The sequence below is a fragment of the Medicago truncatula genome, chromosome 4 (assembly GCF_003473485.1).
Source record: "Medicago truncatula cultivar Jemalong A17 chromosome 4, MtrunA17r5.0-ANR, whole genome shotgun sequence".
In the NCBI taxonomy this organism is placed as follows: Eukaryota; Viridiplantae; Streptophyta; class Magnoliopsida; order Fabales; family Fabaceae; genus Medicago; species Medicago truncatula.
Genome location: NC_053045.1, coordinates 27,980,360 through 28,124,538, shown reverse-complemented (window position 1 = coordinate 28,124,538; position 144,179 = coordinate 27,980,360). Strand labels below are relative to the sequence as shown.

General features: G+C 33.5%; 10 protein-coding genes, 2 long non-coding RNA genes and 1 pseudogene across 16 annotated transcripts in view; 6 read left to right on the top strand and 7 right to left on the bottom strand.

Moving 5' to 3' along the window:
* LOC11434562 (uncharacterized) overlaps positions 1-257 on the top strand; it is a 1,619-nt gene extending 1,362 nt beyond the window's left edge. The window contains exon 1 of the mRNA XM_003606202.4: positions 1-257. This exon is cut by the window's left edge and continues 1,362 nt beyond it. The gene's annotated coding sequence lies outside the window, so the exon portion shown is untranslated.
* Positions 258-4,556: 4,299 nt separating this feature from the next.
* Positions 4,557-12,355, bottom strand: LOC11428478 (uncharacterized). The gene is made up of 6 exons (XM_024780591.1): positions 12,201-12,355; positions 11,233-11,566; positions 11,016-11,100; positions 10,826-10,912; positions 10,490-10,726; positions 4,557-4,633 (listed from the first exon to the last, which is right to left on the bottom strand). The coding sequence occupies exons 1-6, from the start codon at positions 12,353-12,355 to the stop codon at positions 4,557-4,559; spliced, it is 975 nt and encodes a 324-aa protein (XP_024636359.1).
* Positions 12,356-19,472: 7,117 nt separating this feature from the next.
* Positions 19,473-21,154, top strand: LOC11425362 (spermidine coumaroyl-CoA acyltransferase). The gene has a single exon (XM_003606196.4). It carries the CDS (start codon positions 19,497-19,499, stop codon positions 20,892-20,894), a length of 1,398 nt encoding a protein of 465 aa, XP_003606244.1. The 5' UTR covers positions 19,473-19,496; the 3' UTR covers positions 20,895-21,154.
* A 9,095-nt stretch (positions 21,155-30,249) lies between these two features.
* LOC11425361 (uncharacterized) lies at positions 30,250-31,352 on the bottom strand. The gene is made up of 2 exons (XM_003606194.4): positions 30,847-31,352; positions 30,250-30,750 (listed from the first exon to the last, which is right to left on the bottom strand). The coding sequence occupies exons 1-2, from the start codon at positions 31,121-31,123 to the stop codon at positions 30,644-30,646; spliced, it is 384 nt and encodes a 127-aa protein (XP_003606242.2). The 5' UTR covers positions 31,124-31,352; the 3' UTR covers positions 30,250-30,643.
* Positions 31,353-33,862: 2,510 nt separating this feature from the next.
* Positions 33,863-38,831, bottom strand: LOC11423823 (tRNA dimethylallyltransferase 2). Its single transcript, XM_003606192.4, has 10 exons — positions 38,579-38,831; positions 38,398-38,477; positions 38,249-38,317; positions 36,982-37,054; positions 36,742-36,863; positions 36,337-36,411; positions 35,493-35,903; positions 35,023-35,098; positions 34,766-34,929; positions 33,863-34,311 (listed from the first exon to the last, which is right to left on the bottom strand). Exons 1-10 carry the CDS (start codon positions 38,787-38,789, stop codon positions 34,147-34,149), a joined length of 1,446 nt encoding a protein of 481 aa, XP_003606240.1. The 5' UTR covers positions 38,790-38,831; the 3' UTR covers positions 33,863-34,146.
* Positions 38,832-52,633: 13,802 nt separating this feature from the next.
* Positions 52,634-62,133, top strand: LOC11446252 (histone deacetylase 9). Of its 3 annotated transcripts, none has more exons than XM_003606189.4 (14): positions 52,634-52,670; positions 56,607-56,719; positions 56,846-56,963; positions 57,583-57,657; positions 58,350-58,569; positions 58,927-58,990; positions 59,201-59,293; positions 59,405-59,513; positions 59,618-59,667; positions 59,748-59,838; positions 60,694-60,764; positions 60,989-61,087; positions 61,572-61,638; positions 61,734-62,133. In XM_003606189.4, the coding sequence occupies exons 1-14, from the start codon at positions 52,634-52,636 to the stop codon at positions 61,817-61,819; spliced, it is 1,293 nt and encodes a 430-aa protein (XP_003606237.2). In that variant the 3' UTR covers positions 61,820-62,133. The 3 variants fall into 3 exon arrangements, with proteins under 3 accessions (XP_003606237.2, XP_013455859.2, XP_039689340.1); XM_013600405.3 differs by lacking the exon at positions 52,634-52,670 and adding an exon at positions 56,034-56,380 and having other exon boundaries at positions 61,734-61,937; XM_039833406.1 differs by lacking the exon at positions 52,634-52,670 and adding an exon at positions 56,494-56,515 and having other exon boundaries at positions 61,734-61,937.
* Positions 62,134-64,279: 2,146 nt separating this feature from the next.
* Positions 64,280-65,449, top strand: LOC120579959 (F-box/kelch-repeat protein At3g23880). The gene has a single exon (XM_039832737.1). It carries the CDS (start codon positions 64,280-64,282, stop codon positions 65,447-65,449), a length of 1,170 nt encoding a protein of 389 aa, XP_039688671.1.
* A 6,126-nt stretch (positions 65,450-71,575) lies between these two features.
* On the bottom strand, positions 71,576-74,638 carry LOC11446253 (putative low molecular weight protein-tyrosine-phosphatase slr0328). Its single transcript, XM_003606184.4, has 5 exons — positions 74,199-74,638; positions 73,767-73,902; positions 73,584-73,651; positions 72,975-73,061; positions 71,576-72,029 (listed from the first exon to the last, which is right to left on the bottom strand). The coding sequence occupies exons 1-5, from the start codon at positions 74,559-74,561 to the stop codon at positions 71,949-71,951; spliced, it is 735 nt and encodes a 244-aa protein (XP_003606232.2). The 5' UTR covers positions 74,562-74,638; the 3' UTR covers positions 71,576-71,948.
* Positions 74,639-76,739: 2,101 nt separating this feature from the next.
* Positions 76,740-79,623, bottom strand: LOC120580249 (uncharacterized). The gene is made up of 3 exons (XR_005645952.1): positions 79,449-79,623; positions 79,182-79,270; positions 76,740-76,825 (listed from the first exon to the last, which is right to left on the bottom strand). It is a non-coding gene; the product is annotated as an uncharacterized lncRNA (long non-coding RNA).
* Positions 78,551-78,946, top strand: LOC120580250 (uncharacterized). Its single transcript, XR_005645953.1, has 3 exons — positions 78,551-78,664; positions 78,754-78,810; positions 78,898-78,946. It is a non-coding gene; the product is annotated as an uncharacterized lncRNA (long non-coding RNA).
* Positions 79,624-92,200: 12,577 nt separating the features above from the next.
* Positions 92,201-117,992, top strand: LOC11445193 (DNA polymerase epsilon catalytic subunit A). 2 transcript variants are annotated; one of them, XM_003606179.3, is made up of 49 exons: positions 92,201-92,460; positions 93,411-93,476; positions 93,570-93,629; positions 93,804-93,899; positions 94,125-94,285; positions 94,433-94,521; positions 94,645-94,862; positions 95,234-95,320; positions 95,433-95,567; positions 95,935-96,057; positions 97,802-97,885; positions 98,446-98,610; positions 98,714-98,890; positions 99,179-99,292; positions 99,490-99,594; positions 100,993-101,111; positions 101,212-101,353; positions 101,425-101,519; positions 101,746-101,851; positions 101,971-102,050; positions 102,161-102,337; positions 104,276-104,363; positions 104,507-104,587; positions 104,679-104,822; positions 105,317-105,412; positions 105,571-105,771; positions 105,885-105,939; positions 106,024-106,166; positions 106,251-106,702; positions 107,099-107,234; positions 107,321-107,515; positions 107,670-107,744; positions 108,823-109,013; positions 109,185-109,365; positions 109,516-109,580; positions 110,733-110,862; positions 110,952-111,053; positions 111,403-111,486; positions 111,709-111,783; positions 112,501-112,560; positions 112,659-112,921; positions 113,005-113,053; positions 113,229-113,389; positions 113,677-113,743; positions 114,495-114,605; positions 114,757-114,927; positions 115,019-115,231; positions 116,750-116,856; positions 117,399-117,992. In XM_003606179.3, exons 1-49 carry the CDS (start codon positions 92,311-92,313, stop codon positions 117,763-117,765), a joined length of 6,612 nt encoding a protein of 2,203 aa, XP_003606227.2. In that variant the 5' UTR covers positions 92,201-92,310; the 3' UTR covers positions 117,766-117,992. The 2 variants fall into 2 exon arrangements, with proteins under 2 accessions (XP_003606227.2, XP_039689020.1); XM_039833086.1 differs by lacking the exons at positions 92,201-92,460; positions 93,411-93,476; positions 93,570-93,629; ... (6 more) ...; positions 95,935-96,057; positions 97,802-97,885 and adding an exon at positions 98,156-98,307.
* Positions 117,993-119,134: 1,142 nt separating this feature from the next.
* Positions 119,135-120,771, bottom strand: LOC11444001 (elongation factor 1-alpha 1-like; annotated as a pseudogene).
* Positions 120,772-121,352: 581 nt separating this feature from the next.
* Positions 121,353-127,790, bottom strand: LOC11445122 (MAR-binding filament-like protein 1-1). 2 transcript variants are annotated; one of them, XM_024782905.2, is made up of 5 exons: positions 127,410-127,790; positions 125,988-126,185; positions 124,121-124,164; positions 123,874-124,014; positions 121,353-123,430 (listed from the first exon to the last, which is right to left on the bottom strand). In XM_024782905.2, exons 1-5 carry the CDS (start codon positions 127,684-127,686, stop codon positions 121,586-121,588), a joined length of 2,505 nt encoding a protein of 834 aa, XP_024638673.1. In that variant the 5' UTR covers positions 127,687-127,790; the 3' UTR covers positions 121,353-121,585. The 2 variants fall into 2 exon arrangements, with proteins under 2 accessions (XP_024638673.1, XP_003606225.1); XM_003606177.4 differs by lacking the exon at positions 125,988-126,185 and having other exon boundaries at positions 127,410-127,787.
* Between the last annotated feature and the right edge of the window lie 16,389 nt (positions 127,791-144,179).

Genomic DNA, 144,179 nt, shown 5'->3' with positions numbered 1-144,179 from the left:
TATTATTTTAAGAGAAAGATTTTTAGAAATTTGAGGGTATAGGTGAAAATTGGGTTATTTTGTGTGTTCTGTTATTATTCTCCTTAATTAGTGTGGAATTGATTTTTCTATTAATTTAGTGTTGTCACATAAGTATTGCATTTGTGCCAAACATGATGGGTCAACATTTTGATTTGATGAATTTAAGGGTAAATTAACTCCCTCTGTATCAGTTTTTTTCTCCTTAATTATGAGCCGTGTGGAATTGATTCTTTGAATCTAGTGTCAGATATTGCATTTTAACCAAACAATAACGTAATAGGTCAACATTTTCATTTTGTGAAAAAGAAGAATTAGGTTATGTTCATGATCTTTATTTTGTTTGATACTATTGTTCAATAGGAAATATATGCATGACAAATTTGATTAACTAAAAAGAGTTAACTAAAATGTAGTGCATATTTACTATTTTAAGAAAGATAGTGAAGATTTGAAATTTGAAGAGAAAGGGATGTGTAATGAAACAAAATATAATTAATTGAGATCAATAATCTATTAGTGTAATTCTATATTTTTTAATGAATAACAAAAGCTATTTTTTTCTTCCATTTCACTTATCAAGTAAAATGATTTTTATTTAAAGTACGTCTTCTTCCATCCAATCCAATTTTAAAGGCTTAGAAAACGACTTATCAAACAAGTAGTCATAAGAAAATGAGTGTGTCTTAATTAGGTAAAAGTTTTGTTTTGATTTTGTATTTTATTTCAAGAAAAAGAAAGTGCCAAAGCAAAATTTGCTAAAAGAGTAATTGAAAGATTTCATTGGTTAATAACAATGTAATTTTCGTATGTAATAATTCTTTAACTAAAAGTTTAAAACATTTTTATGATGGTAACCCTTACCACTAATGAAGGCAAGTACACGACAAGAAAGTAATAACTTTAGAAGGAAAACAAATCAATTTGAAACTTCAAATATAATCAAAACTATACTATAGCAATTTACAAGGACATTTAAGCATGAATAACTTTAGAAGGAAAATAGGGTTGGGTCACTTTCATGTAAAAATCATTTAACCAAGCATTCACATTTTTAATTATTGTCTTGTCTTTACTGGCGTGGTGGAACATTTGCTTGTCTATGATGGTCTATTTGTGTCCTTGGATGCCTTGACATGTGTTTATGACTTCATGGTCCCTCCAATTTTTCAAACTCACTCATAGAAACAAATTATTACTAGCTACTTTGTGGTTGCATGTGCATACATGTATTGCTCTAGAATAAATACATTTGTAAAATTAATCATTGTTCTTGTAAATACTGGCATTTATACTCTAGACATAATCTTTGCCTCTATTTAACCAAAGTATCTACTTCTCACGCGTCCTATCGTTTTTTAAAAAATTCCTATTGAATTTTGGATTATAAAATCCAAACACATTTTGGATGCGTTCCGATTATGTACTCCAACATATGCTTATACATAATTAGCAATTAAAATCTTTCTTATTTCAACAGTTTTGAATTTTACTTTTAAAAACAAAGTTAAAAATGATAATACCCGTCAACTAAGATTATAAAAATACCATCAAAAAATTCTAAAAATCAAATAAAACTAATGCAAATTTTTTTGGATTTTATTGAGAATATGAAAAAAAATGAAAAAATGAAAAATGGGTCTAAACGATGGAATTTTGGATTTTGAGGAGCGGAATCCCACAAGAAGTTCCTTCTCAGTGAGTCTTGATTCTTGATTTTTTTTTCCTGATTTTATTGGAAAATTTCTGAGCAATTTGATCAAGTAGTCCCCAAAAACCGGATTTTAAACTGAGAACGGCTAACAATGACCTAAAACATGCTCAAAATTTATGCCGATACAGTTTGAATTATATAATCAAAATTATTTTTCCTCTGAATAAGGGTGTTTAGGAGTTGTTCGGATTCTATAATTCGAAAAAACATGGAACACGCCATATTTTTTGAGGTTTTTGAATTATAGAATCCGAATTGGTGAAAAACTCAATTTTTTACCCCATAACAATGAAAAAGCTCAATTCAGATTTAAAATTCCAAAATCACATAAATATAGAGCGCACGAAAAATGGATAGGGTGTGAAAAGTAATAATCTAACCCATAATGGCTACCCAAACTGAAATATAGTGCCCATTAAAAATTTTGGGCTTTTTCTTGCTTTATTCTTCCAACTTTAGGATATTGGTTTTTAGGCCCCCTCAATTACTAACAAGGCCCCTAAAATGTTGAAATTGTCCTTTTTATAATGATTGGAAGTTACAATTAATGGTATTGGAAGTTATCTTCCTATTGCGTATTTCTCAGGTTTCTTATGCATCAAAAGTTACAATGTTCCCAAGTTTCTTTTGTATCAGAAGTTATTTTGGGATCTCTTTTTTGAAGTCCATGGAAGGCTATTTCTCGATATCATTGAAATAATTTCTGATGCACTCCTACATCGGTTTTGAAACAATTTTTCACCAAATATAACATCAAATTACAACAAACATTTTTTTCGTCAAACGTACAGACAGATTAGTTTTTCGTCCCTATAAGATTAACTATAAGAACATCAGCAAATTCAAACCTTTCTCTATCCAAAGTGACACTGTCCGTTTGAAGATAATGACCACAATCCATCACAAAAAGTTTCAAAAAATTCTCAATTCACACATGCAAAGGTATCCCATATAATCGCAACCAAGCACCGCTCTGAAAAGGCATAATCAACTTATCCCACCTCAAAAAAGAAGAGAAAAAAATGATGAAAGAAATGATTTGCCCTATCAATTATCGACATAACATCTTCATCTTCCTCTGATAGAGAATGAATAAACACTTTATCAGCTCCCATTGGTATAATATCTAAATCTTTGAATCCAACATCTTCTATTCGCTGTTGAACCAACGATATAGCTTCCCCATTAATCACCGTCGCTACCACTCCCTTCCCTGCCCACTTTAAAATCATCCATATTCGACCTATACATACGAACCAACTTTTGCGACGGAATTCTTGGACCACCATTACTAATAACTGTTGAATCCTTCAACCCTTTTATAACTTCAACCACACGAGGAACCTCATGCACAGTTGCCCTTCCCCTTGTCGCCCCCCAATCATAACTCCACCTCTCCTACCCTTACTCCCTCCACCTTGTCCCCCGTCTCCCTCACTAAACCCACCTCTTTTCCCCCTTCTCCTCCGCCTCCCTTGCCCAATCTCATCATTTTTTCTCCATCCCCCTTACGGACTTTCCCATGCACCTCCCTCATAATAATTTTTTTCTCCCTCCCCCTTACGACCTTCCCATGCACCTCCTTCCTAATAATTTTTTCTCCCTCATCTCTAACAACCTTCCTTCCATCATCACCACCTCCTTCTCCTCCTTAACCCTTCTCCACTCCTTCAAGGCAAACTTATGAACCCTTGTCAACTTTTGCACGGATACTACACTGACCAAAACATACATCATTGAAAGCATACGACAACTTGGCAACATCCCTAAACCTTAGAAAATCTCACCAAGCCCTACAATTCACCATAGACATTACGCTTACTAGCAACAAACACATTCTCGAGAATTCCACATACTTCAAAAGTCTTTCGTAAATAAAAATGAGAATTTTTTTTTCTTTCGGAAAGTTCGTAAAATAGAAAGTGACAAACCTTTTGTAACCGGAAATCGCAAAGTCACTGGAGTCTCCAACCAAAGCCTCACGGGATCGCGGTGGATAGGCCACACCATCAATCACGCGTCGCCTCTTCTCCTCCATAGGTGATCGATACCGTTCCCTAGAATGACAATCTTCCCACACAAAACCCCTAAACCTAGACTACCTTGACTCCATGCCCAAACCACCTCTTTGCCGCTTGATCTCCCGCTGCCTGTCCTGACTTAAATCATCATGTCTTGACGCTTTCCGATGTCTCGGTATCACGTCCTCTCAATCTCCCCTATACCCCCGATTTCCGGCACCCTGCTTGAACCCCTCCCCACCTTGTTGTACCTCACTTTCGGCGAAAACGACCGGATCGATTGCCCTAAGCGATGCCTAGAGCTACCGCCTCTCTCTCTATCTCTACCTCTCATTTTTCCTTACGACCAGAAATACAAGAATCCACGGTCACACAATTGAATCGCTATTGATGCAAAATCGTGCTTGCAGTTTATGGTGTACAAGCGAAATTCAACACGCTGCCATTCAAATGTATTGGAACATATAAATCTAATCCCCGTTTTGGTATCAGATGGTTTAGTTCTACGATATTGTGCTTGTTCTAGTTATTGCACGCAAAATAGAATATATTAATCAAACAAAAAGTTCTATCTAACACCTTATCCACACATCTATATTTGGAACTATTTTGAAACAACAACAAGCTCTTATCTTAATTTTTTTTTGAAGGAATGGCTCTTATCTTATGAATGCAAGAGTTCCATTTGTTGGATATGGTTAAATAAGAAATGGCATTTAAGTGCTACAAAATATCTTGAATCCTTGATACATCATACTTTTTAGAAATAGGAAATGATTTTGTAAAAAAAAACATAAACAGCCCTAAAGGTCCCACTGAAGAACTCTATTAGCAAAAACGGCTACAATAACTGGACCAGTCAAATCGCCAACAGCACAACCTGAAAAACATAGAATTTAAATAACTATGAATAATCATGCTAATGAAATTTAAGTAATTAATTACTCTCTCCATTTCTAAATGACTATTTTCAAGACACAATTTTTTTAAAATTTTACTCCATAGTTAATAATGTTCACACAACTTGTCATTATACTCGATTACATATTTACGGCAATAACTAACATTCGATAGTTAATAAAAATAATTTTAAAAAATTATTAAATCATTCACCGTCTTTCTTAATATGTGTAGAAAAACCTGAACTCCTGTGCAGATAATTTTGCTAATATAGGTTAAGTTCTATCTTCATTTGTTTGGTTCCTTTCCCTCCCTCCACATAGTAGGGCATGATTATATCACAAATAGGTTAGATTTATCTAACTTCAGGTTCACTTCCTTTTGAAGAGGTTTTGGCCAAATCCCCTCTTCTTTCTTTGTATGCTTATATTTTATTAATCTATCTTGGTAATGCACTTTGCATTACTTTTGGTTTAACAAAAAAAAAGTGTAGAAAAACCTTAAAATTTTTTGATAGTGCTTGAATAATTTATAGATAATCTTACCAATCCACTGGCCAATTGAAGGACGAATAAGGGTAGCTCCAATCCCTCCACCAATTGATGCAAAAATTAGAGATGCATTACACCTAAGTGTAGCTAAGAAAACATTCTGTTTGAAAATTCTGTTTCTTTCAGCTTTGTTAATGCTACCATCCTCATTTCTTGACTTTGTAGCAAAGAATTGAAATATTCTGACCCCTACTTGGACAATCCATGATGCTGCAATACCAAGCATGTTACCTATACACAAACATTAGCACAAAAAAATGTTATAAGTAAAAAAAAAAAATCAATCAACCTTATAATAAAAATATAATTGATCATTCATTGTTTTGACCTCGACAAATTGCTTTGCTCACAGAAAAGAAGTAAATTATTACTCTAGAAGTTATTACTAGCTACTTTGTGGTTGCATGTGCATACATGTATTACTCTAGAAGTTGGAAATATTACTCTAGAAGTTGGAAATACTGGCATTTATACTCTACTCTAGACATAATATTTGCCTCTGTTTAACCGATAGACTATTCCACCCTATCTATTTCTTACGCCTTCTATTGTTTTTACAAAAATGTTCATTGGATTATAAAATCTGAACACAGTTTAGATGTGTTTCGATAAAATCACAACATTTTAAAACTTAGGGGGCGAAAAGTGCAGTTTAAACTAATATAAAAATATGTTTATACATAATCAACCATCAAAATCTTTCTCATTTCAGAAGTTTTGAATTTTGCTTTTAAAAACAACCATAAAACAAAGTAAAAAAAAAATGATAAAAATTTGTCAAATAAAATTATAAAAATCAAATAAAACTAATGCAAATTTTTCAGGATTATTTTGAGAATATGAAAAAAATTTAAAAAATGAAAATGGGTATAAACGATGGAATTTTTTATTTTGAGGAGCGGAATCCTACAAGAAGTTCCTTCTTAGAGAGTCTTAATCCTTGATTTTTTTTTTTCTTTATGATTTTATTAGAAAGTTTCAGAGCAATTTGATCAAGTAGCCCAAAAACCAGATTTTAAACTAAGAAAGACTAACAATGACCTAAAACAGAAGGATGCGAGCTAGGAATATTAATATGGTCCTTAAACTAGCTAGCTATGTTATAAACATGCTCAAAATTTACGCTGATACAATAATCCAAACTGTTTTTGCTCTGAATAAGGGTTGTTTAGGAGGTGTTCGGATTCTATAATCTGAAAAAAAAAAAAAAAAACATGGAGCACGCCATATTTTTTGAGGTTTTTGAATTATAGAATCCGAATTGGTGAAAAACTCAATTTTTTTATCCCATAAGAATGAAAAAACTCAATTCGAATCTAAAATTCGAAAATCACATAAATATAGGACGCACGAGAAATGGATAGGTTGTGAAAAGTAATAGTCTAACCGATATTGGCTACCCTAACTGAAATATAGAGCCCATTAAAATGCTTTGGGCTTTTTCTTGCTTTATTCTTCCAACTTTATAGGATATTGATTTTTAGGGCCCCTCAATTACGAATAAGCCCCCTAAAATATTGAAATTGTCCTTTTTATAATGATTGGAAGTTACAATTCAATGGTATTGGAAGTTATTTCCCGATATCATTGAAATAATTTCCGATGTACTCCTACATCAGTTTTGAATCAATTTTTCCACCAAGTTGGCTTGGGATCTTGGAGTTTGCTCCTCCAGAGGTCTCAGGTTTGATTCCCACTGGTGCCAATTTCGGTGGGCTAAGTCCATACAGAGCTTGCTCTGGCTTTAAACGGGGCCCCCGTAAGTGGGCGGTGGGATTAGTTCCCTCGGATTAGTCGATTCTTGGATCGGATACCGAGTTGTCAAAAAAAAAAATTACAACAAACATTTTTTTTCGTCAAACGTACATACAGATCAAACACAACTTAGATTATAGAACATAAAATTTAGGACTAAATTAGTTTTTCGTCCAAAGTAACACTATCCGTTCGAAGATAATGACCACAATCCATCTCAAAAAGTTTCAAAAAATTCTCATTGCACACATGCAAAGGTATGCCATATAATCGCAACCAAGCACCCCTCTGAAAAGGCATAATCTCCTTATCCCACCTCAAAAAAGAAGAGAAAAAAATGACGAAAGAAATGATTTGTCCTATCAATTAGGAACATAACATCTTCCTCTGATAGAGAATGAATAAACACTTTATCAGCTCCCATTGGTATAATATCTAAATCTTTAAATCCGATATCTTCTATTCGCTCTTGAACAAACAATATAGCTTCCCCATTAATCACCGTCACTACCACTCCCTCCCCTGCCGACTTTAAATCATCTATATTCGACCTTTACATACAGACCAACTTTTGCGACAGAATTCTTTGACCACCACTACTAATAACTGTCGAATCCTTCGACCCCTTTATAACTTTAAATACACGAGGAACCTCATGCACCTCTACCCTTCCCCTTGTCACCCCCAATCCTAACTCCACCTATCCTACCCTCACTCCCTCCACCTCGTCCCCCGTCTCCCTCACTAAACCCACCTCTTTTCCCCCTTCTCCTTCGCCTCCCTTGCCCAATCTCATCATTTTTTCTCCATCCCCCTTACAGAGTTTCCCATGCACCTCCCTCATAATAATTTTTTTTTCCCTCTCCCTTACGACCTTCCCATGCACCTCCTTCCTAATAATTCTTTCTCCCTCATCTCTAACAACCTTCCTTCCATCATCACCACCCCTTTCTCCTCATTAACCCTTCTCCACTCCTTCAAGGCAAACTTATGAACCCTTGTCAACTTTTGCACGGATACTACACTGACCAAAACATACATCATTGAAAGCATACGACAACTTGGCAACATCCCTAAACCTTAGAAAATCTCACCAAGCCCTACAATTCACCATAGACATTACGCTTACTAGCAACAAACACATTCTCGAGAATTCCACATACTTCAAAAGTCTTTCGTAAATAAAAATGAGAATTTTTTTTTCTTTCGGAAAGTTCGTAAAATAGAAAGTGACAAACCTTTTGTAATCGGAAATCGCAGACTCACCGAAATCTCCAACCAAAGCCTCACGCGATCACGGTGGATAGGCTACACCATCAATCAAGCGCCTCCCCCTTTCCTCTATAGGTGATCGCCGCACCTTACAATTAATGTGACTTCGACTATAGCTTCAGAATGCTGATAGATACCGTTCCATAGAATGACGATCCTCCTCCACAAAACCCCTAAACCTAGACTGCCTTGACTCCATGCCCAAACCACCTCCTTGCCGCTTGATCTCCCGTTGCCTGTCCTGACCTCAATCATCATGTCTTGACGCTTTCCGATCACGTCCTCTCAATCTCCCCTATCCCCCTAATTTTCGGCACCCTGCTTGAACCCCTCCTCACCTTGTTGTACCTCATTAAGCGATGCCTAGAGCTACCGCCTCTCTCTCTATCTCTACCTCTCATTTTTCCTTACGACCAGCAATACAAGAATCCATGGTCACACAATTGAATCGCCATTGATGCAAAATTGTGCTTGCAGTTTAAGGTGTACAAGCAAAATTCAATACGCTGCCATTCAAATGTAGGTGGCATTTCACATGGGAAAGGATGAGAAAGTTGGATTCAATGATTAGATTAAGTGAAGAACATATTCTTAACATGCTCTCTCAACTCTAGATTTTTCTTCACACTATCTTCCAACAATTTAAAAATTCTGAATATTAATTTTCAGAAATTAAAAAAATCAAAAAAATATAAAAAAATTCAGATAATTTTTTTTTTTAAATTCTGCAATTCATTTATTGAATGTTAGAATTTCTTTTTTTTGAAAAAATGAAAAAAAAAATTGTTCAGAATTTTATTTCAAAAACCTTATTTTCCAGAATTTTATTTTCTTAGAAAAATAAAATACTTTAATTTCAAAATATTTTTTTTAGGATTTTTATTTTATTTTTCAGAATATCTTATTTTATTATGAAATTAAAAAATATATTCTTTTTAGAAAAATAAAAACTTAGTTTCCAAAATTTTATTTTTATTGAAATAATTTTTTTTTCAAAAAAACAAAAATCTAACATTCAATAAATGAATTACAGAATTTAAAAAAAAAAATTATCTGAATTTTTTTATATTTTTTCGATTTTTTTAATTTCTGAAAATTAATTTTCAGAATTTTTAAATTGTTGGAAGATAGTGTGAAGAAAAATCTAGTGTTGAGAGAGCATGTTAAGAATATGTTCTTCACTTAATCTAATCATTGAATCCAACTTTCCCATGGTGGGAAAGGATTAACCTTTCCCATGTGAACACACACCTCAAATGTATTGGAACCTCTAAATCTAATCCCCGTTTTGGTATTAGACGGTTTACTTCTACGATATTGTGCTTGTTCTAGTTATTGCACGCAAAATAGAATATATTAATCAAACAAATAGTTCTATATAACACCTTATCCACACATCTATATTTGGAACTATTTTGAAACAACAACAAGCTCTTATCTTTATTTTTTTTTGAGGGAATGGTTCTTATCTTATGAATGCAAGAGTTCCACTTGTTAGATATGGTTAAATAAGAAATGGCATTTAAGTGCTACAAAAAATCGTGAATCCTTGATACATCATACTTATTTGAAATGGAAATGACTTTGTAAAAAAAAAAAACATAAACAGCCCTAAAGGTCCCAGTGAAGAACTCTATTAGCAAAAACTGCTACAATAACTGGACCAGTCAAATCACCAACGGTACAACCTGAAAAACATAGAATTTAAATAACTATGAATAATCATGCTAATGAAATTTAAGTAATTAATTACTCTCTCCATTTCTAAATGACTATTTTCAAGACAATTTTTTTTTTAATTTTACTCCATAATAAATAATGTTCACACAACTTGCCATCATACTCGATTACATATTTACGACAATAACTAACATTCGATAGTTAATAAAAATAATTTGAAAAAATTATTAAATCATTTACGGTCTTTCTTAATATTTGTAGAAAAACCTGAACTTACGTGCGGATAGTTTTGCTAATATAGATTTAGCTCTATCTTCATTTGTTTGGTTCCCTTCCATTCCTCTACAGATTAGGTAGGATTATATCACAAATAGGTTAAATTTACCTAACTTCAGGTTCACTTCCTTTTAAAGAGGTTTTGGCCTAATCCCTCTCTTCTTTCTTTGTATGCTTATATTTTATTAATCTATCTTGGTAATGCACTTTGCATTACTTTTGGTTTAACAAAATAAAATGTGTAGAGAAACCTTAAACAATTGTGATAGTGCTTGAATGACTTGACTTATTGATAAACTTACCAATCCACTGGCCAATTGAAGGACGAATAAGGGTAGCTCCAATCCCTCCACCAATAGATGCAAAAATTAGAGATGCATTACACCTAAGTGTAGCTAAGAAAACCTTCTGTTTAAAAATTCTGTTTCTTTCAGCTTTGTTAATGCTACCATCCTCATTTCTTGACTTTGTAGCAAAGAATTGAAATATTCTGACCCCTACTTGGACAATCCATGATGCTGCAATACCAAGCATGTTACCTATACACAAACATTAGCACAAAAAAATGTTATAAGTAAAAAAAAAATCAATCAACCTTATAATAAAAATATAATTGATCATTCATTAATTGTTTTGACCTCGACAAGTTGCTTTGCTCACTGAAAAGAAGTAAATATATGTTGGCATTTTCCTTCCCGCCTTGCGAGCTGCCGATGTAGGAACATCTGTTCACCAGAACGCATAAGTTGAATGCCGAAAATTTTGATAGAATAGGATCATAGTTTATTTGATTTTGTTATGTTCATTTTTATATGTATATAAGAACACCTTTAATAAGTCTCCATGCCATTTTTCTTGAACCATAATGGAAAGTAATTCTTTCTAAAATGCGTCTAGTTGTCACAACCGTAACCTGTGATGAATTTGAAACAATGTTATAGTAACAATTGTCTATAGAAAAATCTGTTGAACAATGTTATTGTAAATATTGCATATGCCATAATTTTTTATTCACTAACTATGGAATACATATAATAAGGCTTACCTCCCTGACAATTTGGAGCACTGACTTTTTGAAAGGAACAGTGAGCTTGCTACGAAGTTCATCATGATTGTCTAGAAATAAGTCATGATGATCTTGTTCCATCTTTGCATGAGGCTCCAAAAGAGGCAAATAAAACATCAAGAATGACCTCAATGAAATCAGTCCAAATGACCTCAATTCAAAAGCAGACCACAATGGTTTAAGTTCAAAATTGTAGGTCTTTACACCATACTTTAGAGAATCATGGTAAAAATATTTCCCTGGCGAAGTTCGAATGCCGGGAAGGTGTTCGTCAGCAGTTGCCACTCCAGCATCACAATATGCCACTGGTGTCCTGAAACTGAGTGTTTTGTGTTCTAATGTTAACTAAAGAAGGGAAATTTGGAGGGAAAATAAAGTTAAAGGCATGGTTTTTAATGAGGAATGGTGCCAACATTCAATTTTCAACTATTCTTATATTTCAAACAACAATGTATATTTTTATACAAAAATCATGATAAAATGTATAAAAGTTGGACATGAATTTTTGCAATAAGGAAAAGTATGAAAATAGATTCTCTGCAATTGGGATATCACTTAATTTATTCACGCAGTCAATGCATCGATAATTGTTGGATTTGGATCATACAGTTCACAAAATATGCATATTTGATTTTAAAAAAAAAAATATCTAAAACATCAAACTTAAAATTTGGATCGTTTGATCTTGATCCAACAATCATTAATGTGTTGACTGCGCATAATCCAGGGTATTCCAACCACAAGAAATCTTGATCATAAAATCATGCATTCTTTTTTGGTTACAAAATCATGCATTCATGCAAAGTAATACCACACTATACCATAAAAGAAGATTAAAAAACTCATTAATCCATGATAAAACAACCATGATTAACATAAAATGTTGAACGTTGATATTACATTTGGATAAAATTCATGTGTAGAGGAAAAATGGTGAAAGATGATACCCAAAGAAATCATTTGATGCAAACGAGGCTCCAGCAGAAATTGAGGCAGCAGTGGCAGATGTAGAAAAAAGCCAAGAAGATGGATTGGTATATGCCTTGTTAAAGCTTTGTTGGTTTTTCCTCCATAGATCTACAAGCAATGTTATTCCCACCATTGTACAACCTTATACACATTAAAACACTAATTAATCAGTGTGACAAATTAAACCAATCTCCCTATACAACAATCATCATTAAAGAAAAAATCCACAGAAGAATATTAGATAGTGCATTCATATAAGTTTACAGAAAGTGTAATTCAGTTTTGATTATTAAATTGACGTAAGTTTCACATGCATTGAAATTAATGAATATCTTCACATCTTAAGAGTACTACAACATACAACAAATATACCTTGTTGTTGGGTTTGAGACAAAAGCAAAATTGGAATAATTGAGACAAAGTGCAGTTGGAAAAAAAGAAGGAACAGTTAATTAAGAAAGTAGTTATAGAAGAGACTTTTGTTGCGACAATTTGGATCTGTCTCTTTCCAAACCACAAGAAGGCTTACACTTGTTTACTTCAGTTATTTGAGATGGAAAAAAAAAACTAAAAACTAAAAACTAAAAAAATAATAAATATTATTTTTTTTACATCAATGAACTCAATGAATTCATTCGATATGAACGCCATGGACAGCGTTGTTCTAATCAAAGAGTAAGTATTGTTGCTATTTATTTGCCTTCTAACAAAACTTACGTACCCGTTCAAAAACAAAACTTACACAAAAATAAATAAATAGAAAATCGAAATATTAAGCTTCGATAATACGGTCAAATTTGGATATTGATAAAAACACTTTAAACTTAAATACGTTTTTGTCCTTTACTTTAATTGAAATTGTTTTTTTTCTTTTTTCTTCGTGAAGTATAACGTGAATATTCCCATATCCAAAACTGAACTAGGTGGTGATTAATTTCTCCCGTGGTTGCTACCTTTTTAGTGGATTTAGGCCATGATCTGATGGTTGCGACCGTGCTTTCATCAAGGGTTTTCGTGCTCTCTTAAAGATGACGGTATTGGCCTTTGCGATCATGTAAAAAATAGGTTATATCTCCTAGGACTGGGGGAGCCTCTGAAAGGCCAAGGTGATGTTGGAGGCTGGTGAAAAGGAGAAAATTGTCAATCTTGAACTGTTGGATATGATAAGTAACTCAAGGTGGAAAATTATATGAGTGCAACTCTAGATTAGGAGATCATGGAAGGGCAGTAGAGAGTCGAACAAAAGTCAAAAGTCATTGATGATTAAATTTGACATGTGCACCAACCGTTTTTAAGTAATGAATAGTAAGTAAAATCGTCTCCACATGGATTGTCGTTTCAACCAGGCAACTTGTTAAGAAACCGATTCAGTCCACATGGAATGTCTCTAGCTAGAAATTTCTTGTTCGAGAATGCGTTCATGCTACACATGCAAACTACTCAAGAAAGCATCAGAATGATCGCAACAATAAATCGAGAGGCCATCCAAGAACACATAGAGAAATGTTGGACAAAATGTACAAATCGATAAACACCATGATCATGGATTTCACAAGATTCAAAGAAAGGAATCAGGTTACCAATCAAATGGGAATGAGAGTGGAGCTAAGAATTAAAAAGAAATTGGCACCTCTGGAGGTTAAGGAAAGTGAAGCATCCTTAGAAACACGCAAGGAAGATGAAAAGGACAACCCAAGAAAAGGCAGGAAGGAGAACACCATAATATGTGAGCCTCTTATTGACAAAGATTCCATATTGAAATAGACTCAAGCCTTGCCCGTAATTAGTATTACCCTTTACATTGATTCCATCCGAGGTGTCAATTGGACAAATGCGTCCATAGTGACTAGGATGGATATCCCGTATCCGAAAACTAGCAGTTCGCCCCGTCAATCCTCCAGGACCCAAATAACTCAATTTTCTCCCATGAACTATTTGGGTCAATGGATTGGTTCGATCTAAAACTTGTTTAATTTTTCTTATCACAACATTGTACAATGGAAGAAGAAGTGACGCTCCGTCGATGGAGGCCTTGCTTTACTCCTCTTTACTGGGATGCGGGGACATAGCCATGTCGGGTACTCACTCCACTCATCTCCCTCATAAGTGGGAGGAAATTTATCATAGATTTATTTTGTTTCTTTTAGTGAAACGTTAGTGATAGAATTATTAGTATTTTGCAACTCCAGATTTATTATCTTGTAGAGTTGACTTACAAATGACTATAGTCATTGTGGGTATGTTGGTGATTTAATTGTGGTATAACTTCAATTTTAAGGCATTCAAAATCCTCATAATGCGAACCTTATTTAATTTTTCAAGTTTGTAGGCTCATGTCCACGTACTCATTAAGATCTTGTATGGGTTTTCCTAATTATCAATAAGTTCCCCTTGGTAGACATTGTTTTTTACATCCACTGTTTGGAGTACTAAATCTCCCAGTTTAAAGTCAGTCATATGGGATCCCCTTATAGTTGTAGTGGGCTTTAACATTTCGTTTAACCAGATCTACTTATACCGATACCACTTATACTTTAACCCCTACAAACCATTGAAAGGGATAAAACTTGGTATATTCTGTGGGGGTGAAGATAATGAGAAAGGGATAAAATTGGAATTGTATATTATTTGTAGGGGTAAATGTATAAGTGTAGGTGGTGGGTGATTTTTGGGTCGTAATCAAGAATTTATGTTGCTTTATTTCAAATGTCATGCAAGGTGACCCATATAACTGAATGATCAATGGAGAGTTGGTAGTGGGTGAATTTTGGGTCATAATTAGGTATTTATGTTAGTAACCATGTGAATAAGTTTGCACTTTGTTGTAGACATCCGACAAGTTCCACCCTTACTTGTTCGGAGTATTATGAGGTGATTGTCCCTAAGAGTGACAATAACGAATTTCCTTCCATAATTGGTCTTTCGGTTTTCCTTATGGCGTCGAGGGTTGATCATTTGTTCTTCTGCCTCATCATCGATGAAGACTGCCTAGTTTTACATCTAATTCATTGGTTCATACAGTGTAAAATCTGGGAAATAGATAACCCCTTATTAATTTGAGGTCAGCTTGAATAGTTTATACTATAGTGTCTTATGTGTGATATTTCATAGGGTAAATATCCCTTTTCGTCCCTGTAATATGAGCGAATTCCAGTTTTGGTCCCTGTAAAAAAAAGTTTAGATTATGTCCCTATCATTTGAGATTCTTCCACTTTTGGTCTCTCATTGAAACATGTCAGCAGAATCTGCTTACGTGTCTAGCTAACTGTGTAATTCTTTTATTTTTTTAATAAATTTATTTCCACGTGGCTTTTCTTTGATTTATAATTATTTTATACTTATTTAAAAAACTTAAAAATATCATTAAATTAGAAAAATAAAAAACTGAAACAAAACAACAACCCCTCTTCATCTTATTCAAACTCTCGTTCTTCTTCTTCTTCTTCAATGCAAAACCCTAAATCAAATTGAAACTCTCAAATCAATTAACACCACAAATCAAATGAAACCCCAACTTAAAAATTCAGATCTGAAGCGTTAAGAAACAAATGGACAAAAGCAATTCGAAACTCAGATTCGAATGAAGGAGGGGGAAATTCGAAACCCTAAAACCGCAAATGGATATTCATACACGCACAACCCACTGGATCAAAAGGATATGTGTTTGGGTTTTTATTTCCATTGTTTTTTCTGGAAAAACATTGTATGGGTTTCTGTAAAATTGGGTTTTTGCTTGTTTTAAACTTCGGCGGCTGTTTATTGCGTGGATTGATGGTGTCTGTGTATTTTGGACTAGTGTTAATTAATTTTGTAGGTACATAGAGAAGTAGAGGAAAGAAGGGGGACAATTGAACAACGGGGACCATGATGTTAACACAACGAACAATCTACTTATGGAGGAAGTTTGTCTGGGTTTAGAGATTTGGAATTAAGAGATTTGAGTGTTTCTGGTTGTTGAGGTAGAGGGTGCGGTAGGCATATGGGTTGTCCAGGGGATGAACTTGGTCATGAAGAAGATGAAGCTTTAAGAACAAAATAAGAAAGATGCAGATGGAGTTTTGATTTTATTATAAGTTAATTTATTTTAATTCAAAAATTTGATTTCAATTGTTTAAATAAATGTAAATAAAATAAAAGCCATGTGGAAATAAATTTAATGAAAAAAATAAATAATTACACAGTCAGCATGACACGTCAACAGATTCTGCTGACCTGTTACAACGAGGGACCAAAAGTGGAAGAATCACAAATGATAGGGACAAAATCTAATTATTTTTTTTACAGGGACGAAAAGGGGTATTTACCCTATTTCATATTCAAATGTAAGATTGACATTATGGCGCACAGTTGAACGATGATTGTCTATTAAAAAATACATTTGAACATTGATATGTTGTCAACCACTAGGAAGCACATTTTGACTGTCCTAATACATTCCCCCTCCTTCAAAGATAACCGTCAAATCTTTGTGGTTTTATCATGTTGTAGGTCGAAGGCACTGGATGGGCTGCTACAAGGTTTTGAACAAGTTGACAACATGACATCGTAGCTACTGCTTTGATCGACCATGACTCTTATTACTTTAAACCCGACTATATAGATCGTGATAATAAGTAGAAAGATGTGGGTTGTCATTCCTCCTAGTATAATTTTTTCCTAAAACCTCAACGGAAGTCTTCTGATACCTTTTTCGGTTGGATAGGTCGGCTGAGGGTCCTCTCTGTTCGGTTGGATAGGACGTTTGTGACATGCTCCCTCCATCGATTTTCATGGTTTGGGCGACGAGCTCCCATAAGATGTTGGATCTCAAGACAATACATGTACTTCCAGAAATTAGTGATATCCTTTGATCATGTCGTCAATGGTCAAGATCATTAGCAAGTTGTTGGCATCATGGCACTCCAATCACATGGGACTGGTGTGGAATCTCCATCGTAGACTTGGTTATTGCGGTTGATTTGGAACCTTTTCCATCTATTGATTATTAGTTTGATATTATGAAGAATTCGAAGGAACGATGTTACGAGAACCTCATTCCCTCAAACGACACCATTGATTTGTACACAATCAGAAGGGATGGCCAGAGTGGGTGCTTTAGAGCTGCTATGGTGGTTGACAATGGTATTAAATTGTTCATCACTAACACGAGATGAAGCATCTACAAAATTCAAGTGACAGCTTGATTGTTTGGAGGGTTTAGTGGGCTCTGAGCATTTTATTTACTAATTTGCGGATCTTTGCTAGTACAAGTGATCCGCGAGTGCATTTGAGCGCCTTATTGAGTCTTAGCTTTGTGAGTGGACTTTAACTTCGAGGATTGAGCCTTGTTCAAGTTTAAAATAATTACAATGATCAAAACTAGCAATTTTTCATAAATTCGAATATAAAATGAGATGTTTTTTTGGCGGATCAGACACAAATATTAGTATATGAAAAACCCTATGAAAAATTAATATGTTCTTATGTTGGACAAAACCAATTAATTAGCTACCACATTGACAAAACCCCATAGAACAAACCCTTTGAGATTATGAAAACAAGTGACAACCAACATCTAAATTTCTTCATGATCTGTGTGTGAAACCTTCAGCAGTAGCTTTATTGAGTGCGATCCAGGAATTATCTGATCATGATCATGTGTCTTGATTTCCACTTACCATGGTCTATATACATTTATACTTGTCCACCTAAAAATATATTATCTACTAAGTGTCCCCATCATTGACTCCCTCTCAAAATCTCCAACCAGCATGTGACTAGTTACAAAATAAATCATGATGTAGATGATAAGATAAAACCATATCAAATTCTTACTTGCAAGCCAAACGCAACCATGCATGCATAAATCATGATGTAGTTTCCATTAAGCTTTATCCTATCAAATTCTTACAAATATTTATATATTGAAAGATAACTAAAACTTAGTAGCTTGATTGTTATCTAATCTTTCAAAAACGCGTTACTCACCAAATCAAGGTGTCACTGTCAACTACTTCAACAACCTAGTCCACTTCTAAGTTGGGATCGTAATGATTCTGATTTTACAGTGGATGGATAAAGCCAAAAGAGAGCTATAAAATCTAGTCGAGAGTCTCACATTTGATGATATATGACTTTAATATGTGTTTATAAGTAGGAGGTAATCATCATTTTAAAAATCGTTTTCGTAAGATTGTGTAAGATCCTTAGATCAATCTAAACTACTTTTTTTTTTTAAGAAAAATGTTAATAATTAATTGTTATATTAATTTTTTTTCATCTTTCGTTCAAATTTAAATCCAGGAGCTCCAATGTTTTATCTCTTACCTCGTAAAATTAAACTACCTTCCCCATCAATCGTTTTAAACTACTATCAGAATCTCTCTAATATATGTCGGGTCATCCGCTATTAGACCATCTAGTTATACATTTGAATGACGTATGACTTAAAATTGTGATAACATAAGTGGAATACATCTTCCTACCTGATTTTGTAATGTTGAGTTTAGGGGTGTATATAGGTTGGGTCAACCTGAAAAACCTGGTTAAACCCATCACAAAACCCAACAAAATGGTTGGGTCGGATAATTGGGTGGGTATGGTTTCTAAAAATGAAAAACCTATAAAAATAAATGAATTATTGGTAAAACTAAACTCATATCCAAAAAACCTACTTACCTAATAATGTCGTTTTTTTTTTTTATTTTCATAGGAAAAAAGGAAAATACCAAAGGTTTTGATCATAAATCAAATTACATTTTCATTTTTTAATTATTTTGATGCTAGTGCAATTTTATGTCATGAACATATAGTTTGTTCCAAGTATTTTATAAAGTTTATTTTCTAATATTATCACTTATTATTTTATCATGCTAAAAAAAAAGTGAAAATAAGTTAGGATTATTTGTGTAACCAAAAAAAAAAGTTACGATTTTTTAAGAAAATAAAAAAGTAGACTAATTTTATGAAAAACTACTGAGACTCATCATTTAATTATTTAATATTAAAAGAGAAAAACGGAAAATAATTTAGGTAACCTGCAAAACAATCCGACCAAACCTAAAAATTAGTGAGTTTACTCAAACTGACCTAATGATATCACGAATGATTATTTTACTTCACTTAAATCAGAGTACTTTGTATGATTTGAGTTTTAGGTTTGGACAAACCCAATCTAAACCGATCCACGTATACCCCTAGTTGAGTTATACTAATCCAACTTTAAAAATTTCTATATATACATACGAAGCACACCCATTCCACCTCACATCTCAATTTTCTAAACATCTTTCATCATGGAAAATCACAAGAAATCCCCGTCCCTTAGTCTTGAAACCAAGGACATTGTGATTGTTAAACCCTCCATGCCCACACCTTCTGAAATTCTTTCACTTTCCACCATTGACAATGATCCTAACATCAACATTCTTTGCCAAACAATTTATGTCTACAAACCAAATCTTGATTTCCCAAATGACAAAAAAGACCCTGCTTGTGTAATCAAAGAAGCACTCTCAAAAGCTTTGGTATACTATTATCCTCTTGCAGGAAAGATAACAACACTTGATGATGGAAAACTTGGAATCAATTGCAATGGTGATGGAGTTCCATTCTTGGAATCAAATGCTAATTGTGAACTCTCTTCCCTTCATTATCTTGAAGGGATTGATGTTCCAACAGCACAAAAATTAGTGTTTGATAACCCTTCTCAAGATCAAACTAGTCCTCATCCTTTGGTTTTCAAGGTGACAAAGTTTCTTTGTGGTGGTTTCACAATTGGAATGGGATTGTCACATAGTGTTTGTGATGGTTATGGTGCATCTCAATTCTATAGAGCACTTGCTGAACTTGCAAGTGGTAAAAATGAACCATCCTTGAAACCTGTTTGGGAGAGAGAGAGATTAACAGCGAAAAGTACTCTTAAAGAACAACCATTTCAATTTCTCATAGATAAGACTTCAATAGCAACTTCCCCTTTTTTACCAACTAAAGAAATTTCACATGAATGTTTTAACTTAAATGGTGACACTATAAAAAGGCTCAAAATGAAACTAATGAAGGAAAGTGATGATGGGAAACATGTAATAAAGGAAAATTTCACAACACTTGAAACACTTGGTGCATATGTTTGGAAGTCAAAGGTAAAAGCTTTGAAATTGAACAATGATGGGAAAACTATGTTTTGTTTAGCAGTAGGGGTGAGAAAACTTTTGGATCCACCTTTGCATGAAGGTTATTATGGCAATGCTTTTGTGGCTTCAAATGTGGTATTAAAGGTGAAAGAGCTTAATGAAAAACCACTTTTTGAAATTGTTAAGCTTATAAAAGAGAGTAAAAAGCTTCCTTTGAATAATGAATATATAAAAAATTCAATTAATATATTGGAGACAATGAGGAAAAGGAATATTAGGATTGAAGGAACTGGTGCATCATTGGTGTTAACTGATTGGAGACAACTTGGTTTGTTGCAAGAAGTTGATTTTGGATGGAAAGATTCAGTGAATATTGTGCCTGTTCCTTGGAACATGTTTGGTTTTGTGGATTTGTGCCTTTTTTTGCCTCCAAATAATTTGGATCCTTCAATGAAAGGAGGAGTTAGGATCTTTGTGTCACTTCCAAAAGCTTCAATGGCTAAGTTTAAGGAGGAGATGGAATTCCTTAAGGTCATGAAAGTTGATGAAGATAGTTCCTAGCTATAAAAAAAAAATGCTTTGTTTCTTTTTTCTAATGCCCTTTTTCTTGTTATATTTCTTCCAAGTATAAGTATGCTATTTTTTTTTAGTAAGTTAGGATATATCTTATTTGTAATCTTTTCACATTTTATCTTCTAAAATGTTGTGTAATATTTTTAAATAATGATATTATTGGTACGAAGTGTCCACAATTTTTTCAACCACATATTTTCGATCCTCAGTTCTATAAATAAATCGAGCCATGTTCCAGTTGAATCAATGTAATTTAAAGTGTAAACTCTTATATTTTTCACCACAAATATCTTTAAATAATCGAAAACATAATTATATTTGTTTTTGATCTAGTAAACTAAGTGAGCCAAGAAAATAATTTCACAACTCTTGACAAAATCCAATGCTTATAAGTCCCTTCGTGAATTATTTGTATTTAAAAAACTAAATTGTTAGTAAAAGAGAAGTTGATTAGTCCATTCATTGACTCAACATAATCAGTTGATGCTAAGGATACCAAGCTCAATATGCAACCAATCAGAAAATTGGAAGGAGTGTGAGGATACGGGTTTTAAGTGACTTAAGTTTCTCTGTAAAATAGATATATTTTGCTAATATAAAAGGACACAAAATCCATGATTCAAAATTATGACGAAATCATTTATTCTCTTCTTTAGTGCAAAAAGTAATTAACAAATTGTAAAAAAATAATAATTCAGTGAGATTGATCCCCTCGGATTAATCAATCCTTCGGATACCAAGATTTTTTTTTTTTTTTAAATGTAACAGTTGAGTCTCTTGTAAGCTAAAAGATAAAATCTGACTAGAGTTTATAAAGAGTGGCATCCCTCACCTTAGAAGCAACTTTTATAGGGTTGTGTTGGGTCCAACCATAAATTCTAAGATAATGTCAGAACCTACCCTGATTCAAGTCACTCAGAATCTACCCTGATTCAAGTCACCCATGATTTGTATTTATGCACCAAGTCCAATAGCAATGGGGTGAGAGGGTATATTAAAAACCAAGTCCCATATATCTTATAAAGAGTGACACCCATCACCTTACAACCCAATTTTGTGGGATTTTGTTAAACTCAACCACAATTTCTAAAAAATGAAATTTTATTTTGTAACCCATCAACTAAGAAAATGACCATTTGTAATTTTTATCACCATCGATTTATGGAATTACAAATGCTCATCCACTCAATCTTACAATTTTATAAAACTCGTTAGTATGTAAAAACTCAAAAACTCTCTTAACATTTCTATGTGGGACTTGTCGAAAAAGAGAATTTTGAATCACTCTGAAAACACTTAAATCACAACACTAATTTCTTTCACCATAGCGACACAATTTAATTTCTCAAAGCTGAATCTTTGTTACTTATTTCAATATATTGAAACATAGCACATTATGTGCATTATTATGTAATGACTCATGTTCTTTTCTTTCATTTTTGTCATTAAGTTGCAAGTGAATTAGAAAAATAAACAAAATTAGATAGAAAACCAAACTTCATTAATAGAGATAAACATCTCAATTGTCATTACAATCTTAAGTTAGATAGAAAACCAATACACAAAGGATAAACTTATATTATCCAAACTACAATTACATCCACTTAAGACAACTAAAAAAAACATTCAGGACAACACAAGTGCAATCATCATTCCTGCATTTTTCTTCCTTTCATATTGCAGCTTCTTCATTGTTTTCATATGCTTCTTCGAGGCCGTTTCCTTCCCATACTCCTTGCCTAACTCCTTTCCAAATTCAGACTACAGTACACACTTCTTGCACACACCCTCAACATTTGGAGATGGAACTTCAGTGTTGCTGGAGCCAAAGTTAGACGAAATTGAACCCATGTTTTGATACTTGCTACAGCCACCTTCAGCCTTGGAGTTTTTTTTCTACAATTCTTCGAAGCAAGCTTTTTACTCTAGGTGAGTCAAGTTCATCGTCCCATATATACAAATTACAATGGTCATCATTCTACAAAAAACCAATTCAGACTGTTTACATTAAAAGGAATATTTTTCTAGCAATGAATAATAGATAGTTATCGAAGAAACTGAAACATCAATTGCTGTAATTCACAATCATCAACGGCGGTAAACAGGAAAAATGAATTGTAATGTGCCTCATGAGGAATTTGAATTTCTTGTAAATGGTTTCATGGAGTGATGTGAAAATAGAACAGTCCATGTCAAGCGAGTTCAACGTCTGAGTAGCTCCAACATACTTTTTTGTATTTCAAAACATGAAACTGGAGATAATCCTTCTGAACCTTCTAGTTGTGTCTTTGTCTTCTTCCTGTGTTTTTTAGCTTCCATTAGGATTGCTTACTTCATTCACAAGTCTCAGTTATTGTTTCTAATGAATATGTTGATAAGGTTATCTTTCATCCTTTATCATATTTATATGACCATAACTGTTTCTAATCAAATGTTATAGGATAAACGTGAAATCGAAGTTGAATTAATCATGCATCTCCTACTTTTGCAGTGGTGGCAGGAACTTGACATTAGAATGAGGATAATTTTGTTTTTCTTTTGTTACAATAGGACCTATCCTCAGGTTCCATTCTGTCTATGTTTGAAGCTTTTTCTAATCTTATGTTGTTATAATCGTTACGTTTATCTAATTTTTTATTGATTATATATTGGCAGACACGCAAAGGATATATAAGAAGGGAAAATACCGGTGATGATAAGAAGGCTATCAAATTCACACTTGTTTAGCATCACAACTCGGTTTTAATATGCAACTAAAGCAGCGTCGGAACAAGACAGTGGAGGGTTTAGGAGGTTGTGGATCAATGGAGGAACCAATAAACCCTCTCTGTCTCTGTCTCCGACTCCGTCTCATCCTCTTCTTCATCAGTTACTATACATACTATCTTTCCCCGCTTATTTTTTTTTTCTTCATATTTTTAAGCTTGGCTACATGCAGGATGATTCTTTGTTCAAACTTATACTGAGACGGGGAACTCACTCGGCATGGAAGAGGAACGCCTTCCATTTATTTTCATATCACCACATGTCAACTGTCTCAAGTAATCCATATTCCTCTTGAGGTACTTGTAATTTAATTTTTTTTCTCTGGAAAGTCGTTATCTAAGACATTATATTTTTCTCCAAATGAAAAAAAAAAAAACATAAAAGAAGAGATTTCTTATGTATATATTGTTGAATCATTCTGGTGCATCTATATCGTGGTTGATAAGACGAAATTAAGCTTTTCATGATGCTGACCAAAATAATTAGTATTGACCTTTGTTTTGGTATGTACATAGCATTGGTGATATTTATGAATTAGAATGAGCTCCGTTGCAGGCGTTCCTTGCTCAGTCAAGTACCGATTAGTGGAGGACCGAAGTTTTCTACCACTATGACAACCAGTGAGTGGTTTCCGGCCTTGACAGAGCAGTCATTCAGGTAATCGAACTTCAGAAACAGTGCGTATCGATCAGATGACCTGAGAAGCAATGCTTCAACTAGTTTTCCAACAGAGACAGATATAAGAAGCCGCAAAAGATTGACATCTGGATGAATTAGAGGCGCCAACAACTTTGACTCTGAAACTGAAATTAGATTTGTCAATTCAGATTCTGCGGTTGGTCCTTTGCGTGAGACCCTGCTTGATTTCCAAAATAACCAAAAAGACCCTGCTTGTGTGATCAAAGAAGCACCCTCAAAGGTTTTGGTTTACAATTATCCTCTTGCAGGAAAGCTAACAACACTTTCATGATGGAAAACTTGGAATCAATTGCTAATTGTGAACTCATTTCCCTTCATTATCAAGAAGACATTGATGTTCCAACAGCACAACATTGGTGTTTGATAACACTTTTCAAGACCAAATGAATCATCATCCTTTGGTTTTCAAGGTGACTTCAGAAATTCCACATGAATGTACAAATTGTTCTATAGAGCACTTGCTGAACTTACAAGTGAAAAAAACGAACCTTCTTTGAAACATGTTTGAGAAAGAGAGGCTAATGCTTTTGTGGCTTCAAATGTGGTGTTAAAAGTGAAAGAGCTCAATGAAAAATCATTTTTTGAATAATGAATGTATTAAAAATTCAATCAGCATGCTGAAGATTGTCCCAAAAACAGGTTGGAGGCTTATGGTCAATAGGTTCAAACCCTTGTTTGATGATATTATTGGCCCATTTCAAAGTGGCATTTCCTTTTGTTGAATTTTTGTCTTATTAAATATTTCAAAAGTTTTTCTTATTCCTAAAAAAACAATTTAAATTAGAATTATTATTACTTTATTTCTATTTGTTGACTAGTTTCAATATCCCTTTAAATATCTCCATGCTCATCATTATTAAGAGATTCTTATTTTATTCCTTTTGACCACATGTTCCTATTATTATGATTAGTCAAAGGTTAGTACCTACTTCACTAACCGGTTTTGTTAGCCTATGAGAATTGATGAGTCAATAATTAGTAGTTTTAATATAATATTTAAGTCATTTTTAATTAGATTTAAGTTTATTTTATTTTAATATAATTTCCTTTTAAAGTTATTTTACTTCACTTGCATACTATTATATTTCAGGAATGAATATTTGATAGATTGAGTCTTGGAGCAAAAGAAAGGGGTTTGGAGCTGATTCGTAACGAAAATACGAAGATTTGGAGACAAAAATATGTCTCCCCCAAGTCAGAAGCTTGGCACGGCCCATGCTCCCACTGGCACGGCCGTGCCACCTCCCAGAACTTCCTTTTGCTGCTTTTACTTAGATTTTAAGCTACTCTATTTAGTTTTGATCGAAAAGCCCACAGTTTCTTGTGGAACATTCTAGTGATGTATTGCTTAGGTTTTAAGTCGAATGTAAACTATAAATAGAGTAACTAGTCATCACAACAAATCATCTTTTGTTCTCTGAAATAATAAGTGACAATTGTTTCTTTGAATAAAAGTTCACCTTTATTTTATGTTCTTCTTCTTCTTCTCTTCTATGTCTACAATGAACGTGAGTGGGTAGACTCTTCTAGTCTTGGGATTGTTGGGTAAATCTAAATGACATAACCCTAATCAAACCAAGCATTGAACCCAAATTTTATATAAATCTACTTTCTAATCTAAATTCATCGTTTTCACATGAATTAACAATTACCAAACTGTAGAAGCGAAAGTGGAGGGTTAGTAATTGTTAATTCATCATCTCAAATATCAATTCATAAAGCGAAAGTGGAGTTTTGATATTGGAACAAATGAATTTAGACAAGGATTGCAAAACATGAAAATAGTCTAGCAAACCTTGAGACATATAAAGTTTCGAACTTCAAGGATTCTAATAGCAATCAACCATGAAAATAGGCATGGTTGCTAGAGGAACACACTCAGTGAGACCGAAAGGAGATGTGATAGGCTAAAGAGAAACTTGTTGTTAGAAAGTAAATCCAATATAAAATTCTGGTTTAGGGTTTGTTTGTGAAGGACTTGTTATTTAGATGAACCAATAATCCAAGGCGCTTTTATTTTTATTATTTTCTTTTAATTAAAAATCCAAACTTTTTCAACTAAAACTCTTTTCTAAACACCGTTGAAAGTTAATTAAATTCATAACTCCCTGTCGGAACGATACTTTTTATTACTACTTCGATGGAACCGTGCACTTGTGGTTTTATCCCATCAAGAATTGAGAGTTCCTGCCATATATATTCACCTGTCGGAACGATACTTTTTATTACTACTTCGATAGAACCGTGCACTTGCGGTTTTATCCCATCAAAAATTGAGAGTTTCTGCCATATATATTCACATACGTACAGAACAAATAGCAAGGCACTGCACAAAAATATCAACCCACATACATACTCTCTCTCACTTTATGTGTTTCTCTAAACACAATTATTTTCTCTCATCCAAATTATTGAGTTTCTAGGTTACATCTCCGGTTATCTTTATGATTATTTTGACATGTTGTATCGTGGAAGGATACGCGCTAATGAGGCGGATAAAATCCTCAAGGACAGTGACTATGTCACGCCTCAGGTTACATAACAGTGTGTGTTAATTTTACTTTATTATTAGCCATATTTAATTGTTATGATATTTCTCTTTAATTTCTTATTTGTATAATTACCATATCTAATTTCACAACACCTTTTACCCTCGCTTTTTCCCCTTTTCTCACTTCACTGTCTTTCTATTGTTTCATCATTGATTAAAAAAAAAGGTATCTATATTCTTTTATAAGGAAGAACGAAAAACTCTAAACAGATGGAGGATTAGCCTTCCATCTCCACTTCTATTTCAAACTATGATATAAAGACATGTTGGGTCCCTCAAGGAATTTGTCTGTAAATTTATAGGGTGACTCGAAATATTTTGAGCATGGCTTAACTAAAATGTTTGTAGGCTTGTTTGGTTTGTGAAAAGCTAGATAAGTTTATTCTCCTTTACTAGGAAAATTGGTTTGGAGCATGTAACATCAACCTCATTAGCCTTTCCAGTAAATATGATATATCTTATATTACTTTTGCATGAGGATTATAGAATAGGATCTTTTGCTTGAAAGTTTATTATTAAAGCCAAAAACACCTTAAGGGATATTCCTTTCTAGTATTCGTCGAAAATGCCTTCAGAACTACTCTTAGTTGTGTCTCACGTAGGGAGTCTTTTTAAAATCTTATTAAGAAAACATAATTCATATATTTTTGCCACTTAAATCCAAATTCTCGTTATGCTTTGATTGTATCTCCCATGTTTCAGTTTTTCAGCTTATGATGTGTCTCCAATGGTTACATTCTACAAAGTCTATAAATGTTGTCACTTTCATTTTCCTATGCTCAGATAAATTATTTCACTCCTCAAAATTTCGAGTTTTTGGGTTACGTGAATTCTCTCCGTAGACGGTCAAATAAAAATAAACTATTCTATGGATATTTCGTTATCATTGTATTGAGCTGCTTTGGTAATAATTTTATGTTTAGTCAAAAAAGAATTGTATGTTAACAATCAAAAGGGTGGAGAAGAAATGGACTCTTGTAATTTTTATCAATTTGTAGAATTACAAATGCCCATTCCCTCAATCTTACAACTTCATAAAACTCATTAGTATATAATAACTCAAAAACTCTCTTTACATTTCTATGTGGGACTTGTAGAACAAGAAAATTTTGAATCACTCTAAAAACACGCAAATCACAACACTAATTTATTTCACTATAATTACACAATTTAATTTCTCAAAGCTGAATCTTTGTTACATGTTCTGAATGCATTGGTCATGAAATTTTTCCTCTTCATAAATTGCTTTTTGATGTGACTTTTGATCTGTTAATGGAAGAAGCCCCCGTCAATATTATTATTTATTAATAATGTATAAGAGGAATGGAATTGTGAAGCCGTTATACAGGTAATTTGGATGATCAAAAAGTACTTTCGAGTATATTTTCATGCTTGAAGCACAATCTTATGGTAGTTTTAGGGAGTCATAGAGAAGTTAGAGATGGTGGGTGGGGTTAGATCACGAAGGGCGACCCATATTCGGCTTGCGGAGGACAATAACCCTGATACAATATTATTATGAGTAGTGATATTTGTACATCCAATTGATGACAACTTTGGTGACAATCTTGCTTTTCTCTCTTCTTATTGGTCAAAAACAATTGAGAGAGAAAATAAGAATCTCATGTGACTATGAGAGAGAAAGTTGTCCAAAAATTATAACATAATAGTTGTACAAATATCATTTCTCTATTATTATCGGTCCATTTCATTGTTTGAAATTTAATGGTATCTATTCAATCACATTTCATTGTTTGCACAACTTTATAATTGTAAAAGTACAATTTATCATCAGATCTTCATACACACCCATGGCATAATCATTTGTGATTATCGTATCCTACTTATATCTAAGCACCTACCTACACGAGTGAGGGGTCAAAACAAAAACATCCAAATAGAAATTAAAATAAAAACCTATTATTCCTGTAAAAAAAAACCATTATTAATATTTATTAGTAAACGAAATGACCATAAAAAGGTAAGAAAAGAGAGTTTATATATGCTATAAAATACTCTGTAACACTAATAAATGACTATATCTTTTATTTTTACACAACATTATTTTTTAAATAAGAGTAAAAATGAAATAAAAACTATAAGGGTGATAAGCTGAAGATGTATAAATTTAAAAGGGCTTCGTATGGCGTTATACAAGCACCACGAGCATTGTTCAGCTGCATCTAGGCCTATTTCACCAAGGAAGTATTCGAGAAATGTCCATATGAGCACACCTTGTTTGTGAAGTTAAGTAAAGGAGGCAATGTTCTCATTATTAGTCTTTATGTAGATGATTTGATATTAACCGGTAAATATGAGAATATGTTTGAACAGGTTAACAAGTCAACGAAAAGTGAATTTAACATGTCAGACCTTGACAATACGAGGGATTTAATATGTTTGAAGAGGAGAATTTTCTTCGGATACTAAACCTTCTAACAATTAATCAAAATGACTGAAGTGAAGAAATGTCCATATGAGCACACCTTGTTTGTGAAGATAAGTAAAGGAGGTAATGTTCTCATTAATTAGTCTTTATGTAGATGATTTGATATTAACCGGTAAATATGAGAATATGTTTGAACAGGCTAACAAGTCAACGAAAAGGGAATTTAACATGTCAGACCTTGACAATGCAGGGGATTTAATATGTTTGAAGACGGGAAATTTCTTCAGATACTAAACCTTCTTACCAATTAATCAAAAGTCGAAATGAAGAACAAACTTTAACTTTTATCACCATTGATTTATAGAATTACAAATGCTCATCCCTTCAACCTAACAACACAATAAAACTCATTAGTATATAAAAACTCAAAAACCCTTTTAACATTTCTATGTGGGACTTGTAGAACAAGAGAATTTTGAATCACTCTAAAAACACTTAAATCACAACACTAATTTCTTTCACCATAGCGACACAAATTAATTTATCAAAGCTGAATCTTTGTTACTTGTGAAGGAGAGTGGGGCCTGGAGGGCTAGGAATTCTCAATGCATTGATCATGAAATTTTCCCTCTTCATAAATTGCTTTCTGATAGAGTTGTGACTTGGCATCAGTTAATGGAAGAAGCCCCCGTCATTATTAATATTGATGAAAGTATTAGCAATGGTTTTGGAATCATTTTACATATTTGTTAGGCGCTTATTTGTATAGCATTACTACTGTAACAGCCACATCAATCATTAGATCTACCGTTGTGTAAAGTTTCGAGAATCAAACTGTTTCATAACAGCTCATGAATAGAAGAAACCATACATGTTCACAGGAGGATATCATCTGTTCTAGGAGGAGATCATCTGTTCCATTGATTCCAAAATTCAACTTCAATATAGAAGAAACCATATATTTTGGGCAGTGTGTTTGGTTTGCCGTTTTGTGCCATACATATTGAACTCTTTTATTACGGAGAAATGCAATCGACGCATCTGGTATTACAGTCATGGACCGCGATTTATAACTACGAAATATAGATAATCACTGTTTTGTGCTAGTTATATATATCCCAAAATTGAGATTCAACAACTATAGATATTAGATGCATACATACAGCAAATAACATAGGTACAAATTATTACATAACCTAATAATTTAAAAAAGGGTCTGCATCAGTGATTTAGGCCATAACATGATCTTGAACGAGACTGCATCATCCGTTTCTTTATCGCGATTTAAAACATTACTAAAAATAATTCAGTCCTTGGATAAGCTTGTTAGACTTAGACATACATGATGAGGAAGGCTACTGTACAAATGAAAGAAAGCAAAGAGAAAAACAAACTACCAGTAGAATTTATGGATCCAACCTTGGAGATGACCTTATCTTCTGCAAAATTATCATCCTAGTGTCACAACTTTTACATATTTTTCTCATAACTTCAAACAAATAGAATAAAAAACTTTATATGATTAAGGCACTTACTGCATTCTTTTGGATGACACAAACACTTCAAGCCAGCATTACAGTTTCCATTAGGATTTTCACAGCCTTTGCAAAATTCTGGTGCATGAGTTGGAACGTTAACAGTTATCCTTAATTGAGAAGATATAGAAGAATTTGAAGTCAAGAAAGGTGGTTGAGTTTTGATATTCTCACAGTTGTTTGTGTGATTATGGTGAGGTGTAGATGAACCTAATATGAGATTGAATAGGAGTAAGAATTGAATAAGATGGAGTTTCTTGAGTGGCTTCATGTTCATCCCTTTCTCTCTAGTATCAATGCAAAATTCTGCTCAATTATTTGAATATTCTAGTGTTTTTGTTTGGATGATACTGGATTGTAGATAGGAAAGCATAGTGTATTAGTGTCAAGTCTAATATTTGAAAAATCGGACTTAACCGGCCAGTTGAACTAATTGATCAAGAATCAGTTAGTTCGCGGGTTGGTTTGATCCTGATTACATTATAGTTTGATTAAATCAGGTTGAATTGCAATTGATTCAACTAATTTTTATCATTTTAACTTCTTTTTATTTATCATTTGGTTTAATTGTGGTTGAACTAATTGAACCGTGATCTAGATGTCTAATCGGTTGGATCTCTGGTCCAATTTTTTTAAAATTGGTAAAGAGGCCTAGAGAGACACTAAATCCAAATTTATTTCCATGTTGGTCCCATTGCTGGATTAAAGACTTTCTTTTTCCTCCTTTTTCATGTCACTAGTAAAAGCCACATTACTTTGAGGTATATTGGTGTAGAACTTTTGAAGCCCATCCTTCATAAAGTATTTTAACTTATTCCAAATTAGTCATCAAGCCACATTACTTTCACTATTGATAATCATTTAATGGCCTCCTAAAGTTGCTTTTCTGTTTAGGCTTTGTTAGACAAAGTAAATGATGTTTTTCATGCGCAGTGGATGAAGATCTTGACCGCAGTTCCTTAACTTTGAATAGTTTAGTACACTCTCCCTTTGTAACAATCTCTGTGTTTGTTTGTGAATTTCTTTTAATATGTTTGATATTGGAGACGTATTAAATGTGCTGTTACACAAAAGATGGTAGAAACTATTGGGAGAGAATTAATCTTTGTTTCGATAAACATCTTAATTAATCGCTTATAACATATTGGTAAGCACTTTTTATAAAAGCTATTTCTATAGCATAAGATCAAATAAAGTCAAACTTTTTAATATAAGCTATAAATTGTTTTTATTATAAGTTATCTTGAAGAGCTTATAAAAATAAGTTGAAATCAGCTAATGGACATGCCATAAGTTGATTGTCATAAACTCTTCCAAAGAGACTAGCACAAATAAATCAATGAAAACATACTCATGCAATTCTATTTTCAAATTTATGGAATGTTCTTCTATAACAAGTTGAAATTGCATGAGAACTAGCAAAAACAAACTGAAAATATTTGATCCTTACACACACATGCATACTATTCAAATATGAAAACTTTAAATTGCTTGAATATCTTCAAGATCATGCTAGTGCTTTGACAATGTTAGATGGAAAATCCAGCACCACAATCTTCTCAAGAGCAATTGAAAATATCTTGGAGAACTCAAAATGATTTGGGTGAAGCATTCAAATCCTGTTTCCGATTGAATGTCATCAAGAAGGCATGAGTAAAACCTTGGCTTAGCATTTCATGACTTTCAATGTCTTTTCCCCTGTCAAACAACAAATATAATTATAGATGGTATGGAGAGAGAGACTTGAATCCTCTCCAGCTAAATATCAGTCGTTGGATTAAATCTTATACCATAAAGTGTTGATTAAGGTTTTTTATAAAGGTATGTGACCGCGATAAAGATCACGACATCAGGTTTTTTGATGTCTCTGTGACCTCAAAACGACCCTGATTAAGGTCACATAGCCTCATTTGACCATGATTCTTTTCAATATCAAGGATTGTGACGTGACTGCAATAGTTACTGTGACCACGATTTAAGACCTCCTCGTTAGATTAAAGAAGTTGAGATTTCGAGATCGGAATGGACCATAAAAGTAGCAAGCTGCAGCTAAATAAACTTAATGGAAACTCTGCATATGCTTAGTAGGCTAAAAGGTTGAATATTCTTTAGTTGGTTGGGCTTATTGTTTAATGAATGACCCATGAAGCTGCACAGTCAGTTATGATTCTCCTAAATTATAGGCAATAAAGATTAAGTGGCTGATTTGATTTCCTTTTATTTAGGCATCAGTTATGTCAATTAGTAGCAACGTTTCTGCCTTTCTACTTTTCTTATGGCTGTATAAGTAGACAGTATTTCCTGCTAAATAATACACAGGCCTTTTGCATTCATATTTTCTTTGTTCATTCTTGTGAAGGGTTTCCCTAGTCCTTCTGTCCGAGGTGTTACTTGGCATCCGTTGATGAAAGTAGTATTAGCAATAGAAATGGTTTTTAAAACACATTATAAATGTTTGTTAGGCGCTTATTTGTAACTCTGCATTAGATAGCACCACATCAATCATTAGATATACCTTTGTGCAAAGCGTCGAGAATCAAACAATTTCTTCAGTTATGATTGCTAAACCCTCCATGCCACACCTGAAATTCTTTCACTTTCCACTATTGATCCTAACATCAACATTCTCTATCAAACAATTTATGTTTACAAATCCAATCTTGAGTTCCCAAATGACCAAAAAGACCATGCTTGTGTGATTAAAGAATCCCTCTCAAAGGCTTTGGTTTACTATTATCCTCTTGCAGGAAAGCTAACAACACATATGATGGAAAACTTGGAATCAAATATGCTAATCATGAACTTTCTTCCCTTCATTATCTTGAAGGGATTGTTGTTCCAAGTTTGAAAACCCTTCTCAGTACCAATTTAGTCATCACCCTTTGGTGTCAAATTTAGACAAAAGAACTAATATTGCAAAGAGGCTACAATATAGAGGATTAAATTTGTTATTTTTTTCTTAGGGGCCAAAATCGCAACATTAAGAAAGTTAGAGGATCAAAAGTATACTTAAGTCTTAGAGGATCAAAAGTATACTTAAGTCTTAATTTAATTATCAAATTAGACTTTTTGTCCATAAATAACATTCAGAAAACAAATATTTCTAATACTTCTAATTCCCTGCGATCTAATTCTATTTTACATATGTTTCTATATCATCAAAAGTTACAAAAAGGATTGCACGTGCCCAAAAATATCCAGCGGAAAAACTATGCTAGATAAAAAGGTGTGAATACATCCATTCTCAATTCTTTCCATGACAAGTGATCCATATCTTTCATATCTGGAGTGTATTTCAAACTACAATATATCTGAGCATTCGTGCTCAGATGGCTCGCACTTCTTTTCCACAAAACTAAGACCTTTTGCCTTGCTCTTGAGACTAGAAATGCGTTTACGATGCCCACGGCCACGTATATGTTGTTCCCATTCATGTAATCCTCTAAGAACCCGATCATTGCAGGCCTGTCAACAGAAAGGTCATAAGAAACATAATATGTTTGACAGTGTTGCAACAGGATCCTATGAATGTTCAAAACAATTATTCCACATCAATCGTTCACCCCTATAAATATAAGAGCCAAAATCAAAGTATACCCGCGTAGAGAATAAAGACAAACTGTGATAAATGATATTAAGTGTGAAGACATAATGAATTTGTAACATTGTTACGCTAGTACAGCAGACATTGCGTGTTCTGTAAATTTAGTGTATTGTTTAAACAGAAAAAATTTGGGTATTCAAATATAAATTTCCAGATAAACTTTAATCTGGTAGTTTAAAAATTCTGCTTCCTCTTAAATTTTCTTGGTTGCAATTTGTAGTAGAGAATGGCGTCAAGAACTCAAACATATTATAAAAAAAGTTTGATTCAAGGGTGATTGGTCACTAAGCAAAATAATGCATTTTCCTATCTGACCTTGCATGTGTATTGAGTCCAGAGGTCCCTTTGGATTATTTTTGTCCCAGTGCCATTTGACATCCCAAAGGTTGACAACAAGCTTCCATTCTCACTCACGAATGTTGTTACTATCTTTGTAGCTGATTCAACCACTTGTCTATTCCATATATCATTTGATTTGCCTAAAATATAGAATATCTAAATCAATACATAATTCTAAAAGTTAATTCATGAAAAGATAAAAACAGAAAATTTACAAGATTGGGACAGCTTACTTAATATTGATTCTGTAGAATCAACGTAGTGTATGTCCCAACCAAACAATGTTTCCAGTCGACTGAGCATCCTCTTCTGTCATGAACAAAACTTCAATATCAATCTTAGACTTCAAATTTATTTCTTCAAACTAGCATGGTATTTAGTAACAACATGCCACATTACAGAAGTGAGAACAAAATTTTAGACAGGACAAAAGAAACCAATACTGATTCGAAAATTGATAAACTGAATCTTAATCTTATAGACCCCAAAACAAAAACAAAATTCCCAATATTGTGCAAGCTTCCATCCGAAATAATGTCCTATAAATGAAGCATCTAGAGTGATTTTCTATTTTATGTTGTCTGAATTATCACAAAAATGACTCATTTTCAGTTCCCTTGCATATCTAACCAAAAGAAATGTTCTGTGAATCATGCTTGTTCAGAAAGCCATAGAACAAATAACATTATTTTTACGGTTTTACCTGACGGCGGACAAGTCTCCTGGTATTAACCTTTACTTTCTCAATTGCATCTTCCAAAAGAGTTGTGGACTTAGTATCAGAGAAAGATCTCAACCATGCCATCAAATTGCCATCAAACAATGGCTCACTATTTTCTAAGCTTGATCCATCAATTAATTCCCCCTCTCTTTGATTTATGTTTTTGAAAACACTAGTTCTTAGAAGATCCTCAAATTCGCGGACACCAATGGCCTGTCGCAAACCTCTGGTGTAATCTGCATTCATAGTATAAATATCATAGACTTCATTGAGTAAACCTGCATCCATCATGTCATCTACCCTCTGCTCTACATATCTGTCCAGTATTGGGAGAGATGCATCCACACTTATAAAACAACAAGCATATCTTAAGTTATCAGCTTGACCCCACTTCTGCCCTGCCACAAGCAAGACCAACATTATTTAAAGAACAGGAAAAAATATTTAACTGACATTATCGTGATTGGTACAAACTTAAATAATTTCGAAAGAGTATTATTGTTTCCAGGGGACATGACATTCCTGTGTATTCATTTTTATTCCCATGCTGAGAGTGAGTGTCCTCTTTCCACTTACATGAAAATGGAAGTTATAGTGTTATACTAAAAAATATCTTGAATTCCCACCTCGTCCTATGGCCGTTTGAATTTTTAAAAATATCCTTATAAATATTAAACATGTACCAAACAAGTTTTTCAACTTTCCACGAAATTATATTTCCAAGAAAATCATTCTAATTATACACCTTGAAAGAAACCACGTCTAAGGTTAAAGAGTTGGTAGTGAATTAGCAATTAGTCCATGAATGTCAAAGAAGATAACAAACCTCTGCAGCCTGTCCTTGAAAAACTTTGCTGGGAAGAACACCAGTTCGAGAGTACAAACTAATGTATTGATTTATCTGCAAACGAAAAAATTAATCATGTGTAATATGCCATCCCCAGTTAAGAAATTCAAATAAATCAAAAAGCTTGCCTCAGAGACTAATTGAAAGTGCATAATGCTTCTACTAAATGTATTGTAAGTCGGAACTTTAAAAACTTCTCTTAAAATCATAAAAATTAGAATTACAATTTTATACATGCATAAACTGTTTTATATAACTCTAACTGTATGAATAAGATGGCCCTTTGTATACTGTGTCTCAAGAAGAAAAAATAATGAAATTACTCCTCTGACCCTTTGTATACTGTGTCTCAAGAAGAAAAAATAATGAAATTACTCCTCTGACCTTCCTATGGTTATTTGGATGGATTCTATTTGCTGCAACTGGATCAATATCTTTAAGCAAATCATAACTGTTGCTTGAACTATCATTTTCAGCAACAAAATTAGTATCAAATCCTGTAATACCTACAATGTTACAAATATAATAGAAGCTAAGTATACACTAATTGAACTGGAAATAATAGAAGCCAAGCATACACTAATTGAACCAAGTGAAAAATTAGATAACCCGATAGAAGTTTACCAGGTGAGTCACCCAAATAGCTTTCACTCAAATCATCCGTCGAGTCATCTAGCAGAAACTGACTCACAAGAGCCTGAAGAGCATAACAGGGAGAAGTGTCAAGGTATAAGAAATAAAAAATAAAAAATAGAACCTGGTACCTCGAAACAAATCCAAATATAGTAAGAATAGAAAGTCATATAAAGCACACAAGGATAAGAAAAATGGATGAGAAATTACATTATATTGCAAGATAAAAATAACAGGCTTCAATTACTATCAACAAAAAGTAAAGTTGAACACATGTATCCAATACTATGTCACCATGATGTTAACAACAACCAAGTCTTATCCCACTAAGTGGGGCCGGCTACATGGGCGCCGTAATATTCTATTGTATATCATATTTGATATCTCTATCCAACTCATTAATCTCTAGATCTTCTTTAATAGTTTCTCTTATAGTTGTATAAAAAAAAAATATAGCATTGTCACTCCATAATAGTTAAACTCAAAGATAGCCATTAAACATTTAATTTGATCACTAAACTATCTTCCTGTTTGCAATGTTGTCAATTGCAGAAAGCAGAAAACAGCAATTCGTTCAAATTTCCGCTAGGCTACAGTGCTATAGCGCCGCAAAAGCAGCTACTTTGACACACTTAATAGTTTGTACTAAATAGTGTATCCTAACAATACTGACTTGTTTGTTCATATATTATGCTATGCTATAGTGTTATAACAGCGGTCTGCGCCCAGAACTATAAAAATGTAGTAAAAAATCATTCAACTATTATTAATCTATCAAATTAATTTTGAAACTAGTACTCCTATTCCGAAAGTAACCAAGGGACTAACTTAAGATATTAATTTCTATGCACCAACGGTGTAAAACTTCTTTGCACATGCATCCAATCAAGTCATGCCAAATGGATATTTGAAGGGATATTTTAGGAACTAACTTAATCAAGTCATGGAATCATAGAGTGATTTGATCAGATGCATGTGTAAAAGAATTTTACACTGTCAATGTATACAACTTTTTTTAAAAATGACAAATGTTAGTAATTACTAATAGTTAGATTAGATTGGACCTCCAACTCCTTATCCTTCAAACCAGTTGAGCTACCCAACCCCATCAGTGTATACAAATTAAATCCTAACTTAATAGATTGAGAATACTTTAAAAAATTATTGATTATATTTTTCTAGAGTTCTGATTGTGCATAGATATTAGATACTAAATAGTAAATTGAAGGTTTAAAAATGATAGAACACAAAAATTCACCTGAATGTAGTAATTAGTACCACCAACAATAACAGGTAAGTGATTACGAGACAATATTTCATCAATAATCTGAAAAAACAAATATTAATTAATCAACTAAAATTCAAAAAAATATAAAAAAAAAATCTTATATCATCTTTGGAACTTACGGGAATAGCAGAATCACGAAAAGTTTTAGCAGTGAACTCCAAATTCGGATTTACACAACCCAATAGATGATGCACCACACCTTCAACAAACAAAAAAACGAAAACAAAATTCAAAAAAAAAAAACAGAAAGAGAAACGAAGGAGGAGGGAGGGATCAGGTGCGAGTAGAATACGGTGGTACCGTTTTGTTCAGAGAAGGGGAGTTTGTTGGTGAGAATATCGAGGCCACGGTAGACTTGCATGGAATCAGCATTGATTACTTCGATGGGGAAGTGTGAGGCTAAATCGACGGCGAGTTTTGATTTGCCGGAGCCAGTGGGGCCGGTTATGACCACCACTTTTGGTTGTTTTGGGTGGGTAGGGTTTATTGTTGCGGTGTTCTCCGTCGCCATTCTTTGCTCTGTTTGGCCAAAAAAACTATTTTGAACTTAGGCTTAAATATCAAAATCCAAATATTGACATTTTGGTTTTAGTTTTGTAAAAATATTTTTTTTTATTTTAGTCCCTGTCAATATAAAAAATTTGGTTTTGGTCCTTGCTATTTTGTTTTAGTTCTTGTAAAATTGATTTATATTGGATTTGGTCCTTGTAATATGTAGAATATTTGATTTTAGTCCTTCAAAATGAGGACTAAAATGAATATTATAGAGGCCAATTTCAATATGAAATAATTTTATAAAGATTAAAACAAAACACCAAAGACCAAAACTAAATATTATATATTTGCAGGAACTAAATATTTGTAGGGACCATTTCCATATTTAAACCTTAAACTTATAAGTGACAATTTATATACATTGTTGAAAAATGTTAGGAACACCCTTTTTTTTCAACGGTAACACTCTTTTTGATTTAAACAAATAAAAAATATTTATTTTTAAAAAAGAGCGTTGAAAAGAAAATGTTGCTCCAATTAACTTATTACTTTCACTACCAAAACAAATCCCATAATACTACCAAAAATTAACTTATTACTTCACAACATCAAAATGGATTTTCTTTTTCTTCTAACTAACATCAAAATGGATTTGTTTGTCTACATGATAAAAACTTCAAATGGACTTTTTTTTATAATAAAAACTTAAACTAAATGAAACAAAAAACCTAAAACTATATATTTTTTATGTTTGTACTAATATTTTTAAAAGATCACGTAATGGGTAAATGCCTTACTTCATAGTCAAAAATAATATATGTATTGAATAATTACCAAAGAACAATTAAGTAAAAAAATATTGGGGTGGGGGGGGGCAATCGTTCCCAATCCATTATGAATATATTCGCCTATAATCCAATTAAATTTATATGGATCTTACATAATTTAGTATGACTTGTATGAATTTTAAACAATAGAATGTGTTAAAAAAAAAAAAAAAATCAATCATAATTACTTGCTCATTATGAACAAAGAGGTTCTAAAAAAATTCACGGATTTCATTTTTGAATTAAAATTTCAATTTGGTGGATTTTAACTTTCTAGCTTAATTTTCTTTTATGTTAACCCCCGGATTTCCATAGAACCGAATCCTGATAATTTAGAGTTCAGCTATGACGTAAGTATAGTATGGTCAAGTGATGGACGAATTGGCAAGTACACAAAATCATAACAAATAATAAAGTGATAATTCATCGTCTTTACAGTGATTGTCGTTCAACGAAGCAATTTACTAAGCAGTATAAGGAGTTTATGGTGGCAAGTTTAACTAATTGCACAATATGATATTAGGTTTTGAGTATATTCGCATGTCTAACAACGTATGAGTATAATTTAATCAATTTTGTTTCTATTTCTTATGTATCAAAGATAATCAATCATTTTTATTCTGTACAGTTATTTTTTTATAAATCATATGTTATATTTTGTATTGAACCTATTATTTTATAATATTTTTATAAGATTATTATTAATGAAAAAGTTACAGTTTGTAATTTTGATATCACAAAATCAATCCAAATTAAAACCGCATTTGGATCAGATCGGTTTTTTAAAATTAATCATCCAAAACCGAACCAAACCGCGTATAATTTTAACTTTGGATCGAATGAGTTTCTGTCTCAAAATCGATCCAAACTGGACTGCGAACACCCCTAATCGCATTAGGTAGCCGCCCTAGATTATTCCATCCGCAAGCGTGTTTTTACCACGCGATCTGCAATTTTTTGTCCTTTTTAGATCGTTCTTCCGTCTTGGGATGAATTTTCCTCAATTATATTATCTTCAAAAACCTTTTAAGTAGCATCTGTTTTCATTTTAATTTCCATAATTCTCCATGTGGTGTCTTGCTTTACTGAATTACATGATTTTTCAATAAAAAGACTCAAAATACATATGGAGTTGCATGATTAAGGAAGAAATTGAATTACAATGACTCGAATGAAAACAATATAAAATGTCTCTCGAACCATGAACAACTCCTCCAAATAAACTCTAAATTGTCTTTAAATGTAAATAAAATAACTAAAAACATAGCCTAAGACACCATATGATGCTCTATCATCACCAGGAATTGAACTAGGGATCTCCCGAACAATTCGTTCTTGGTCGAGCTCATTAACCACTTGAGCTCAATTTCTTGATTAATTATTGTTTTTTATGTCGATAACATTTTGTTAATTTGTTTATCACGTACATAGTTCTTTAATTGTATTAATCAACTTAACAAATAATCAGACAACTTATTGATCATATAGACAACAAAATTGAATATTTGTATCCTTCCTTATCTTGATTACAATGTTTCTATTGCACAATGACATTGTTCATGTGCATCATGTTCAGTTATATCGCATCACCTCATCGCTTGAAAACCAATCAATAATGCAATACATGAGGCCATTTGTTTACAGCTAAACATAATTATCATGTTACTCGAAATTGGAAAAAATAGGATTGGAAGTTTTGTTAGATTCCCTTCAGTCGATGGAAGATTAGGCAAATGTTATGTCAGCCAGATAAGGGTAAGTTGATTCTTTCTTAAGTCAATTGACTCAGGAGGCACGCGGGCCTTGAAGACATAAAACCGAGTTAAAATTTATTAGAGTTGGATAATGAAGCACCAAACCTACATTCCTTGTTTATAGTGTCATTAACAACAAATAACAATGAGTAACGAGGCATGTTTAAGGAAGTGTTGCACATGTTGGATATTGTCAATAGATCACGCCATGTAATGGGAAGTTGTCATTCAAACGTGAGGGGCGACATGAGCCCCTTATCGAGAGAAAATTATCGCACAACCCATGCAAAAGTAAAACCCAAAACAATCATACCTAACACTCTATAGGAATACTTAAAGAACCCACGACAAATGGACAAAGTTTCATCCTCGGTGTTAATTGTTTGAAGAAATGTCCTCGTGAGCTTAACTCAGTTGGTAGGGACAATGCTTATGCAAGGTCCGGGGTTCAAATCCCCGCCACCATCCAAAAAAAATTGTTTGAAGAAATAAAATCACAGTTGAGAAATATTAGTTGATACCTCAGCCAAATCTCTAGTTTAACATGAGATGATTAATTCAAATCCTAGACTCCAAGAACTCTCTCACTAAATCATCCAAACTATTCATATTATTGTCCACTCTTTATCGATCTCCAATCTTAAAAAAAACAATTTTATTGTTAGGAATTTCTCTTTCCATCGATTGGTAAGTCTCATTCATCATGTACTCTTTACTCATTATTTAGGATTTTGTTATTATATTAGTTTTTGATTCTGCTAAGTGATTCTTAAGATTTCATCAATTGTAAAGCGAGAAATAAAATCTATAAAGAAATCTAAATAATATTATTTGCTGAATTTTTTTGATTTTATTTCAATCATCTTAGAGTAAAAAATCCAAAAGTACAAGGTTCATGAAAATAGAAAGAAAGCAAAAAAAGAATTCAAATTAGTGGGTGCTACCACAACAACAAAACAACATCTTGTAGAATTTTCTTGCGGAATCTTATGGGTACATAGATCAATCACATCCACATATACCGTCGTAGAAATTGGGGAAAAAATTTGACAACCGCACCTTCATTAAAATACAATTCGGCTTAAGATGAAATTGACACATATCTTTTGGACAATCAGAATGTTGATTACATTCAATAACCGCTGTAATGAAAAAATGGAATAAAAGGATGATATTAACATTTATAATATTATATTATATAGGAAGTAACTAAGGAAATTTAAAAAAGATAAAATTAGATTACCATCAACGTTCATTGCAACAAGAAATAAGGAAAAAAAGATAATCATGAGATAAGTAAACTTGAAAACTTTAACCATATTTTCTAACTTTACATTTAAGAGATATTATATGATCTTATATCACTTTATAATTTATAAAACTCATCCTTTTCTTATACACCTTAACTAGTTTTTAGCAATTATAAACTTGTTAAACAACCTTTCTAAAGTTCAAACATTATTAAATGTCTCTTAGGTACATCAAGTGTTATATTTGTCCCTTTGTCGTACTTAGTAAAGAGTTAACGTAAAAACATACCAATCATCAGAATTCATTCTTATTTTACCAATCTTCTATTATTTGATAACCTTTCTCGACAAAAAAGGGATAATATAAAAAAAGAGGATAGTATGTGTGATTTCATGTGAGCCCGAAACTATAGGAGAGATATGTCTTGTATATATGTTACATTTCAAATTCATCGATAATTCCTCGAGAACATGAAAAGTTCATTATTGGCAATGTAGTTTTCATGTTTCGTTGAGAATGAAAAAAGTATGTTAATATGTTTTTATGGCCTGTGCTTTGTGAATTAAATTTATTTTATGAGAAAATAACTCCAATTGATTTTTGGTGAAGGTGGACTAAAATTCATCTAGTGCTTATATTCTAAGAACCTTTGTTGGTCACTAATATTTAAGAGACTTTATATGTCATCTTTAGCAAGATTTTGTGAATCTCTACATTTTTAAGTTCTAGATTGAGAACTCCGACGGAAAATAAATTGTCATGCGTCAGTAAATTTTATTAGTGACAAAATGATTTTATTTGTTTCTAAGGCTTTTTATTTTGTGTCTTGAGAGTTAGATTGAAGCTCAGTTGGTGAGATGTAATTAGAGTCAAAATAAATCGTGTGTCTTTTAATACTCTCCAAATTCTTTTAATACCTCTCGAGGTCTCAGGTTTGATTCACCCTGGTGTCAATTTGGATGTGCTAATTTAGTTTCTTGAAGAAAAAAAAATACTCTCCAAACTCTATAAATAGAGGTCTTTGGTCTCAAAAATCACAAATTTCACACATTTCTTCTTATCCCCCTTCAAACCATCTCCACCACCATCCCCCGCCCTATCTCACTCAATTGCCAACCAAATTTATCCATTTTTCTCTTAAATTGACAATTGTTGTGGATCATTATTACCCACTCCTAGATCGGGCACGACAAAGAGGTAATGATATTTGGAAAGTTTTTAAAAAGTTTTATAAACTAAAGTTAATTCTTTATGAAATCATTTAACTTCATTTGAAGCACATGTGAATGTGAAGTTAAACTATAAATAACTTGACCTAAATAAGACAATCAAAACATAATGAGAAGAATGACATTGAGAGAATAACACAATATTTTTATACTAGTTCAATTTCCAAACATATAGTCGGTCTAATCCACCCCTATCAGAGTGATTTTGCCTTTTATTCTAAAAGGATTTAATCCATTATAATCCACCAGTTGCAAACTTCAAAGTATATTCTTTCACCATAGGCTATATTATGAAATCCTACGAATCATTTATCTTTTCTAAATCCTTTGTTAGCCAATCATGTCTACTTCATCATTCAAGAGAATATCATGACTAAGACAAAACCTAATTTGTCTTCTTATATCTGCGAGGTTAAGTGTTTACAATCTCTTTATAGTACATTGTTAATAAATGTTGTTGTCAATACTGGTCATTGTACGTAAGTGTAGAGTTTGTATCTAACTGATACAAAGTCTTTTATATGATGATTACTCTTTGTGAGAAAATGTTACAATAAAATCTTATGTTAATTCAAGTGTGTTGCGACTACTTTATTGATCTACAACATGATCTAATTACTATCCATTTGAGAGATTTTACAATAAATTTGATCTAATTACTCTCCATTTGAGAAATTTTACAATGAATTTTATTTATTATGACCCACGTTTGACTAAGAAAAAGTGTAATTTGTCTTCTCATATCCACGAGGTCCAAGTGTTTACAATCTCTTTATAGTACACTAGGTATATAACCCGTGCGTTGCACGAGTTTAATCAAAATACGGCTAGCAATTTGCCTAAAACCCTACCCAAGCAATATTTTTAATTTGATCCACCAATTTTCCCACATTATCTACCCCAACTTGAAATATAATATTGTTTCTAATATTTTAAATGCACCATATTGTTGCCAATCAAACCAATTGGTTAAACTTCTTTACGTGACTTTGTTGTAACAAAGCTTTAAAATGTTCTCTCTAATTGTTATGCATAAAACATGAAAACAAAATTAAAATAAAAACAACATCAATCTTGTTAAAAAATAATGTGTTCTCTCTAAAAATAAAAAACAGCATCAATCTTATTAAGAAAATAATGTGTTCTTTCAATATATATTGATACAAAATTGATAGGACAATATCCCTTAATTAAAATTATAACCAACCAATTTTCAACAAAAGTGTAGAAAAGTATTTGTTGTGAAATTGACATCAATAGAAGACATGGTGGAAACATCCCAGGATTGAGTAAAAATGAATGTGGCATAAGTTGTTGTTATAAAGGGTTGAGTGTGAATTCATAAAAAAAGTACGCTTTAAATTTTTCCATTTTGTAGGTTATAATTAAGAGATACATCCAATTAGGGTTGGGAATAGGCCAGGCTTTGATAGGCCTGAGCCTGGCCTACGAAAAAATTTGCAGGCCTGAGCCTGGCCTATGGCCTTTCATAGGCCTATTTTTTTGGCCTGGCCTGGTCTATTTAAAAGCATGCCCTGACCTGAAAGCCTATTTACAGGCCTACTTACTATTAAAGTCACTAAACATTCCATTTTATCTACTTTTAAATAGGCTTAATATGCCTCAAAGCCTATTTCAGTGTAAGATTTGTCTATCACTACTATAAGGCCTTAAAAGCCTATTTCACTATAAAGCTTTAAAGCCTATTTAAAAAGTCCACTGTGAAGCCTAACATGCATAAATAGGTCGGCCTATTAGGCTTCATAGGCTTTTTTGATAGCCTAAGCCTGACCTAATTACTTAAATAGGCTTTTTAAAAAGCCTAAGCCTAACCTTTTTAATAAACAGGCTAGGCCAGGCCAGGCTTAAACAGGCCAGACCATAGGCCCCTGTTGGCCGGCCTGGCCTATTCCCAACCCTACATCCAATGATGATAGTGTAAGAGATTATGGAATGTTTGAATAGTTTGTTAGGTGCATAAACGATTACTATTAGATTCTTAAAACATGGCTATAGAAAAACAATGGTGTTTCTGTTCATTAACTTAACGTCTTTGTTATTTTTTGTCTAGAGTGATTTTATTTTTAAAGGTTGTCTAGAGTGAGTTGATAACCCATTATATTCTAATGCATTGTATGATTGAGTTAGCATTATTGTGAAAAAAAACAAATGAGAGAAGTTTCGTATTAGATTAGTTTATTAGATAGAATAATTAGAGAGTATAAATTAAGCTTTTTTTAGAGGTGTTACATCAATCCTAGCATTAGAGTGAGCCAAGTTTAGTTTACAAAGAGAAGAAGATATAGATAAATAGATGCTCCAAAGATGCGACACTCATCTTGTTCCTCAACTCCTCAAACTTGTCATGCTTCACAAATTTTGTTAAACGTCTGCTTCATATATAGCAGTAGGCAGTGGCGGAGCCAGACAAAAAAATTTGGGGTGGCCGGCTGGCCGCCATCAAAATAAACTAAAATATATAATCAACCTAATTCAAGCTTAAGAAGTGAGTAAAGACTTGGATTTCGGTTAATGTAGTTAGGATTACTCAAAATATCAGTAGAAACGTGATAGAAACAAATTTATAGTCCCTTTGAAGTTTGAATCAATCTACTGCAATTCATTTGTATTTTGTAATATGTTTAGAAAAGTGAATTGAAACAAATTTAACACTAACGGTGCACAAAATATGAGCATCACAGTTTCAATTTCTCACTAACAAAAACCAATGATAGAAACAAATTAACACTAATAGTATACAAAATCTTAGCATCACAGTTTCAATTTCACACTAACTTTAGTTTCTATTTCCCTTCCCTTTTTTCTCTCTTCAGTTTCAATTTCACACAAAATCTGATAAAAATTGAAGGAGAAAGCAAATTAAAAACCAAATTCATTAACAAATAAAAGAAAATAAAATAAAATCAGTATCAAACAAAAGGAAATTGAATCAGAATCAATAGCTTACAGTTATTCAATTAGGGTTTGTGAGGAGAGATGGAGACGGATGAAGTCTGAACTGAAAACGATAAAAGAGAAGGAGGAATCACGGTTCAGAAAGGGAAAAATGAAAGTGGTAATTGTAATTTTCATTGTAACTCAAGGACAATATAGTAATTTCCAGCCTATACAAAAATTAAAAAAAAAATTAATGGGGAGGTGGTGGCTCCCCCTTGCCACCCCTGGCTCCGCCTCTGGCAGTAGGACAATGTGGCAGTTCTAGCCTCCTTTTGTTTACTAGATCTCTAATACAATGATTCTTTGTCTCAATGCGTTTACGTCTGATTCTTTTTAATTTATTTCTCACTCTTTTTTTGACTATCTCTTTCTCACATTTTCTACTCTCTGTGTTTTTTAATGGAGGATAAATAATAACTACAAATATATTAAGAAAGAATGATAGGTTTTATAACTTAAAATTACTTGCATTATTATAATTATTAGATTAGATAGAATAATAAAGGGTGAGAAGTTATACTATATGCGAGAATTTTTTTAGAGGTGACACATATGCATAATCAAAGCTTAAGAATAATGAGTCAAATTTAATTAATAGGAAAGTCTTAGAGGTACCATATCATCGCAATTTTAGATCAAGAGTAATTCAAACTTACTTTACAATATAATATAGAAGATAAATATATAATTGACATAAATACTTATTCAACCTTAACCTCATACTTTCAAATATATATATAATTCATATAAACTTATTAAATCAAATCTAAAAATATTGCTAATAAAATTATTAAACTTTAATTAAAAGAAAACAACTAAATCATAATAAAGTCTTTTAATTATCCTTAAAATAAAGTAATAATAAAACTTGCCCAAAAGAATGTGAGTATAGTTAGACAATTCCATGAGCTGCATCCAAATTTACTCTTAATTGTAGGAAACTCAATTGATGGAAAGTATAAAGATCAGCCAATTTCATGGTCAAGGGTTAAATTCCCATGATGTTGCGTTCAAATCATCAAAACATGATTTTGTCTCCAATTTCACGAAGATCAAGAAAGTTCCATTAGAATTTTGAATAGATGTGTGCTTCTACAATTAGTTACCTAGGCATTGAATAGGCGTGTGCTTCTACAATTTGTTACCAAGGCCTTGATGTTAACAACTCTTATAAGAAACTATTCAGTTAAAATCATAATAAGAGTACCTTCTCTTATTACGAAGACATGGATACTTGATCAATTAAACTAACACCTATAGATAAAGATTCTTACGTTATCTTGTTCGACCCTTTTGAATTTTTGGTGTTGAGAGTTTTGAGTTTCTTGTAAGCTCCATCCAAATCCACCTCCTTCTTATGGCAATTAGTTGAGAAGGAAAAATCTCTAATAGTTATAGGAACAACCACATGCTGGCTTTTAATAAAAATGAATAAAAAAAATATTATTTTTTATGCATTTTTAATATGTTTCCTTCCACATGTTTAGTGAACTCTTGATCTCATAACAATGTTAAATAAAAAATAATAATAAAAAAATACTTTAATTTCAATAAAATAAAAATACAACCACCATTTCATATATGAAGTGTCCTTTCAACAAAACTCTTCCTTTTCCCAAAATCTGCCTATGTAAAATCAAAGAAAAAAAATCCATTAGGGAATACGGAAAATTATAGAAATAGAAACACACACGAAACTTGAAGAGAAAATTAAAACTATCAAAAAATGAAATGTAAGAAGAAATGAAAAAAATGAGGAACTTTATAGTAAACTTGTGAGTGTAAGAGGATTGATTAAGAATATGATTAATTTTAAAATGTAACTGCTCAATATTAATAAAATGAATTATAATGCATTCATTATGCAACTTGCATGAAGTGAAGTAACTGAAGTGTTTTTTACATCTGATGGGAAATGAAAGATAGATAGTAATGAATGACTAGTAAAGAATAAGAACAAAAGACACATGAAGTAGTATATGTTAATGTTACCAATAGGCAATAGAATAAGAAAGGGTGGGAAATTTTGTAACTCAAGCTTAGATATAGATAGATTAAGAGAGTAGTTGAGCTTTCAACTTTCCTAGAGGTGTTGCATCATCACAATATGTGTTTAAGAATGAATCAATCGTCAACCTTAATTTACAATTTAGTATATATAGATACAAATAGAAAATTACCAATTATCCATATATGATAATTCTACATGTATTTGAGGATTTTTCACAAATTGGATCAAAATCAATTATCCATGAAATTTCAAAGGTGCATTATAGTTGAATCCAAAATAATTAAAATGAATATAAACAATTTGAATGAGTAATATCACCAACGTATCTTGCAATAATCGTGTCTCAAAATAAATAAAATAAATAGGAATTCCATCTTCTAATGTTTGAAATGGAACTAAAATGTCGAAGCAAATTCACTTTTTCTTCAATCCTTGCATATCTCTGATTGAGCAAAATGGATGAGGGCGGACTCAAGTGGGATTTTTTTTCTTCAGCAGAACGTAACAATAGTGCATGAATCTTAAATGAAAGAAAAACAAAACAAAAAACCACATATGATCCATGTTGCATGGAGAGAGTAAACTAATGATATGAAAGGGTGAACCGATTTTAACCAAATATGTAAAAAAATGAATTTAAACAATTTTAGACAACAATTGAATTAGAATGAGTGAGAAGTTTATTCTTAACTCCAACTTAGCTACTTTATTAGACTGGATTATTAGATTAGATAATATTAAGAGAGGGTGTGAAGTTTAAGTGTGCCACATCGTCACAATCCCAATCTATAAATAATCCAAGTTTGGTTTACTTGTAAGAGAAAAAAAAAATTTAGATGTGCCACATTATGACAATGTTTGTTTAAGAATGGCTCAAGCAAAATTAAACATACTTAACCCTATTTTCTTCTATTAACACGGTGGGTACTTAAGGGTGAATTTTTTTTATGCAATACTATACGATTTTTATTTTTTGAAGGGTGTGCAATACTATACTATTATTTTCTTTTCTTTTTTGTTATTGTTTTTTTCTATTTTGATATTAGCTGTTGTTTACAAAATAATGTTTTTCTTTTCTTTTTTATTTATTAGCAAAGTATTGATTTTCTTCTCAATCATCCACAACACATAACATAAACCGAATAAAACACATAATAACGTATAAGTTAGGCAACAATTTATGCCACACTGAAAATATAAGGACTCGTTGATCATGATGTCTATGAGTTAGAATTCTAATGGACGTGCAATTAAATCAACCATATAAGCAACGTAAATAATTGATTTAGTGGAAAGCTAAGGCAAATAATGGAAAAGATGGGCCTATTCTTATTTATCCATTCATATTTCACTAAACATTAAATTGATTTAATGGAGGTTAAATAATGAATGAATTATTAGAGTAATAGTTAAAAGAGAGTGGCAAAGTATCAATAGAGAATGAAAAATTAGAGTTCATTTAGACATGCCACATCATCAAAGCTCTTGCATAAGAATAGTTCAAGCTTCTAATTCAAAGATATATATAAATATAGATAGATAGATAGATAGATTGTTAATAAATGTTGTTGCCAATACGGCTCATTGTACGTAAATGAAAAGTTTGTATCTAAGTGATACAAAGTCTTTGATATGATGATTGCTCTTTGTGAGAGAACGTTACAATAAAATCCTTTGTCAATTCAAGTGTGTCACGACTACTTTATTGATCTATAATATGATCTAATTACTCTCTATTTGAGAGATTTTACAATGAATTTTATTTATTATGATTAGAGCTGTCAAAATGGGCCGGGCCGTAAGGGCCGGCCCGAAAGCCCGAATAAAATGTAGGGCTTGGGCCGAATAATTGGAGCCCGAAATTGAAGAGGGCTTTTTAGCCCGGCCCGTAAAAGCCCTTGGCCCGTTAGGGCTAGCCCGTCCGGGCTCCGGGCTGCCCGGAAGCCCGCAAAAAATACAACTGTTTTTTTTTTTTTTTTTTTTGTGGTCTATGTGTGTGAGAGACTGATACGGGTCCGGGCTGGCCCGTTAGCCCGGCATATTTATGTATGTTCCGTACTTAAAAGAATGGAAAAGGGAAGAAAAAAATACGGGCCAGGGCCGGGCCGTTAGCCCGGGAGCCCGTATAGGGCCGGGCTCGGGCTCATTTTTTGCAGCCCATATTCAAACCGGGCTTTTTAGCCCGGCCCTTAAAAGCCCTTGACCCGGCCCGGCCGGGGCTAAACGGGCCGGGCCGCCCGTTTTGACAGCTCTAATTATGATCCACGTTTTTTCTTAATTATTATTTTATTTGCGATGAATCTTAATTACTCTCCATAAATAATTTTATTTATTATGACGCACAACTTGCAAAAATAGTCGGGCAAGAGTAGATTTTGTGGGCCACAATATTTTGGCCATTAAGACCAGGGTTGCCGATAAATAGCGTACTCGTGCATTTTATTTGACACACTAAATTAATTAAATGAGCTATTTTTCACAATGTATCTCTTTCACAATGTTTCTTAGTTTAGTAGCTCACAAAAAAACTTTGTACTTGTCACTTTTTGGAAGATTTAAGCGGTTAATGGTCGAGGAACAAAGTTCATTTTATAGTGTAATCATTTTAAGCACAAATGAAATCACAATTGAGAGTTATTAACCGATTATTCAACCAACTTTCAAGTTAGACAACAAATTGTCACACTTGATTTGACATTACGACCAAAACCACTAAAAATTAAATTCGCCAAGCCATAGACAATGTTTGACATATGCACAACAATGTTAGGCCTAAACAACTTCACGACATTGTTACTTTCATAGTTCACAATGAGTTAGGAAGTCAGAGGCCAAATGAGCCAATTATGGTGACAATTTGGTTACCTCTATCATTCAAGGGAATCCAAGAAAACCAATGTCAAGGAGGCATTGCAATCGAAAACCATATGATCTTTGCAACGACAGGACCTTCACATGTTAAAACATGTACATTTTATTCCTTTAAATTCCCAACCTATAACTTTTGTCACGATTAATATACACCTTAACACTCAAACTATTATATGCCAACATTATAAAAAAGATATAATAGTCATTTTGCTCCTTAAATTTGTAACAAATAAATAGTTAGATTGAGAAATTCTAAAATAATCCTCACACTTCATTATCAAAATTAAGGTCATGTTAACCAATGTCATGGAGCACACTGGTTAAAGAACCTAAAAAAGAAAATTTTAAAATGAAGAATAACACTTTTTATGTTTTTGAAGAGTTGACAATACAAGTTCCAATGTAATATTTATTACATTTGCTTTTTTTAATTAGTGCCCCGGAACAGGGGTACTGGTTAACATTACCCCTAAAATTACTATAAAAAAAATGTCATGTTAACTTATGTCCTTAGGGCACAAGTTAAGAAACTAAAAATGAAATTAAAAGATAACTTTTACATTGAAAATATAAAATTTTAAACTTTTAATACAATGAATGTACATTTCTCAAGAAAAAGTTTTCATGTTTAATTTTTAAACTTGTGTCCATTTCCTTTAAAAAAAATTGGGTCTCGTTAACAATTGTCATAAAAAATAGAAACAATTGATAACTTTTATGTAAAAAAATTACTTTTTAATGTTTCAATCCGTTGAATACACAAATTTTGAGATAATTTTTTATTTTTTTGAGAAAACGACGTCGTTTAAGAGAAAAGTATCGAATAATAATAATATTCCACGAAGGGTCGAGTAGACAGCAGAGAGAAAAAGCTCCGGCAACTGATAATGGCACTGTAGTGCGTGCGACGGTGCCTACCATTTTCTTCCTTTGCTAAAACCAACACTCTTCAACCGATAATGCGCTCCAAGGACAGAATCTCTTACTTCTACGACGGTGCGTTTTCTCTTTTCTTCTCTATCCATTTCCACTCTCATACTCTAATAATCGCGTTTTCTTCTTTAGCTGAATCGGTTGGTTATTCTGCGTAGAAGTGATTTTTTGAATTTATTTATAGCTCTGTTTATTCATGTTCCTCGAAACCCTAACTTCATTCATGTGATGTGTAAGGAATGGAACTTGCTTTTAGAATTGTTTTAGGTTTCGGATCCAAGTTCTTGTTGTTGTTGAATGTTAAGGCTTTTCGTGTTTCGAAAATGCAACTGTAAGAAATTTAAGTTTATTTGTTTTCCGTTAATTTAGGTTTAATCAATTTCATTTTCATAAATTATTACCTGTGTCAACTTGTTAGAGTCGCGTCAAGTGTGTGTGTCGGTGTTTTATAGGTTCTCATAGTTTTTGCATTATTGAAATCTGCTTCAATTGGGGCTTGTTTGGATTGACATATTTGAGTTTATATTCTGGCGTAAGTTTTGTGATGTTGTTTGGGAGAGCTTGTTGAAACAGCTTATGGCATTGTTGATAAGCTGTTTTTCAGCTCATTTTCATAAGTTCTCTAAAATAGCTTATGAAAACTGCTTATAGCTTACATGAAAACAATTTAATTTAATTTAGTTTTAGCTTTTGGTATAGAAATAGCTTGTACATAACCACTTATCATAATAAGCGCTTGTGATATAAGTTGCCGATAAGTTGTTTATACAGAACCTTGATATTGGTAATGTACAATTGAGTGAGTCAATGAGGATGACATTTTGTGATAGGACAAGAAATTCCACAAAGTGAACTGTTATTAACAATTGGACTGACAATGCATTAACGATCATATCAGATTTATAGTTTTAATCAATAATCATGTCATGGGAGACTGTTTTAAATCATCTTCTCTCTCCCCTTACACTTATAATTTTGTATGGAGAGGAAGGAGAGGGTCCATTTTCCAAAAAATTGGATAGAGTAGTAACGGTGGCCACATCTCTCTGATGTGAAAAGTATGTGAACTTGGTTTAAGCATTTGTGTAAAACTACAGAGAAACTGAGAGCATTCTCTAACTAACTTCTTTATCACAAATTCTGTTTTGCATTGATTGATAGAAACAGTTACAAGAGGTTTTATATAAGAGCTTGAGAGGTTACCTGCTATAGCAGGTTAACCTGAATCTGAACTAACACATGTCAGTGCAGATGCCAGCTGTAAACAGCTGGCTGTTACAAGGTTAACACTAGATACAAGCTACTCAAGGCTAACCTATCTTATACACTTATACACCCCCCTGAAACTCAAGGTGGGGCTTCAGCAACATTGAGTTTGGAGCGCATAAGAAGAAACTTGGCTGTAGATACTGGTTTAGTAAGAATGTCAGCCCGCTGATCTGTACCAGGAATATGCACAACAGACAACTGCTTTGCCAGGACCTTTTCTCTAACAAAGAAAGGGTCAATCTCCATGTGTTTTGTCCTTGAGTGTAAAATAGGATTGTGAGCCAATAAGACTGCTGACTGGTTGTCACAGAGAATAACAGGAGAGGAAAAAGGAACAGTGAGCTCTGAGTAATGTCTGAATCCAAAGAGCATCTGCAGTGGCTTGAGCTAAGGCCCTGTATTCTGCTTCTGTGCTTGATCCGGCAACAACAGGTTGCTTTCTAGACCACCAAGAGATAACATTAGGACCAAAGAAAATAGCAGAACCAGAAGTGGATCTTCTATCATTAGGATCTGCTGCCCAGTCAGCATCACAAAACACTTGTAAAGAGGCTTATGGGTTGGGGCAGGGTACAACTTCAAACCATAGTGTAGGGTGCCTTTTAGATACCTTATTATTTTGACTGCAACCCAATGAGATTCAAGAGGCTGAGACATAAACTGACATACTTTGTTGACAGAGTATGAAATTTCTGATCTTGTGATAGTGGCATATTGAAGTGAGCCTACAACTGATCTGTATAGAGAGATATCCTGAAAGTGATCTGAACCATGTTTAGAGAGCTTGCAGCTGGATACCATAGGTGTATTGATGGAGTTACACTCAAGCATATTGGTTTTAGAGAGAAGATCTCTGATGTATTTACTTTGAGTGAGCAGTAAAGTATGGTTAGGAAGATGTTTAACCTCTATGCCAAGGAAATAGTCTAACTGACCAAGATGTTTCGGACTAAAAACAGAGTCAAGCTTAGTAATCAGGGAAGTAACAAGGGATGAGGAACTGCATGTGATGATGATATCATCAACATACACAAGGAGATATACAACCTGTTTCTGTTTGGCATAGGTAAAGAGAGAGGGATCACAGTTGCTTGCTTGAAAACCAAATTGAAGAAGAGTAACTTTAAGTCTATCAAACCACTGTCTAGGGGCCTGTTTCAGACCATACAATGCCTTGTGAAGTTTGCAAACCAAACCAGAATCACCATTTTCAAAACCTGGAGGTTGTTGCATATAAACTTCTTCCTCAAGAATGCCATTGAGAAAGACATTGTTGACATCCAGTTGTTGAATAGGCCACTTGTAGGAAATAGCAAGAGTAAGAATCAACCTGATGGTAATTGGTTTCACAACTGGAGAAAAAGTTTCAGTGAAATCAAACCCTTGAAGTTGATGAAAACCCTTAGCAACCAAGCGTGCTTTGTATCTATTAACTGAACCATAAGAATATTCCTTAACTCTAAACACCCATTTACAACCAATTGCTTTTCTATTGGGTGGTAGATAAACGAGTGACCATGTATTATTTTTCTGAAGATCATCATACTCTTCCTGCATAGCATTTTTCCATTGAGGATCAGCCAAGGCCTGTTTAACTTAGGTTCAGTGTCAGTCAACAAAAGAGTAGGGTTGACACGTGGCAGAACTATACCAGACTTGGAACGAGTTGTCATGGGATGAGTATTAACAGGAGGAATAGGAGTTGAATCAGAAACAGACTGAGAGGAAACTAACTGCGGAGAAGAATCAGCAGAAGATGCAGATTCAGAGTTAGGAGAAGAGACAGTATATATGGGTGAAGTAGCAGATGTATCAGAAGGAGAGGATGGGGAAATATGTGTGGTAAAAAGTTTAGGGAGACTGACAAGAGAGTTGTGTATAGGAAGAGATGAAAGAGAGACATCCCTAACAGGAGTAAGAGGGTCATAAGGCTTATCAGTAAACAAATCATAATAGGGAAACCTATATTCATTGAAGAGGACATCTTTAGAGATGGAAATTCTGCCACTAGGAGATAAACATTTGTAACCCTTATGGGATGAAGAGTAACCTAGAAACAGACACTCATGAGATCTAAAATCAAACTTGTGAGCATTATAGGGCCTGAATAAAGGGAAACAAGCACAACCAAAAACCTTTAAAAAATTATAATTGGGTTTTTGATGGTATAAAACTTGGTAAGGGATTTGAAAGTTTAGAGAGGCAGTGGGAAGTCTATTGATGAGGTAAACAGAGGCTAAAAAGGCATGATCCCAGTATGTTAGAGGAAGAGAGGCTTGTGTAAGTAGGGTGAGACCAAGATGAGAGGTTACCTGCTATAGCAGGTTAACCTGAATCTGAACTGACACATGTCAGTGCAGATGCCAGCTGTAAACAGCTGGCTGTTACAAGGTTAACACTAGATACAAGCTACTCAAGGCTAACCTATCTTATACACTTATAATTTGAAGTGGCATTGACCAAAATCAGTCATTTGTCAAAGTCAAGCTACAAGGACCAAAAATGTAATCTGAGTTATTAATTATTTTGCTGTCACTATAAATCAATTTGCATTAATTTTTGTTATTTTCATGCTGTTAGGCAAGGGAAGTAGTACGTTTAATACCACTCAAGTTCTGTGAGGAGCTTTTCAATCTTAAGTACTCATTAGTTTTTTCATTTTAAGTATTTAATAAACATTGTTTATTTGTATGTTTTCTTGAACTCAATTACTTAAATTTCATGTTGCAGGTGATGTCGGTAGTGTTTACTTTGGGCCAAACCATCCCATGAAGCCTCACCGTCTTTGCATGACTCACCATCTTGTTCTCTCGTATGATCTTCATAAGAAGATGGAAGTTTATGTCAGTAACACATGTTGTCTGTTTCATTTTTATTTGTATGTTTGGTATTTTGTTGCCATTTGTTGATAGTTGTGGCTGATTACGTAAATAATGTTATTCAGATTATTTCTTCTTTATATGATGCAGCGCCCACACAAAGCTTATCCTGTTGAGCTTGCCCAGTTTCACTCTGCTGATTATGTCGAGTTTTTGCACAGGATTACGCCTGACACTCAGCACTTGTTCTCCGATGAACTGGCCAAATGTATGCTTTTCTCAATTTTAAACTGATAAGTCCCTGTGATTTTAAATTTTTTGATTTATACAAAGTAAGAAACAATGATAGAATTTATTGCTGTTTATTATATTTTCTATGTTAGAGAAATAGAGGGAAAGTGGAGACTGAAGTCTATCAATTTGAGTATATATTTGATTTAATTTCTTTTGCATTCTAAAGATTCTTGACATAATTTGTCTTAGATATTATAATCATTAGACTTGTGTTCCGCATCCTTAATAATTAAGCTTTGAACCACTGAAAACTATTTCATATCGTTAGTTTTGTTTTGTTTTGTTGATTGGCTTCAAGGTTTTTATATTTTAAACTGTCTTATACCTATCTAACTGGAGAATAAGGATAGTCCGTCTTTTTAAAGAGAGAAAGGAGGCGGTGGTTGGGAAGTTATATGGAAGATAGCAAATCTTTTTACCCTCAAATTGTTGTTACTTTTCCTCTCAATAATAGCTTGCATCCTCACTTTCAATAGTTGATATTTAATTTCTCATGTTAACATTCTCCTATCCTAATGTTTTTATCTTAATATTTTCTGTTCATTGTTTAGCTAATAACAAGTTTCACCTTTATTGTTGATCATTTCTGTCAGATAATCTCGGAGAAGACTGTCCTGTGTTTGACAACTTATTTGAATTTTGTCAGATGTACGCTGGTGGAACTATAGGTAATATGTTTATTGTTGAAACTTGAAACTATAGGGATTTAGATAGGGGAGGAATAAAAAGGACTAACGTAATTGATATGAAGAACCAGTTGGAAAAGGACTAACGTATTGGACTAACCTTAAATTATACTAACTCTAGACTCCTATAAGGCGAAGGAAACAAACCATGAGATATATGATAACATGCATCAAACTTAAGAGATTATCTTATATACAATGAAGATATTACAAGCTATTTTTCGTTTATTAACAGTCATGTTGAGGCTAAAGTCTATTATGCTTTAATCTTGTTACAACTTTGTGAGTGGCTGGAATAGTTACCAGCCTGAAGAGCCGATTGAAATGTTACATGAACAATGAAGATGAAAATGTACTGGAATGATCATAAGTGGACATTTTCCTAGCAACCAAATTATGCACAACAAAATATTCTCCAGAGTCATTATAAATGGCATCTGAAAGCTATATAAACTACACGAAAATTTAGGATTAAAAAAATTGAAATTGTGGCTGGTGCCCTGGAAAATTCATCACTAACATGCCTCATAAATGAGATAGACTGTAAATTTCCCAAGATACAATGATGATATGATTACATTTTTTTCGTACATTTCTTACCATGATTTTGTGATTCTCTTTAATTTGGTCATGCCTTGTTTGTCTAATTTATGCTGACTAACATGTACCTGCAGATGCTGCACGCCGATTGAACAATAAACTGTGTGATATTGCTATAAACTGGGCTGGTGGATTACATCATGCCAAGAAATGTGAAGCCTCTGGATTTTGTTACATCAATGACTTGGTTTTAGGGATCTTAGAGCTTCTTAAACATCATCCCCGTGTTTTGTATATTGATATAGATGTGCACCATGGAGATGGTGTAGAAGAAGCTTTCTACTTCACTGACAGGTCTGCTACTTTCTTATATTTTATCAGATTTAGGAAGTTCAAAGTGTTGAGAACCTTCAAGTTATCAAAACAATATCATTATAAATTTCAAACCTTTAAATGTTTTCTTCGAAACCATCAACTTTGACCTTGGAATAGAATGGGTGCTGTGTAAGCTTTGTATTCATATCATTAGATGATTAGATTTGAATAGCCTATTTACAATAATCATGCCATGCCTTATTCGCTCTCCTCTAAATATAATATTCTGAGTTGGTACACAGAACTTGCTTTCATGTTATATTCAGAGACGATATTTTTGCCATACTGCACGTGATTATTCTCTATTTTATTAAATGTTAAAGTTTGATGTGACAGGGTTATGACAGTCAGTTTTCACAAGTATGGAGATTTGTTCTTTCCAGGAACAGGGGATGCTAAGGTGATTTTCTTTATTCTGTTTGTATTTTTAGTGTTTTGATTGTAGTAATCACCTCTTTTATAAGATTGATGTTTCAATTGTATAAATTGTTATGGATTGGGATATCACTGTTCCCTCTGTGCATATGCTAAATTGAATATCCTGTGTTTGAAACATTTCGGAAGCTCTCAATAGATTGGAATGATTTGAACTGATTTTACCTTATTGAAGGAAATAGGAGAAAGAGAAGGGAAATTTTATGCCATAAATGTCCCACTCAAGGATGGAATTGATGACTCTAGCTTCACTAGACTTTTCAAGACTGTAAGTTCTTATGTTCTTTTGGCCGAATTGCAACTTCAATAAGGCATTCATTATTGTTACTTTTGGCTTGATGGTTTGTTCTCTGAACCTTTTGAAATTCTTGCGATATAGATTATTTCCAAAGTAGTTGAAACATATCAACCTGGTGCCATAGTTCTACAGTGTGGAGCAGATTCACTTGCTGGAGATCGCTTGGGCTGCTTCAATCTCTCTATTGATGGTGCTTATTTCCCAGTAAATTTCCCATTCTGGTGAAAATATCATCATTCTGTTACAACCCTTTGGCCTTGTTCTTCCTCACAATTGTTGATACCTATGGTGCAGGACATGCTGAATGTGTTAGATTCGTAAAGAAATTTAATGTGCCCTTACTGGTGGGTTTATATCACTTTATTTTTGCCTTCCATTCACCTGTACAATGAGTGGGATTTACATGAGTGGATTTCTGCCACAGGTCACTGGAGGTGGGGGATACACAAAAGAAAATGTTGCTCGATGTTGGACAGTTGAAACTGGAGTTCTTCTAGATACGGAGCTTCCAAATGGTATATTAAGTTAGCCTCTTTGCAAATGTTAAATTGCGGCATATTTTCCTGAAATTTATGTTCTTTATGAATTGGATTTAATATTCATTGTTCTTTTACTATAAAAAAATATTCACTATTAAAACTTTTAAAAAAAACATAGAGATAGATACTGCCATGTGAATTGTGAAGCGATTTTTTTTTTTTTTTTTCTTTGGAACTACTTTGGCTTTACTTCACACTCTTGGAACGACAGAGAAAACTCTACCAAATACCCGTTATGAGGCATATGATATGAGAGGTTGCAATGTTGTAATTTCTTCATTGTAATCTCCTGCAATATCTGCCTAGAGAATGATTTGTGACCTAACTAGTGTTTATCATGATTCTAATATGGTTTGCCTCACCTTTTTCCAACCTCACTGGTTGCTTTTGCTTTTGCTTGAAGGTGCCCTGATAGACTATGTAATCTGTCGTCACACTGCAAACTACTAAATTATTTTTTAGAAACATAACAAAAAACCATTCATACTTCTCCGCCTAATATCTTAAGCGCTCGGGATAATCAGCTCATGTAATGGTTTAAGAGCCTCTACGACTGTCACCATACCCACCTTCTAAATTTAAAAAAAAAGATTGAGTTGTAGAATCAGATAGGCATAGGTGTTCACGCTTGAAGTGCAAATAGCTCTTATGTGAGGGCGTATTAGAAACTATTCATGTGTTCACACCTATCAGATTGGGTTTTTTAGATTTTGGTTGATGGTAGTTTCTTGTATCTCTTTTCCAATGTGTTGAATTTGAATTTCAGATGTAAATTATGTCTTGTTATTTCTAAAGTCAATATTTTTCAACTGCTTTGTCTCTCTTGTGCAGAGATCCCGGAGAATGATTATATCAAATATTTTGGACCAGACTTCTCATTGAAGATTCCAAATGGGTTTATAGTATGTAATTGTCAATAGTCTTGTTTATATTATCTATATATTTACCTGGACTTCTATTTATTTTTAAAATTGACTTGAGACTCAGAGTTTCAAGTCTGAATTTTGATACTTCAAATTACATAGGATATGATCAAATACACATTGTTATAATTTTAGTTTAGACTCTGCAATGTGCAGTGAAATGTGTTTATGTTCTCATTAATTTTCTTCTTTGAATTGATCAGGAAAATTTAAATAGCAAATCATATCTTAGCACTATAAAAATGCAAGTCATGGAAAATCTGCGCTGCATCCAACACGCTCCGAGTGTGCAAATGCAAGAGGTGAGTTCCTCCTTGAAATCGGGATACCCTGCCCAGAAGGCAGTCTCAGTTTTTTTACATAAATTTCTTTGTTGTGATGATCTGTTTTGTTTTAAACTTAGAGTGATCATGTAGTGAAGTATTAGCTCTCTAAATCAATTATTTGCCGCGAGAGGTTTATTTTTAAAGAAATGAATTAAAAAAGAGCCCTCATGATGGTGCTTCTAACTTTAAAATGAGAATCGTTAGTAGACTGCGGACAGTGGTGATCAAAAGTCGTGCAGAAGACTGAAATCTATCACTTAGGTCATAAGTTATAGCATGTTAGTGAACATATAATTTCAGGATTTATCAATCATTATCTCTAGCTAGTAGGTTTTTCTTTTTGGACTAGCGTGGTTTGAATTCAACCTCCTTCTGTGCTGTCATGATAAAACCACTTTTAACCAAAGCTGACACAGCCAATGCATTAACTAATAATATGTTCTAAATGGGTTAATTGCAGGTCCCACCTGACTTCTACATTCCTGATATCGATGAAGATTTGCAGAACCCTGATGAGCGCAATGATCGTAAGGAGAAATAACTTTTTATTTATTTTTCTTTATTCCCTATGTTGACTTGGTGTGAAATCTTAGTTTATTGATTTTGATAATCCTCTTTCTAGAGCACACTCAAGACAAGCACATCCAGCGTGACGATGAATATTATGATGGTGACAATGACAATGATCATCAAATGGATCTTCCATGACGTTAGCTCCTGCTATGTGCATCCTTTTGTTTGGTGCGAGACTGTTTTTAGAGACAAGTAAAATGTGACTAGATAGAAATACCTGGAGTTGTATTAAGAAAGTATTAGGGCTAACCCAAGTGACTCATGTATATTGGTTAGATTTTTTGGTATTGTTATTTTGTATATTTGCTTAAAACTGCATTAACATCATTTTGAACTTATGCCATTTTATATTTGGGGGTTAACATGTGCCCCAGACATCAGCTATTCTAGGTAGTCTCAAGAATTTGCACAATATATATATATATATGGAAAATACTTTTCGTGCATAATTCATCCGGGCTTGTTTTTGTGCCTTCCTATTTTTGGGAAGAAAATTTATGTGGTAAAATGTAAATTCTTAAAGAGTTGGATTGCAATGAAGTTCAATCTTTGTAAAAGAAATCTTGGTGACCATAGTCCAGTGTTCAAAGAATCCTCTAACCTTTCCTCAATTTTATTAGGCATGTCTCCTTTATATTTTATGACATTTACATGAAAATGGAAATATTTCTTCTATAAATTGGATACATCTACGTGTGTATGTGTCTTAGTTCTCAATAATTTTTTTGTTCTAATTTTGTCTCACTTTTTTAATTATTACGGCAAGTCCCTCAATTTATTCCCAGTTTTTTGAAACTCTAGTGCACTACCTTTAGTATAGTACATGTTACCTGATTTACCAGTCAAAACTTCACTTGGAAATAACTTGGGGTATGCAATCACATTCCCTAGAATGATATACCTAAGAATAAAAAAAAAAATCCAATTATTCCTACTCATTTGTTTGTTAACAATTTTCAGATGTTTTTAAAATTTGTTTGATTTAAAAATGGGAAATGTTAACGAGTGCCCCTGGGGCACTGGTTAAGGACCTTAAATAGTAATTTTTTATGAAAGTTTGTACAATCAATGCATTGGAAATTGAAAACATGCTTAAAGAGTGCTCCGGCGTTAACAAGATGCTTTAAAAATTTCAAAAAATAAAAATAGATGTGAGTCAACTAATTGGACAAAATTTAGATCCTTGTAATCATTCTTTTGATGTGCATGTCGACAGATTCACCCAGCAATGATTAACAAGCATCTTCAAGCAAATCTAACACCTGTAGGGGAAAAAATTTAAAGTCTTTGGGGGTGTATTGGATTATGACTTTAAAGAACAATTTTTGCTTAAAAAAGTCTCAAAGATTTTAAAAGATTTTGTAGGATTTTAATGACTTTCATGATTTTAAAAGACTATCAGGATTTTCAATTTGGATTTCAATGGATTTAAATCATAAGATTTTAAAGGATTTTATCGATTTATAAGATTTCACAAGATTTTATGAATTTTAAGGACTCATTGAAAAGAAATGATTACAACACACTCTCTATCATAATATTTTCAATTCATACTCTTATTTTTTATTTTATTTTTATGAGAGATAGAGAGAGAGAGGGAAGAGAGAAGGGAGAAAAGAGAGGAGAGAGAGAGAGAGACAGAAGGGAGAAAAGAGAGGAGAGAGAGAGAGAGAGAGAGAGAGAAGGGAGAGAGAGGAGGGAGAAAGGAGAGGAGAGAGAGAGAGAAGGGAGAAGAGAGAAGAAGAAGGGATAAGAAAGAGATAGTAACTTTCAAAGAAAAGTAATCCCATGAAATCTTATGTCTTCATGAAAGATTTTTTTTTTGTTAAAATTTCATTAAAAAATCCCATAAAATCCAGCAAAATCTAATTTATTAAACAATCCTTTAAAATTTGAATACAATGAGACTTTTTTAAGTGATGAAAAGTCTTGATTGAATACTTCAAGATTTTTTTAAAATGACAAAGAATCTTGATTGAATACCACAAAACTTTTTTTAAATTGCAAAGAGTCTTGATTAAATACCACAAGACTTTTTCATAATTAAAAAGTCTTTTAAAATCCCTTAAAATTATAATCCAATACATCCCCCTTAAGTTCAAATCCGAGCAAAGAGTAAAATATTAATAAGTACTAATATTTGCCATTTAAAAAAATTATTTGTATGAGATTGATACATACTATTTCTAGACTCCAAAACATTGTTTGTGTGTTCTTCATAAATAGTACTTAACAAATATATTATGGTGGAAATACTGTCTTCCATAATTTCTGTGTGGACTTTAATCTCTACAAAAAATAAATAAAACTTAAGGTAATCACTAACATTTTTATTTTGAAGATAAATTAATCCCTAACTCGGTATGAAAGATGAACTTATTTGTGAGGGACTATATTTGATTTTATTTTTGTGATCCCTATATTGATTTGCACAAAAATTGTAAAAGAATAAAATAAATCTTCACTGTCTATTACTACCAAAAAAAAAAAAACTTAGAAAAATCTATTAGATATTCTTTTTCTATATAAGTAAGGAAGGCTATTGTTGTTGAGAGAGAATAACCCTAACATCTGCCGCCACCTTCATTCTCTCCAATGGAGGAAACATATGCCGCCATGAACAAGCAGCTAACCCTAATATCACCGCCGTCATTCTCATCCGATGATGATTCACTTCCCATTCTTCCTTTCGACCTCATTGAAGAAATTCTGTGTAGGTTACCAGTGAAGCTCCTCCTTCAACTTCGATGTGTATGTAATTCATGGAATTCTCTCATCTCTCATCCTAAATTTTCCAAGAAGCACCTTCGCATGTCAACCACATGCCGCATTCATAGAATAAGACGTAACCACGGACGAAGTAAATTCCTTCTCAAGTCATATACACTCCACTCCGTTTTCACCGACGACGTAACCACCGACGTCATGCATCTCAGCTTTCCTTCCACCAGTTTTTATCTACCTTCCATTGTTGCCTCTTGCAACGGTATCCTTTGTATTGCCGACTTATACCAAACTTCTTCTATTCATGTTCTATTGTGGAACCCTTCCATTAGAAAATTCAAGGAATTGCCACTTCTTGAGAAGGCAATCGGTCACGTTATTAACCTCACATCCGGCTTTGGCTTTGGCTATGATTCTTCAACGGACAATTACAAGGTGGTTGTTGTTTTGGGATACACCGTACTTGATAATAATCTTAATTATGTCAACAAAACTGATATGATGGTTCATACCTTGGGTACTAATTTTTGGAAAAGCATTCAGGAGTGTCCTTTTGGTGATGTATGTACTAAGCAGTATGTAATATTTGTGAGCGGCACAATTAATTGGCTGACATCTATTGATAAATACCGGCAAAGTGCACTCTTTATTGTTTCTTTTGATTTGGAGAAAGAATTTTGTCGAAAGGTTTTGCCTCCTGATGATGAAGGAGTGGATGTGTCCAACTTGACCTTGGGTGTGTTAAGAGATTTCTTGTGCATAATTTCTGGTAATGATGTTTGGGTCATGAAGGAATATGGAATTCAAGAGTCTTGGACTAAATTGTTCACTCTTTCTAACATGCAAGATCCTAGTAAATCTTATATGTTGTTCAAGGTTTTATATACTTTTGAGGATGACAAAGTACTGCTGCAGTGTATTGGAAATGGCAAATGGATTTTGGTTGTTTACGATTTAATTAATGGAACTTTTAAGCTTACTAAGTTTGAATGCAACTTCCTAGAAGTATGTGTTGAGAGTTTGATATCACCTTGTTTTTAATGCTAGGATGTTGTGCTATGTCACTTCAGCATGAGATTTAACTACAACCTATATTTTAATTTATGTTAATGTTTTTTATTTTGTTACCGGTGATTTCATGGATTATTGTTGATTAATTGTGGTTAATTTGAAGTTTGAGCAATTGGTGTTATTCCATTATTTTTATACTTTGCGCAGCCTTTCCTCTTTCAAAAATGCATATTCCCTAAAATGTATTGATTGTACTCAATTTTTTGTTTCATTGTACTTATTTTTTGCAATTGGTAAAAAATTGGACGAGTTGCACTACAAATTTGTTTCTGATATAGTTATGTTCAGTCAAATAATGATTGAACATGTGGTTTATTTCTTCAGTTATGAATCTTAATGGAAGATGTTTCAGACCTTTTCTTTTTGGTGAAAAGACGGAGGTAGTAAGTTTTAAAGGAGTATTAGGAATCTATTAATTATTTTCAATCATAGTAACAGTTTCCTTTTCTTTTATGCTCAATCTAATGATTCTGGTTAATTTACACTTGCTGGAATTTAGTCGATGGCAGTGACCATGAACAAATTTAGGTTTGTTGATGGTAGCATTCTATGAGCAGAACCTGGTGGCTTTTGATTGTTTTAGCCTTAAGGCAAGGATATGATTATTGTGTTTAGAATCAACAATGGAAAATTGCGTTCAAAGCCACATTATTAATTATTAGAAATTTTTAAGATCATTCACACTAGCCTTTCAGCAAAATACAACCTTCTATTATTTTGTTTTGGCTACAGTTAACACTTGAACTATTTCTATGTTATCAACCTTTAGTATGGCCTTTACCTGACTCACATGCCTTTATTTCAGATCAATATCAAAATATCGTTCATTTTCTATCCTTAGTCTTCATGCTTCCTTCTACCATACAAACTTGATTTGTTTAAGGTAAAAATGGCTTTTAATGCAGATATGATAAATGGAGAGAGCCTCTATGCTTCATACTAAACATTATTTTTTCTAGATTCTGAATGATTTACTGTTATATTATTATTATTGGTTATTCTTTTAGATCCTTATCGATCTACTGTTATCCTCAGTTATTTGCATCAAGTATGTAGTGTAGGATGCAAACCACTCGACGGTCGATCATTTTCAAGGTCATACTTGAAAAGCATTTCAAAATGAAAGGCGTTATCAAATTATGACAACTTACATTGATTGAATTCTTTGTCCATACTTGAATGATGATCACTCTATATAAATTATGCTGCGAATTTATTTACCTCGGGCTAGGTAACCAAGAAGCTACAGTCCAAACTTGTAAGGAATAACAGTATAACATGATGAAGAGAGTGTATCCTCATGTTCGACCACAGCTGCGTCTTTGTTTCACCAAGAACAAAGCAACTCCTACAAAAAACAAAACACCAAATACACCAGCTACCCAAATAGTGTTAACTTTCTTACTCTTGTGACCATGTGAGCATAATAGAATTTTTTTTTTTTTATCAGATGAATTAGCATACACTGACATCATCACTCATAAACCAAACCTCCTTTGATCAATTTTGGAGGAATTGGAACAGAAAAAAGGTAGTGTGATAGTTAACGGAATTAGACAACGACACAGAGAGGCTTTTGGGGATGTTCTCAGTTAAGAGATTGTTGGAAAGATCAAGAAGGTTGAGTAACTCTAAAGAAGAATGAACCAGCTTGTTCCCTTGTAACACAAGCAAATTAAGTTTTCTAAGGTTACCAATTTATGAAGGGATTGGACCATAGAGAAATTTATAACTGAAATCAATTTCGACAAGGCTAATAGCTCAAGAGATTGTCGGAGTTATATGTCTTGAAATTTTGCTCACTTGAAGTTAAAGTTGAAAAAGTTTCTAGAAATCTCAAGAATTGGACTGGTCAAACTGTTACTATGATTGAAATGTGGTAAACTTAAGAGTCACTTTGGAACCAAACCTTCTAAACGGTTGTTACTGATACGAAACATGTAAAACATGAAACATAGGAAGGCTGCAAACAGAAGAAAGGATAGTTCACTGACATATACAAATCGACAAGCTTGGTGAGATTTTGAAGCTCCTCACGGATGTTACCGACATGGCTGTTATAGCAATGTTCAAGCTGTTGCAAGTTTTTCAACAATCCAAGCTCTGAAGGAATTTGACTTGCGAGGAAATTCCCACTTAGCTCAAGATCAATGAGGGTTGTTATGTTTGATATGGATGGTGGGATTTAAAACAAGCAACATGTTGACAAAACCACAGACTGGAGATGTGAGTCAACAGATTGGACAAAATGTAGATCATTCTTCTGATGTGCATGTCAACAGATTCAATTAATCTTAACTATGCTATAATATGCCGAGTCCCTACTCAATGAGGAAACAATCCATGAAAGCCACTAATCATTATAGCTTAATACCAGGATTGTAACTTCTGGCTATTAAAAGGGGATTAGGAATCTGTTATTCAGCAAAAATGTCATCCAGCAACGATTAATACACTGCAAGTAAAGGTTGAATAGTTCAACTGGTTTGAGCTAGAGCTAAGTGAAAAGAATTTAAAGTTCTTAGGTTCAAACCCGAGCAAAGAGTAAAATATTAATCTAACAAATAAGTACTAATATTTGCCATTAAAAAAATTATTTATATGAGATTGATACATATTACATCTAGACTCCAAAACATAGTTTATGTATTATCCATATAAATGCCTAACAAATATACTCCCTCTCGCTCTGTCCCTATATGTAAACACTCATTTGACTGTCCTCGTGAGCTTAGCTCAGTTGCAAGGTCCGGGGTTCAAACCCCAGCCACCACAAAAAAAAAAACACATTTGACTAAAAATTTGTTATTAAATATAAACCTCTTTTCAAATTACTAGATTCATTTATTATTTTTTTCATAAACATACTTTTAATTAATGCTACTAACTTGTCTTGAAATATGTAAACTCAAATTTAATACATACAAACAAAGGAAAATTTGGTAATATTAACATACAAAATAGACATTAATTGCACTAACTACCTTTCTTAAAAAATGTGAAAAAAAGTAAAAGGTGCTGCCATAATATGTTTTGATATGGATGGAAAAGAAGGAAGGTAATCTCAAAAAAGTTTGTTTTCCATTATTTTTGTGCGGACTTTAATCCCTAACTCGTTATAACAGAACTTATTTGTGAGTCCCTCGTGAGCTTAGCTCCGGGTTCGAACCTCGGTAATCTTCAAAACTGATGTGGACGTTCATATCTTGGGTACCTATTTTTGGAAAAGCATTCAGGAACGTCTTTTTGGTGTTGTATCTACTAGACAGAGTGGAAAATTTCTGGTAATGATGTTTTGGATCATGAAGGAATATGGAATTCAAGAGTCTTGGACTAAATTGTTCACTCTTTCTAACATGCAAGATCATGGTAAATCATATATGTTGATCAAGGTTTTATATACATTTGAGGATGACAAAGTACTGTTGCAGTGTATTGGAAATGGCAAATGGAATTTGGTTGTTTACGATTCCAAGAATGGAACTTTTAAGTTTACTAAGTTTGAATACAGAAACCAGAAGTATGTGTTGAGAGTTTGATATCACCTTGTCTTCAATGCGAGGATGCACCACTTTGTCACTTCGGAATGAGATTTAACTGCAACCGATATTTTAATTTATGGTTATGTTTTTTATTTTGTTCTTGCTTTGATTAGTGGTGACTTCATGGATTATTGTTGATTAACTGTCGTTAATTTGAAGTTTGAGCAATTGGTGTTATTTTCATTCACATTATATGTGGATGTTTGAAGAGTTGTTTGGTCCCTCATCTTGTATTTCATTTTCATACTTTGTGTGGCCTTTCCTCTTTCAAATGCATATTCCCTAAAATGTACTGAATGTACTCGATTTTTTGTTCCATTGTACTTATTTTTTGTAATCCGGTATAGTTATGTTACACCAAATGTATTTACATATATCTTAATGGAAGATGTTTCGGACCTTTTCTTTCTTCCTCATTCTAATGATTCCGATTTTGTTACACTTGCCAGAATTGAGTTAAGTCGATGGCAGTGACCATGAACAAATTTAGGTTTGTTGATGGTACCATTCTATGAGCAGAACCTGGTGACTTTCAATTGTTTTAGCCTTAAGGCAAGGATGTGATTATTATGTTTCAAATCAACAATAGGAAAAATGTGTTCACAGCCACATCTCAAAATTGATATCTGCACATTATTATTAGAATTTTTTTAGATCAATACAAGGTGAACTATTTTCCATTGGCTGCTATCTTCTATGGCTGCTACTTTTCCATCTCAAAATGTGTTCAATATAATGTTGTCAAATAGCAGCTACAGTGTATAAATTTTTTAACAAACCATCATTGTTAACATTCCAGTTTACTTAAAGGTGTTAGATAATAAGTATTTCGAGAGGGTGTTAAATAAGAAGTTATTGAGTGTTTAGATATTTGGGATTACCGGTAGGTGCAAATTCTAGAAGGTTAGATACTTGGAAACCGTTGTTGGATCAATTAAGGAGTAGATTAAATTCTCTGAGTACCAAGTATATGTGAGTCTTGGAGGTAGAATTGTGCTTCTTAATTCAGTTATAAAGATGGTTATCTATATACAAAGAAAATTCCTTTGAGAAGGGGTGAGGGTGGGAAAGAAGATTAATTGGGTGAGTTGGAGGAGGATTTGTCAACCAGGGACCAAGAGTGGTCTTAGATGTCAAAGACGTTAAATTGATTAATTTAAGTTTTCTTATTAAATGGAGATGGCGGTTGATCCAAATGGACAATTCTCTTTGAAAACGGGTTCTTGAAGACAAGTATGACATTCATATTGTGTGATATGGCATTTTTAGAAAGATTTGCAAAGGTTTTTGAAGACAAGTATGGCATCCATATTGTGTTATTGTTTTCAATTTGGCGAATTTGGAGGGAGCGATTGAATTTTCAAAGTGTTATCTTGACAATAGAGTTTAAGCAAAGGAAATATTGCATCATGTTTATTCTATGAGCTGGCACCAAGGGATTCTTTTTTTTTTTTTGAAGGAAGGAGGAAAGGGATTCTTATTATTTGCTACCAAAAACCTTAAAGATTTATAGATTTTATGGGTTGGCATAGGTACTAAACTGGGTGCTCAATTGTGCGTAGGGTGTTAATGTTTTTTTTTGTACTTGTGTGCTACTGCTGTTCCTTTGGTATGTCTAGTCATAATATATGCTGATTCAAAAAAGAAAAAAAAAATATTGGGTCTTTTGTTATAATTGGGTTAATGGTAGTTTAATTTATTTATATTTCACTATATATTAGTAATATTTATATTCTTAAATTTTGGTCAACTTTGTTGTTTTGTTCTCTCTTCTAAATATATAATGATTCTCTATATTGTTAACAAAAGTTTCTCTCATCCACAGACCAATGAATTCAGATATACTTCTGCGCAGTAAGTTCTAATCAAACTTCTATTTTATATCTTTTTTTTAATTGAACGAATGGAATCTTCAAGAACTTTACTACCTTTTTTTTTTCTTCAAATGGTGACTGCGTGCTCATTCGTCCATCTGAACTAATCCGTCACTATCTGTGGTTAAGTTGAGTAGAGCATATAAAGATGGTTTTCTTCATCAAAATGGAAGTTTATTTCCTCGTGCATTGCCATTTTGTGTTAACAAACGTAGGATTGGGGCAAGAGAAACTAACCTGCCTCAGCTTCAAATTTCCTTTTCAACGATTTTTAGATATTCAGTTCTTGTGAATGAAAATAAGAATTACTTATTAAAGTACTTTTTCCAACAAAAAAGAGATTGTGATCAAAGTAATTTATGACCTTTGGTAAAATATATGTTTGTGAAGCTTTATCTCCCTTTATGAAAAGGTTCAACTTAGTGTCTCTTTTGAATGGGAAATTGAAGGGCGCGACCCTAAAGTTGAACGTAGCCATATCTTACTACTTGGAATTGAAAATATTTAACCTATAACTTGGATACATGTATGTGGTTATTCGTCTAATATATGGTCTATTGTAACACAACTGTTGAAGCAATTGTAAGTTTGCAATTCACATTGACATATTATTAGTTACAATAAAAAAGTCCCTTAATTCTTTTCCATTTATTTAAAACTCTCATACACTACCCTGAACATGTTAAATATTCCCAATTTACCAGTCAAAATATAACTTGATAATTGGAAGGAGAGGGTCCAATTTGATTGGGCACAATGCAGTACCTTGTAATCAATGTGCATGTCAACAGATTCAAAATATTCTTAACTATGCTATATAACTATAATCTGCTGAGTCTCAATATTCAATGGGTAACACAACAATGAATAAAAGAGAAGAAAAAAAATTGTGCATTTGTGACTTAAATTCTTGGATAGGCATGGTCTAAACTTCCTAATATATAGAAGCCATGGATTTCGGACAATGAAACAACAAGGTACTCTAACATCCATGAAAACCGCCAACCTCTACAGCTTAATCCCAAGATTGGATCTTCCGGCTATTAAAAGGTGTTAGGATTCTTGTATATGTTTATTTTCTGCCAAAATGCTATCCAGCAATGATTCACAAGCATCTTCAAGCATATCTAACACCTGCAAGTGCAACATGATGATCATACGCAGATAATCAACAGAGAGTAAAGAATGATGTGCAGCAAGATAGTGTTTTCAAATGATAATATGTGGATTTTATGCAAAATCACGATTTGAGACCTGATGTACATTATGACATCAATTATTATTTTTGCTTGAGACTGATACATACTGTTTATAAACTATTTCTGGACTCCAAAATGTAGTTTTTCGATTCTATGTGAAGTATGCTGTTTGTGTGCACCCGAGAAATGCAAAAGCAAAATTTCCAATTTAAAATGTATTTAGAAGCAGAGATTTCTTTGCAAGACTTTTGCACATAAGTTCAAGTACCAAGTATGTGCACTGGAATTGCTAGTGCAAGGAACACTTTTTTTTATTGGGTAAATCCATGTGGATCCCACTACTTTATGAAGAATGCATTTTCAAAGTGTAGGACCTACATGGATTTCACATAATAAGAGGGTGAGTGTTGAAAAGAGTGTTCCTAGCATTCCTCGCATTGGAATATATGCAATCCAATGACAAAAATATTATCATCAAAGACACCAACTATGATTAGTTGATTTCAGTCAGACAATCTTCTACTATTAATTGCATGAATAAACTATTCACAATATAATTCCAACACTGAACTATTTCACTAGACATTCGAGATTTGAAAGACCAACACAGGCACCAGACACAGCACTCACACATCAACACTGGTAATAATTTGAAAAAAAAATATAATTGAATGTAACCGCGTGTGTTAGTGTCGTGTTGGAGGCTGGACATGCCTTTCATGAGAAGTGGTAGTGCTATATATGAGTGATTCAATTAAACTCATCAAACAAAATAGCAACATATTCAAGACTATCTTTGCACTGGTAAATGATATTCAACGTCTCCATACAAAAAATGAAACAAGAGTGAACTAATAATAACCTATCATGAACAGCATACCTTCTCAAAACCTTGAGGTCCACCATAGTAAGGATCCGGGACTTCAGTTTCATCATGCTTCTTACAATATGAGCACATCAACTTAACCTGCATCATCCCAAACTCCCTATCATGCTTGAAAAACATATTCAAAACAAATGCAACAAAGGTTTTACTCACAAATATAAAGCGGTTCAAGTCCTTAATTTAAGTTGTCTGACAAAAACTTGCTTTGAGCCAGCCAGAAAAAAATTACTTATTTTTTGCTAGAATTTATAAAACTTTCATTTGTTGTCAAATAGCTAGCTGCATTACAGTTACAATTTTAGCATGTGTTTGGAAGCTTATAATATCACGGTGAATAGTCACGTTGGATAAGAAGCTACAACTAGCAGCTTTTCTAAATCACGGTGGAAATAGATCAAAACGTGCAGTAGCGGTAGGTCACTGGATAAACAAACAAGCACTTAACAAACCATAGTTGTTCCACAATACATGATTTAGTAGAAAGTATTGTCAAATAGTCGCTACAACATTATAGCGTACCGGAATTTGAACAAAAAGTTATTTTCTGCGATTGACAACACTGCCTTCGATAAAGGGGTTGAATTCTTGTTTGAACTTACTCACCTTTTTATGTGCATCTTCGGGTAAAGGATCTCTAAACTTCCATCTACTAAAAGCTTCCATTATATCCTCTAAATCAAAAACAACAAGGTCCATTACAATTTACTAAAAAAAGAAATTGAAATAACAATAAACATAAACTACCCAATATCAACCCGATTCAGATTGTAACATCTCATACAATACCTCTATTTTGCTTGTCCATAGCAAGAATAAGATCAAACTCAACAAAATCAGAAGGCTTGATTGGCCTTGAAATTGAAGTGATCTGAATCCCACGTCTTTTAGAAGCTGCCTTCATTCTAGAATCAGCTTCATTACCCTTCACAGAGAAAAAAAAAAACTTTTTAAACAATCTTCAAAAACACATCATAAAAAAAAAACCAAAAAATATAATATTTTCACATAAAATAAAAATCACATTTTTATTTCATATAAAAAACGTTTAAAGATATACCCACTTCATGATAATTGAATGTACCAACCAATATAATCAAATTTGAACTTTAAAAAAATAAACTTTTTAAACAATCTAAAAAAACCCAACATAAGAAATCAACTTTTTCTCATAAAAATCACATTTTTATTTGATATAGAGATGTTTAAAGATATACCCACTTCATGATAACCGATTGTACCAGCAGAATCAATTCTGAACTTTGAATCAAAACCCCTTTTCTTAACTAAGTCTGTGAAAACACCTTCAGCAGCTGGGCTTCTACAGATGTTGCCAAGACATACAAAGAGAACGGAGAATGGTTTGTTTGTGTCTTCTGTGACTGTTGATGAAGCCATTGAAGCTTGAATCGGAGAAAAGAGAGTGTTTTTTAAGGAAATGGAAGAAGATTTTGGTGTTAATTTTCTGGTATGTGTGGAAGGAATGAATAATGATGGAACATTTGGGTTTGGAGAGAAGAATTGGGAAGAGTGGCAAAATGGTAAATTAATAAGGTTTGTTCTGTCAGTGTATAGTGTCTTCATTTTCTATTCCTCTGCAACCAATTGAGGAGCTCCACTAGATAACTTTACACTCAATGATAACTCATGCGATTTTATTTGAAGAGTATTGTGAGGATCGAAACATATTCTACACATTAACCTTGATTATTAAATGATTAATTGGATTAACTTCAACCGTATGTCATTTACTAAACTATTCTTATTAACTATAGTTAGTAGAGTAGTTATGGTGACTAAAATACAATAGATAATCCTTTCAAAAAAATACAATAGATAATGGTACATTGATAGAAAAAAAAATGTTGCATTAGTATTATCAAAAGAACAAATAATTTGAGACAAATCTTTCAAAAAAAAATCGAGATAATTATCTTTTGATTTTACATTTTCAATTCTCTTACACACTCTTGAAGTTGGTTCACATAAGTGATTGCTTCTTAAAGTATATAAGATTCTTTTTTTCCTTAAACAAAAAAAAAGATTTTTTTTGTCTATACATATTTTTTTTTTGACAGAATTGTCTATACATATTTAATTAGATTAAATCATTGATTTGGTCCCTAAAATAATATTTTTTTTTATACTTATAAATTGTCTTAGAACATTTAACTTAACAATTTATAAAACATAGAGACATCTTCAATTCCATTATATTTTGTGTAACTAAAAATAAGCACCTTGAATTAATATACTTATATATATATATATATATATATATATATATATATATATATAAAATTTTTAAAAGATGGTATATATATTTAAATAAATATTCTCAAATATTTAGCTTCAACTATAAAAAAGAAAAAAGAAAAAGAAACAAGTGCACAAAAAATATAATGGAATTGACAAGAAGTGCAAAGAATGTGGACTCAAGATATTTAAATTTAAAAACAAAGAGTAAATTTTAATTTAAAAATACAATGGAATTGACAAAATATATAATGGAATTGACAAAGTTTGTAAAGTAAAGAAAGAATGTGGTCTTGTACCCAAAAAAAAAAAGATGTGGTCTAAGATTTTAATTTATTTACCACACTGCCCCGTTAGCTAACATCCCTGTATTCTTTCTTTCGATAACTGCACTACTTTTTCCTCGAAAAAAAACACTACTCTTTCACTTTACAAACTTCAAAATTTCACATCATCTAGTCAAATCTCAACCATAGAAACTAGCATGTCATCGATCTAACTTTACTTATCTAATTAAATATCAACCAAAATAAATATACCTCATCAATTTGCTAAGCTCTCAAATAAGAAAAGAAACACATCCATCCATATATGTATATAGCCTATGAACAGTAAAATAATTAAGAACTTTTCAGTAAAAAGTGAAAAATACAGTGTCATCTTTCTCCCCCTATAAACATTCACTCTTTCCACAAAAGAGGTCCTCCGATCCCAATTCTGACGAAGGGAATCAGAAAAAGCATAAGTTTCTCGATGGCACACGGTTTGTTAATGACGGTCAACAATTGTTGGACGAAGCAGAGGAGGAGCATAATGCTCGGATCCAGATTCAGGAAGAAGCTCTGATTCAGGAAGAAGCCCCAATTCAAGAAGAAGCTTTGATTCCGGAAGAAGCTCCGATTCACACTTTTTTTGCTGTGAGTTGCACTAGCATTGATAATATCTTCCATTTATAATGTTTTACCTTTCAACTTCGTACAAAAGCGTGTAAGTGTTTCAATCAATACTTCCGTTTTGAGTATATTTATGTACGTAGATAAGTTTATTTTCTTTAATCTCCTTCTCTACTCTGAGTACTCTGAGTTTGCATGAATTTGTGCATGTGTTGTATTGTCAGATAACAATCCAACAATCAACCAAATTAAAGAAATAAAAATGTATAAATTTACTTATGTACAAATAATTAAAAGAAAACACGTAAATGGTAAATAGCCGTCAAAATTTGGAACTTGTTGAAATATGATGAAGAGCATTGCTATTTCACACGACATTTAAAACGCACGACAATACACGACTCACGTGCTCAGTGGAAAAGTCACGCACACTCTCTTATTTTATTTTTTATTCTTATTTATTTTGTATAAAATAAAAAAAGCAACTGAAAATCACTCCCATGTTTGCAGCGCCAAATGCAATTTAACTGCCACTAATTGGTTGATCTCACCACCAAGTCTACAAGCCTTTGTCGTTTCGTCGCCGTTGTTGTCTGCTCTACCATCGCCGATGTTGCATTCACCGCCACGATTCTCGCCGCACAACGATAACTGCATCGCTGCATCTCCCTCCTCAAACATCACCTTACTTTGATTCCCCTGTTTCAACATTCAATTCCACAAGTAAGTAGGAATAATTTGGCTTATTTTTTTTTTTTTTGTCTTCTATTTTATTTAGTTAGATATATAGAAATCATGTTATATCCACTTGTTAATTTAGTTGATTAGTTTAAGTTTGTGTTTTGTAAAATTTTCTGCATTAGTGGAGACGGGATCTACTTCTTCTGTCCAAGAGGAGGTTGATCACCTAAATGAAAATAGTGATTAAAATTTAGAAGCAAATATTGTTCAAGCAAATGAAGAATCTAGGATTGGGATGACATTTAATTATGAAGAAGAAGTTACCAGATATTATAAGAGCTATGCTAGATGTATGGGTTTTGGAACTGTTAAAATCAATTCAAAAAATGCAAAGGATGGAAAAAAAAAATACTTTACTCTAGGATGTACTTGTGCAAGAAGCTATGTGAGTAACACAAAGAACCTTTTGAAACCAAATCCTATCATAAGAGCACAATGTATGGCTAGAGTAAATATGTGTCAGTCTTTAGATGAAAAAATTGCAATTACAAAAGTTGCTCTTGAGCATAGTCATGAATTAAGCCCAACAAAATCTATATATTTTAGATGCAATAAGAATTTGGATCCTCATACAAAAAGGAGGTTGGATATTAATGATCAAGCTGGTATTAATGTAAGCAGAAATTTCCGATATATGGTTGTTGAAGCAAATGGATATGATAATCTTACTTTTGGAGAAAAAGATTGTAGAAATTACATGGACAAAGTAAGACGACTTCGACTTGGGATAGGAGATGTTGAAGCTATTCAAAACTATTTTGTCATAATGCAAATGAAAAATAGTCAATTTTATTATGTGATGGATGTGGATGACAAAAGTCGTTTGCGAAATGTATTCTGGGTAGATGCGAGAAGTAGGGCTACTTATGAGTATTTTGGTGAAATCATAACTTTTGATACCACTTATTTAACAAATAAATATGACATGCCTTTTGCCCCTTTTGTTGGAGTCAATCATCACAGTCAATCAGTTTTGTTAGGTTGTGCCCTATTGTCGAATGAGGATACGAAAACCTTTTCTTGGCTGTTCAATGAGAAAGACTTCGAAATACAATGTGCTTGCTGCTTATTTGAGTTTAAAGGCATTTTATGCAGACACATCCTTTGTGTTCTTCAGCTCACAGGTAAAACTGAGTCAGTGTCGTCTTGTTATATTTTGTCAAGGTGGAGGAATGATATTAAGTGGAGACACACACTTATTAAATGTGGGTTTGATCATTTAGCCGGAAATGTTGAATTGCAACTAGTTGGTAAAGCATGTGATGCCTTTTACGAAGTTGTTTCTATGGGGATACATACTGAAGATGATTTATTGAAAGTGATGAATCGGATCAACGAATTGAAAATTGATTTAAACTGTGAAGGAAGTTCTTCTGTCATTATAGAAGAAGACGGTTTAGTTCAAAATCAGATGGCTAAAATTGTTGATCCTACAGCAACTCGAAGTAAAGGCGTCCTCCCTCAAAAAGGAAGGCTTCTAAAGTTGATCAAATTGTGCAGAAGAAGGTTTTAAGAAAGAAAACACAAAATAGAAACAAAAAGAGTAACAGTTATCTCAGCCAAGAAGAGGTGACCTTGAAAATTTACAAGTTTATTTTCTCTAGTTAAATGTAATAGCATGTATGTCTAATTTTATATTTGTTGTGGCAGGGTCTGTGTCTTTCTAGACTTCAAGAAACTGAAAAAGCTGAGTTTTCTACATCTCAGATCATTGATGGGATTGACACACAATAGAGAATTCAAGCAAATTTAGCTCCCTTCAATCCAAATCAAAAATATTTTGTTGAAGTAAATCAGGTCCAAATAAATAAAAGTACTCTTTACTTTTGGTTGAACATTTATATTCATATTATGGAAGTTTCTGATTCAATATATTTGTTTAACAGGTCCCATATTATTCTGAAAGCATAAATCATAATATTACATGTTCATAACTTTTAAAGGTATTGGTTCCTTTTTTTCTTTCTCCTACTGATATAGTCAAGATTTAATATAAATCACCAATTCTTACATTTATGTGTTTTTTGTAGGCACAACACCATATGATTGATAAACCATCATAATAAGGACATGAATGAAGACCCCAGGAAAATAAGGCATTTCTATTTAAGTGCTTATAGCATATAAGTGCTTTCAATAATTAGAAATTCAGTTTGATATACACACTTGTTTTCTTTTCTTATAACTACTAATTAAAGCTGCAAGCAATGCAGACTTTTCCTTCAAACATTACCAATGCAATGCTGAAAGGCTTAGGAATATGAAAGAAAACGGTCAGAATATGATAGAACAAATTAAGAAAACAAAATCTGACCTTTAACTGGTTAACTGGTTCATGTAAGTTCAGAAACATAGTTTCGATGACATAAAGTCCTCCAATTTTTGAATAAGGTTTGGCCACATCTAAAACCAACAACAAATTCAACACCGTTTAGAATCAAATACAATGCAAAAACTCAAAAAATATATAAAAAATCAAAGAGAGAGAAACTGATGGAGTACTAGGAAGGTAACAAGAAATCAATACTCAAACTTTTGTATGTAGTAATTGAAATAGAATAAAAGTGGAATTTAAGCAAACCTTAAAATTTTTCCTCAATTTCATTCTTGAATTGAGAAAGATGAGTTTGGATTGAGAAAAATTATAACCCTTTTTCTTGATTTCATTTGCTGCGATCCTAAACAGTGTTTGATGGTTTAAAGTTCGGATTGGGAACGTTGAGCACGGTGGTTCTGAGAAAGAGAACACTGTTTTGTTTTCTTAAATTAAAAAGTCAAACAATAATTTTCTTTTTTTTGAAGTAAAAAAAATTAAACATTAATTTGTTGCCATATCATCACTCGTGTGTTTTACACGACTGTTATGTCGTGCACTCCAGCATTTCCCATATGCTGAAACTTACAAAATAAGCATTTCCCATATGATGAAACTTACAAAATATCAGTGACGGATCTAATTTACAACTTTGCACTTTATTTTACGATTGAAGTAGTGTATTTGTAAAATACATACTAATAATATTATATGTACTTTTTTTTCAAATTTAATCTGCACCATTGCACATAAATAGTCATACATAAATTTTATAACTTTTGACTAGTATATAATACTAACTTATAAAGGATTAACTAACACTTCATTTGCTACATGTACGATGAATGACGATATTAGGGATACTAAAGAAATTAGAGAAAAGTGTAAATATGTAATACACTCCCAATATCTATGATATAATAAAGAAAGTGGATTGTTTTGGGTTGATTTTTTTCTCCTTCCATTTATACCATTGAGCAAATTTAAAAAATGCTATTTTGTTGGTGTCATTAAAAAATATAAGAATTTATATTATATTTGTTATATTTTTTTTAATGATATCATATTTGTTGTTATAAAGTGCAAAATATTATATATATAATATTTAAAGTATAAAGTATATAGAGCGGATATCAAAAGATATTAAATTAATTTTAATCAATATTTCATAAAAACTATTATTCATAAGTTATACGCGTTAACGCAATATAAAGAGCGGATAGACGAGGACGGAGTGCCCGTCTACACATTAGTTAATAGATAATGAATGTATAAAAGTGTCAAAGATTATAGAAAAATGAAAGTAAGTAAATAATTAACCTTATTGATATTTTTTGTCTAATTTCAAAGCTGTAACTTATAGTTTATCCATAAAAATATAGAATGTTACAATATTTTTATGTGATAATCTAAAAAAAAAAAGTATTTGATAGATAACAGATACATAATGCATAAATGTAATAGAAGTTAAAATTTATGATCAATTTATATTTCGAACACATATAATATTCATTTTCACATAACATACATGAATAAAATAGTCATATTTAATATATGAATTGTGAGGTGGGGATATATACTTTTACAAGATATTTTGATGGCACATACATGTAGTTAATATTGTTATTTCTGATTGAAATGTATGACTGAAAAAGTCATATTTGATTTTATGAGAATGAAAGAAAATCAATTATTTACGGGTTAAAAGCTAATAAAACTGGTTATTAGATCTACAATTTTTAACTCATGGGTACCCCATTTTTTCTTTCACACATGCTTGTCATACTTGCAAAGAAGAGAATGACGGAGCAAGATTTTATGAGAGAGGCTATGGACCTTCGATTTGTAGAAAATATTGTAGAAGAATATTACTAGAAAGAAGAACAAGGAATTTGGTGAAATGAGGCTTCGTTATTTAAGTTTTTTATATACGGAGGTTTGTGTTTCAACACTTTTTTAGTTTCTGATATGTTTTTTTTCTAGATACGAGGGATTTGAGTTTCAATATCTTGTTAGAAGAAGGATGTTTGTTTTATGTTGCGTTGTGTGAAATGAGGCTGAGTGATGAAGTCAGGTGTTGATTATGATGAAGGAGAGTGTTAATGACGATCATGATTTGGGTTTGAAGCTCAAGAATGTCGAAGATTGTGAATTTTGGGTTCCGAGTTTTAAGGAACACATAAATTTGAGTCTGGGATGAACATGAATGAATTTGTCGATGAAGATGAATGTTGTTTGAAATAAAAATTATATGTCCCAAAATTAAAATTTAATGTCTTTTTTAAATTTCGAAAGTCTTATTTCTGATTTATTAAAATGATTTTTAAATATTTAAAATAAGGTAATTGCCACACGTGTGCTACATGTACATGTGTGCATGATCAACAACTACCACATAAGCGAAAATGCGCCAAATAAGTAAGAAAGTGGGCTCAATGACTTTTTTAAAAGACAAAAATATTTGCAAGGACGTTTTTCAATATATATATATATATTTTTTTTTTTTGCAGGGACCAAACCCCAACCTAGCCATATTTGTGGGGACCAAGACTCCAAAAGCACATTTAGCATATATATATATATATATTAAAAATCTCTAACGATGGCAAGGTAAATGAGCTAAATTGTATATTAAACACAATAAGATAGAGAAATGTAATACAAGGATCTCTTAGAGAAAAAAAAGTTGTAATTTACTCTTAAAACAATGAAAGTAAACACAAACATTTCTTGAGATAGTAATGTCTTAAAAAATGTTATACGTCAGTAGAAAAAACATAAACTCTTGAAAGTATGAGAGTTACCAAACAACATTGTATTAGTCATATAAATTTAAATATTATAAAAATATTGTTCGTGGTGAAAGGAACAAGAACAACATTGTATCATAAACAGACAGGTGGTTGTGGTTACCAAATCAGATTAGAGGCTATACTGTTCGTGGTGTTTATGACATGTTGACATCACACGAACAACCTCATGTTAATCAAAATATGGAGTTAATTTGGCATAAACAGGTTCTTTTAAAAGTTTCTATCATTGCTTGGCGGCTGTTGAGGGATCGTTTACCTACTAAATCCAACTTGGCAGACCGTGGCATTACATCTGTGGACTGTGGAGGCTCGGTTTTGTGTCACGGGATGTGGGCATGTTGAAGATGTGAATCATATGTTTTTGTCTTGTCCATTTTTCGGTGCATTGTGGCCTATGGTGCGGGCATGGCTTGATGCCGAAGGGGTAGATTCTCATGCTATCTCAGATCATTTTGTGCAATTTATTGAATATGTAGGTGGCTTGAAATTCCGTCGATCTTTATTTCATTTGATTTGGCTTCAGTGTGTTTGGGTTTTATTGAAGGAACGGAATGACAGGTTATTTCGGAACTGTCAAAGTTCTATACCACTATTGTTAGATAAAGTAAAATCACATACCTTGTGGTGGTTGAAAGCTAGCCGTTTAGTCTTTAATTTTGGTACACACAATTGGTGGTCGAGCCCGCTTTTATGTATGAGTATCGATTGACTTTGATGTAATTTTGACAGGATCTTGATCTTTTCGTGATTGTTATGGCACGTCTTGTGCTTCAACAATTACGGTGTTCATATTAATATACTCCATTTTTCTTTCTTAAAAATTTTTTTTATAAAAATACGATACAAGCTAGTGACTTGAATTTACCAAAGCAAATTATTGTATATTGCATTCTCAATCCAATAAACTCATTCAAATTGGTATATTACATCAAATAAACACAAATTATGTGTTGCTAAAATTGAGAAGGATGAATACGTGATCTAAGTCAATAGCATGAAACGGGAAAAATATGGTGCAGAGTGGTGATTTCGGACAAAAATTACCCAAAGTAATTTCTCTCCGATGAATAAAGAAGAAGCGAGATTAGAGAGCGGTCGAAATTTCTCTCAATTGATGGAGCATATCAGCTATATATATATATATATATATATATATATATATATATATATATATATATATATATATATATATATAGTGGCGGAGCCACGTTCACCTCAGGGGATGTACATGCACCTCCTCACATTTATAATTTTGCACTACTATGCTATTATATTTTTATGTTGAATCCCCTCAGTTTTCTATTTTGCACCTCCTATGCATCTGACTTTGAAATTTGTTCGTAGATTTAGGCACACATCTTTTTTCTATTGGATTTATTTATGTGCTGGCTTGCCCGAGCCCATTGTAACAGCCCGATTTTTTTTTAGCTAGATTTATTTTAATTACTTTTAATTGTGTTTGTGTGTGATTATTTATGCTTGTGTGTATTAATTGTCGTCGGGTGCATTTACGTGGATTACCGTATTAGAAGGGTATTTTAGTCATTTGACGGGTAAGGGTAAAATGGTAATTTTGGTGAGAATTATTTTAATAGTTAGTGAGAACCTTTATTTTACTAAGTTACTAGTGTAGTGATTAGATTTTACCGTTAGTGACATTTTACCGTTATTAATTAAAATATCGTTTGGAGTGTAGTAATACTTTTGGTTTGAATAGAAATGGGTTAAGCCCACTAGAAACTAAGTTAAGCCCATTAGTAGAGATAACACTAGGGTTGTGTTAGGAGAACCAATACATTCATTTCACAAACATTTCTAGAGAGAGGTAGAGAGAGAAAGAGGTGAAGAGAAGAGAAAAAGGGTTTTGGAGAGAAGAACTTGAAGAATCCAATTGGGTAAGCTTAGGAGCTAAATTGAAGCAAGAGTTTGGGTTAATCTTCTTCTAAGGTAAGGGGGTTAGTTATTATCATAATCATGTACAATTTTTGCATTTTCTCATGTTGTATGAAAATGGGTTGATGAACAATTGTGGCTAAATTCGTGCTCTTGTTGTAATGTTATTTTCTTGTGCATGAATTGATGATTATGGTATGTTTCTGGGTGAAATTACATGTTTCAAAGTATGTATAAATGTTAAGTTATGAAATTATACTTAATTGATGAAATTTGATATGTTTTGGTTGAAATGAGATGTAAATCATATGTAATCGATGTTGTTGTTGCTGAGATATGTTGTTGAGTATGATTTGAGGCTTGGGTGTTCATATACCATAATTGTTGATGAGAAATAAGATGTTATTGGTGGTTTTGTGAAATTGGTGAAGTTGAGTTAAGTGTTCATGTGAAGGACCAAATTGAACTTTGATATTTATGGTTGTTGACTGAAATTTTGTTATTGTTGGATGGATTGAACCTAGGAGAATTTTTGTTTTCATGTTGTGGTTATGTTAGTTGAGTTGTTTGGGAGAAAACGGGTTTTTCGTGTGAAATGTCGATGTTTATGCGTTTTCGCCAATAAGTGATTATGTGAGGTTTTGGAAAATGACTTTTGGGATGGTTGAAACATGAAATTTTTGTAAATTATGATAGTGCCAAGTGTTAGGAGCATGTAGGCGAAAACGGCATCGAAAACGGATTAACGGTTTGATTTTTATGCGCGAAAACGTAGAAGTTGAATTTTGCATAGTCTGCTACTGTCAAAATCATGAAGCGATCTTACAAATCGTGAGGTGATTTTGACAGAAACAATAAATTTTCTGCATAGCCTGATGTTGTCGAATCATGAAGCGATTTCGCAAATCATGAGGCGATTTTGACAGCAACATCAAATTTTTCTACTCAGTCTGATGCTGTCAAAATCACGAAGCGATCTTATGAGTCATGAAGCGATTTTGGCAGCCTAGAAACCTTAAAAATGCAATTTTCTTTGATCCAATTACTTCCAAACTTCTTCCTAAGTGTAGGGACTTTATCATAATTATCTAGGGATGTTTTTATGGAAGAAATAGCTTTGTATTAAGGGCTTAGTGAGTCCTTGTGTTTTCTTCACTTTAATGAGACAATTATGATATGATCTTTGCAAAACTTGAATTTAAGTGAGTTGGCCTATGAAACGTTGATGTATACACTACTGCACTCATATGTGATTTGTGTATATACATGGTTGAGGTCCTAGAGTTTATTTATTTGGTTTTAGTTCATTTGTTCTAATCATGTAAAAGGTGATATTTCGGGTGGGAATGTGAAAAGTTGTGAAATGGGGTTTTCATACGAACTTAAGTTGTTCTTGGATTAATGTTTAATGGTCCGGAGGCAACTTAAATTCATGAATACATGATTGGTTAAGGTTGTTTGAGAACTCTCAACTTGTCTATGTTGTTTCGTCTTGGGAATTGCCAATGTTGGTCGTTTGCCACTTGACACGATCTTTGGTCAAAAACATTTCTTGAACTAACTGTCTTATGAATTGTGGTGACTATTCTTATATGGCTAAGTGAAGTTATATGAATGAATGATTGTATTGGATATGATATTTGTCATGAGATGTTGTATGTTCTCTTACTTGGAATATGAGAATTGTTTGGAATGGTGAAACTATATCATATAGTTGATGTTGAATGACATTGTTGATTATTGATAATCATGTTGATGTGTGATGGTGAATACTATGATTTATTTGTGTGGGCATGTTTGCTTGATAATGCAATGTTGTGGAGATAATCAATATAATTGGGTGTTGTCCTATATATTGAGGTTGAGATTGTGAATTGTTGTCGCATTATCGAGTCCTTATACATGTCCATGCATCATAGTCGTTGTTGCTGTAAAAGGGATGACTCTTTTACTTCGAGATTATTGTAAGGCAGGTGTGAGCCCTTACATACGATGTGCAAGTGGCATCGGAAGGTGACGACCTTGTTGAGATTTGGTACCACATGCATTTATGTGTCAATAAGTGCATATCATAACATGAGTCTTATGTGAAATATGTGATTGGTGATGAAATGAGATGAATGATTATTGATGATATTGGTGATTGGTGATTGTGAATGAATATTTGTGAATTGATATTTGTTCCTGATACATGTGATTGGTGATTGTTCATGAAATATGATAATGATTGTTCATGGCTTATGATTTGCGATTGTTCATGAAGTATATGATTGGTGATTGTGTATGAATATTTGTGAATTGATATTTGTTCCTGATACATGTAATTGGTGATTTTTCATGAAATGTGATTAGTGATTATTCATGATACAAGTAATTGGTGATTGTTCATGAAATGTGATTAATGATTATTCATGATAAATGTGATTGGTGATTGTGAATGAATAATTGTAAATTGATAATTGTTCATATGATTGATGAATATTGATGTGAGATATTGGGGTGTGATGTGAGTATTAATGTGTAATTATTATTGATCAAGTGCATGATGTTTAAATTGAAATATCTATGTTGACTGTTATTTGGATTATGATAATGTAATACTTACCCCCAGTGGATCTGTTATGGACCGCCTGCCTATCTGTATGGATGAGTAGACGTTGTGCAGGTTTAGTTGCTTGGTGAGTTCTTGTGCTTGGTGGATATCTGGAGCTTTCTCCGATATCGGTGTTTAGATGTTTAGTCGGCTCTGATCTAGGCTTAGTTGTGTCAGTCTAGATTATCTTTTACTTTGGTTTTTGTTATGTTTGGAGATTACCCGTCTGTTGGGATTTTTGAGATGCATCTATGTTGATGTAATTTATTTATTCATAACATGTATAATTGAATTTACTCTGGTTTATATTCCGCTGCGACTGTTGAGGTTTATATACATGTTTATTAATTGGGTTTTGAATTTTGAATGTGGCGTAGCCTCTATTTCTTGAATAAATGTATTATTCGCATGTTTAATTGCTTTAATAGAAGTAGGGTGTTACACCCATCATTAGTTATTACCGATGCAATTCAGCTTTTTTTGTTGACTATATTTACCTTCTTCTTCTTATTATATTATTTACTAAAATACCAAGAATGAATCTCCGGCTATCGAATTTAACAAGATATACCACTAAGTCCATACGAATCATATTGGTTGATGCGCGCAGGTGTTATTTATAACTCATATTTCATAAAAAAATCTTATACCAATCTCATTTTTATTACCTTGTTAAAAAACTTTTTCTTTTCTAAAGTATTGATGATATTACTTCTCTATATTATTGGTGATTGATGATATTACTTTTCTAATGTCAAATGGTAAATATTAGAATTTACGGGTAGTGTAAGAAATTTACAAAATTTAAATGTTAATATAACAACTTTTGAAGTTAGCCATGATCATTTTTATATCATGAAGATTGTGAAGACTATGTTGCGTAATCAAATGGAGGCAATGGGATGTATTACACCACCAAAAAAAAATATGGAGGCAAACCGATTATTATCTCATGACTGAGAGATGTGTTTGATAACATGAATATAATAGGTTGATAAACCGCATTTTGGACCCAAAAAAAATTGATAAACCACATAATGAAAAATTGTATAATATGTTTTTAATTTTGATTACAATTTTTTTTTAGAAGGATTACAATTTTAAATCAGTTGGTAGAGACAATGCATAATATATGCAAAGTTCGGGGTTCAAACTCCGACCACCACAAAAAAAAAACATTTAGATTCGTCGCTTGAACCCCCTAGTCCAGGGTCCTGGCAACACCACTCTCTCTCTCTCTCTCTATATATATATATATATATATATATATATATATATATATATATATATATATATATATATATATATATATAAGAAAATAAATAGAAGATAAATTATCAAATTAACCAAATTTAATTAACTGACGCATAAGCAAAATTATAGACAAGTTTGAGAAAATAACTAAACTTTATATTTTCTTCTGTCAAAAAACTAAATATATTTTTATTCCTCAAAATCTCCATCTTATTTGAATTTTTTTGTTGTTGCAACAAATCATATTTTTACCCTATCTTCCTCTTCCATACTCTCTCATCTCCCCCTGCATTTTCTCTTTTACTCTTGCATTAATTTTTTTTTCACTGTTTATATTTTTTCTTTAGAACAATGTCACTAACACCCACTTTAATACACTTTTTATAACATTCTCTCAATCCGCTTGAGGTGGCCTCGCGGCGTTGAGTTGGGTCTTTGAAATGCGTTTCTCTTGAATATTTTAGATTTTTAGTTTGTTTTTTCTATTGTTAATTTTAGTGGGTTAGTTTAGTTTTAAAATAAATTATAACATTCACTTTCTTATTATTAGATAAAATACACGAGTCTCATAATTTTATGTGTGATTTATTTTCTAAAGTGATGAGACTTATAAAAGAGTAATTTCTAAAAAGAGTGAGATAAAACGAGTGTCGCTAGCATTACTCATTTTCTTGATCTAAAAAAAAAACTAGTTTTTATCACATATTTTATCCTCTATCGTGTTCCCTTTTTTCTCTAACTTAGTTTTTACCTTTTTCTTTGTTTATTTTCCACTAATTTTCACTCTTACATGAAATATACGAGATCATTGTTTATCATTGAGAATATTTATCTTTGATAGTTATAATATTTTTTTATTAAAAATCATACATAAAAAAATGTTTTTCGGTGATAATAAGTTAGATTTAATATGATTTTTTCTATTTTTTTTTGACAAAATGAGAATAATTATAATTTATTATAAAACTATACACGAAATATCTTGAATAAAAATGTTTAATGATTTTTAGTCAAAAAAAAGTTAATGATTTACTAAGTGTTACATGAAAATAATCATTTATATATTAATATATTTCATAGCAAGTTTCTAAAATTTATTATTGAACTTCCCTAATTTTTTATTTATTATTAAGCTATTTATTATATTTTAGGCTTAAATATGTAAATCGTCCCTGTAATTTGGCGTGTTTTTGGTTTTGGTCCCTGTATCTTTTTTTGTTCTAAAACAACCCCTGTAAGTTAATAACTTTTTGATTTTCGTCCCTCCCATCAACTTCCGTTACAAAAACGCACATGTGGCAAATGGATGATGACGTGGCAGTGCCTGACGTGGCAAACTTATTGATGAGTCACACAGTGAGAGGGACCAAAACCAAAAAACGAAATTTGTAGAGGGACCAAAGCCAAAAAAACAAAATTCGTAAAGGGACCAAAACCAAAAAGCGAGAAAAAAATAGCTTTCTTCATCTTCTTCCTTCCACCTCTTTTACATCTTCATCATTGTCTTCATAAATTCATCAAAAAACCCAGGAAAAAATACTCAGAAAAGAGATAAAAAAACTCAAAATCATCATCTCACTCTCAATAGACAACTTCTCACAAACCCAAACAAAATCCCCATTGACAATGGTCAGATTGACATCTCAACACTAAAATCCACAATGTTCATAGTCCCAACTAAACTTTTATTGATAATATCAAAATCAAATTATAACAACAAAATCCTCATTGTGAATGCTCAAATTCCCAATATTGAAAAAATTCACAAAATTCTCAAATTGAAAAACCTAAAGAATGATTTTTTTTTTCATTACCAACTCTCGTCTCATCATTGATCTCGCATCTCTGCTGTTTCTTGGTCACTCCAAATGCTTTCTTCGTCAATTCTTTGAACTCTAATATCATCATTTTTGTTTCGAACATTTGGGTCGTGTTCTTTATTTTCAGTTGATTTGGAAGATTGTTGTGTGAAATTGGATTATAAGAGAAAGGTTCAAGTTTGATATGAATATTCTTTTCATTTGAAGATCTAGAGGGATAATAAATAGAATTGAAAAATATGTTGGAATGTTGAATTGAGATAAGTTTTATTTTAAACGATTTTAAAGTGTGTGAAATTGGATTGCATGTTGAACAGTGGGTATATTGGTTTAATTTGATTTTGTTGTTTGTGAGAAGAAATAAAAGAGAAGTTATCACATGAAAGTATAATTGAATGTGTTGGATTGAGTTTGTTGTTGTTTTGAGTTGATGGATTTTTGGGTTTTGAAGTGATGAATTCTGTGTTTGGTTGATGATGATGATGAAGTTTACGAAGACAATGATAGTAATGAAGAAGAAGATGTGGGAAGAAGATGAAGAAATGTAATTAAATTTGAATTTTTCGTCTTCTCGTTTTTTGGTTTTGGTCCCTCTACAAATTTCGTTTTTTGGTTTTGGTTCTGGAAATAGTCAAGTTCATCTACAAATTTCGTTTTTTGGTTTTGGTCCCTTTACGAATTTTGTTTTTTTGGCTTTAGTCCTTCTACAAATTTCGTTTTTTGATTTTGGTCCCTCTCACTGTGTGACTCATCAATAAGTTTGCCACGTCAGGCACTAGCACGTCATGGTCCGTTTGCCACATGTGCGTTTTTGTAACGGAAGTTGACGGGAGGGACGAAAATCAAAAAGTTATTAACTTATAGGGGTTGTTTTAGAACAAAAAAAGATACAGGGACGAAAACCAAAAACACGCCAAATTACAGGGACGATTTACATATTTAAGCCTATATTTCATGTTAGTATGAGTCGACCTTCAATCTAAAACAACATGTTGCTAGTTTTGAAATAAAAAAGGAACCGAAACTCCGAAATCGCAAAAAAAGCTGAGAAACACTAGTAAAATACCAAAATACCCCTTCTGCAGTTAACTGCCGAGGAATTCATAAAACGACTGCAGTTAACTCCCGAGGAAACTTAGTTAACTGCCGAGGAAACTTCAAACCTTAAATTTTTAATTTTTAATTTTAATTACAGAAACCTTATATTGTCATTATTAATATTTATTGATTCTAATACTATTTAATTCATTGTGATTTTATGAGGAAACATAATCAACACTCTTTTAATGTTTTGGATTACATCAAAGAATTAAACAAGAAGGTTATGATTTTCTTTTTCTTTTTTAAAAAGAAGCAACAATAAAAGCACTTTAATTGTCTCATGAAATCAAAATTTCACTCAAAAAAATAATGCTCGATTTAATCAATCAAGGTTGTATATCTTTGCTGATTTAAATCATTAACTAAAAAACAATTAAATCACATACAAATAAAAACATGAACCATATTTGACCATATTAAAAATTTATTTTAATATTATTTACTAGGAAAATGCTCTTTACCACGAACAGTGCTACAACGAAAAACACTAGCCTTGCCATTTTTTCCGCCAAAAGCATCTTTGATTTTTTTAATATTAAAATGATGTTTATTGTAGTTATACTGTGAATGTTTCGTGAATTTCTTTTCGATCAATGATGTTTATTCTACTTACTAAAGTCATAATTGATTTTTTTTTTGGCAATAATCAAAATTAATTCAGCAATTGAATGACATCAATCAGAATTAATTCTCTTGATTCCATCCATGTCGACGTGCATATATAGAGGAAATAAATGGATTATTAAGAGAAGTTAAAGCCAAGTTATTCTACAAGGATTTCTACGAAAAAGAATGGAAGAAATTTGATAAATCTTGAAGAATCATACGGATAAGCTGGATAACAATATCTCATGAAATAATTTGTCAAAAATAAAATAAAAAAGTATCTCATGAAATAAATTGTTAGCTAAATAATAAGTCAAGAAAATATTAGAGGCTTGCTCAAAAATAAATAAATATTAGTGACATTTACAATGTATAAAAATTATTATTATTATTATTATTATTTTCTTTCAAACGGCAAGAATTTCTACCACTATTTTCAAAAATAATATTCAAATGCTTAATTTATACCATTATATTCAAATGCTTAATTTTTACACTCATTAAAACACAAGAATCACAATGAATTAAATAGTATTAGAATCAATAAATATTAAATAATGACAATATAAGGTTTTTGTAAAAAAAATAAAATAAAAAAGATTAAGGTTTGAAGTTTATTGGGCAGTTAGTTAACTACATAAGTTTTCTTGGCAGTTAACTGTAGCCGGTTTATGAATTTCTCGGCAGTTAACTGTAGAGGGGATATTTTGGTATTTTACCGGTATTTTTTTAGCGTTATCAAATGTATCTTCAGCAATTCTCAAAAAAGGAACCGAAGACTCCGAAATCGCAAAGTCAGTATATTTTTGAGAATTGAAACATAAAATGGAGGGTGAAATTTGGCGGGGCATAAACGTAATTTAAAAAAAAAACTATTCTATTTTCGCCAAAAAAAACCGAGAGAAAGCGCGGGAAAATCCAGTACCATTAAAGTCCATCTCGATTTGGGTTTCTATTAGAGACCATCACCACAGTAGCACACAAATCAGTCACAACTCTTTCACTTCGAAAAAAGCCGAATCGGAGATTTTCCGATCTCCTCCGCAACGATGAACCGGAAATGGGACCGGAGAGACAACAAGGTTTCCAAGAAGCAGAAATTACTCAACAGCGCCGAAGAAGAACTCGAAGCTAAATTAGGGTTTGATCTCTTCTCTGAAGGTGAAAAACGACTCGGATGGTTACTCACTTTTTCATCCGTAAGTTCATTTCACTTTTCAGTTTCTCGATCTTGAATTCAGTGTTTTCACTTGTTCTAGTACTGAATTGATGAATGTAGTTGCTTATTGAAAGAATCGATTAAGTGTGAATGAAATTGATAAATGAAGTTGCTTATTGCAAGAATTGGTTAAGTGTGAATAAAATTGATGAAATAAGTTGCTTGTTGCAAGAATTGACTAAATTTGAATTAAATTGACTAACGTAGTTGCTTATTGCAAGAATTGATTAAGTATGGATAAAATTGTTTCTTACATAGGTTATGTTACATATCGGTAAATTATGGAATTGAATTATTGTAACTACTTGTTACTTATTGCTTTTGTTACTTACTTGGATTTAATTTATATGCACTGACAGTGTAATAATATCTTACACTGTCAATTAATCATAGCAGTCATATCAATAGAAACATTTGAATTTTATTTAACCACCGCTGAAGTCACTCACATATTGGTTGTGATGGACTGAAGGTGTAGAACTCTTTACACTGACAGTGCATAGAAATTAAACTCATGTTATTTATTAGTTATATTTGTGTTTCTGCTTCTAAGTAACTTATCTTACTACTGTACAGTTGAAAGGATTTAATTGATATGTATGTTATACACTCTCAATCAATCATAACCCTTAGGCAGTTAAAATATTTGACTTTAATTTTATCTACCTTAAAAATCATATAAATGAAAGTTTACGATTGATTGACGGTGTAAAAAGTTTTACACCGACTGTGTATCAAAGTTGATATCATATTGAAGTATAACATGATGGGAAAGGGATACGCACCATCAATATGCTTATTCATTTTTCTTTGATTTTCCTTGGGTCAGAGATTTTTTTCTTCCAGTTCTTAATTATGAAGAAATAACAAGTTGGTTTGATGTCATTTTTTTTTGGAAGGGACTTATGCATGCCTTACTATGCTTTGCAGTCATCTTATGAGGACGAGGATACCGGCAAAGTCTACAGTTGCATTGATCTTTACTTTGTCAAACAGGTATAATTTGGCTAAAATGCTTTGTCGATAGTTTTTCCACCCTAAGAGGGACCTGTTCCGGTAAATAGCTTACTGATTGGAGTGTGCTTGCAGGATGGGTCATCATTCAAGACAAAATACAGATTTCGCCCTTATTTCTATGTAGCTACGAAGGTGAGTGAGCACATTCGCATGCCTGCATATATGATTCTATGGGTTTAAGCTTGTTCGTGTATGACTATCCAATCATCTCTGTTAATTGCTTTTAAAAATTTATTCTGATTCGGTGTTTATTCTGTGACAACCATCACGTTTAAGGTGCTAATCATGTCTGAATAAATTTAATAGAACAAAATGGAGATGGATGTGGATGCGTACCTGAGACGACGTTATGAAAGCCAGATTGCAGATATTAAAATTGTAGAAAAGGAAGACCTGGATCTTGTAAGAATTTTATGCTTCTCTTATACAACTTTAGCATTGATAATCTGTTTTCTTGGGTTTTATCGTGTAATTCCTTCAAGAGTTTAAGAAGGTTAAGTCAAAATGATTCATGACATAGTCTGCATTTAAGTTTTCATTTTGCTTCAATCAATTAGGCCATGCATAGTTGCTTACTTTGTATCTCCTCACGAACGGGCCCTGAATTATTTTCATGGTTCTGAACAGAAAAACCATTTGTCTGGATTGAGAAAATCTTATTTACGGCTTTCGTTTGATACCGTGCAACAACTGATGAATGTGAAGAGTGACCTGATGCAAGTTGTTGAAAGAAATAAGGCGAAGTCTGATGCTGCAGAAGCCTATGAGTCCATATTAACGGGGAGAAGGTAAATCACGTTTCACGGGACAATACATTTTTAGATGGAAGTTTACTTCCTTTAACAATGCAATTTCAATTTTTGTATATTATCTTAAGTAGATTTTAACTTTACTGTGCAACCTGATCTGACCCTAGACTGCTTGTTGCTTAGCAGAGAACAAAAACTTCAAGATTTCCTAGATTGCATAATTGATCTTCGTGAATATGATGTTCCTTACCATGTTCGCTTTGCTATTGACAACGGTAAGTTTTTATGTTCATCCTCTTGTTTTTAGTATTTATTCAATTATCACATCTTCCATTTCCATGTTATATTTATATTTATATTTATATTTATCATCACACTATTAATCACATATGATTCAGATATACGGTGTGGCCAGTGGTATGATGTTGGTGTGTCTAATGATGGGGTTACACTTGAGAGGAGGACAGATCTTCTGCAGCGTGCTGAAGTTCGTGTTTGTGCATTTGATATCGAGACCACGAAACTTCCATTGAAGTTTCCTGATGCTGACTATGACTCAGTTATGATGATTTCATATATGGTAGATAGGCAAGGGTATTTAATCACAAATAGAGAGGTAGATATTAATGGAAGGTGTTAATGTTTGATCAATCTCTCTCTTGCTGTTACTCTTTTATTATTACAAAAGAATCTGGAAAATACATGTTTCATCAGAATCTGGAAAATTCATGATTACATATCTTTGGATCGCTCTTTCGTTTTATTAGAGTTTAATGTTATTCAGATCTGGAAAATACCCCTACAAATTATGCAGAGTGTAGCCAAAGGATAAGTGTAATAATAATAAATTATTTAACTCTAATCCATCAAAAGTAGTTGTTAATTGATCCTGCAGTTGTATGTTCATCAAATGTATTTTAAAACATCAGTCATTATCATAGGCTGATGACATTAAATAATAGTGTTTTTTACCCTCTTTTTTTTCAGTGTGTTGGGGATGATATAGAGGATTTAGAGTTCACTCCAAAACCAGAGTTCGAAGGGTTTTTTAAGGTGACAAATGTTCAAAACGAGGTAATGGTTGTCTGCTCAAAATCTATTCCCCCAAGTTGTTTTATAGTGGTGGTTTACTTCTGTTCAGGATCATTAATTTTTTATTTGTTTGTGGCAAAATATTATTTGGCAGATTGAGCTCCTTAGATTGTGGTTTTCTCATATGCAAGAGGTTAAACCTGGCATCTATGTGACATATAATGGCGATTTCTTTGATTGGCCATTCCTGGAACGACGGGCAGCCCATCATGGGTTCAAAATGAGCGATGTATGCTGCTAACCTTTTGCATTATTTTTTTTGGCAGTATGGGTTTCAATTATGTGGGTAAATAAGTAAAGTGCATGTGCTATCATGTATACAGAATTCTATGTTTCGTTAAATTTTCATTAATAGCTTATCAACTTAAAAGAAGACATTGATTCCAATTGTATTTGAGCTTGACTTAAAGTCACTTTCTTTGCATATACATTTTGGGACAAACCATGTATGTTTGAAATGGTTATACTAAAATTTATGTTTGAAATTTCATTTTTTATTCACTCCTTATTCTGAAGCATAATAGTTCTACTATTTACCCTTTAGTTTACTAATTGACTACTTTCTTCTATTTTTCTGTTATTATCTGATCTTGCAGGAGCTGGGGTTTCAATGTGACATGAATCAAGGGGAATGTCGTGCTAAATTTGCTCCCCATTTAGATTGTTTTGCATGGGTTAAACGTGATAGTTATCTTCCTCAGGGGAGCCAAGGCCTCAAGGTACAAATTTCATACTCTCATGTTCTCATTTTTTGTTGTAATTTATTTTAATAATTATTAGGGTCATTCTATTAACTGTTTCTAATAAGTTTCTTTACGACACTAGTTTTCTTTCTTTCAGTTCATCCAAAAGAAAACTAGTTTTTTGTTGATATTCATGTAGGACTCTGTTTATACTAAAAATGGTGGACAAGAACTCATGTATAGTGATTGTATATAGGAGCAAACCGTGTGTTTTCATGTCAAATAAATAGAAACAAGAATGTAACAAAGTTAATAAACTCTATTTAAAAGTAAAACTGGCAGCATATATAACTCCGAAAAATCATATATATATAGAATGATGAAATATGTTTTTGGTCTCTATCAAATGAACATACTTTGGTTTTGGTTCCCGTAAAATATTTTCTTTGGTTTTCATTCCTCTAAAATTTGAAAGTATTGTTTTTTGTCTCTACTGTCCTGTGACATTCGTTACTAGTATATGCGTCTCACAATAGGTCACAATAATTTAGGCGACACCTTTAATTTATGTGATGTCATGATAGCATGCGACTGCACACAATTATTTTCTTGAACCATAAATGAATGATAAGGACCAAAAATAGAAATTTGAAGTTTTAAGAGGGATGAAAACCAATTTTTTTTACGGGGATTGAAATCAAAATTCATACATTTTGTGAAAAGTATCCAAGCACTTGGAGCCCTCCCTTAAGAGTTAGATATCTAGGGAGAAGAATCAAGCCACTTAAATGCTCCACTAAGCTAAGCAACCCATTTTTTTAATTCCTCTCCTCATGCTTTGATAATCATGAATAATGCTAGCAGTAACCTTATGGCTCCCTTTGTTGCTCTGCGCATGAATTATCTAAAGGACCAATTGTTGGGACTTAAGTCCATGAGGAGAGCCCAACCCAGAAGACTAGTCCAATAGGTGGGAGAACCTCATGGCTTAAGTACCACATCAAGCATTTTGATCTACTCGATGTGGGACTCCTAACATTGCCACGCCCTTTAAGAGCCGACGTCCACGACGGCTTTCACTATCGGCACTGACCTGATGGTAGCCCTTTCCTTTTTGGAGGCTTCACTCACCTATCAGTATTCGGTGGAACACCTTAATCCAGCCTATAGGTAGCCCTTTCCGTGGTCCAACTCTCAATGAAAGCACCAATTGTTAGGACTTAAGTCCATGAGGAGAGCCTAACCCAGAAGACTAGTCCAATAGGTGGGAGAACCTCATGGCTTAAGTACCACATCAAACATTTTGATCTACTCGATGTGGGACTCCTAACAAAACACCATGTCAGATATTCACACTATTGGAGAGCTTGCCTGCATTTATGATTTATTGAGCATGCATCCCTCTTCCTTTCATTGTATTTGACTTTGCTAAAGACTTTACCCTCCATTTTTTGATGCATTTTACTTGGTTTAAGTCTCTTGTCTTTCTTTCTGTTCTCTACCTTAGCAAGGCTATAGATACTACTTTCACAATATGCACAATGACATATAATCATATCTGGTTAACTAACTACCTACTTCTACATATTCATTTATTTACTAAATTTTTAAGTTATTTACAAAATTTATATTTACCATGTTTGAAAAAAAAATTGTTTTATGTTAATTTGAATGCTCTCCTTGCATGTTATGTCAAATAAATTATAAGTCATGCGCTCACTAATTTCTGTTTAAACCAAGATTGCTCTTTCTCAATGTGATATTTTCTGTTTTTATTTAGGCTGTAACAAAAGCAAAGTTGGGTTATGATCCAAAAGAGGTGAACCCCGAGGACATGGTACGCTTTGCAAAGGAAAAGCCGCAGGTATGAGTGACGATGCGTCCATTATTTGTTAAATTTGTTTGATATGGTGTACTAGAGGTAGAACATTTTAAACAAAATTTGTTTTTGTTTTTAAGTGTTGGTAAAACAAAATATTAGTCATGTGCTGTAGTTTAATGGTTGTTTTATTTTTTAAAATTATGAGATCCATTTTGATGCCAAAAAAGAAAAGTAAAACAAGAATACCATCTGTATTTGTCTATCAAAAGCAAAGGATATGTCTAGACCTTAATTTGTTTATTGTTGGAAGTTGTTGAAATTCGGGCCTAACTCAACCCCACCAAACCGGGTTGTAAGGTAAGGAGTGCCTTACTTTATAAACTCTTATCAAGAGCCCGATCTATTCAATGTGGGACTTGGGTTGCTCCCCCAAATACAGAAGTGAACGTTGTTTTTTCCTTAGGGTATGCCATAGCCATACTTATTGTTGCAGTTTTCGATCTATAAAGTTATGCATTTGGTTGGTCATTGGTCATGACTCTCAGGACATATCTTGTTCGTTTTACTAATTTTTTCTTCTTTGATTTGAATTGCTATTGCAGATGATGGCCTCCTATTCTGTTTCTGATGCAGTGTCAACATATTACTTATATACAACTTATGTTCATCCCTTTATTTTCTCTCTTGCCACTATTATACCCATGTCACCAGATGAGGTTTTGCGCAAAGGCAGTGGGACCCTCTGTGAAATGTTGCTTATGGTTCAGGTATGCTCTGATGCATGTTTTTATTGAAGTAGAACCTATCTGTTTTGTTTTTCCCATTTTAAGGATTCTAGTTCCCATTTATTTATTCCTACATCTGTTACAGTCATACAAGGCCAATGTTATCTGCCCTAACAAGCACCAATCTGACCCGGAGAAGTTTTATAAGAATCATCTTCTTGAGAGTGAGACGTACATAGGTGGCCACGTTGAATGCCTAGAAAGTGGTGTATTTAGATCTGATATTCCATGCAGTTTCACACTTGAGCCATCTGCCTTTGAGGTTTGCTGTTTCCATCTTTAATTACTTTACTCGTGATTACGCAGTCCCTTCATTATAGAGCATACTGTTCAATTTTCGAATTTTATATATTCAGCTATTACTACTTCCAATTCTAGATATTTACTCGGCAAAATAGCGAAAAACCCTGTTTGTGGCAGGAGGGTGGAGCAGACACACCAATTTCTACCCTTGCTCCCATTCCAAAAAATAACTAAATTCTGAAATCATGCTTCTTTATTATATTTTCTGTAAATATGCTTCACTAACTGTGGAGTGATGTGGCTCCAGCAATTGATCAGCAATCTTGATCGAGATCTACAATATGCTATAAGAGTAGAGGGAAAGATGGATTTGGAATCTGTCTCAAATTATGATGAAGTGAAGAATGCTATCATGGAAAAGGTACCGATTATAATTTTTCGCTGGCTAATTTTTCATGTATGGCTACTTTCCTATATTCATATCTAAATTTGTAATTCTATTGCTTGATCATATATTTCCGGAGTAGTACATTTGTTTTACGTGGTAAACTTGAAAATTCCAATAGTTTCATTGCTTAGGAATTATCAATATCATCACATATTTCTCTATGCACGCAGCTTGTAAACTTACGAGATGCGCCGATACGTGATGACTGCCCCCTCATTTATCATTTGGATGTAGCTGCAATGTATCCAAACATAATTTTAACAAATCGGCTTCAGGTACTGTGATATTTCATATTTGTATTTATAATATTGGTCTTTAGCAGAATATGCATGCTTAGTATTTTTTTCCAATGAGAATTTGTTAAGAGTATATGTATTAGGAGTCACACTTTGTTGTGAGCTTCAAGATCTGCTCCTTCTCACTTGGTTGCGATCCTTTTGATCTTCAATTCCGCCTTGTGTTATTCTGCATTATGTTATTGGATGCTCGCATGCATTCCAACTATGTGATAAGATTCATGTGCACTTCCATGCACACACCAGGGCCAAGGCAATACAACTTAAAGATGAACTGAGAAATTCAAAGAAAGGTGATTGCTCAGTCTCTTGCGCTGTGTTTGGTAAAAAAGAAGAAAATGTGAAGAGATAAAGAGGTGAGAGAGAGAGAGAGTAAGATGCGGAAATATAGTGAATTTTTGGTATAGTTTGTTTGGTCCGAGAGAAAGGGAAAATAAAGACAAAAGAGTGAATTGTGTTTTACTCTCTCCCCTTGTTTGATTGACAAAAAGTCCGTAGTATGTTTTTAAAAAATTTGATCTATTTTCTTCAAAAGAAAAGAAATCAAATCTAACCTAGAAACTAAAATTAAATTATATATTTTTAATCTTGAGAAAAAGATCTTCTAGCTTGAATGCATCAAAAGTCATAACAGTAACACCAGGCTTAGAATTATAAGTGATACTGAACCATATGAAAGATCTTGTTGGATCCCCTCAGAGTTTAGATATTTTTTTTTCCATGAAAAATAAGAAAATAAAATAAATTGATGAGAAGTAGAAAAACTATGTAACAACGATTAAAGTGTTTCCTTATTACTTAGCTATTATCATGATTTATTTCCTATTCAATTTGGAGTCTTGCATCCTATAGATTGGAGTTAGTGCTTTGTCTTTTATATCAAATTAATTATCAATCACATTACACTATTATCATATTCAAAGTCCTTATGATTTCTCTTATCATTCTTTTTTTCTGTTAATAAATAACAACTATAGTGGAATTTGGAAAAACACTATTGTTCCATGATACGTTATTTAGTACAAAATATTGTGAAATAACAGCTATAGCAGTGCTGCGTAGCAGAATTTGAGCAAACAACTATTTTCTGCGATCCACAATTGATTAAAATACGTAACACCAACAATTTTCATCATGTACAAGGGTGTGAGAAGCATTTCAAGTAAAATCTTTAGTGATTATCATTTTAGCATTTCATAGCCAAAAATTAATGTGGATAAGTATTTCATATATATTGTTAGGGGATAATCGAAAGATATATATGTTTTCTGGTTGCTCCGTTCCTCTTTGACTAGTTTGGATCCTGGAGTTTGAATTTTCAATGAATATAAATTTCCCATACCTTAAGGCCTTAGGATTTTTTTTTCATGATTGCAGCCTCCATCAATTGTTACGGATGAGATTTGTACTGCATGTGACTTCAACCGTCCCGGAAAGACTTGTCTACGCAAGCTTGAGTGGGTTTGGCGTGGAGCAACCTTTGCGGCAAAGAAAAGGTGCATTTTTTTAAATGTTGCTGCACTGCAGATTGTTTTACTCAAATATGTGAAAAATTCAATAAATTACTGACAAGGGTATTTATTTAAATCGTGTCAGTGACTATTATCATCTAAAGAAGCAAATTGAGTCGGAGTTTGTAGATGGGGTAAATGAAAGGTCATCAAAATCTTTTCTTGACCTGCCCAAGGCCGAACAACAATTAAGACTAAAAGAGCGTTTAAAGAAATACTGCCAAAAGGTAATGGCTGATTTATTGAACGTTCTTTTTAAATAATGTATTGACATACTAAACCATGGTGGCTTCCTCAGGCATATAAACGGGTACTTGACAAACCAGTTACCGAACTCCGAGAAGCTGGAATCTGCATGCGCGAAAATCCATTTTATGTTGACACTGTTCGCAGGTGAGTTAAGATCATTGAAGAGTAAATTTGAATAAAAAACTTACCCTTTGAATATCCAGTTTGAAGCAGATGTCCATAGATGTTTATACTCCGTGGAACATATTTAATATACAGCTCAGAAATTTAACTTGGATTGGTTAACCCTTACAGTGTCCCTTGAGTTTCTCTTGCATTATTTTTGGTTGCCTGTAGTACTAAACCCAGGTTTTATGTTGTCTGGTTCAAGTTTCCGGGATAGGAGATATGAATATAAAGGTCTTAACAAGGTTTGGAAGGGAAAGCTATCAGAAGCCAAAGCCAGTGGAAATTCTATAAAAATCCAGGAAGCACAAGTATGAATTATATTAATAGGCTTGTTGATTCCAGCACAATTTACTCAATTGGTGCTAACAACTTATGTAACAATATGTTACTGTGTTGGGATTTCATATTTGATTATTTTGTGCATCAGGACATGGTAGTGCTTTATGATTCATTGCAACTTGCTCACAAGTGTATTCTTAATTCCTTTTATGGATACGTAATGCGCAAGTGAGTACATTGACCTCCATATGTTCTTGATCTTTCACCATTGGGATTCATTCAATAACATTTGCTATTTTTTCTTAATCATATTGTGCATGAATGTTTTTGTTTTACAGGGGTGCTAGATGGTACTCCATGGAAATGGCAGGCGTTGTCACATATACCGGTGCAAAAATAATTCAGAATGCTCGCTTGCTGGTAGAGAAAATAGGAAAACCACTTGAACTAGACACAGATGGTATCTGGTGTGCACTTCCCGGATCTTTTCCAGAAAATTTCACTTTTAAAACAGTGTATGTTCCAAGTTATTACTTTATGTGGCTATTTATGCACATCTATGCACACAAACACACAGAGTCGGAATTTGTTCTCATATCAGTTGCTAAATTGAAAATTATCATTTAGCAGATCAAGGTTCACATAATTTCATACATTTTGTCGAAGTTATGAGTTTTAGATAAAATAAGGAGAAGAAATATTATGATTGTGGTGTAATATGGTATGAAACACTTGGTAGTAATTGATTGTAACTTGATTGATATAAAAGACTAAACACTAGCACTAATTATAGGGATACACGACTCCTAATCCTAAATAAATAGGGAAATTAGGACACCAATCATAATAATAAGTAAGTAATAAAAACTAATCTGATGAGATAATCTAAGGTTCAAATTGATCCTACGAGATAAACTATGACACTCTAACATAATATCAAGATACAGTACTTGGTCATTTCAAAAACTACGAGATAAACTATGATATTTTCGTATAATCTTAGACATTTCAAAAACTATTTGGTACTTAGTCACTTTATTTTTACATATAATAAGTAAATATTTGCTATAAAGTTTTATTCGACAGAATTTACTATTTAGTTATATTTCTATTGACTTTTAAATTATTTGATTTTTTTTATACATGATCATCAAGATATTATAATATGATTCCAAATTTGCATTCTACAAAGTTATTGAAGGTGTGAAAATATCTTTAGTGTGAAATTAAATTTTATCAATTCTATTGTTAACTTTTGTGATATTATATCAACACGCTAAATTTTAGATAAATTGGACATTTGCACTAATATAATCTTTTAGTTCATATTTACTTATATTTTAAACGTACATTATTGCTTCATTCAAAGTTATTTCATGAAGTACCTGTTAGAAAATGTTAGAAATAATGTATGTACTATGTAGCATAGTTTTGGTTATCTAGTGTCATGAAAATATAATAAATAGGGTGACATTATCTTTTTCTTTCTTGCAATTCAGTGTATATATAAAACTTGGCTCCATCGTCTTATACACATATTCCCTCGTGTTTTCTAGTGGAACAAATTTCATTTGCTACATTTTCTTTTCAAAGCAATGTTCTACCATCCTGTTCTCATTTTGTCATCCTAGTAGATGTCCGACAAAGACTTTTGTCTCAACTGCTATGTTCCCCCTTTTCTGATTTGTTTCTTGTACTTTCCAACCTCCATTGCTGCTTTTCTCCACCATTAGAAAATTTCTCCATCAATTTTTCTAGAAAGACCACTGTTATCTGCCACACAATGCACTGATCAGCCTCGTCACAAAATATTAGGTTCCAAGGAAGTTCAACACACTTCTTCTTTATCTTGCCTAGCATCTCCGCTGCAATCTGTGGTGAGTTCTGCCTTATTGCCGCTAGCTTCTTCCACCAGAGTCATTAGATTGTCTTAGTCTTCGATCTATAATTGCTATGTAGTTTTGAGGCCCCGTCACCCGTCATCTTCCTTGTACAACTTGTTGAGTGCCAATTTCTCTCTTTTTTACACTTTCATGGATTTCTGAACATCTTGTGCTCCATTCGCGAGCCGTATTGCAACACTAGTCACTTTTGATTGTTCCTTACACTGGGTTGATGAATACCCGTTGACGTGTCATGTGTCTCATTGCCCCAAATGTTGCCTATTCTTACTTCTTGAAGTGGTTTTAGAAGCGGCAAGCCTCACCCGGTATATAGCGTACTTTGGAAATTGTTGACTGCAAAATTAAAGTCAATGATTTTGTTGGCTATTTGCTAATTAATGTAGCTTGATATTCTAGTTAATTCTTCCAATGTTACTATTTTTGAAGGTGTAGGCTGTAGGCAATTGTGCTTCATCTTACTTTTCACTGCACCTATCTTTCAAAAAGTTTTTTACTTTCTCTTTTTAGTTTTCTCCAATTTCAAATGCTTACTCATTTGATGCATTTCAGAGACTCCAAACGGAAGCTGACAATCTCATACCCTTGTGTTATGCTTAATGTTGATGTGGCAATAAATAATACAAATGATCAGTACCAGGTGAGCTTGTAGTTTTTTCGTAAATGATTCAATTCACAATATGACTCAAAGGCTTCTGCTTCTTTTTTTACACTAAGCTGTCTTCAGTTACCTTGCTTATACGTGTGATTACATCATTCTTTCTATTTCGAATTTTCTGACAGACACTCACGGATCCAAATAGGAAAACTTATACAACTCATAGTGAATGTTCTATTGAATTTGAGGTGGATGGACCTTACAAGGTAAAATGGAGTAGCAATTTGAGTTTAAACATCATCCCGTGTTTCACTATACTTATTTAAATTATTGCTTGTACGGTTTGCTTTGTTGTAGGCAATGATAATTCCTGCTTCCAAGGAGGAAGGAATTTTAATTAAGAAGAGATATGCTGTTTTTAATGATGATGGATCCCTTGCAGAACTGAAAGGTTTTGAGATCAAGCGCAGAGGTGAACTGAAGCTAATCAAAGTGTTCCAGGTATGTTTTTAATAAAAAGATTATTAACTTCAAGTGTGATGCATACAATAAGATGTAATGACAAGGATATGTATCCATACTTTTTTCCCGGTGCATCTGATTTGATGGAATGATAATATTTCCCTTTCACCACAAGGGTGAATGTAAGCAAGGTTGTATTGCATATGTGGAACTAAATCTAGTTAAAGCAGAAGAGTTAATATTTATTAACTACTTGCAGTCTTTATTTTTTCAGGGAGGATACAGATAGATATTTGTAGTTATTAACTATACTTCTTATGATTTTTAGAGTGAACAGTTTGAAACTCGTTAGGTGCCTATTTTAATGTGATAGCTTGAAGAAAATCCTCTATTTTAATAGATTGCATAAAATATATATATTTTTTTGAAATGTAACATCAAAGTTATAGTTCAATGCTCAGGGTCTTTTTTAATATTTACTATGTTCTAAATGCAAAGTTAGAGTGATCTGTTGAAGTTGCTTTTTTCAACAGGCTGATCTTTTTGAAAAGTTTCTGCATGGATCAACCTTAAAGGAATGCTATTCAGAAGTTGCTAAAGAGGCAAACCGCTGGCTTGATCTTCTTGATGTATGTGCTAAAGATCGCAGGCTTAATGTTTATTGTAATTGAATTATCAGGGGCTTTAATATTTTTTCTTCTCAAATTAGTTAGTTGAAGATACCAATGGTTTCGCCCCAATACATTTTTCTGCGTCCCTTAATATTTAAATTCTTCCTGTCGTACAGAACCAAGGAAAGGATATTGCAGATAGTGAGTTGCTTGATTATATATCAGAATCAAGTACCATGAGCAAGTCTTTAGCTGATTATGGTCAGCAGAAGTCTTGTGCTGTTACCACTGCTAAACGTCTTGCTGACTTTCTTGGTGATACAATGGTCAAGGATAAAGGTCTTCGATGTCAGTACATAGTAGCAAGTGAGCCTAAGGTGTGATCTATGAATAATTTGGAAATTTGATGAATTATATTTCTTTCATTCATCCAAATAATCTGCTTGTTTACTGCTTAGTGACAATCATCTAAAGACTATTGTCATTGCAGGGAACACCTGTAAGTGAGCGTGCTGTTCCTGTGGCAATATTTGAAACCGATGCTGGTAAGTTTCTTGTTTTTTAAGGAACAAATAACGATTTACTCATGTTTACATTTTAAATAACAAATCTACGCATCATTTTTGCAGATATAATGAAGTTCTATGTCCGAAAATGGTGCAAGGTCTCATCAGATGTTGGCATTCGCTCTATAATTGACTGGTCCTATTACAAGCAGCGGCTTAGTTCTTCAATTCAAAAAATTATCACTATTCCTGCTGCAATGCAAAAGGTTTGTTAACTTTTTCTTTCTGAATTTTGAAATAATCCATTCGTGTGTTCTTATGTTTTATGAAGAAGAGTTTAATGCTTGCAGGTTGCAAATCCTGTCCCCAGGGTTGTTCATCCTGATTGGTTGCATAAAAAGGTTCGCGAGAAGGAGGACAAGTTTCGCCAAAGAAAAATAGATGATACCTTTAAGTCAATGAACAAGAATGAGCACTCGAAAAAGCATAATGATTCTAGTGGTGTCAACCTTGTTATGGTTGATGACACTGTTAATGACATGGAGGACTTTGGAAACAAGGGAAGGAGTTCTACATTAGGACCTAGACCAATTATACGCCATTATGAAGCTAATAATGAACAGCATTCAGAGAAGTTCAATGGTCAAGAAGATTCAGAGCAACAACATATTGACAGTAGCAATATAGATCAACAAAATGAAACATCATGTGAAAATGTTGATAGAACTGTAGATTATCAAGGATGGCTTCAATTAAAAAAGAGAAAGTGGAAAAGTATGCTGGGAAAGAGAAAGAAACAAAGGTAAGGTTCTCTTTGTTACGTAAATATTTAAGTTTATGCATAACTATTTAGGTTGTTCTTTGGAATGGATCTCATTCAAAGTGGAAGTCCCAAAAGATAATCAGAGGCTGTTTTGCTGGCTTATACTTTTATTTTTACTTGATAAACCAAAAATTGATAATCAATAATGGCTACAGATACAATAGCTCAAGAAAATTAATAAGTTTGTGTTCCCATATATTCGCATTTACTTTGTTTCGGAGTAAGTGTGGTCAAAGATTCTTGTATGCATCTTGAGATTCAGTACATACTATTTCAAAATTTCGGATAAATCAAAATGGGATAATCATGATAGATATATGTGAGCTCCCTAATATATTATTTATTGGTATTAAGGATGAGCTTTGATTTTCTCAGATTGGAGAATTCAAAGAAATCTGACCATTTAAATGGCAGTCTTGAACAAACCAACAGTAAGATGAATCATGGCAGAAGTAATGTCAGTTCATATTTTAGAAGGCATGAGGTAGTCCTGACACGGGGCCACTGGCAGGTAATGGTTAATTTTGCAATAGTCAGTGTTAAATTGTGACTGTTCTGATTTTGTAATTTTCTTATTCTAATATTCGTATGATTCAGATAATACAGTTGGTCCACAGTCCACAAGTTGGTCAATTTTTTGCTTGGGTTGTTGTTGATGGGATTATGCTCAAGATTCCTATTTCTATTCCTAGAGTCTTTTACCTTAACTCTAGATCACCAACTGAAGAGTTTTCAGGCAAACGTGTCAACAAGACTCTTCCTCATGGAAGACATAGTTATAACCTGTACGAGGTACTGGTGGTGTTATTGTTTCACTCCCCTTTTTTGAAAAGTTTGTACTGGTGGTGTTATTGCTTCACTCCCCTTTTTTTTAAAAGTTTTTCTGATGATTCCTTTATTACTTTTTCTCAGTTGAAGGTATTAATATTGACTTGAAAATTTGTAGGTCACAATTAATGAAGTACAATATAAAGAAGAAAGCAAAAAACTTGCCGCTCTTCTCGCAGATCCTGATATTGAGGTCTACACACTTACTGATCATCAATATATGTATATGTGTGTGTACTTCTTTTCTGTGGAAAATTTGTTGTGTCACCTATAATTTTGTGATATGACATGCCACCAACTCTTGCTCTAACTAATAGTTAGACATCATAAAATAACAGGGCTGCCTTAATATTTTGTTGTTTTTCGGGGGTGAGGGTTAAAAGTAGTCTCTTCTAGATGCCATTTATTTTGGCCTCAGCTAAATGATTCTGTTGAATGGGAGAAAAATGGGGAAATCGTGTGTTTGAACTATATGACGGAGCCAATTTTATACAGGCTCAAAACAATAATCACAAAAAATAAATGATATAATATGCCTATACAATAAATACAAAGATCATGGTATATTTTCAACAAATTTCACTGGACCATTTTTATGTCATGGCGGTGATTATGTCCTCTTCATCTGCATCTCTGAGTTTCCTTCCCAACCTTTATCTTTTATTTGCAGAGAAATGCATTATTTTCTTGTAATACAAGCTAAAGCTTAATAAGCTTTAGCTAGAAGGGGAGAATTAGAATATAATATGTATCTACCTTATTCCCTGGGATACATTTCTTTGTTTATTACCAGGGAATCTTAGATTAGCTCCTAGGATTAGTTTCTACATTTCTTTGTTATTTTCATGATCTTTTTCCTATTTTTTAGGATTATGAATCTTATACCCCTATTAATAAGGGTTGTGTTTATTCTTGGTATCAAGTTTGTATCAATTACTATCAATCATATCACGCCATTATCACATTTCTTCTTTTTCTCTCTTTATTTTGTCTAAAACCCATAACTAACCCATAACTAAAAACAATTTTTTTTTGTTGAAAACAATAAACTGAAACAATTTATATGGTACTATTAAACATAGCTATTTATTTACATCATTTGTAACAAAATGCATCCTTCACATCTTACTATTATTTTTATGTCTGCTATCAATTAGGTTATTTTGGTACATCGAAGAGCTAATATTTCCAGTTTACTTTCATTTTGTCAAATATATATGATTGTTGTAGTTATATTGAATTTAACTTGGAGGATGCAATTTTTATGCCAGGGAGTATATGAAACCAAGGTGCCACTGGAGTTCAACGCTATAGTCCAGCTTGGTTGTGTTTGTAAGGTGGATAAAACTGCTAAAAAACGTAGCCTACAAGAGCCATGGAATTTGAACGAATTGCACATGAAGACCACAACAGAATGCGCTTATCTTGAACAATCAATATCTTTGTTTTACTTATACCATAGGTAAGTGAGCCCTAATGTTTACAGAGTTATTCTCAATTATTTCTGTCACTCGTTGTTTGGTTAAAACTAGAACCACATTTGCTTTGAAGATAAATTTCATGCCTTTCTTGTGCTTTGCATAATATCTTTGAAGGAAATTGTTTTATAGTAACATTCTGTTATTAATTTCAGCATCTCAGAGGGACGGGCTATATATGCTGGATATTTTCCTGGGTCACAAGCAATAACTTTTGTGGTAGTTAATCCCTACCAAAACCAGGACTTGTCACCAGCTTATCTTGACAGACAATTTCGCGATGCCTGCAGAACCTTGTCTATTGAGGCACCTCCGAGGAATGGCATAAATTTTAAAGTAATTCTGCAACATTTCTCTTATCATAATTTTCTTTCATTGTAGTTGATCCTAGTATCTAATCTTTTGATATTCTTTTTCCTTCAATTATTTTTCTTCTTTTTATTATTTATTTTCATGTTCGTGTGTATAATTACCTCCTACATTCAGGTGGAATATGTTGCACTCGTCAAGGATGCTGAAACAATAATGCAAAGCGCAATAAATGATCTCAGGTTTTATTTTCATTTTTTATGTCTTAGTTTGCTATAGCTAGCACAACATAGGTTTTCTTTCAAACATATTGGCCATGCTTTTCCATTTTGTGTAGATCCTTTTAGTTAGCTGCTTAGCACAGATAAGGTTAACAGTAAGCACCCTAATCATTTTATAGAGTTTATTATAATCTTTACACGTGTAAGAAAATTTATTGCCATATTAAGGCGACATCTATGCGGAAAGTTATGTCTTGGCCATGCTCCGTTTATCTGAGGTTTTTTAAGCAAAGTTGGAGTGCAGAGGCATCACACAAGTCAAATATACCACCAGTGTTTGGTTTTTAGGAATCCTGTCACTTTAATATCATAAAAGTAGCAGCTGAATTCCCTACCTGGGGTCCTTAATGTACTGTAGTGTCTTTCTAGTTCTAATGGGAAATTTGCTCTCACTTCCTCTGTTTTATGCTTACTGACACACATCTCTTGTATATTTAAACAAACACATACCACCCATATTTGTTGGAGATATTACACGTCCCTCTCCTCTCTAAAGGGAAGGTGAGTTTAAATGAAGAGGGGGACTAATGTATTCAGTTAGATGGTAATAAAATGCTGCATGATGATTACTAAGTAGAGGTCATTCCTCATTATAACATCTCTTCACTGGTTGTTCGGGATAGCCTATATGTATACTTAAAAATGAAGCCTTGCCGCAAGAACATGAATCCAAAGTCTGAAATCCTCCAATTAAATGTCAAACCCTTAAATGCTCAAATGTTCTCTGTGAATTTAAATGAAAGAGAGCGATTCTGAACTTGTTTACGTAACTTAGTAGTATTTCAGTTTTCGACTTAATTTTGACCATTACATTCCATATTTGATACCATCTAGTATCGACGAAGTTCATCATATATACATGTTACATAATACATCAACTAAAGTTCAAAAGAAGATTAAGAGAGACAACTACTTGAACTTTTAACATGTTCAAAAGAAGATTAAGAGAGACAACTACTTAATTTTTAACTAAGCTCAGTCTCTTGATCTTTATAAGAATTTGAGGTTTTCTTTATATTTTCCTCCAGGTCTTAAGGTTTTAAATACAAAATCATTTTGCCATTTTCATCCTTGGAACTGAATTATTTTGCTCTTTGATAATCATGATCATAGGAGTGAACATGGGCCTATGGTTGCTGTCATTGAATGCCCAGATGTTCAACTATTAAAATTGGGCATTCGAGCTCTAGATGATTTTCCATGCCTGAGTATTCCTTTTAATGCACGTGATAGTCAGTATCCGGTAAAATGTTCTGAAACTGCTGGTCCATATTGTTTGTTTGTATGTAAATACCGTATGCTTTTCTAATATACTTAATTTTGGCTTTTTAGATTCTTGGATGGCAACAAATGGCTGCTAAACTTGGAATGCAACGTTGTGCAGCTTCTGTCCAGTGGCTAAATGAGAAAATTGCTCTATCAAGATATGCCCACGTAAGAACTCCAAATCTCTAGCAGCATATTTCTGCAAAAACTACAAAATAGAACAATTAATTATTAAAAGAAATTTGAGTTTAGGAATACTTCACAGATTAGAAGAATTTCATTATGCCCAAGTGGTTATTTTAGGCTAATTTTTCAACTTGTTTATTTGAAAAGGAGTGTTGGTTGTTTTCTATTCATTTTGTCATACAATTAAGTCCCAGCAGTCTTTCTAATTTCTGACTTTTGGAGATTCCTCTTCATGTTCAGCTTGTGTATATATGTTTGTATCCAATCATTAAATCATTGCATATTAGATTTTCATCAGTTTTAACTATGTGGATTTGAATTTCTTTTGTAGGTACCACTGGGGAACATGGAATTTGACTGGCTTATGTTTACAGTTGATACCTTCTTTTGTAGAGCATTACGTGATAATCAACAGGTTCTTGTTTTGATATTAATCGTTGATCTTGAATCTGAATATTATCAACAAAAACTTACTCCTCCCTCTTCGTTTGTAATGTTTTACACCCTTACCTGAACCATATGATTTGTCTTTTGCAAGTACGGGTGTATCTTTGTCCTATAGGATAACATCAAACCCAAACAAAACAAAAGTTCATTACAATCCCATTTGTATCTTAATTAAATTTTCATCATCCAGGTGCTTTGGATATCTGATGATGGTTTTCCAGATTTGGGTGGCAACATTGGTGAAGAGAACTGTTTTCTAGATGAGGTCTGTTTTATGACCCAACCTTTTGCTGGCCTTTAATGTTTTCAATTTCATGCAGAGCTTGACTATTCTGCATTATTAAGATCATCATCATTCTTATTATTATTGTTGTTGTTGTTGTGACAAGTTGTTATTGTGATTAGTATTATTCTGGAAGAAAATGATTTCAAGATACCCGACAGATGCTGTACTTTTTTTTACCCATAACTATCTTTTGAGTAATGACACATAAGAATATCTCCAAAGGTGCAACCCACTTTGGGTTCCACTTGTGCCAAATAACTTTTAAGCAATCTACTAATTTTTATTCCAAAGTTTAAGCAATATCCGTGGCTTAAGAACTCAATAAGTAACTCTTGTTGGAGGCTTTCATTGAATAACCACTCTAGATTTATTTTTTATGACGCAGATTGCAGAAACTGTTTTTCATAACATGACCACAGTTAAATTATATTTATTTTATTGAATGCTACTATTCCACGAGGTGACATCCACTAATTCTAGTTACAATTCGATAATAAATCAATCATCCACTCTCTGTGACACAGTGATCAGATTTTAAACTGGTTATTCAAAAGGTGCAGATTTATAGCAGAGGTGGTTAAACCTTGCTACAATATCAACTGAGAATAATTTTCCCTTATTTTTTGTTAGTATGTGATTATTTAGCATGCTCATGTCTGGTACTATGAAATTGACTGCGATGCTGTTTGGAAATAGGTGCGCCAACCTGTCTGTACGTTTCCTGGAGCTTATAGAAAAATTAGCGTGGAGCTAAAGGTTCAGTAGTTTGAAAATACGTTCACCAATTTAGTCATATGCTTTTATAACTCAATGGGGAATTTTATTTTATTTATTATTTATTTATTTATTTGCAGATACACCACCTGGCTGTAGATGCACTTTTAAAATGCAACCAAGTTAATGAAATGGAAGGAGGTGCTTTGTTAGGATTTGGTCATGAATTTGATTCTGAAGCATTCCAAGTGAATGGTCAGAATGGCTTTGAAGAGTCTACTTCATGCACACATGCCTTTCGAGTCCTAAAACATTTGATCCAGCGGTGCCTTGCAGATGCTGTCACATCTGGAAATGTTTTTGCTGATGCAATATTGCAACATCTGTATAGATGGCTTTGCAGGTTTTTACTATTCTCATTTGTTTACCAGCATCTTCTTTTTTTAATTGTATAATTATAATTACTGCATTTCTTCCACATTGCAGCCCTCAATCAAAATTTCATGATCCTGCTCTTCACCAGCTACTCCACAAGGTAAATAATTATACATTGAAGTATATGGTATGATGCTCTGAGATGGTACAACATTTTCTTACATCTTCCTGTTGGCCCTGATTAGTTAACTTAATTGTGATTTATATATTTGATTTGATGTTAAACATCCTTATTAACTGCATCACTTGTCTTTTGATTGCATTGATATTTTTAGGTCATGCAAAAGGTCTTCGCGTTGTTGTTGGCAGAGTTCCGCAAGTTGGGTGCAACAATTGTATTTGCAAACTTCTCAAAGATAATTATAGACACAGGAAAATATGATTTTTCTACGGCCAAAGCATACTGTGATAGTTTGTTAAGAACTATACAATCTAGGTTGGTCTTTCAGAAGCCATACAAATTATAATATTTATCTTTTATTCTTTAAAATTTCTTGTAATCTTTGGGATCTTTAACCCATGCATAACAAAAGTTGGAATTTTGTCAACAACTTCATTTAAGTATGCAAAATATACATTTTTTATAATTGATTAACAGAAGTTTCGGTGAAAGAATCGCGACCTTTTTTTTCTTTTCTTTTCTTTTTTTATAAAGTCATATTCAATTGACTTTAAAAATGATCCATCTTTTTCTATTAACTCCTTGCATTGCATATTTTGTAGAGACCTATTTGAATGGATTGAGCTTGAACCACTGCAGTTCTGGTGCTCATTGCTGTTCATGGACCAGGTTTGGTCTTGCTTTGATTTTCCCTCTGTTGGTTTTTGGTTGCAAGATATATTTAGGTTCTTCATATTATTTCTAAAGCTTTTGCAAATGGCCTTTGGACTTATCTGGTGGCTTGTTTGTCAGACAAATTCTTATAAATAAGAACAAGTTTGTCGGGCACATTTTATAATGATAATTATGGATGGTAGGGGATAGGATGGCAAAAATAGAATTGAACTAGGAAATCCAATAATGTGAGGTGAACATGTAATTTTTCTTAGAATATAAATTTTTAGGAAGTCATTGATTTAATATATATAATGTTGACATTTTGCGAAAAATCTTCTTCATGGCAAGGATTAATATCTGATTCCAAAATTTGTAATTGAGTTTCTTGACTGATCTTTTATCAAGAAAGGGAAAGGAAACTCTCTTGACTGATGACATTAATATATACTATTTTATAATTGTGTGGTATATAATATAAACTATGGCTTCTGCTAGTAGTGGTCTTAAATATTTTATTTTCTTTCTGTAAATGTTAAGTTTGGATCTCATGTTGGTGACCGAATTGATGAATTCATCTAATTCTTTGTGAGCATATATATTTTACCATAACGCTTATGCAAGTTTAATGTTGTTTCTTCATGCTATATGAAATGGATTTAATTATGCAATCTTGGGATCATTTCAGTTTTCCATTATATACCCAAATATGCATGCAATTATGCAAAAATATATTGCTTAAACTATTGTGTTTTTTCTCTTGTAGTATAACTACGGTGGAATACCAGCAAAATCTGATGAAGCCATGAATGATGAGTCTCAAGTTGACATAATATCAAGTTGGAATATTGCAGAATATTTGCCGAAAAAAATCCAAGTGAGTTACCTTGTATGAGTTTTAGCTTGAATAAAGAACTAAATGCATTGGGAAGATCAACTCAATGGATTTCAAAGGTTATTCATTTAATACAAGGCACTGCATGCTTCAAGTCTGATTTTTTTTTTGGTTATATTTTGGTTTTCTACAGGACCATTATGTTTTCATAGTTTCTCAATTCATGTATATTCCTTGGAACTATACACGAAAACAAGCAGCAATCAGGGCTTCAGTGCAGAATGGAGACTCCTGCACCCCATCAATTAATATTGGAGCTGCAGAGGCTTTCGAATCAGAAATAACTGAATATATTAAAGAGCAGGTATGACAATGGCAGCATAAGGAATTGAAGTGGCATGGTTTCTTGATTTGAATTATTAATGAATTCTTACATTATGTGTTCTACTCAACAGATTAGCTCTTACTTCACTGACAAACTCCTTGGAGTTGTTCGTGATATTGTTCTTCATATGAAGGGGATGGGCAGATCAGAAAGCGACCAGAGTACATCATCTGGCCTTCATCAACTTACGGATGATCTCCATAGAGGGGATGCAGCCTTGGAGTTTATCAAGCATGTCTGTGCTGTCCTTGCCCTCGACCAAAGTGTGCAGCATGATGTTCATGTAATACTTGTTTCCCAATTTTTGATAGCATTGCTTAACAACTACTATTTGATGTAGAACATGCATTCGAAGAGTGCTCCTCTTGGCAGGACTCATCTAAAGAACTTCTTTAGGTGTGGAATACTCCTATAGCGCTAACTTAGATATTTGATGTAGAACATGCAATCCAAGAGTGCTCCTCTTGGCAGGATTCATCTAAAGAACTCCTTTAGGCGTGGAATACTACTCTAGAGCAAACTTCGATATTCTCTTAGGAAATGTTATATTGGTTTAAATGAGTTTAGTCCCTGCAAATATACCACAACAACAACAACCGAGCCTTATCCCACTAAGTGGGGTCGGCTACATGGATCAAATGACGCCATAGCGTTCTATCATAAACCAAATTTGGATCCAACTCATTGACCTCAAATATACCATTTTTTTATTTTAATCCCTGCATTTTTTTTATTGTATCTTGCAAATATACAACTTTTTGCTTTTGGTATTTAGTATTTTGTATTAGTCTTTGCAAAATCTGTTCACTATGAAGTTGGTCCTTGTAATATTCATTTGTCCTTATTTTGACACTAAAATAAAAAACTCTAGCAGAACCCCCCCAAAAAATTCTACAAATTATAGAGAGCAGTTCCAGTATGAATAAATTTTGCAGGGACTAAAACAAAACAATAATGACCAAAAGCAAAAAGTGGTATATTTGCAAGGACTAAACAAATATTTTTACAGGGAATTAAACCAAACTCTTGTTGTTTGTAGGGACCATTTGCATATTTAAGCCTGTTATATATCATATAATCTTCAAAAGTGTCTAAAAGTTCACACTGAAGGCATATTTACAGACCTCACAAGGCAAACAACCTAATGACTTTTCCTACTCTAAGCTAGAATAAGATAATCCAAAATTTGGATAAAATCCTAAATACTATAATGAGAATTCTCTCAAATTAAAATCCCTATTTACTGATATAAAATTCGAAATAATAAAGTAAATATTGCAGTCTACATCATTATTATTAATGCATCATATACTTTTGGCTTTTTCGCATTATGGTCCTGTGTTGGAATATTGTATGTTTAGAAAACTGTATTAAAGAGATTATTCTATTTGAGTTATTGATAGTTGTGCGATTCTTGTTTTGACATTTGACAAGCTTTCATAACCAAATTTGGAAATTTTCATATTTTCTAGAATTCTGCATATTTTTTAGTGAATTTTTCACATACTGCCTGTGTCCTTATGACACCTTTTGGGGTTACTTGGAAGTTAGACCAACAACTCTAAGATACTGGCTAGATGCGTTGTTGATTAGGATATCAAGAAGAAAGCTGAATTTGAGTAGTGTCCGGTTCTTAATCCCCAGCATAATGAAGAAACAAGATAAGTAGGAGTGATATAACTAACTTGCATGCATTGCCTTAATAGTCTGAGTGAAGGGCTTATATTTATTGGCTGTTGATCTCCTATATTTCTTCTTGGTGAACCAAGTGATAGTTCTGATTGTGTCTTTCACTTTGCAGGTTATGAGAAAAAATTTGTTAAAATATGTTCGTGTCAGGGAGTTTGCTCCAGAAGCAGAGTTTCATGATCCCTGTCATTCCTTCATATTACCCAATGTTATCTGCAGGTAAACAATTATAGGTTTTGATTATGAAATGAATTATAAAGAATACAACAGCTTTGTTTATATTTTTTGGAATATTCATTGCATCAGGAGTTAATGTTTTTTACATTAAATGAAAATGGTTTCCTGGTCGAGTTTGACTAAAACTACCTCTCACGTGTCATAGGTTCTATTGCCCCATCTTATCAATTGATTACCAAACATTATTTTTTATTTAGTGGAAACCATTAACTGTTTCTTTCAATGTCAGTCAATGTTTTGAACTATTTGAGGCCTAGGCTTGAAATTTGTGTGTATTTTTTTTTTTGCTTAAGAAAGGTTACAGGTAAAATATCTTTTTGGAATTAACTGAATTTCTCACAACTCAATGCAATTACATATCGTCTCATCGGGCAGTTGTATCTTTCTATGTTCTTTGGAATTTATAATCTTGTTTAGTGATGACATTTCTGTCGTCTTTGTATATGTTGGATGCAACAATGTTATTCATGGTCCATAAAACAACCCTTCCATAATCACTTGTTTTTTTTCCTCTTTTGGGTCAGCTATTGTAATGAGTGCCGAGATTTGGACTTGTGCCGTGATCCAACTTTATTGAACGAAGAGTGGCATTGTGCCGTACCTCAATGTGGCCAGCCTTATGACCGTGAGGTGATGGAGAATGCTCTACTTCAGATTGCACGACAAAGGGAGCGGCAATACCACTTGCAAGATCTGGTATGTGTCAGGTGCAACCAGGTGAAAGCTGCGCATTTGGCTGAGCAATGTGCATGTGCAGGCTCATTTAAGTGCAAGGAAGATGCAACAGAGTTTTGCAAAAAGATGCGGGTTATCTACAACATAGCTTCTCGTCAGAAGTTCCAACTTCTTCAAGAATGTACCGCCTGGATGTTAGAACTCAAAATTGAATGAACAGTCTAGGATTGTAACTAAACACAACTTAGGATGTGCAGAGTAATACTATCAGTGTAGACAGGATCCCTGCAACTTGCTTGCGGTAACGTGTTTAGGAAAAGAGTTGAAACCAACACAATCACATTATTCAACCATGTACAGTATGCTCAACTAGTTCAAGCAATTCATTTATTTTATATGTATATATGAAATATTATTTTGATCGATGCATGTTTTTTGTATTCTTTTTGATTTCATGGATAATATTTGTATATGTTGCAATTGATTGATAGAGGTAGTACATGCTAACCTAATTGAGATTGCCTGTTCGATGTTGATATTTTTGCGTGTCTTGGACGTAGCATGAAGACTATTCTTAGTTAGAAATAATCCAGGTAGGAAAACATGATGTTGACATAAGAAAGCCGTGTTTTGGACTGTCACGTGTTTCATGTTTTATTTAACTAACATGCTACCTCTGGACCTTGTTAGGAGAAAACCTGTATTTTTTCTTAAATTAATAGGTACTTTTTAATAAATTTGTCAGTTCTCAAATTTATTTTTGTCAGTAACTAGATGGTTAGAAATGCTTATTTTAACATTACAGGCTAAGAAAATAAATGTTTCATTTAGGTGTTAACTATTATTTATAGAAATTGTCACAATTTTTTCTATTTTTTCTACATCCCAATTTTACCATTTTTTGTCTAGTTTTTATTGGTCAGAATTTCATCCCTTAAGGTAAACTTAGTGAAATTTTTTGTATTTAAACTTCGGTTTCTAATATCTCTACCAAACTGAGTTATTCTTATGGGGATCACAATTTTACCAATTTTTCAAGGAATAAAAGAAACTTATGCATATCAATGACGATAAATTGGGGAAAAAAAAATCAAATATGTTTTTTATGACAGGACATTGTTGAGAAGTTATAAATAATTAAGCAATTTTATGCCATAAAAAAATATTTTTATTCTATTTGATATTTTGTATAAATAAAATATTCAGTTAAGCTAAGAGGTAATTTTCTATTCTGTAGTAAGGCATTTGTATAATATTCATTTTTTAATTTCCTAAAATGTAAGGCATTTGTTTAACTTGTGAAAAACTGGTTTAACCTACACTAACATGTATATATTTTTTTTTTTAAATTTCCTCTTGGTGGTCTAATCTAGCAACTGGATCATGCTAACCGTTTGAAAATTTTGTTTATTTTTAGGGTGGCTTTTAGGACTTGATGCTTAGTGAATTATATATATATATATATATATATATATATAAATTTAAATTTTAGACAAGAATAATTAAATGATCTGATCATTCTGCAAGTGACATTCAAAAATGCTCCTGTCATCTTGGCCACTTATATTGCCTAACCCAGCAAAAGAAAAAGAAATGGAAAGAGTTGACATTCAAAACAAAATCAGCAGGTTCGGAAACTTGCTGCCTACAAAATCCAATCCACGTATTCACACTAGACAAACTGATATGTGATGAGTATCACCAAGTACTAAAGTAGATCCTATCACACACTAATCATAGCATAAAAACCAAAAAGAAATGGCCCTGCCACTGTCGATCTAGAAGCCAGTTCTGGGAACGAAAGCTGCAAGACAACAGTGCAGACACTAGATGCTATATAGACATACTGCGGATCAAATACCATTTATTGTAATAACGACAATAGACTTTCCTAGATAGATTGATCATCTTCTTCAATGCTGGTTAACTTGGTCACATACGTTATGACTCCAAAAGCCACAGTTTGACGCATGTCTCTAGCAACAAAACAGCCGAGTGGAGGATATTGAGAGAAAGCCTCTACCACCATAGGCTTGGCGGGAATCATCTTAACAACAGCAGCATCACACCATTCATCAAGAATCCGGGCATCTTTGCAATTTCCTTACCAGAAAACTCGACAGCAATGTGGGAGGTGTGGCAGTCAAGAACAGGTGTATAGCCAGTTTGAATCATGCCAGGGTCCTTTGTAATGATAAGATAAGATGTAAAGTCAGCGGCCCCCATGGCTGGGTCATTGTTGGAGTTTGAGGCAACATAACCTGGCTGGAGATCCTTAGCAGCAACATCCTCGACATCTAATCCCACAAAGTCACCAGGAAAGGCAACAGAGAGAAGAACTTCACCATCAATCTTCACAGACTTCACTTTGCGTTGCAGCCCAGTTGGGGCAAAATTCATCACCATCCCAGGTGTCAAGTAACCAGTCACAATACGTCCCACAGGCACATTTCCGATTCCTCCAACCTTGTAGAAACCATGAATTCGTATCCTGAGAGGCTTGTGAATTTCCCTCATAGACACAGGCAGTTTCAAATGGTCAAGAGCTTCGATAAGGGTGGGACCGTCGTACCTACCAAGGTTAGTAGAGGGCTCAACCAAGTTATCTCGCTCAAAACCAGAGATGAAGTATCCTTTTAATTTCTAGAAACCTATCCATGGAGTATGTAGGTGTTGTGGCATCCATCTTGTTGATGCAGCAAATCATTGGAGGCACACGAAGAGACTCTCAATGACATGGTTGTCAATATATCCAAGCTTGTGGATCAAGTGACCAGTAGTGGTTGACTTCCCAGAGTCAACATGACCAATAACCACAATGTTAACATGAATCTTTGGGTTACCCATTATTAGTCGTATCTTGATGCTGCGCTGAAACCCTAGAGGTAGAGGATGACGGTAGAGAAAAAGGTACCCGTTTTTGTTTTTCTATAATATAAGAGATCAAATTATATATATAAATTTTTTTTATTGAAATTGCATGGGCTCGACAATTTAATCCCTCAAAATTGTGAGATGAGAATTAAATTATAAAGTATCAGTCAATTTAATCTTTTTTTCTTTGAATTTAGCACCATTAAGACAATGTGTTTTTTTAATTGGTTTTGATGGATATTTTTAAAAAAAAGTGTTTTGATGGAGGGACAAAATTGATTTTCGCACTTCATTTTTAAGAGAATAAATTACTATTTACAAATTTAAGAGATCAAATTGTTTGGAGGTTGGATAGCTCAACTGATTTAAATTAAAGATAAAGGGGAAGAAGTTAAAGGTCTTGCGTTCAAACTTGAACGAAAAAGAAAATAATTTACTAATATTTCTTATCCCCAAATTAAAAAGGAGATCAAATTGCTTGGACTTTCAATTAATGTATGATAAGCACAAAACTCTAGCATCCATGTCAAGTGACCTGATAGAATTTTGATAGTACTTTAGAGATTTACCATACAAGTTATACCTTTCTCCCTAATCAGTCCATTTTGTAGTGTAAAATGGAGCTTATAAAAAGGGGCAAATGTAGAGTATTTTTAATTTTTTTTGTTGTCAAATAGCCTAATGGCTAGAGCTCACACAATTAAATTGCAGAGAAGTGAAGTGTCCGAGGTTCGAACCCCGACCCCTGCATATAATATGCAATATCCCTACCAACTACATATAATTTGTTTGTTTTTTATTGAGTAAAAATATAATGCTTTTGGATCATATTACATTCACGCTAATGCGAATTATTTTCATCACATGCATGTAATTTGCTGGATGCTCTAACCTAGTTGCATGATGATTTTGTTGAGAGACAAGGAATATCAAACAGTATTCACTGTCAAAAAACAACCAAGCATTCTCATTCTTTTTTTCCTCAGGCCATTATGAAAATTATTACAAATCAACAGTCCTAAAAGTATAGCTCAGCACTTCCTACTGTGTTATTTCATTTGTACAATACTATTGCAACATGAAAACTTATCCAAAGTGAATAAAGTGTAACAATATCAACTTCCAATTTTATTTTCGAATACAAAACTCGATTTTTTCTCTGTTATGAAGGATTAGTCTTTCTTCTTCGAACGTTCTTCCGTGCACTTACGACAACTTCTTTGGTTTCGGCTTCATTTTTCTGTACTTGCTGCTCATTGTTAACAACTTTTGATTTTGAAGAATTGGTTTCAGCTTCATTTTTTTGTACTTGCTGCTCATTGTTAACGACTTTTGATTTTGAAGAATTGGTTTCAGCTTCATTTTTCTGTACTTGTTGCTCATTTTTAACAACTTTTGATTTCGAAGAACTGATCTGACTTCTCAACCGCAATATTTCACCCTTGGCAGAAGCCAATTCCTCTTCCAATTTCTTCCCTCTGCTCTCTAAACTCTCTCTCTCTTTGCCAAGTCTAGTAATGAGGTTATGAGCATCTTCAATGTTTTCTTGGGCCTCTTTGCTTGCATTTCTTTGTTCTGTAAGGTACTTGGCAAGAACCTCTTTCTCATTTTCAAGGCTAGAAATAAGTGATTTAGCCTCTTCTAGTTCACTAGAAAGGATCACAGAATTTCGATTCATTTCATCTAGTGATTTGGTAGCCTCCTCGAGATCCATTTCAATAGTTCTCCGCGACTCCTTGTCCTTCAATACTTGCTCCTTCAAAGCCTGTAAATCGTTATTCAAAGAAGCAGCTAGCTTCTTTTCTTCCTTCAAAACCTCTGATGTGACTTCAGCCTTTTTGTAGATCTCAATTAATTCTTTTTGTAGGCCATCGCGGGTTTCAAGTGTAGTCGTTAGTTCATGAGAGGTACTTTGCAGCTCTTCTTCGGCTTTCTTCAAATGTTCCTTTACTGTTATAAGCTCCGTAGTTAATTTTTCCGCCTCAAGTTTTGTATCATCAAGTCTACGCTGTAGCAACTCCTTAACTTCGGCGAGCTCAGATGAAAGCTTAGAGACTTGAAGCTCAAGATCTTTGCACAGATTGTTTGACTTATTTAGCTGTTTTTCCAGTTCAGCAGAGTCATTTCTTGAATTTTCAAGATTCTCTTGAGTAACTTGGAGTTCATACTTCAAATTACTCACTTTCTTTGATTCATTCTCTAGTAACTCTTTTAAACCTTCTCGTTCTTTGGTTAAATCAGCGATGACAACCTGGTTTTCGCTTGATTCATTTAAGGCGAGTTCAAATTTATCTGTTAGCTGATGAAGCTCGTCTTCTTTTTCTTTCAAAACCTTAGCATCCAAAGCGGCCTTCTTTTCAGACGTCAACTTTTGGTCATTGAATTCCTTCTCCAATACATCATATTCACTCCTTAAGTTATTATTCTCAAGATTTAAGGAACTCACTCTTGAATTTAGTTCCATCACCAAGGAATCTTTTCCTTCTAGTTCCTCTTGGCTTTTCAGTATTTCATCTTTTAACCCTTGAACATGCAAATGAGCATTGGATAATTCATCTTTGGTTTGGTCATAGGTAGAGTTCAAATTCCTCAATTCCAACTCCTTTTCTGCAAGAGATGAATTCAGACTCTGAACAACATGTTCTTTGTCCTTGAGGTCTTCACTAAGCAGATTAATTCTTTTTTGTAAAATTTCAATAGAATCTACCTTTTCTTTCAATTTGTTTTCAAGATCTTTCTTATCCGTATCGGCCTTTGTAAGATCGATTTCAAGTCTGTCAATTTGAAGTTTTAGCTCTGCAATCAAACTTTTCTCGCTTTTTAGCTCCTTTCCCAAACTGGTGACAGTACTCTTTGCAGAATTTAGTTGTTCGATCAGAGCTTTCTGCTCTTCCTTTGCCTTTCCAAGTAGTTTGGCTCGTTCCTCCTGCTCGTTCGATAACTTCAACTCGTAGTTCTTCCACAATGAAACGAACTGCTCTTCTTTTTCCTTCAGTTTGTTGCTCATCTGTGCACATTAGCCAGTAAAATATGACTAACACATACTAAAAAGAAAATACTCCTTTGAAAATTAACCATTTAAAAAAAATCTAGATGGAAAGAGATCAATCATTGTCGTTCCTCTAGAAACATCAAAAAGAGAAGAGTAATCCCTCACTTTCCTCTTTAAACTATGACTTTACTTAAAAGTTATGAAGCACTGAAACAGACACATACACCGAACAGAAGACCAACACCGAGACAAGGATTTGAGAAATTGAAAAGATTGAATGTAATAACATGGGTTAGTGTCAGGTCATACAAGTCTTGGGCACCAATACATGCCGGACACTTAGACACACCGTCAATCTGAAATGCCAGTGCTACATAACTTAGAAGAGAGACATTCCTCAAAGGCCATACATGTCTTACCGGTTTCTAAAATCATAGTTAAAGTGCATAGAACCTTACTGTTTCTATTGTTGCAACAGCAGCCAACTTTTCTTTCTGAGCGAGTGCATAGAGAGCCCCCAACAGACCAGAAGATATGATTCCAATTCCATTCAGAAGAGACACAAAGGAAGTAGATGGTTTCTCCATTTCAGGTGCTGCCTGTCCATAGAAGCAATAAGTTTAGAATACGTAAACATCCAAAGGACAAAACAATAGGCACAAATTAATATTCAACGTTTGTATCTGAATTTAACAGAAAACAAACCTCGCCTAGCTTTTTATCCTCCGGTATCTTCACCTCACTTTCTTCTGTAAGGAGAATGGATAATTACACAAGTTACTAAAACAAAGAACCAAGTGATACTTCAATGAACAGTTGAAAATAAAAGCGAATCATAGTCCACATCACGAGATTAAGGACGCAGACACTCTAACAAAGCAAGGGCCAAAACAATGCATGCATATACATACACAGTCATGATTCAAGAAAGGATAACATGCAGATCTCCTTTTGACATATTAATGGAGCTTTAAAAGTATATTGCAAAATACCACAAATCACAATAACAAAGTAGAAAAACAGCAAGGGAAAGGTTGATGCTTTGATAGTTAATTAACTAAAGGAAGTTAAGTATCCATATATTTACATCCTTGAAGAAAATAATAAAAGTTCTAGACTCATAATATAAAGAAGGAAGAAAAGAATTATATTCAGAAGTTGAAACCTATTTTGCATTGGTAGGGAAACTAGTTATGAACTTTTTAGCTGAATAATTTTAATGAGAGAGAGAGAGAGAGAACATTTATTCCATATTCTTCTCATTTCGTTCTCTACGAATGCCAACCACCAACATAGAGTATGGTAGTTAAGTTGTCCAAAACATCACATGGAACGTTTTATAATTTGGGTTGTGCGTAACTCAATCTTACAAAACCGGATTGTAAGATGAGAGATGCCGACCACCTTTTTTTCCAGGTCATATCTCGTCCAACTAGAGACTATTAACACACTTCTACACAATCCTTCACCTCAGGATTGAACATTTAGAGCGTGACCCAAGTGGTCTGATGGTTGGTAGCCCAACGGATCTTGGATAAACTTTGATACCACCTTCAAATTTGGGTTGTACCTAACTCAACCATACAAAACTGGCTTACAAGGTGAGGGATGCTTCCCACTTATAAACAATTTTTCATGTTATATCTCATCCAATGTGAAACTCTGAAAAATTCTGATTATCATTAGTTTTTTTTTTTTTTTTTGCAAAATCGGAAAAAACTCATAAAGAATAGCAAAAGAAGACCTTTCTGCCCAAACTGCCCATGCAACACAATTATTGGATGAGGTGTATTGTTTTTATAAATAATTGTATGAGAATTTAAAAATGGCCATCAAAATCAATCTATTAAGTTAAAAATACTTTCAATTCGTCTCAAATTTTGAAACAGTGCATTGCATTCAATCGAACAAATATTTGGGTAAGGCATGCATCGAGTACAATTTTTTATTTTTAAAATTTTCTACCGAGCACCACAGTGACGGAGTATCACTCAAAGAAGCCAGTCCGCTATAAAGACTAATACTAATTAGTTTCGTTTGCTATAAATAGCAATTTCACCTGTCCATTTGAGACTGATAAAGCAACAAGAGTAAGACCCCTCTCCAGAGGATTTATTTTCACAAAAGATCGAACCAAGTAACTCCTAGTAAGGAGAAACCCTGTGCACAATCTCCTCACTTGCGGAATTAGCATGCTTCCACTGGGAAAAATCCATTGGGTACACATGACTTAGTTTGCATTAAACTATGAAGCACGGACACAAACACAAAGATCCTACACGAGACAGACGCGGAGACACCACTAATGTCCAATATATAGGACACCGACACGTCTATATCTATGTTTATTATAATTAGATCAAATCAAATATGAACATCATTTATACGTATCTAAATTGAGAATCAAGATTACCACAAAATATTTTAAAAACACACCACACAGATGCTAATTTTTACATTTTAAAATGTTGACAAATATACAGTAAGCACAAAATCTACTGCAGAGTAAGTTTCAAACTAAGACATCATGAAACTACTACTGAAATCACCATGCAACCAATCAAAGAGGTACCTGGATTTGTGGATGCTGATGAAGATACAGACGACGAGACAACGTCAGAGAGGGAGACATCGGGACTAAAGAGAGGCATTGAGACATTGTCGGAAAGCATACGTCGTCTGCGAATAGAGCGGATACGTCGACTGCGAACAGAGTCCCGAGAAGAAGGGAAACGTTGTCTACGAACACGGGATGAAATGAAGATGAAGACTGAAAAAGAGGCGAATTATGAGACTGGAAATGGAGAATCGAAAATGGGAAATTGGGAAAGAAAGATGAAAAGCAAAGAAGACTAGGACTTCTATATGCGGGATATTTTGAAAGCCTAACTAAAATACTATTTTGTAACACTTTTAAAGGATATTTTGAATGCCTAAGTAAAGTATCAGAGGAGTGTTGAAGCCAAGAAAGAGTTATTGAAGTGTCTGACACATGTCGTAAGATTGTCAATGTCCAACCCATACCAACGTAGGCCGGCCATGCTGGTACCCCTGAACCTATGAGTGTCATGCTTCTTAGGCGATAAATTATAAAAATCACCGAGACCAAGGCGCTTATTTAATGCCTAAAACTGAAATCTTACCCCAAATATACCCTTAACATTAACTATTGAGAAAAGGGGGTATGCACAGTCGGTGTAAACTAATTTTACATTAACAACAAATAAGAATCAATTTATCTTTAAAATACAGTTTTAAAACGAACTTATGTGACAATAAGTTGAATTGTCATTGGTGCAAAATAGTTTTACACCAACAATGCACCTTCATTAAACTTTCAAATATTTGATACACAATATGTGATTTTCTAGTAAACATATATCTCACATTACATACCGGTATAAAAACAATTCTAACAATTAATGTAGTTGATATTGTTGGAATTTAATGGGAGCCTTAAAACATTGGAGGTTCAAATTACATCGAGGTAAGAGCAACCACACATGTGAGTTGGACACCACATCTTCATACCTGTCACCCACTTATACATTATTTTTTCATCGAATGCAAGACTTTTAACCACACTTGAAACACCAACAAAAAAGTGTCTATTTTCTCGTAATTGCGACAAAAAAACACACCACATATTTTCTTATAACTAACATTTCATATGTACCAATGTCATAATAATAAATTATCATCGGGGAAATAAGTACTTTATCCTAGACCTTAAACAAGATAGACTCTCCCTATGTTAAAAGTCTCTCGTTGGATGAGAGATGACCTGAGCACGTGTTTATAGGAGGGGGGCAGTTCTCACTTGTGAGATTGTATTAGGCCCAACCACGTATTCTAAGACCGTCATCGACGAAAACATTCATGTATCCCCCCACACAAAACAAGATAATGTCATAATAATAATAATAATAATGATTTTATTGGTCCATAAATAACAAATAAAACAATGAGAGTAATAATGTAATAACAAACATACTTGGTGATGAAAGAATTCCTTCAACAGCGGCGTCGGCAGTGTTGAATTTAAGAAAGGGAAGAACAGCAACACCCATTAACAGAAACGTTCTCTTGTTGCATATTGGATCTTGCTGGTGACGAGAGCAACATACCACAACGGGAGGCCGGAGCTGCTTGGTGGTGGTTCTATGGAGACGACAAGAAGAGGAAGAAGAAGAAGAAGGGAAGAGAAATGGGTATAGAAGCGGAGAGTGCAGCAATGAAGATGTGCTACTCGCTGCTCCAACAAAACCCATGTTTTTTTTTAGTTAGCGATTATGTCGCTCCTCACTGCGCCACCTATACATACACTTCCAATTAACATATGTTTGCTTCGACACTTTTTAACCCATTCATTTGTGGCTATCGTTTGTTGGGTATCAATCACTTTTCATAGGTGGACAAATAAAATTACTTAATTGTGAACAATGAAAATGAATTTTCCTTAAAAAAAAAAAAAAAATGAAAATGAATTTTTATGGTCCATGTAAAAGGTGTTTGATCTAATATATATATATATATATATATATGGCTTAATTGCATTTTTGATCCTCTATCTTTTCAAAAGTTGCGATTTTGACCCTCTAACTAATTAAAATACAAAACAGCCCCTCTATGTATTGAATCTTTGGCAGTTTTGGCTCTCAATGCCACTTTTGACTTAGTCTTCGTTGACGTGGCACCCACAATGGTCGACACGTGGCACCTCACTTAAGGGATGTGGGTGCCACGTCAGCCAAGACTAAGTCGAAAGTGGCCTTGGGGGCCAAAACTGCCAAAGATTCAATACATAGGGGAGTTGTTTTGTATTTTAATTAGTTAAGGGGTCAAAAATGCAATTAAGACATATGTGCAAATATGGAATTGTGAGATAAAATAAGATTGAAAACATATTAAGTTCTTGATTGATTTATATCATGTGTAATTGGTGTTGTTGTGAATTAGTTGCTATGTTGCTATTGGATTGTTATGATTACTTGACTCACTTGATTTTGTTGATTGAAATTGTGCATGCCACTATGTATTTGATAATGTTTAAATATTTGAATATGAGATGCTTGATATACTTGGTGTTATGAAATGTAAATTCATATATTGATATAGCTTGTCAATTTTTTTTTGTAAAACATTGATGTTACTATATAATGCGCCTATGTGTAGATCGACAATTACCACATTAGACGATGAAACAATTATAGTACCAACTTGTGTTGTAGATTGTACTCCTAAGGAGTATCCTATGCCAATGAAGGGAGGGATTGGATGTTAGGAGTCTTGAGATGAGATTATTTTGTCATCATCGAAATAGAGTCTGACAAGTCTAAATGATGTTAGAGAAGCACACCCGCAGTTGGGAAGTATTTGATCCATATGCTTGGTATACTGCAATATCACTAGAAAGAAGAAGCATACCGGAAGTGACACAATATCACTAGAGAGAAACAACCATATGATGCAATATCACTAGAGAGAAGGTCACTTAAATTGTGTTATAGGGTATAATACACTATCACTTGAGAGAAGTATTACATAATTCATTATTACTTGAGAGAAGTACACCCATACTGGACCATAGACTATGTATGGAAATATCACTTGAGAGAAGCACAACCCTTTGCAGAGTGACGTTAGATTCTAGAGTCGTTGACACTATTATAATCTAGTAATTTAATACTTTAGAGTAGAATAGTAATAAGGAGCGAAGAGAAGTTTAGAGTCTAAGAGCATGTATATAATCCTTGAAATGTAACTTGACTTTGAAGGTGAAAAAACACAAGAAGGGGGGGGGGGGGGGGGGGTTGAATTGTGTTTTCTTTTTCTCTTAAAAAATACTTATTCTGATAAAACTTCAGAAGCAGTTTGATTGCTTCTGATGAAATGATCAGAGTCAGATTGCAGCGGAAAAGAACAGAGCAGAGAAAAGAAAGACAAAGACACAAGCAGTTATCCTGGTTCCTTCCACAACACGGAAGTAGTCCAGTCCCCCTTGCACTTCCAAGGAGATTTCACTATAATCACAAAGATTACAACTGCTCAATACTTTCTAAGTATGAGACTTCACAAAAATGCTCAAGCACACACGCAAGAGTCTTCCAATGCTCAAGCACTAAGCAAGAGACTTCTAATGCTCAAGCACGCAGGCAAGAGACTTCTAATCAAACAAAAATACAGAGAATTGAGTTTGAGTTGAACACTTGATATACAATCAGTGGTGTTCACAAAACAATACAGTAAAGACTCTAGACTATGAATTTCTAAGATGTATCAAATCAGTGCAGAAATTCAGTGTGCTTTGTAGAATCAAATTGACAGAGTTTTGGCGCTTTTGAACTTATGTATCTCTCTCTGCAATCTTCAAGTCTTCACTCCTTTATATAGAGGCGTGAAAGAGACGTTGAGATAATCAGCACGTCTAAAGAGTCGTTTGAAATCCTTTGATTATCCACCAGTGATCCTTTGCCTGGTTTGGGTGTAGTCCTTTGAAGAATAAGCTTCAAATTCATTCTCATCTTGAACGTACAAATTCTGCAGGCATGGCTGTTGTTTTGTCTTGTAGCGTAGACAGAAAAAAGAGTAGTGGAGGTAGTGGTTGTACACTTGTACTTTGTCAACTCTATTAACGAGAGACAAGTGCTCAGTGCTATCCATATATCCGTTGATAGCTCCCTTTCAATTCTTCGTTCTTCTTGGAAAAGACTGAATTGAGAATCAGCTACTTTGAATCTTCAGTTTGATTAAAGGATCAAACGTAGCTTCTGGTGAAGATATTGCTTCTGATGAAAACTTTTGCTTCTGATGACCTTCTGCTTCTGATGACGTCATCACTTCAGAAGCACTTCAGCTTCAGGAGCAGTTTTCTTCAGATGCTCAGAATTTCTTTTTCTTTCCATTGTTCTTCCAAGACCTATTGAAATAACTTGAGTAGCCTTTGGTCCTGTACACTTGAACAATTATTAGTAAAAACCAATTGACAATTTTTAATACCTTGTTATCATCAAAACTTAATAAGGTTCATTGTGAAATACATTTTGTTCCAACAATCTCCCCCTTTTTGATGATGACAAACAATAGTATTTAAAATGTTCAATTGTGGTTGATCTAATTAATAAGTTGACCACTGGGATAGAGGTTTGTAAGCTCCCCCTGAGTTCTATTCTTATTAATTAAATTTCAATAAAATACTCATAAAAATAATATCAGAAGTATTTAAAAAAATTTAGAAGTGGTTATAGTGGGGCTCAGTGCCTTAAAATACTATACATTTATTCCCCCTTTTGTCATTAACAAAAAGAATAAAAACAAAAGAAAGAGTATCAGAGCAAAACAAAACAAAAGAATAACCATATAACCTTTAAAAATAGTATTTCAGAGCAAGCAGCATTAAAAACAGTAAATATCATCAGAGTTAAAGCTTGTAAAACATATTGAAGGTGAAAAAGCACAAGATCCAGAAACAATGATAATATATATATATATATAGAAAAGTTGAGATACAAATGCAGTGCAACTAAAGTACTTAGAACAAAGATTAAAACAAGCAAAGAATAAATGGGTGTGCAACTAAGGTTGGACTTGCTTGTACATCTGTTCCAAAAGATACTTAATTTGCTCATCCTTCTTCTTGAGTAGCTCATCCTTTTCCCTTATTCTTCTTTTATACCCAGCATGAATTCTTGCAGCCCTTGTGATGTACTATTCTTCTGGGTAGAAAGGAGTGATGTCCAGCAGAGGCACATAATTCAGCTCTTTCACTTTAGCTGCTTCATGCATATCATCCAACATCTTTTGCAGCATGGCAGAGTGAGATGAGACACACTTAGAGCTTAGCTGATCCAGCAGGTCATCAAAACTATTTTTCAGATCCATCCACTGATCAAGATAGTGAATAGGAGGTACATGAACTGTTCTGCGAAGAATCAGTGTCTGAATCTCATCACTAAGCCTGATTAACTGTTCATCTATATACTCAGATTCAAGGATAGAGTCAGGGATGGTTGAAGGTTCAGATTGAGTTGTATGAGATGTGGAGGGTTGGTCAGAGGCTGTTTGTTGGTCAGAAGAGGTTAGGTCAATTATTGATGGTTCTGTTGTTTGATGGTCAGAAGATGTTTGTTGTTGTTCAGAAGCAACTTGTTCAGAAGCATCTTGTTCAGGAACAGTTTGTTCAGGAACAGTTTGCTCAGGAACAGTTTGCTCAGGGATGGTTTCTGTTTGTTGGTTTTCTAACACAGTCTTTCCAGGGACTGTCTTAGAGGCCTTTGTAGGTGTAGGTTGCATTTCACAACCTAAGTGTTTTTCTAGATTGTGAAGGGTTGAGGATTCTTGTTGTTGGGGGATTTCTGAAGTAGTTGCTTCTGAAACTACTTCAGAGGCTCTTTGTGGAGTTTGGTTAGGTTCAGGTTGTTGTACACTAACAGGTTCTGGAATATCTGGATAAAGTGGATGAGTAGTAGGCAAATTGAATTTCTCACATAGTTTAATCCTATTTTTAGAAAATTCTATTTGAGTTTGCTCATAGTCAAGTGTTCCAAATTCTGTTAGTTTGGTAGGTTTGGTTTTTAGAAGTTTGTCTATGTGTTGGCTAAGGGGTTGGTCATCTGATTCTGTTAATGATGAAGAGGGTGAAGAGGGTAGAGAAGGAATCTGAGTATAGATGTCAGGTTTGGATGAATTACCTGAAGATTGAGCTTCTGGATGAACTGCTTCTGGAGCTTTTGAAACTGGTTCTGATGAAGTAGCTCCTGAAGCTTGCTTATTCTTCAAGGCTTGAGAAAGCAGAGTTGCTCCATACTGAACTGTTTCTTGCTCTAACTCAGATGCTAAAGCAGCAATGACAGGAGTAGGCACATACCCTGCAGCCTTGAGACGCTCATCCCTTTCCTTTTCATACAATTCCTTCATCCTTTTCCTTTCTGCTATCTTGGATGCAGAATACTCCCTAGCATATTGCTTTAATTCCTCAGAAGCTTCAAAACTGGGCATGACTATAGTCTCAGAAGTTATAGTCCTTTTTGCCTTCTTGGGGCTTGAGTCTTCATCCCAGTTTTCTTCCAGTTCTTCCAACATTTCCTCCCTTCGTCCTTCAGCTGTCTTCAGATTCCTTGAAGATCTCTTCCTTTTGATGGTTTGAAGAGCAGCTTCTCTTTTCTTTTTAGGACTCTGAGGCTCTTCAGATGCAGGTTGTTCAGAAGCAAGCTGTTCTGCTGTTTCTTGAGCATTCCTTGTCCTTTTTCTGATGATTGGGACTTCATCTAGGTTCTCCACTTCCTCTTGAATAGTGGACAAAGTTGATTTTTCCTTCTTAGCTTTCTGATGCTTCTGAGCACCCTTCTCAGTAGCATCTTCAGCAAGATATTCTTCCTTGGTGATCTGCTTCTTCTTAGACTTTCTGCCTTTGGCCACAGGCAGATCACCACCATACATCTCTTCAGGGACATCTTTCAAGCTGATCTTCTTCTTGTAAGTTTTGTAGAAGTCCAAGATGTAGGCCCTTTGCACATCCAGGGGATCCTTCTTGCAGATAGGGATGTGATGAGTGACTAGATCAGATATTGCATCAGATTCATGCATATCAGAATCTAGTTTCTTGTGAGCATTTGCTGGAATCAATTTCATCTTCACAAGTGTTGATGCATTGATTATCTTCCCAGTTACTGCTCCCAGCTTCTGGTTATCATAGATGCCCACATCCTTCAAGGCACTTAGAATTCCTCCTTCTTGAAAGATTACAGAGAGCAACCTTCCATAAGGAACAAACTTCCTGTTCTCCATCTGACTCTTCTTTAGTTCCTTGATCATGTATTTGAACATGTACTTGAGAACATTCATCGTGGTTTCTTGAGTGATGGTGTGATGCAGAAAAACCTTGTGTCCAAGTGAAGGTTGATCACTTCCTCCACCTTTGGGAAAGATGTTCTCATTCTGAATCTTCAGCAGCAACTTCTTCTGAATGCTCAAAGTGCTGTAAGGTTGAGCAACCTTAGACCCATAGATGGTCTCATTGACAATTTCCTTCCAAGAGCTGGTTCTTGGATTAGGAATCTCTTCTCCAAAGTATTTGCCAGAGGTATCCCTTCCCATGGCTTGAGCAATAACCTGCTCATTTATGGTTACAGGAATACCCATGACATTTGATCTAATCTCTGTACCGGTGAAGGAGAGTAGACCCATTTCTTCTCTGGTTTTTCCCTTCAGAGTAGGATCAACCAGAATCAATTGAGCTTCTTCCTGTCTAGCAGCATCAATGTCAAAGATTGAAGCCCTTACCCAGAATTGTCTGACCAAAACTTCATATGTTGGACCATTGAGAAGACTGAAGTAACTCATCAGCTTTTGCTTCTTGTAGAACCTTACTAAGTCACATCCATGGTGAGTTAAGGAGGCGAAATCCACTGAATTTTCTGCTTGAATGATTAACTCCCATTCTTCAATAGACATGGTTCTTCCTTTAATCTCATAAGCCGGAATATCTATTTCCATATTTGATGATGAACCACCAGCAGAACTTGAGCTTTCCATTGATTTGAAGGAGTTTTAGGGTTCTACGGTGTTTTGAGAGGAAGAGTGAATGCGCTTACTTTCGCAGAGGGTTGAGAATAAAATAGAAAGTGTTTGTTGTGAAGTGAGTAGTGTGTGAATTGACTTAGTGTTTTTAAGTAAAACGTTTACAATTCAGAGGAGACAAACAAACATAGCATTAATGACAAATTGGGGGCGCGTGTTAGTATGTTAAAAAGCAAATAAAACATCATTGCCCTTTTTGTTATACTCCAATACAAATAGACCACGTCAGAGACTCTTCAGAAAACTACCTTTTGGGTAATGGGACAGCTGTTACATAAAGTAACTACCAACGTTCCCACTAACCATGCTATTCAGAAGCAAAGAGTACCACTTCTGAAGTTTTAGTGCTGACGTCATCTTCGGAAGCACATTTTCCTCAGAACCTCAATTAAGAGCTTCTGATGGACCAGATGCTTCTGAATAAACTTCAGAACCAAACTTCTTATTCAGAGGCAAGCAATTTTTCAATCAGACACAAAATGCATGTTCAAATTTTTCTTAATAAAATCAAATCTTTCAACAGATAAAGGTTTTGTAAATATATCAGCCCATTGATGTTCAGTATCAATGAATTGTATATCTAAAATCCCTTTTTGAACATAGTCTCTGATAAAATGGTGTTTGATTTCAATATGCTTGGCTCTTGAATGTAGAGTTGGATTCTTTGACAAACAAATAGCAGTAGTATTATCACAATAAATGGGAATACTGTTAGCATTAATCTGATAGTCTTCCAACTGATGTTTCATCCAAAGTAGTTGTGTGCAACAACTTGCAGCTGAAATGTATTCTGCTTCTGCTGTAGACATAGCAATAGTTGCTTGTCTTTTGCTTGTCCAGGATATCAGATTCTCTTCCAGGAATTGACAATTTCCACTGGTTGATTTTCTTTCAATCCTGTCACCAGCATAATCAGCATCACAGAATCCAATCAACTTATAATCTAGGGATTTCCTATACAGGAGTCCAAGATTAGTTGTTCCTTTCAGATACCTGAAGATTCTCTTAACTGCAGTTAAATGAGATTCTCTAGGATCTGATTGAAATCTTGCACACAAGCATACACTGAATAAAATATCAGGTCTAGATGCAGCGAGGTATAACAGAGAACCAATCATACCTCTGTATAGCTTCTGGTCTACTACTGTTCCAGTATCTTCTTTGCTTAAGGTGCAGGTTGGATGCATTGGAGTGTTCATCACTTTACAATCTTCTAGCTTGAACTTCTTCAGAAGCTCCTTTGTATATTTTGTTTGATGAACAGATACTCCTTCTTTACTTTGGTTGATTTGAATTCCAAGAAAGAACTTCAATTCTCCCATCATACTCATTTCAAATTCCTCCTGCATTAACTTAGAAAATTCTTTGCAAAGACATGCATTAGTAGAACCAAATATTATATCATCAACATATATTTGCACAATCAAAATATTTTTCTTAAGAGTCCTTCTGAAGAGTGTTGTGTCAACTTGTCCTCTTTCAAAATCATTTTTAATTAAGAAATTACTTAGTCTATCATACCAAGCTCTGGGAGCTTGTTTCAAGCCATATAGTGATTTCTTAAGTTTATAAACATGGTCAGGATGCTTAAGATCCTCAAACCCAAGAGGTTGTTTAACATACACTTCTTCTTCAATGACACCATTAAGAAAGGCACTTTTGACATCCATTTGATATAATATTATGCTATGATTAATTGCGTAGGATAGAAGTAACCTGATTGCTTCCAATCTTGCAACTGGAGCAAATGTTTCAGTGTAATCAATGCCTTCTTGTTGACTGTAGCCTTGAGCAACAAGTCTGGCTTTGTTTCTGGTTACTTCTCCTTGTTCATTCAGCTTGTTTCTGAATACCCATTTTGTTCCAATAATGTTCTTCTGAAAAGGTTTGGGTACCAGATCCCACACATCATTCCTTTGGAATTGATTTAGCTCTTCTTGCATAGCTAATATCCATCCATCATCTGAGAGAGCTTCTTCAACAGTTTTAGGCTCAATTATTGAAAGCAATCCTATTAATGACTCTTCTTGTCTAAAATGTGATCTTGTTCTTCTAGAACTATCTTTGCTTCCAATGATTAGCTCCTCAGGATGTGAAGATTAGTGCTTGAATTTAGGTTGAATAACCTGCTGAGTGTTAACTTGAAAATCCTCAGAAGCACTTTCATTCTGTACTATTGGACTAAGTTCTGCTTCTGAATTAGACTCAGCTTCTGGAGTGATTCCAGCTTCTGGACTAGATTCAACTTCTGTATACTTTTCAGAATCAGAAGGTTGATCAGGTTCTGATGCATCTTCAGAATCAGTTGTACCTGCATTACTTTCACTTTGCTCTGGAGTTTTACTTCCAGGCTCTCTATCATCAAATTTTACATGCATAGATTCTTCAACACAATGTGTTTCTGAATTATACACTCTGTACGCCTTTGACCTTTCAGAGTAACCTAAAAAGATTCCTCTTTGAGCCTTGACATCAAATTTCTTCAGATAGTCTTTAGTGTTTAAGATGTAACAAGTACATCCAAACTGATGAAAGTAAGAGATGTTGGGTATTCTTCATTTAAAGAGTTCATATGCTGTTTTCTCCAACATAGGTCTGATATAGATCCTATTTTGAATATAACATGAAGTTTTAACTGCTTCTGCCCAGAAATGTTTAGCTAAGTTGTTTTCATGGATCATGGTTCTGGCCATTTCTTGTAAGGTTCTGTTCTTTCTCTCTACAACCCCATTTTGTTGTGGAGTTCTAGGAGAAGAAAATTCATGGAGAATCCCATGTTTTTCACAAAAAAGTTCAAATGGCTCATTTTCAAATTCTCCACCATGATCACTTCTGACTTTCAAAATTTTCAATTCTTTTTCAGATTGTATTTGAGTGCAGAAGCTGCTAAACACTTCACATGCATAGTCTTTACTTTTAATGAATTTTACCCAAGTCCATCTGCTGTAATCATCAACAATGACTAATCCATATTTACTTCCATATAAAGATGCAGTGTTAACTGGACCAAAAAGATCAATATGGAGTAATTCTAAGGGTCTGGAGGTTGATACAATGTCTTTAGATTTGAAAGAACTTTTCACAATTTTCCCTTTCTGACATGCACCACAAAGTGCATCTGAATGATAATCAATGTTAGGCAATCCTTTGACCAGTTGTAACTTGCTAATTTTAGAAATTAATCTCCAATTAGCATGTCCCAACCTTTTATGCCATACCCATTTTTTATCATTCATTGACAGAAGGCAAACTACCTTCTGATCAGTCAGATCAGAGAAATTTATTTTATAGACATTCTCAACTCTCTTTCCCTTGAATGTAATGGATTTGTCATCCTTGTTGACTAGTGTGCAGTTGGTCTTACTGAACATTACATCATACCCATTGTCACAAAATTGACTAATGCTCAATAGGTTATGCTTCAGACCATCTACTAGCCACACATTATTAATTGAGATGGAGGAATTACCAATAGTACATGTACCAATGATCTTTCCAGTTTGGTTGCCACCAAACTTCACTTCTCCTCCATCTTTCATTGTAAGGGTAAGGAACAAAGCTTTCTCTCCAGTCATGTGCCTTGAACATCCGCTGTCTAGGTACCATGACCTTTGTTTCTCTCTTGCCCTTAGGCACACCTGCAGTTTTAGCCAATTCAGATTTAGGTACCCATATCTTCATGGGTCCTTTTGGGTTAGTTTTGGAGGTTTTACTTTTCATCCCTTGTACCTTAGGGTGAATGCTGAGTGGCTTCTGATCATTCAATACTTTAGGTTTGACACCTTTTGGTATTGTTTTCTCAGAAGCAGTAGCTGCTTTGTTCTTCTGATCCTTTTGTTTTGGGATTTTAGATTCTGGTTTAATCAGATTCTGATGAACAGGTTCTGATCTTTTCAGAATTTTAATCTTTTGACTCTTAGGATCAGATTTTGTCATAACCTTGAACTTAAGGTTTTCTGGCTTTGATGTGATCTTAGCCTGTGAACCAGAAGCTTCAGGTTTTGACTGAACAGCAGTTACAACATTTGTACCTTCAGGCACAAAGGTGGATCTCAATCCATCCTTGATACAATCACAGTAGCTCTTGAGACTGTATTCTTTGGATTTCTCCTCAGAATATCCAATCCCTTTGCCTTTGTTCTTGTATGTGCTGTAGATCATAGAAGCAACTTTGCTTCTGTCTATTCCAGCCATAATAAAATCATCCAGGGCAATCTCATGTTTATTGCCTGAACCTTTATCACATTTTTCTTGTAGCTTCTGACAAAGAATCTTGAGTCTATCTTCATATGTTGTTGATATGAGGTTAAACCCTTCAGTTCCAATAGAGTTGTCTTTTGTTGTTTCATCAAATTAACATATTTTTCTTTTAAATCTGTCAACTCATTGGTTCTGTGTTCAAACAGTGATAAAAGTTCTTTTAGAGAATCAACAAGTTCTTGTCTAGGGATTTTGGAATATACCTCATTTTCATCTTCTGAATCTGATTCAGCTTCTGATACTGCTATCAACAAGTTCTTGTCTAGGGATTTTGGAATATACCTCATTTTCATCTTCTGAATCTGATTCAGCTTCTGATACTGCTTCTGATGATACTGTTGCCACTAACCCCATGGCTGCCTTAGCATCATCATCAGCTTCTTCTTTATCAGAACCAGATTCACTATCCAAATCTTCCCAGGTCGCCATCAAGCTCTTTTTGATTTACTTTCTGAATTTACTGGAGTTGAAGCTTGATTTCTTGGATTTGCCTTTAAACTTCTCCTTCTGAAGATCAGGGCAATCAGCAATGAAATGACCAGGCTTCTTACAATTGAAGCATCCCTTCTGATCTTCTTTCTTGGAGTTCTTGTAGCTACCTCTCTTGCTCAAAAATTTCTTCTGCTTCCTTGCCAGATACTCAAGCTTGTTGGACAGCATAGCCATCTTTACAGATTGATCTTCATCAGAATCTCCATCAGGTGATTCTTCTTCAGATTCACTGGCTTTGTAGGCTTTGGAAGATTTTGAAGTCTTTCCTTTAGATGGTAGAGCAATGGATTTACTCTTCTTAGAGGTTTCATGCTCATTTAAACTCATTTCGTGCACTTTGAGTGAGCTAACAAGATCTTCAACACTTAAAGTATTTAGATCCTTAGCTTCCTCAATAGCAGTTACTTTGGGTCTCCATCTTGAAGGTAAGCTTCTCAAAATCTTACTAACATGATCAGAAACAACATAGCTTTTCTTCAGTATTTGCAATCCAGAAACTAAAGTTTGAAATCTTGAGTACATTTCTTCTATACTCTCATCATCCTTCATTCTGAAAAGTTCATACTGATGAACTAGCATCAAAGCTTTAGCCTCTTTCACCTTCTTGCTGCCTTCAAAGTTTGCACATAGAGAAGCAAACATAGCCTTCGCAGTAGATTTGTCACTCATCTTCATGTATTCGGTGCGAGGTATAGAAGCCACAATGATTCCTCTTATCTTGTGGTGTTTCTTATAAAGCTTCTTCTGAGCAGGAGTATGTATTCTTCTATCTATAGCAGCTCCTTCTTCATCCAAATCCAGATCATCAACTCCATCTTCCAGTATGTCCCATAGCTCTTCATCCAATCCCATGATAAAGCTGTACATATTTGTTTTCCACCATGAAAACTCTTCTGGATCTCCATTAAACTTTGGAGCTTTTCCAGAGTCTGTTTTCTTGTCAGCAGTATCATAGTCATGCTTGACACTTGTGTATTTTGTAGTAACTGATTCCTCATCTCCAGACATGTTTTTCTAATAGATCTTGAACTGTAACACGGTTAAGTGTTGTGATAACAGAGCAAGCTCTGATACCAATTGAAGGTGAAAAAACACAAGAAGGGGGGGGGGGGGGGGGTTGAATTGTGTTTTCTTTTTCTCTTAAAAAATACTTCTTCTGATAAAACTTCAGAAGCAGTTTGATTGCTTCTGATGAAATGATCAGAGTCAGATTGCAGCGGAAAAGAACAGAGCAGAGAAAAGAAAGACAAAGACACAAACAGTTATCCTGGTTCCTTCCACAACACGGAAGTAGTCCAGTCCCCCTTGCACTTCCAAGGAGATTTCACTATAATCACAAAGATTACAACTGCTCAATACTTTCTAAGTATGAGACTTCACAAAAATGCTCAAGCACACACGCAAGAGTCTTCCAATGCTCAAGCACTAAGCAAGAGACTTCTAATGTTCAAGCACGCAGGCAAGAGACTTCTAATCAAACAAAAATACAGAGAATTGAGTTTGAGTTGAACACTTGATATACAATCAGTGGTGTTCACAAAACAATACAGTAAAGACTCTAGACTATGAATTTCTAAGATGTATCAAATCAGTGCAGAAATTCAGTGTGCTTTGTAGAATCAAATTGACAGAGTTTTGGCGCTTTTGAACTTATGTATCTCTCTCTGCAATCTTCAAGTCTTCACTCCTTTATATAGAGGCGTGAAAGAGACGTTGAGATAATCAGCACGTCTAAAGAGTCGTTTGAAATCCTTTGATTATCCACCAGTGATCCTTTGCCTGATTTGGGTGTAGTCCTTTGAAGAATAAGCTTCAAATTCATTCCCATCTTGAACGTACAAATTCTGCAGGCATGGCTGTTGTTTTGTCTTATAGCGTAGACAGAAAACAGAGTAGTGGAGGTAGTGGTTGTACACTTGTACTTTGTCAACTCTATTAACGAGAGACAAGTGCTCAGTGCTATCCATATATCCGTTGATAGCTCCCTTTCAATTCTTCGTTCTTCTTGGAAAAGACTGAATTGAGAATCAGCTACTTTGAATCTTCAGTTTGATTAAAGGATCAAACGTAGCTTCTGGTGAAGATATTGCTTCTGATGAAAACTTTTGCTTCTGATGACCTTCTGCTTCTGATGACCTTCTGCTTCTGATGACGTCATCACTTCAGAAGCACTTCAGCTTCAGGAGCAGTTTTCTTCAGATGCTCAGAATTTCTTTTTCTTTCCATTGTTCTTCCAAGACCTATTGAAATAACTTGAGTAGCCTTTGGTCCTGTACACTTGAACAATTATTAGTAAAAACCAATTGACAATTTTTAATACCTTGTTATCATCAAAACTTAATAAGGTTCATTGTGAAATACATTTTGTTCCAACAGACTTGTTGGGTCTTGTGAGTTCTTAGCAATGTTAGTTATGCTTACTTATTTATGGTAAATGTGATTTGATATATGATATAGTGCTTACTTGATGATTTTGCATGTTCTTCTTAGATATTTTATACTATTAAATATATTTAAAAACTCACCCTTTTGTTTTTTGTGTTTGTCTTATTTGGCCTTGGGTTTGCAAAATCGCAATAAATAGAGGTTGATAGTTGATAACGAGTAAAATAGTTGGTTATCATGTTGCACTTATCTCCCATAATGAACGAGGAATTGAGTAAATGCATGACCTAAAACATATAATCAGTGTCTATTTAGGATTTTAGAGTTTTGATTAGTTTTTATTGTTATTTAATCATTTTGAACTAGCCATACTTGTTTTGGATGTTTGCTGGAACAAGGTGAGGATTAGAACTGGAGATTTGGGAAGCTACAACATTGATTATGATGCTTCACTGAGGATATGGAAAGATGCAGCGTCCTGGATCGCTAGCCGGGTCGTACAATAGTACGAACCCATGAGAACCTTTCTTGCCATTGCTTGATGGTTAAGTTCTATGAGCTGGCGCCAATGATTGGAGTACGAGGAATAAAAAGAATATGCCTGAAGTTGGTAGGATAAGATAAGGACAACTCATAGGGGAAATGACTAAAGTGTACAAGTTGTAGTGGTTGGACTTGTGCTATAAAAGGTCAATCACATGTTAGTGCCTATGGACCGAAATTTTGCATAGTGAATTGAGAAGTCAAGTTCAAGCTAGGGTTAGTAGCACTAGAGTTCTCACTATAACACCCCGTTTTCCCAACATAAAAATTCTTAAAAACATTTATCAGTGTAAGCATCATAAACAACGGGATATCACATAAAACATAATCCAAAACAGTTAAATAATAATTTAACCAATATCTTAAACATTGCAGCGGAAAATCATAATCATAATTCATAAAACGTTTTGGCACGCAGGCCCCATCAAAAGTTCATAATCAGAATCCATAAAATTATAAAAATAACATATTAGTCACGTAAGAGAATGAAGCATGCATAAACATAAACCCCATCCCGTTACGTATCAGAGCGACCTAGACGACACAGTGAGGCAAGGCCACTCACAGAAGCAACTGCACACTAAGCACGATCACCTGCAAGTTACCCATACGAAGGGCAACATTTTCAAGCAGAAGGGGTGAGATTTCATAACAAAATAATGCTAATCAAAGTAATTCGAATCATAATTAACATTAACATCATAATCATTCTTGGATAACTTTGCATATTCAAATAACAAGTATCACGTATTCATATATTCAACAATATCACGTATTCACTTATTCAACCGTCATCAACAACATAGCATTATGGACATGACAATGTGACAATGCTCTTAGACTCCTTATATGCATGTGGTACCAATCGTCATCATAAGTATTAATATACTTTAATCGTGCGGAGGACAAAGCTCCTAATAATCGTGCAGAGGACAAAGCTCATAATAAACGTGGTGAGGACTAAGCTCAATGAGATGCTATGCATGGACTCTTATGAACAAAACATCGTAATCAACATATCAACATGCATCCAACAATTTGGAGCTAAACGTCATCATTTCATCATATATAAATACATACAATGCACTTAGTTAAATAACAGCAGCAGCATAATCAAGTCACATAACAGGATGATATCATTATATCAATAGCACATCAATTATTTCATAATTAAACTTCCATATCTTACATAAATATACAATACCTTAATCATACTCAATCAATATCAACATATCTTAAACAGCTTACAGACTGCATTTAACGTCATCATTAGGTCTTATTATCATAAGGGGGTTCGCTCTTGATCAAAACGTGCGACACAAATCGCACGAACACTCACAACACTCAAGGCTGGAGGTGCTCGCGAGGCGAGGGTTCTTGCTCGCCATGGCGAGTACTAAACAATTTCCAAACTAAAGTTGTTCTGGGTCTAATCTTGCCCTACATTCATTCCTAATCATTACTAGGTATGTTCAGGCACACTAAGGCATTCAAGGTCCAACTAAAAAGGTCGAAACACAAAATCTAACATGCACTCTGCCTTAGCTCGCTATGGCGAGCTGCATTGCACAACTCGCGAGGCGAGGAAACAGGGTTCGCGAGGCGAGCGATGAATGTTCATCACTCGCGAGGCGAGATTCATAGCTCGCCGTGGCGAGCGATGAATGTCGCTACGGCCAGACTTCCTAAATTCACAAAAACTCGACGTTTCACATGGTTCTAAGCTTGTTTTTGATTCCAAAGTTCGTCCTAAACATTATCTAAGGTCTAGGAACACTTTCTACATTAATTAAACCAATTCTCACCGTTTGATCATCAATTCTAAGGTTTTGACCTAGTTTTCGTTTTCTCCAATTCACTCCTAATTCTTGTTAACTAATCATCAGAATCACATTCAATTAACAATACTGAGTTATTAGTCTCACCCTTACCTGGTTATGAAGAAATCGCAGCCCTCTCTATGCTCTTCTCCCTTCTAAGCTTTTCTCCCTTTTTCAAAAGTTTTCACGTACAATGAGTTTCTAAAATATCAAAACAGTCCTCAACTAAATATTTTATATTATTTTCAAATCTTTATTTTATTTAACAATAAAATAAATCTCATATCATAATCAAGTCCTCCAAAACTCATAACTTATCACGTCATCAATCAAATCGCTAAATTCATCGTGAATCACCAAAACATAACAAAATCATGCATATACTATATAATTATAATATAATTGCCTAAACTCAATTAAATAACGATTAAACGAAAGTGGGCGTTACACTCACTCCATCTCATCTTCTCCATAGATGAGCATGAGTGCTTTTAGCTCACCTCTTTCCTTCAACGATTGTAATCTTGTACATACTCTATTTTATCTCTCAATTTAGCTTTTCATGTTTTCATTTATTTTTCATTTCACCTTCATCTCCGAGGTTTAGCTCATCATGAGCTAAACCACTTCTTGTGGATTAAATACGACGGGGTTATGATATTCTTTGCTTAAAATTAATAAAATTA

Excerpts from the sequence above, each read along its gene's own strand:
- LOC11446253 (XM_003606184.4), bottom strand. The coding sequence starts at position 74,561 with ATGAAGACACTATACACTGACAGAACAAACCTTATTAATTTACCATTT. Across the intron at positions 73,062-73,583 it reads CCGAAGATGCACATAAAAAG|GTTAAGTTGATGTGCTCATA; the intron begins GTGAGTAAGTTC and ends GGGATGATGCAG. Across the intron at positions 72,030-72,974 it reads GACCTCAAGGTTTTGAGAAG|GTGTTAGATATGCTTGAAGA; the intron begins GTATGCTGTTCA and ends TTGCACTTGCAG.
- LOC11446252 (XM_003606189.4), top strand. The coding sequence starts at position 52,634 with ATGCGCTCCAAGGACAGAATCTCTTACTTCTACGACG. Across the intron at positions 52,671-56,606 it reads AATCTCTTACTTCTACGACG|GTGATGTCGGTAGTGTTTAC; the intron begins GTGCGTTTTCTC and ends TTCATGTTGCAG. Across the intron at positions 59,294-59,404 it reads TCACTAGACTTTTCAAGACT|ATTATTTCCAAAGTAGTTGA; the intron begins GTAAGTTCTTAT and ends CTTGCGATATAG.
- LOC11445122 (XM_024782905.2), bottom strand. The coding sequence starts at position 127,686 with ATGGGTTTTGTTGGAGCAGCGAGTAGCACATCTTCATTGCTGCACTCT. Across the intron at positions 126,186-127,409 it reads AGGAATTCTTTCATCACCAA|TCTTCATCTTCATTTCATCC; the intron begins GTATGTTTGTTA and ends CCTCTTTTTCAG. Across the intron at positions 124,015-124,120 it reads AGGATAAAAAGCTAGGCGAG|GCAGCACCTGAAATGGAGAA; the intron begins GTTTGTTTTCTG and ends TTCTATGGACAG.
- LOC11423823 (XM_003606192.4), bottom strand. The coding sequence starts at position 38,789 with ATGGCGACGGAGAACACCGCAACAATAAACCCTACCCACCCAAAACAA. Across the intron at positions 36,412-36,741 it reads ATCCAAATAACCATAGGAAG|ATAAATCAATACATTAGTTT; the intron begins GTCAGAGGAGTA and ends TTTCGTTTGCAG. Across the intron at positions 34,312-34,765 it reads GGACTCAATACACATGCAAG|GCCTGCAATGATCGGGTTCT; the intron begins GTCAGATAGGAA and ends TTCTGTTGACAG.
- LOC11425362 (XM_003606196.4), top strand. The coding sequence starts at position 19,497 with ATGGAAAATCACAAGAAATCCCCGTCCCTTAGTCTTGAAACCAAGGAC.
- LOC11425361 (XM_003606194.4), bottom strand. The coding sequence starts at position 31,123 with ATGAACATGAAGCCACTCAAGAAACTCCATCTTATTCAATTCTTACTC. Across the intron at positions 30,751-30,846 it reads GTGTCATCCAAAAGAATGCA|AAGATAAGGTCATCTCCAAG; the intron begins GTAAGTGCCTTA and ends ATAATTTTGCAG.
- LOC120579959 (XM_039832737.1), top strand. The coding sequence starts at position 64,280 with ATGGAGGAAACATATGCCGCCATGAACAAGCAGCTAACCCTAATATCA.
- LOC11428478 (XM_024780591.1), bottom strand. The coding sequence starts at position 12,355 with ATGGTGGGAATAACATTGCTTGTAGATCTATGGAGGAAAAACCAACAA. Across the intron at positions 10,913-11,015 it reads GGCATGGAGACTTATTAAAG|ATGTTCCTACATCGGCAGCT; the intron begins GTGTTCTTATAT and ends TCTGGTGAACAG. Across the intron at positions 10,727-10,825 it reads GAGCAAAGCAACTTGTCGAG|GTAACATGCTTGGTATTGCA; the intron begins GTCAAAACAATT and ends GTTTGTGTATAG.
- LOC11445193 (XM_003606179.3), top strand. The coding sequence starts at position 92,311 with ATGAACCGGAAATGGGACCGGAGAGACAACAAGGTTTCCAAGAAGCAG. Across the intron at positions 99,595-100,992 it reads TTTTAACAAATCGGCTTCAG|CCTCCATCAATTGTTACGGA; the intron begins GTACTGTGATAT and ends TCATGATTGCAG. Across the intron at positions 109,014-109,184 it reads TTGTTTTACTTATACCATAG|CATCTCAGAGGGACGGGCTA; the intron begins GTAAGTGAGCCC and ends TATTAATTTCAG.